The sequence below is a fragment of the Paramisgurnus dabryanus genome, chromosome 2 (genome assembly GCF_030506205.2).
Source record: "Paramisgurnus dabryanus chromosome 2, PD_genome_1.1, whole genome shotgun sequence".
NCBI classification, from domain to species: domain Eukaryota; kingdom Metazoa; phylum Chordata; class Actinopteri; order Cypriniformes; family Cobitidae; genus Paramisgurnus; species Paramisgurnus dabryanus.
In genome coordinates this window covers 55,448,851-55,585,784 of record NC_133338.1, presented here as the reverse complement: position 1 = coordinate 55,585,784, position 136,934 = coordinate 55,448,851, and the positions used below count along the sequence as shown (strand labels likewise).

Here is a 136,934-nt window from a genome sequence, read left to right as displayed (position 1 = left end):
GTGCACTTATGTATTGCTGTTCTTGTGTTGCTATAATTGCTTCTATTGTTTACCTCACTTGTAAGTCACTTTGGACAAAAGCGTCTACTAAATGACTAAATGTAAATGTAAACAGCAGGGCCAGCTACACAAATGTCATAAAAACTCCATGAGGAACATATCATAGTTGTGAACGTAGTGGATCTTTTAAACTGGCACAGTAAAAAACAATAAGTGACTTATCTAGGAAGTGGGTATCTGGAACAAGGTCAAAAAAAGTCCTGAGTGTGGTCCTCAAGGGGGCCGGAGCCCTGGCCGAACATGAGTAGTCTCATTGCTGGAGACTAAAAAGCAGCTGAATCCATGTTTGGTCAGTATATCTGTTACATTGATAGGAAGTAGTGATGTTCGGTTCTTGAATGAATCGTTCTTTTGAGTTGATTTTCAGGAAGTAACCAGTCGAGCCGGTTTACAAATCGAACTTTAGGTCCAGGCTGATAATGTAAAGCAGGGTTCCCCAAATCTTACCCTGGAGGGCCGGAGCACTACAGAGTTTAGCTCCAACCCTAATCAAACTTACCCACCTGTGATTTTCTAGTGATCATGAAGACCTTGATTAGTTTCCTCATGCCTGGCTCACACTACAGAATTTTTAAAATCCTGGCAGATTATGAAATCTGGTTGCAGCACACATATAAGGAGAATCTTGTCAGATATTCTTCTCTCAAATCTTAAATATGCTCACACTACAGGATTTTAAAATCCTAGTGCGTCACACACTACAAGATATTATTAAGATTATCTTGCCAGAGGAAGCACTTCACGTCACCTCAGGAGAAGAGGTTATAAAGGAATTAAGATTATGACACATTTATTATGATTTATTTTTAAATATTTACATTTGCTAGCAGCTTTCTATTTGAAACCTAGGTGACTTCTCCTCCTCAGGTCTTGTTTATGGCAACGATCATGATACGTTTTAAGGATGTGTTATGCAGGCAGTATTTGAATGCATATTGTTTGTGTGCATCTAGCACCAACTCAAGTCTAATCATCATACCAAATTTATTTAAATTAATTATATATCACTATTTTTTTGCACATATAAGAGTTATTATTAAGTGATCTAGGCATTTTTTTAATGCTCTGTTTTCCTGTAACATGAATATTATTGTAGGTTATAAGCGTTGCTGCTTAATGACTGATGCTTGGTTAAACTTGATTTTGCACTGTTGTTTGCATTATTTAATTCCGCTGTATATATACTACTCTGCAGTGATATTATTTTGTAGCTATATACTATTTGGATTCTATTTTTGTTGTTTATTCTTCTGAGGCTGCTGGTCTTTGAGAGCTTCTAAACAAATTTCATGATATTTTTATAATGACAGTAAAGTTTATATTCTATTCTATCTTGCAGTCTAGTGTTAAATTCAGTATTTACATCACCAATGGTTTTGGACAAATATGTCATTTAATGTGAAACGTTGTAAGTGTGGACATCAGATTCTCAAGTGAGCAGTGTTTCAGCAATCAGTTTTTGTGCGTTTGTGGAGCGTTTCACAAAAAATGAACTGAAAATCGTCTTATAATTTTGAATTTGTTTTGTTAATATGCTAATTATTTAAGTGCAACATATTTTCGTGTATTTACACTGCAGGTGCATGATGTGTCTGACCATCATCATCTTCTGTTGTTTTTAAGATATTTAACCCCCAGACGTGTTTTCTTCTTATCATAGCAAAATTAACTTAAAATACTCCATCATTAATAATTAAACACTTACGTGTTTGACATCATTTGAAACTCTGAAGGGTCCTCTTTAATTAGTGTACATTCACAATAACAAGAGATCTTTGTGTTTTTTTGTCAAAGAAAATAAACAGGGTGCGCATTTAGACATTTCTGTCTCCGCCAGCTGTCTCTCAAATCACGTTACAAAAATCAGTTGAAACTCCGCGAATACTCGTCACACAAACATGATACACATATCCAAAGAAAGCCTGAAATGTCTACTTTTAAACAAGCTAATTATAATCAAAAACAATTATTTCCTGTTTATGTAATCTGCATTGAAGTAAAGAGAGTACCGTTTTTCCTGGCTGGGCTCATTATCTCTAATGCGGTCACGCCCACAGGCTGTTGACATGGTAATGAAGAGACGAGCAGTTCCAACAATAATAAACAAAGCGTAAAGTTTTATCCGATTTTAAGACTTTACCGCATGTTTGGATTATAAACTTTATACACACACGTGAGGAATATCTTCATTTATGACTGGACATTGAGGAAGAGAAGCGTTTTTCTTTAACGTTACCTAAGAAGAAGAACAATGGAAGATGCAATGGAGGAGGATATATTCCTGAAGAAACAGTAAGTCATTTGTCTTCATTTATATTTGCTATCATGTAATATGTTATGGCTTGTGCAGTTCAGCCTACATAAGCAACCTCATTAGACTGCACGCTTCGGATTGAAAAACTTTCACATTGTTTACACGGAGACGTGAGCTCACGCACATCCATTTGCGATGTGTTTTTAAAGTTCATACTCGCTTACAGAAACGCGTTTAAAACAGAAGCTAGACGATAAGGGGATGGGCATCTGAAAACAGTCATCTGAAAACAGCTTTTTATATAACTAATCATTGCAGATGTTTATCTGAGATACTAATTTAGTTTATGATAGTTTATCTGAATGTAGTGCTATCATTTACCCATCAGTTATGTATGTATGGGTATTTCTGTGGACAATTTATGCTGACAGCTGTTCATAACTCTCTTACAGGTCTGCATCCCTCTCATCAGTACAAAACTATGAAGTGGAAAAACATATTCACACTCTTTGGACATAAAGTTATATGGTAACATGAGCCACATGAAGTTTACAGCTCTATTGTTTATCAGTTTCTTATACAAGTTAAGTTTTTGAATAGGGTGTGTTCCCAAATAAATTGAAAATTTCCTACTGACCTTCATTTCTATTTTGATTATATTGTTAACTTATTAATAAACCTCAAACAAACATGTACATTTGTCCTCACATTCTTTACTGTAGTTCCCTCCTGCCTCATTATGCAGCTCATTATGCGAGCCTTTGTTTGCTAACTGTCAATCAATCCTTCTCGCATACAGCCACTCTAAACAAATAGTCTCTTACAATTTCTAAATCAATATATTGGTTTATGTGAATCAGTAGGCAGGATGATTTTCACATAATTTTAAAGAAAAAACTCTAGACTACTAGATTCTGTATAGGAAAGTCTTGTTAAAACATGTTTAGTATGGGTTTTGTGAACTTATATCAGTGACTTAAAATTTTAGCTTTTTAAAAAAACATGCATAAACCTTTTTCTCTCAAAAATACAAACATGTACATACATGTAGCTCATATAATATTTTAGCCCAGTTTGTGCTGAACACAGTGGTATGAGACACTTGCCATTATTATGTTTTAAAGCAACTGAAAAAAGACCAAATGTAAGAGCATGTCAGAACCTATAACAGTGTCCCAAAATGGTCGGACCCCATAGGGTTAAGATAATGTTTATAAAAGAGTGAACAACGTGAATCAAGCAAGGAATTAATTTCGATATTTTAAATAGTCTGTCCGTCCCAGCAAGCTGCAGTTGTGGCGGAATGAAAGTAGAATGAAACACTTGACTTCCACAAACTGTTTCTCCAGCTGCGCTCTCTACCCGTACAGCAGCTTGTTTCGCGGTCCCGAAAACTGTCAATCATCTCCGTCTCTCAATGATTATTGTGAAAGTACTGACGTAATTATGCGGATTTAAAATCCTAAATATCAAACATGTTCGATAAGATCGGGGCGGCCCCGATTTGCTTGAGAGCATTTCGGAAGGTGTAAATTTAGATTTTTTAACGTCTCACATTACAGGATAATCTGGGCCGAACTTTGGAGCTGATCGAGGACCATTGCCCGATTTTCCCTCGGATTCTGGGGAGGGGAAAATCGGGGTAAATTCCTGTAGATTATCCTGTGGTGTGAGCCAGGCATTAGGAGTGTTAGATCAGGGTTGGAGCTAAACTCTGCTGTGCTGATGTAAAGTAATGTGTGCTCTAGGTGCCAAACTTTTAGGAATCTTATCCAAGTGGTAAGCTAGTGGCGAGGCTACATTCAACCTAAAACGGGGAGGCGACCATATTTTCAACTAATCTATGCCCTCTCCAATATATTTATCTTAAACACTGAAAATATAATAAAAGACTTGACTAGTTTTAAAATGAATAAACGTTAACAATTTATTTTGCCAGGCAGGTAAGATTACACTTAAATCAATCATTTGGTTCTTTAAATTCATCAATCAAAAATATTAACATTAATATCAAACATAAAGATCAGCATAGAAAATAAAAAGTCACAAAGTAAAAGTCATACCTGGCAATCCAAGACACAGAGCAGTGTGGGAAGTTCTGAATACAGATGCTTCCATAGTGTTTGAATACACACAGAGACTCTTGCTAAAGAATGCTCCATTATGTTTTAATACACACAAAAAGTGGGGGGAAGATTCATGCTTTCCAGACTATTGCCAGGCCACCCAGATAAGACAAAGAACCATACAAGTCCCAAATCAGAATTTGGTTAGTCAGTTCACCTCTAGCAGGAGTGCAGATTATGCTCTGATGGATGGTTTCCCAAACATGGATTAGCTTAGTCCAGGACTAGACCTTAGTTTAATTAGGAAATATAACTAGTTTTAACAAACATGCCTTAAAAAGGGTGCTGGTGTATTTTATTATTTGTCATTGCAAGTTGTTTTATTGTTTTTCAATGTCTCTCCATTAATTGTTTAACATTTGGTCTTACAGTAGTGCTCCGCCTACTTTGCCTACCAAGCAGTATGGAAGTAGGTGGTTTCAGACGCATCATCTGGCTATATATACACAAAAATCAGGGACAATAGGATGCACCTGGGAACAATTAACACACCGACCAATGAACAAAATAACCGACATAACCAGAACTTCAGAATAAGAGACATGGACTGGGGAAACACAAGACAGGACTGTTATGCTGGGTACACACCAAAAGATAATCGGGCTGATTTTGGGCCAATTCCCCCCTTTCGACATCTTGAATTGTTCTACAAATTACCTTATCATATTTCCCTTGGTGTGATGTGTGTTAAAGAACAAGTTCGGTATTTTACACTTAAAGCCCTGTTTTCATATTGTTTATGATGAAATAGAACGGTTTTGACTGAAATTTCGACATATGCGGCTGCCCCGAGAATTTTCGGGTGTTGGTTTTTCACCTCCCACCAGTGGCGGCTGGTCACTAGGGGCGCTGGGGCGCCGTCCCCCAAAGTTGGCCAGAGAACAAAGCTACTTTAACATGTTACAAAAAAAGATAAATATATAATGCAAATTAATACAAAATAAAATCGTTTAGTGGTACTATTTCACTGTTAGTCTTGTTATCATTTATTAAAAAAATAAATAACCAAAATTAGATGAAAGAGGTCTTCAGATATACAACTCTTTGATGTGTTAATCTATTCATCACAAAGGTTTTTGAACTGTTAGCCTTTAGGCTCACATCACTGAGTATCTGCTGAAATGTAATGTATACATATTATTCTAAGATTGTGTTTTACATACATATTCATGTGTAATATTATTTTAAAGGTCATGGTGCGATGAGTAAAAAGGTCTCATTTCTATAAGTTTAAGATAAGATGGATCAAGATTTTAGAACTTAGGAGAAGATGCATTTCTTGTATAGGTGGGGGTTTTCCAGAGTACTTCTGGCTAGTTTGACCAGGTGTTCTCAAGTATCACTTGCCACAGGTCAAACTGGATTTTGTAGTTTTACGATGTCTTTGTCTCACGCTGTGTATAAAAGGTGGCCTGGCTAAATGTTCTGGGAGCCATTCTGTACCCAGAAGCTCCCACACTCTGTGTGTATTCAAACCTTATGGAGGCATCCTGTAACCAGGAGCTCCCACACTTTGTGTGTGTATTAAAACATCATGGAAGAAATCTTTAACAAGAATCTTTCTAGACCACTTTGTGTGTCTTTAATTGCCAGGTATGCTTTGTATTTTGTGAAATGTTCATTTTTCTATGCTGATCTCACTGCATGAAAAGTGGGATTTTCGTCCCCGTAAGCGCCTGTAGGCTCCCGAAAATCTCCCGAATTTTCGGCAGCTTTCCTCAATTTACCAGCAGGGAGCTTCGCGTTTGTCTGTGTCACAAATTGTCATAAACGAACCATGACGTAGGTGGAGAGCCCCGCGCGGGTGCGATGCCTCTAATTAGCATATGAATAGCAGCGAAACCTCTGCCGGCCAGTTAGAGCGTCTCTGGCCTAATTAGCATGTGAATAGCAGCAAAACTAGAGTAATGGCCCACTTGAATGTAATCACTCAGTATTGGCTGAAGCCACAACTTTTAAACAAGTAAAATCCCCCGTGAATGGTTGGCAGATGACTTCAAGCCAATCACAAGGGATTTTTCTTGTTTAAAAGTAGTGGCTTCAGCCAATACCGAGTGAGTAAATTCAAGTCGGGCCGTTACTCTAAAGAGGGGGGTTATTGGGCACCCTGGCTCATTATAAATGTAAACCCCAATAATAATAATAATAATAATAATAAATAATTTATGTTATCATTTTTTATATATTAATGTCATTGTGCTATGTACTACATTATTCACAACATCAAGGAATATAAGAGAAAACAAAGAGGTTTATTTATAAACACACAGCTGTTTATTCAAAGAAAGAGCTTTATTTATAAACACACAACTATGTACAAAGCAGCATAATGTCTCTTATATTGTACTCCAAACACGTCAAAAAGTGCCTAAGATGTTCGGGAAAGATCCCTAAAAATCTTTTTCAAAGTGTTGAAAAAAAACCTCAAAAACGTTGTAAAAAAGTCACTTTTTCACGCGTATATGGTGAGTTGCCCGGTACTTTGGTATCGCCTCTAATCTGAATTGAGGCACAGAGCTCGGAGAGTTCCAGGCTGCGAGAGGGCGGTGGCCGCACAATCCATCCAGACACCCCGCCAACAATGCCGTATTCCTCATCAGATATGAGATCTATGGTGGCGCACTTCCAAATGTCCATCTCATCCTCAGCCAACACACTTCGTCTCGCTTCCAGCAACTGTAATACAATCAATAAGGACAATAAGTGACCTGAAAAATACTCACATTGACAAAAAACTGATCTAATATAATAAATCTTACCATTTTTCTTCTGGATCGACTCCGAGCTAAACTTTACGCATTTTCCGCCTGCGATGCGAGTTCAGGTTGTTTGTATCTGAAACTCCGGCGTACCGACTCATAATACGTCTTACGGGCAGCTGGAAAACAATTAATGAGACTGGTATTAATAAAAAGAGTCACGGTACAATTAAACAAGAAATGAGGAAAAACATTAGAAGTTATACTTACAAACAATGTCGTCATTCTCAGCAGTAAATCTGGACTTGCTGAAATAGCCCCAAGCAAATCGGAGGTCACGGCTTTGTTATGAGGCGACGTTAGTCTGTGAAAACAAAATGTGTGGGTTTAAGCTCGGATCTATTAACGTATCTACTTCCTTATACAAGAATAAAAACATATTCTTTAAATCGTAACGTTACCTTTGCTCTGGTTCATAGCGCCTGCAGTGTGCCTCAGAGACGCCGTACAGCCTCCTGTAAATTACAAGACAAAAAACACCTCTTAGTTATAAAACACACAGCTTGGGCTACTTCAAAAAATATGCTTATACATAAAATTATTCTTACCGCAATCTTGGGATTGTGCACCCGTCTGCTCTTCTTGGAGAGTTACAAACACCAAACCAAACGTCTGTTACGCTTGTCGACACTGCTGTGTGAGCCGTGACCATGACCTCGCACATGATTGGACGAAGGCGAGAAGCCTGTATATAAGGAAAATCTTGTGAGACGTGTGCGCATGCGTATGATATAAACAACAAACGCGATGTGCCGGAAGCTCTGTGTGAAATCAACACAGTGTGCTGTCAGTTGAAAGATGTAAGTCCAAGACTGAAGAAACGACCTCGGCGCTTCTGTAAACATTGCAACACTGAAGTGTGTCATACACAGTATTTTGACCACAGAAAGCGCTATTTAAAAAATGGAGTTTGGGAGAAAAAAATCCAAAAGGGCTACGTCAGATAACGTACAGAGCCTGCTGCTGCTGCTACCCAGTCATGAATCCGCTGTGAGTGATGTCCCGTCATGTGTAAAGACCCGGAAGATAACTTTACTGGAGTTAGAGAGATTGGTGAAAGTGAAATGCACTCCGAGGACCCAGAAAAAGAAGTGATTGAAGAATTTGAAGAAACGCACCCAGCGAATTTCAGTTCAGACAACGGTGAGCATAAATACATATTTTTTATATAAGCTTGGCTTGCTTTACGTATGTTATCATTTTAAACAATACTAAAACATATCAACAAGTAAAGTAAAATAAAATCAACAAGTTAAACAAAAACGTTGGAGTTAAACGTGGTTGATTATCACTGTTGTTGTTATTTTAATAGTAAATTATAATTGAATAGGAATATCGCGTTATAATGCATAACGTTATCTTCTGTTTGTTGTTTTTCAGACGAAACAGCAGATGACCAAAGCATTTGTCTTTTCCTGGACATCTCCTGTTATGTGGTAAGCATGAAATTACATTTGGATATACTAGTATAAAGTTCAATACATGCTAATCCAGAGCTGAAATGGGAAAACCTAACAATTTTCACCCACATGATTGTTTTCCACTCTTAAATTTCTGTTAGTTAACTAATGAAAGCAACTAAAGTATAAACACACTTTATAAAGTATTAAAAAATCCTAAAATGAAGTTGAAGTGGATGAAGTTCCCACAAAGTACTTAACTGGTTCATTGCACTAAAGCTAGCTGTTTGAGATGCACATGATCTTTTTCAACTACAGTTTTCAAATCTTTTCATACTCAAATGGCCCTATTGACAGAGGTGGGTAGTAACGAATTACATTTACTTCGTTACATGTACTTGAGTAAATTTTTTGGGTAACTAGTACTTTTAGAGTAAATTTAATGATGGGTACTTTTTACTCTTACTCAAGTACATTTCTAGTGAAAAAACTGTACTTTTACTTCGCTACATTCGGCGGCGTTACTGCGCTACTTTCAACTGGTAATAATTAATGAATATATATTTTTTAAGTTTATAGGGCGTGTTCGAAAGTTTCGCTAGACAGGCTGCGTCACCCTGTAGCGCGCGCGACCGCGCGGTCACCCTTTAGCGCGCGCGACCGCGCGTAGATGACAGGAGAAGCAGATGAGGGCGCGTGTGCATTGTGCGAGATATCGGAGGCAGATCATGCATGGCGGCTTCAAGTTCGGTCTATGTTTTCACTCCAAGAGGTCAAAAAGAATAGTTTCGGTAACACTTTATTTTACGACCCGCAAAGTACCGCGTAATTAAACCGAATTTACAGCGTACCTATTTGTAACAACAGGGTAGGTAACCTGTAGGTATAAGGGAATAATATTTTAAGTTTGGGGTAATAAGGGGGTAAGAATATGAAGAATTATAAATTATTTATACTCTAAGTATTTTATAACAACAGGGTACCTATTGTAATATTACGTGGTATGTATGACTTAGTCAAGTCTATGGGGAAATTATGTTTTATTTATTTTTTATTGTGAATTTTTCATATTGACTACTGAATGTTGTATACAGTCAATGTCTACGAGCCACATCGGCAAATAAATATAACAGCATCACTTTTATTTTAGTAGCCTATATTACTTGCTTTTAATAACAAAAGTCCAGCTGATTTAATGTGGTTATCTTTTTTTTAAGGTAAGTACAATACAAATAGCAACTTATTCCCTATTTACCAGGAAACTCCTACATTTGCGGACATATTTGAAGTGGTGCTTTGCAATTTATTTACTGTAAACACAAGTATTTTAGCCAAATATAATTTATGAAATGGCAAACCAGAATGAAACAACAGCAGATATCAGCTCCCGCTAAAGCAAAAGACGACTACATGCGTAGGTTACGGCGCAGGTGTAGAGCGCGCGGCCGTCTGCAGGAGATTTGCTGGAACGCGATCCTGAGGTGAAATTTCTTTAAGAGGTTTTAAAAACGTTCTACACTGTGGAGTACAGCTGCGAGTGATGTTAGCAGGTTCCGCATGCTGGATAAGGTGACTGGTTTTGTTAATACATGACTCACGCATTTCAAACAATGTTTTTCAAGAAAGTTGCTAGCTAACGGTAGCTGGTTAGCTAGCACATAAGTAAGCCTAAAATTTATAAACGTAACTGGCTTAGAAAACTCTGTTTCTGTCAAGGCACAGTGAAGAAACATTTACTGAAGGCTTTCATTTATGTTTTTTTATATGTAATGCAGAACAGCATTTGTGAGACGACATCAACTCATCATCCGAGTGGACAAGAACACCAACAGAGGAAGCCAAGCCGCAAAAACAATGAAAAATTGTCATGACTTTTTATTTTAAATAAAAGTTATGTGATAATAAACATTAAGTGTTGGCTTAATTATAGTGTTTTAAAGATGTTTTGAAATAAGTTGTTTTAAAATAAAAATAACAATATTCTGTATGTTTATGGTATTTACCCTATAACAAGAGGTGAACAAAGCACCACTTTAGTTTACAGCCCGCAAATATGTGAGTTACCTGGTACATACACAGAACAAGCGGGGAATAAGCCCCACTTCAATTTACAGCCCGCAAATATAAGAGTTACCTGGTAACTCCTGTATACATATACAGATCAAAGAGGTACAAGTTGCTATTATTTTTATTGTGTGTTATATTTTATTTGCCGACGTGGCTTGTAGACATCAACTGTAGGCTATACAAAACACTTCATCAGGTAAGTAGCAAATATGAAAAAAAACCATATTACACATAGACCATATTACCCATAGACGTAAGTCATACATACCACGTAATATTACAATAGGTACCCTGTAGTTATGAAATACTTAGAGAATAATTTTCCATATATTCTTACCCCCTTATTACCCCAAACTTAAAATATTATTCCCTTATAACTACAAGTACGTACTGTAGAGGTACTCTGTTGTTACAAATAGGTACGCTGTAAATTCGGTTTAATTACGCGGTACTTTGCGGGTCGTAAAATAAAGTGTTACCATAGTTTCATAATGTGATGCATGCTTTGTTCAATAAACGAGCTGACATCTCAGCGTACAGGAATTCAAGATCCAACCTGAAGTAAGTGTCACAGTATTGTCTATTTGAACACTATTAATGGTCATTTCACACACTGTCCGAGTTTTTTTGCCATATGCACTCTTGTGCAAGCGATGACAAAACCTAGTGTAAGTTAAACCATACAAACAGCACGTTCATCTGCACATTTCCGTATAATTTCCCCACTGAACACCAAAATGTAAGGACGTCTTGCATTTGTACACAAATCCTGACACCTAACTAATGTGTAGAAAATACATTCAAATAAACGGGATTGTATTTTATTTAAATCCTTCTAAAAGCATGTATGAATAAAAATAAAAGAATAAAGTTTTAAAGAATTTTAAAGAAAACATGTATTATATATTATAATAAATGTAGAGTTGATTTGCTCGTGTTTATGTTCAGTAATTGCACTTTAATGGCAATGAAAATAACCTATTCATATAAAAACATGATAACAAACAGACACACATGTCCTTTTTTGTTTACTGTTTGCATGTTTAAAGGCAGATGCTGACAAGTTTTTGTTGTGAACATGAAAATAAATACAGAGTTAACCGTCAGAAAACATCTGTGTGTGTGTGTGTGTGTGTGTGTGTGTTTGTGTGTTTGAGATTTTTTCTCAAATGACACGTTATGTGATGTTAATGTACCCATTGCAGGACTGAGATAGGCTGCTTTACTTGTATATAAGCAGAACAATGAGACTTTTAAGGAGAGGTTTGTGAAAACCCTCCAAGTAGTCTAAATTTAGTGCTTTTGCGCTACTTCTTTATCAGATCGGAAGTAACGAGTAACTAACTACTTGAGTAGTTTTTTCATCTAATACTTTTTTACTCTTACTCAAGTAAATAATTAGATTGATACTTTTACTTTTACTTGAGTACATTTTTGTATAAGTACTTGTACTTTTACTTGAGTACAGATTTTGGGTACTCTACCCACCTCTGCCTATTGATGAGAAATGAACATATTAATTATGTTCTTTTTAAATCTCAAATGACCATATTAACGATGAGCTTTTCAATCTCAAATGGCCACATTTATGATGGACTTTTCAATCTCAAATGGCCACATTCATGATGGACTTTTCAATCTCAAATGGCCATATTAACGATGGGCTTTTCCATCTCTAATGGTCTAATGGTGGTGCTGAGTATGTGCATTGCATGTGTTTTAAATATGTCCTTTAAAATTTCATAGGATGACTATGTGGATGAAGAGGGGGAAATCCTTGCTGAGGAGCAGAGTGAAGCCTATCCTCACATACAAGATGGGGAGGAGCATGGAAGTGATCAGGCCAGAAGTGAAAAAACAGAACACTTGTTAATGAAACTTTTGGGCATGATGAAATTGACTGGTATCCTCCGTGACGACTTCTTACAGTATGTGGGTTGTCCAAAATGTATGACAGTGTACATGCTTACTGAAACCTATGAGCTCAGACGGGATGGTACAAAGGTTTGCAGGACTTGTGGTCACATCCCATTCTACAATAACCCACAGCAGAGGTCTGCATCAAGGAAGAAATGTGTCTCTGCCTTGCTAAGCAAGGCTACATATTTGAGCAGTGAAGAGTATGTCCATCCAATACGTTCTTACTGATACAAGAGTGTTGTGCAGTCTCTGGGAGGACTTGTTAAAAGACTTGGATTTGAAGAGAAATTAGATGAAAGGCGAAAGCGGGAAATGCCAAAGGGTGTGATAGGAGATGTATATGATGGACAAGTATGGCAGGATTACCAGTATGTGAATTCAATAACTGTAGTCATGCCACTATGCACAGTATTTGAGCTCTGATGTAATTGCACAAGTTTCCTTGCTTCATTCCCTTCCAGACAGACATTTTGTTGTTTGACATGTTGTTTGCATAGAATGCACAAATTGAGCCTGATTGAGCCTAAAACAATTAAAATTGTTGAAATAAATTGTTTTGTGTATCTTTTTTTTACCTAACATTGGTTATTGCTAATGACATACAGAGATATTAATATATACTGTTAGCCTGGACAAACTGAATCTACTTAAAGGGATAGTTAAAAAAAATTAGGGAAAAATATTTTGAAAGTATTGTGATAAATGATGAAGAAAATATTTTGATAAATGATTGTCATTAAACCTAAAGATGATTTTGAATTACTCTGTCCAACATCTCCGCTTAGTTAACTGAGTTGAAATATTTTCTATTTTTAATTCATTTATAATTATAATTCTCTTAGTGTTATAAATGGTATTATAACACAAAACTCATGACTAAGTCAGTCATTGAATAAACTTGATTCTCCACTGAACACACACAAAACTGCGAAAAATACAATACAATGTGCTGTTTATGTCAATAAACACTGATCACCTGAACGGTGACTTTCATTAACAAAAAAGGTAATTTATCATTTAAAACTAAACAACATGAATAATATTAGAGCATAAACCTCTATGACATTTTAACAAATATTTAAGTAGTTAAAGTTCTTATTAGTTCTTAATTCTGTAAAAAAGCTTAAATAATCATAATATTCAGGGACAAAGGATTATGGGTATAATAAAGCAATAAACCCCGAGAAGCAGTGGGTTACCAGTGCATTTTATAACAGCTAAGGGGCGTTGTTAGGCACGACGCGAAGCGGAGTGCCTAAACCCCCTTAGCTGTTATAAAATGCACTGGTAACCCAACGCTTCGAGGGGTTTATTGCGTTTATAAAACGGTTACTTCATATGCATAACGTTAGCGGGATTTTATAAAATAAAACCCAAAAAAGTTGTAATTATATTAGTACAAATATTACTCTTCCGCCAAACAAAGTAGTTCCTCAGAATCAAGTGTGACTGAAACAGAGCGCAGTTCCCAACCAACACAGACACAGCAAAGACACAATGAAAATATGATTTAAGACTGTGGTGTTTATTTTATAAATCACCATTCATCTAATTTATACATTAACATTTATATCGTGCAACTGTTGAAGTGATGATCAAATATGCTTGGAAGCATGCTGAACTCTTTCCCCGTCAGCGTTTTTTTTTTTAAGTTGCCATAGTTTAATGCCTTCCAAAAAATTATCTTCTTTATATAAACATAAAATTTCAAATGAAAGAACAGACCATCCGCTTTGAAACAAAAACAAACAAAAAAACATTTCATCCTACCTTCATTTGATCTATTATCACCTCTCAAATTTTTTTATTAAAAGCGGAGATAATTCCATTTTTGTGAAGAACTTTAGTAAGAGATCAGATTCAGACGGAGCCATGAACAGTACTACACGGTGTTTTCAGTGAATGCGTCAGTGTTTAAGTTGGGTAAGATCGCCACCCAGTGGATAATAGCGGACGTGTGAACTTGAGTTATAAAATCCTCAGACAACGTTTTCTCTTTATCGACGAGATGACTCAACAATATTTATTGACATTCATCTGGATATCGCCATTAATAGTGCAATTGTAGACAAATTAAAAATATGATTTAAGACTGTGGTGTTTATTTGCATAAATCAATACGCAGTCAGTGGCGCAGTGATACTTATGTAATGTGGTCTGAACCGTGAGGTTACCGGTGTATTTTATCACGGCTTAGAACGCGTTTCAACCAATCAGAATGAAGAACCAGAACTGCCCGTTTTATAATATATTTTTAAGTATATGTCCAAAACTCAAAATATTAAGTAATGTTTACATCATTAAGACAATATCTGGGTTAACAGTGTAGCATACTTTGAAAATAATCAATTCAAGCTACAATTTAAGAGTTTGTAATTTGGCTATACTGATACCAGAGATTTTATTAAAATCAAAGTTTAAAACCTCTCAGAATGTCACCTGAGTAAAACTCCCCCAGCTGCTACCCTGATTTGCATTTGTATAGCTCACACCATGTTCATTTACATGTTAAAGCCTCCCCTAGAATTAGGGGAAGGGGGGACAACTTCAGAGCAAGACCCACGGCAACTTCTGACAACTTACGGCAGTTTTCGGTGTTGGCTGCAAATTGTCATGCGCAGTCGTATACTTGAAGTTTCACAACAATCTACAGTGCCACATTCTGACGAAAATTCCACTTTTCATGCAGTGTCTTTTAGTGAATGTTTTGATAAATTTTTGATGGATTTGAATTACCAAATTATTGATTTAAGTGTAACCTGCCTGGCAAAATAAATTGTTATTCTTTATTCATTCCAAGACTGGTCATATCTTTTATTTTATTTTCAGGGTTTAAGTTAAATGTATTGAAGGGGGCATAGATTAGGAGAATTGCCTCTATTGAAAATATTACTGGAGTAATTGCCTCCCCGTTTTAAGGTTAGATGGAGAAACCTCAACCAAAAACATAGATGGATCCTCTTATTTTCAATGTGTTTTGGAGAAACCTTTAACTTTAACTTAAGTTAGAAGGAGAATGCCTCTATGCCCAGCTGTATGGAACTGCCTTAGCACCTTCAGAATTACACCTTATTCCCTATGTGAATATAATTCATTCTAAATAAATATAATAATAATTTTATAAATTATGATCAGCATCAGAATAGTATTGGTAACTAAGAAATTGGAGTCAGATTATAATTTAACCGCAGAGGTCAAAGAAACAAATTAAATAAATGGAATTATTCTTCTAGAAGCACTACGGAGGGAAAGAACACGTGATACCTTCACCACACCATTGGACTTTGACGTTGCGCCAATTGGGTGGCGTCTTACACTCTAATGTCTTACAATAGCACAATTACATTTGTGTTTGTAAATCTGTGTGGATTTAGTTGTCAACATGAATGTGCGTGTGTGAGAGAGAGATAGAGAGAGTGTCTCATTATGAAAGAAGCACTAGTATGTGTATAACGGCGCATGTTTTATAAATTTGAGTACACCGTAAAAAAAATCCGTAGAAATTGCAGCTGGGTTGCCGGTAATTTACCGTAGATTTAAATTTATGTTATTTACTTGCAACACTTTGTTCAAAGTTGAATGAACATTTAACATTTACAAGTCTTTGTCTTTACAGAGTAAAACTGAAAAACAGCATCAAGCAAAACGTTCTGGGAAACAAAATCTGAAGCAAAAAAACTGAAAAAGGTTGATGATGATTTCTGGTTCCCAGAATGCTTTGCATGAGGCTGTTATTGTATAGTTTTATTCTGTAAAGATAAAGACTTGTTAATATTTAAAATTTATTTAACTTTGAACAAACTCTTGCCAGTAAATAACATAAATTTAAATCTACGGTAAATTACCGGCAACCCAGCTGCAATAACATTGTAATTTCTACGGATTTTTTTACAGTGTAGAGCTGGATTATCTGTAGACAGGATTGGGTGAGTGGGCAATCAGGGGGCACCAAGTGCTCAAACTGCGACCAAATTGAGTTTTTGACACAACACGAGCAGCTTTTAACAAGTGTTCACGCATGTTAAGTCTATTTAGTAATGCAGTTATTTTGGGGAAAATGTGAATAATTGCATTGCAGGCTGATTTAAAGTGTGCCCAAAATTTTCTGCTTGCGCATTTTCTGTCAGGGGCTACAGTGCTCCTAATAACAAAAAAGTTAGCCATGAGTGACTAGACTAAACTATTATACAATCTTCTATTTGTAATCTCTTTAATCTCCTATTTCCTCCTCTTCTCAATGACATACATAAACATGTTAACCAAATAATAAAAATTAGCCCAGAAAACCAATTAAACAAATTTTTATTTAACTTTATATATGCAAAGCAGAGGAAAAATAAATATTAATATATTATACAATTAAATAAGAGCTACCACACAAGAGCAGTTCACAAACACATGACTATTAATAGGCCTAATACAGACAACTTAAAGCCAACTTAGAAGGCCAAATATCCTTTGCACTCTATAATGCCAAGCTATCATAAAATGTCATTTTTCATTCATTAATAGTGCATTTTTCAATAATTAATAGTGAATAAATATAAAGCTTTTAAGACGATTATGTGATATTTATTTTTCAGTTTCAGCACATGCCCCTCAAAAGGCCTGTGCACGGCCCTGATTAAACCATAGTCTCTGATAATTATACTTGATGGAGGATGAGGTTCGTCTCCATTTCTGTCTACTGTATGGTAAAATCTAAGGTAGAATTCCAATCACCACCCAAAATCAGAAAAATACTCTCATTAAATTCCTTTAAATGTTCCTTTATCTTTAAATCTAAAAAACTAATTCACTCTGCTTCATTATTTGGGGCATATATATTAATAAATACAAAAACTAAACTCATTATTTCAGCTTTAACAATTAAACCCCGACCTCTTTCTATCTCACATGTAGAGATAATATTTATATTCTTTCCAAATAAGATAGCAACATCCCCACTCACATTAGAACCATGACTAAAAAGATGTTTCCCTCCCATCACATTCTCCAATCTACCTCATCTTTGGGTTTCTTGTAAACAAATAACATTCATATTTTTGGTCTCAATATAGTTTTTATACAACAGCCCTTTTATTTCTATCTCTTCCTCCATTTATGTTAATAGATCCCACTTTTAAGCTCTCTATAAAAAGAAAGGAGAAGAGAGAGAAAGATAAGACAAATACACAAAACAATTTAATAAGGAAGGAAAAAACAGACCCTTTTTGCCATTTAACAGATTTACTTATGTTTTTGGGTCGAGCATTTTCCTCTCCTTAATTTTGTTACAATTTTCTTGAGTCTAAACTTTTTCCTTCTGCTGAGTTTTTCAAAGGCTACTGATTTCTGTATTTTTACTGCGGAAATCACACATTTCCTAACATCAGGGAAATAATCTTTCACTTCAACTTTTCGGCCAAATGTTTTATCCAGAAAGTACTTAATGTCCTTTACTGTGTACAATTGATCATCTCCAACCTGAGATGGGATATCTGACATTTCTGACATCACCACCGACACCACCACCACTATCACCTCCACTTTTGTTTAATCCATGATAATCCTTTCCTCGGTTTGTATTTTAGGGAAATAATTCTCACTTTTACTCACATTAGCAGTACTGGAAGTGATTTTCTCATCATCATTAACAACTACTTCTCTGACTGTGCTTATTTTTCTATTATGCTCAGTGTCAGTACTCTCATTTTCATCTGTGTACACATTTTCTATATTTGTATTTCTGCTGTTGCAACGACTTCAGTTTTTCGTATTTTCACTTCTCTCAGCCCGCATTTTGTGTGAACAAGCATGTTTTTGTCACGATCTCGTTCTATCGACTGTTCTGTCTTTTTTCCTTCTCTGTGTTTGTGTTATTTTGTGTTTTGACAGTTCCTCAAGTGCGCGTCTGTCACCAGGGCGATCTCATCATCACTGATTTCCTACACCTGCGTCCCTCACCTGTTCCCCATTTTCTCCCCAATTCGTTTGGTATTTCTCCCTTGTTCTTTTACTCCTCGTAAGTTCTTCATAGTTGTGTGCCTCTGTCATGTTCGCCGTGTTTGGATTATTTCGTATTTTGACCTTTTTGACCTTTTTTATTTCACCCGGCCTGTTGTGTCTGCAGTCTCTGCTCTGCATCTCTCATTAGGATTACAGCACCTCCGCTTCGCTCCGGTTTCCTGATTATCTTCTCTCTGCCCTGCCGGTGTCCAGCTACTCCTCATCCTGGATGTGACCACTGTCCAGCAGCACTGAGGGATATCTTGACCGCTGCCCTGCTGTATATGTCGGCCTTCGTTGTCGATTGCTGTCCAGAGTTCTGGTTATGCCCGCTGTCCAGTAGCACTGTGACGGATCGTTATCACTGCCCAGCTAGCCCAGCTATCAGTCTGCCTTAATTGCCGATTGGTCGTCTCATCTCTCCCCGATTTGAATCGGTGGTTTTATATGTCCAGTTGGGCGGTTGTGATCTCCAGTGTGTGTGTGTTAGTGACTTTTCTCGTCCTGACCGGCACGGCGGTTGCTGATCTCCAGTGTTATCTACTATTATGCTCCCTGGCTCAACCCAGTGGTTTTCTCTGTCCATTATTTAAGCCTTTATTAAAGTTTGTTTCATCTGCATTTGGATCCTTGCCTCTGTGTATTTTTCTTGATACAATTCCTGACAGTTTTTTGTGACCAATATCATCACACTCGAAACAAAATGACACCTGTCTGGCCATATGTAACACCACAGTATCAACTTTGACAATCTCAGAGTTTAAAACAGTTTTTTTCAGTAATTTTGTGAAAAGTAGTGTTTTTTTTGGAAATGACAGGTATCAATTGGACAGCGACAGTATTTTCATTGCCTTTTGTAACGTTGCATGGATGGAAAATTCATATTAAAATGATATGCAGACAATATTATGCCCAGTAAAAGTAAGTGTTGTATGCTACATAATGGTTGTGTTGAGGAGAAGAAGGGGCGGAGATGCACGTACGCACAGTATTCTGCTGACTAGGATTTATCAAATGAAATTACACACTTTCATTTCCTTATGAAATGTTGCTGTGTTTTATAAATAAATTATCTGTGCGCTGCGTTATTTAAAAAAAAATCATGTGCAATCATAATCTTAAAACAAAACCACTAATCTCCTCCCATCCTCAAACTACCTCTCTTCACCTCCTGTCATGAGGAACGGCGTGAGGGCGGGGCAATCGAAAACTTGTTTCTGCCTAAGCACAATGGCCCCACTTACAACAATTAAAAAAGTTCTCGATGGACAAAACCAAATCCTACCCTACATTTCTTCTCATCCAGAAGCCTCTATATATGACACGATAAAGAAAAGACAACTGCAACTTCCGTTTCATGTTGACTTAGCAAACAAGACTGAGCTTTAAAAGATACAAACAGTCAGATTCTTGTTCCAGATATACAACACTCAACATACTGAACTACTGATATCTTTCAAAACTTTTCATGAAAAAAATCAAGAGAGGAAAGAAAGATTGAATATATTTTTATTGTGTTTTTGTATGGTTATCTGTTCAAGCTATCAATCATGTGATTGACATACAACTGCTTTAAATCTTGCATGCCCAGGTGAAAAAGAAATATATTTAAATAGTATTTTTTGGGACATACTTAATATATTTAAATGCTACTATACTAAATGCATATTAAATGTATTATATTGAACCCACTTCAAATATATTAAATACATTTCGAGATATATTTAAAGTCAATTTTAATCTATTTGCATTATATTTAATATATTGAAATTGTGTTAAATTGGAACAACTTTAAATATATTTAGTGCAATTTAAGTGTACTTCTTTAAAATTCATTTGAAATGCACTTCTCATACACTTAAAAATACAGTTAGAATACATTTAAAGCTTAATTTAACTGTGCTTTAAGAACACTTTAATAGTACTTCAGCATATTAGAAATATACTAGCATTACATTAATAGAAATGTATTAGCATTACACTACTATTTTATTATAAAGCTGTTTTTAATATTTAAAATGTTATATTAAAATCATTAAATAGTAAGACACATACACAGATTTTGAATACAGAACAATTTAATATACTTCATATTGTGTTGTGTACATTACAAAAATATCTAAAGTAAATTAATCAAGCAAGCACAGAGACATACATAATCTCTTGACCAAAGAGAAACATATAAAACAAATATCAGAGAAATGCAATTACAGAGCTACTTCTATCAAATTGTACAACATTAACATGTATTAATGAAAAGTACACTATGAATATGCAATCACTGAATATTCATAAGCACTGATTATATAATAATCATAAGGAATTATTATATAATAATCATAATGTAATCTCTGCATAAAAAGTTACTGAAAAAAAAATGTTTAAGTGCAATTTAAAGACGGAGTGCACAATGTTTGAAAAACGTTTTGGAAAAGGAAATTGGGCCGACTACCAAAACACACTTGTAGCCAACCAGCAGTAAGGGGCGTGTCTTCTAAACGACATCCTTGCCGGGGTTGCGTCTGTGTGTGGTGGCTCTATCAAAAGAAGGTCCAGATTCTGTTGGGGTAGAGACATGTTTGTTTAGGTAATTTCACATGTTAACATTGGCTTTCAAAAATAGTGCACTCCGCCTTTAACCAACTTAAGATAAACCTATAAAAAGCTGAACTAAAACACAAAACAGTTTAGATGTCACATGTTTAAGTGGAGGGTCACTTCTTGCAATTCAGACACCGTAGTAATTGAAGACTGCTTTATCACACGGTCTGTGAAAAGGAAACAGAATATACCAATTAACCAATAATGAATGAACATTTGGCTATCCATGTTTAAAATAAATTGGCATAGATATGCATGTATGGAAGTGCTGTTAACTTCTCAGTTTACCTTTTAAAGCTTTGACTGTGTCCTCATCAAGCGTGTCAGTTTTATCTGTCAGAGCACTCTACAAGTGGGAATGAAGATAGGATTAAAACAGGCTCATGAAATAAAGCAACCTGTGTGTATTACAGGATATGTTTTACATTGATAATTGTGTTTTATTTGAACCTAGATCATTTTCCATTGTTCGTCTATTGTGGTCTTGCAAACTTAAGGTTCACCTCTGTTTAAGGAGATTTAAGGAAATCAGAAATGATGCCAAACAGGGCTCCAGACTGCTATCAAATGGTGGCATTTTGCTACCTAAATTTGAGAGTGTGCCACTGAATTTTACATCCAGTCGCACATGTGCGACCAGCAAATTTGACCTTTTTTTGTGATATGACACTGAATTTGAAACAGCACATTGTAGTTTCTGAATCTATAATTTAAGTATTTATAAGTAATACAGTATAAATTAGTAGACATGTGAATATTTGGTTAGCATGTTGTTTTACCGTGTGTGCCCCTAAATTTTCTGGTTGCGCCCCTAAAATTTTCAGTTGGGGGCCACTTTGCTCCTAGTAAAAAAAGTTAGTCTGGTGCCCTGCCAAATGGTATATGCAAGGATGACTAGGCCAAGTCCCTTACAGCTTTACAATAAAAATAAAAATAAAACGTTTTTACATGAATAATTCAATAGGACAGAAATTAGCCAACTGGAATGGATATGTTGCAAACGTTTTTCTTCCGAATCACTCCACATTTGTCCCAATTCAAAAATGTCAATAGCAGTTGATCTGAAAAACAACAGGCAGTTAAATGATGATTAATGATTTGGTTTTCTTTTTAAGAATTACTTACCCCGAGTACAATATATTTAAGACAATATAATATAATCAAACCCAGCCTCGGCAGTTTTACAATCTCTCATAAAAGTATCCCTTCTTACAATGTCATTTTTGTGTCCATATGTAATTAGAAATACATTTAAAAATAAACAAAAAGACAATAAGGTTGTCAAGATTGAACTGATATAAACATTAGCCATTGAACATTACTGGAGTTATAATAACCATATGGTCATATCATGGTATTTTCAGGTAAGACAGCTCAAACATTCATTTTAAACTAACGTTAGCGTTGCAAGAGAAACATTAGAAAAACTTAAACGTGAACTTTATACAGGAACAAATAGCAACAACAAACTTACCACCAAGAATCTTTCTATGCGCTATATCTTCATTTGTTCCCGTCTACTTGGAATCTGGTTGGTCATATTTATGTCACTGTGCTAAAAAAATGAAAGGTTTTAATGATTTAATGAGAGAAATGCTTAATGTTAGTCAGAAAATAAAGATGTTCGAATTACCACACGCAACACAGACATAACGTTACATAAAGAAGCTAGGTTAAATGTAATGTAATGTTTTACTTATTTAATAGTTAACTAAATAAAGAAATGCGAAAATCTGTCATCACTTACCCTCGTGTTGTCTCGTTCATCTCCAAACAGCGAAATACTTTTTCCCTCGACGTCAGATCCACTAAAACTGCTCACATTTTAAATCGAGTTGTTTTATCTTAGTCCTCTGGTGAAATATGATCGCTGATTAATTAAATAAATACGTTAATACAGAGTCGCCATCAAGTTTAACAGTTTATACGTTTAATGCAAGCAACCGCATGCACCTCCTGAACTGAACTGAACTGAACAAGGTGTTACTATGACAACAACCAATCAGGTTTAGTCACGTGTGTCACGTGTGTTGTTTGAAAATAAACACTAGCAAACGAAAGATTTTAAGCAAATCTTTGAAAAAATAGTTTATTATGCAATCGGAATGATATAATGTTGAAATGCTTGAGGAAAGTTCAATGTTAGCTTATTACAATTAATGAATCATGTTTTGAAAAAAGTATGTTTTATCCAAATATACTACAACTTCACTAGAAGTGCATTTGTGTTTAGCATATTTCTTGTGTAATTATGCATATATTTATTACCAGCATACTGTAATGACATGACGTCTGGTTCCTTAAGCGTAGCGACACGCTACATTTGGTGTCAGAAGTGACGGACATTGACGCAGTATCTGTGCATCCGCTGCTGTTATGGATTATGGGGCACGAGCGAAAGTGAAACTGGAGGCTCCGGAGGAGACTGCGGTAGTTAAGGACGAGTGCTCGTGGACGCAAAGGCCGGTGGAAGATCCTCGTCTGACATCGAGCGATGCGGCTAGAGTGAGACAAACTTTCATGTTACAAGCGGCTGAGGCTGGTTTCGCGGCCACTTTCCCTATGATGGCGCCGACATGACGGCGCATGCGTGCCCCTACACGGTGAGGTCCCATGATTACTTGAAGTTCGAGGATGTCAACAACAATGGCGGCGTCCATGTCAGCGCCGATTGCAACAGAAACACGTAGGCAATTGCTATTAAAACACCTCGGTTCTCCGGTAAGACAGATTGGGATGCTTTTAAAGCACAGTTTGAACTGTTAGCTGAAGCTGCTGGATGGTCTGAGAAACATAAAGCCTTACAGTTAGAGCTGTGCCTCACTGATGATGCAGCTGCCTGTCTGCTTTTGTTGAGCCCTGCTGAGAGAAATGATTATAATGCAATAATAGGAGCTCTTCATAGGCGCTTTGGACAATGTAACCAGCCTGTCCTTTTACGGACAGAATTTCATAATTGGCGCAGACGACCAGGCGAGCCCCTCCGCATTTTAGCAAATGACATTGAATGTTTATGTAAACGCGCCTATGCTGAAATGCCACCATCTGTCCAAAATGAGCTTGCTAGAGACAGATTTATCCAAGCACTCAGCCCGAGAGAGCTCCGTGTACAGACACAACTGGCTCACCCGACCACTCTGAGTGAAGCGCTGGAACTGACCATTGAACGGGAGATAGTAGGAGCTGAAATGGAGATGGATGAATTGACTCCGATTGTGAAAGCTGCTCACATGTCTGAAGTGCACCCCAGGGCACCAGTGCGGAGAGATAATGTTACGAATGATGTGTTGCTGCGCCCAGGTGGTCCCGCTTTTGAGCCCCGTCCGCAACGTCGCCCTCCAATATGCTGGGGCTGTGGTCAACCCGGTCACCTGATCAGACAGTGCCCCAGGATTTCTGGAATGCAGGGAAACGCCCAGGGGCCCGTGTAGATGGGGGAACACGGGCCCATATAAGTGACTCCCACTCTGTACCTCTAGCTGTGGATGGGGGGCTGCATCTGGAGGAAGGGGGTAGTTCGCAACCTAAAGAGACTGTTATGGTGGTGGGCTGGTCTTATGCTGGAAACTTTTGCCACATTCCTATCATGGTGTCTGGAGTCCCATGTACAGCCCTTGTTGACACTGGTTCAAATGCAACACTTCTTCGGCCCGACATTGTCCCGACGGAGACAGCTCTGGAACCGACGTCTGCCTGTTTAAAAACAGTGACTGGTGACTTTGCGCCAATTAAAGGGAAAGGACACTTGTTTGAAATAGGAGGTCTGCCTGTGTCGTTTCATGCGTGGGTAGCTGAAGTGCAGGACCCCTGCATTTTGGGGCTGGATTTCTTGAGGACCGTTGGCTGTGTGTTGGACTTATGTAGAGACTCACTTACCCTTCCTGATGGACGTTCTGTGCAACTGACCAATCCATCCCCAAGCCTGTTCCCATCTGTATGACAGATGAATGCCAGAAGGCGTTTGATACTCTTCGCCAGGGACTGATTGAAGCTCCGGTTCTTGTTCCACCTGACCCAACGCTTCCTTTTGTACTAGACACAGACGCAAGCAATGTCGGTGCCGGGGCTGTGCTATCGCAGGATAGGCCAGATGGTGAGCGGGTGGTGGCTTACTTTAGCCAGGTCTTTAACAAGAGTGAAAGACGCTATTGTGTCACTAGACGTGAACTTCTTGCAGTGGTAATGGCTGTAAGACATTTTGAATATTACCTGGGTGGGGAACCATTCAAAATAAGAACAGATCATGCTGCACTTCAATGGCTCATGTCCTTCAAAGAACATGAGGGTCAGGTGGCACGCTGGTTGGAAGAACTTCAGTCTTACAACTTCACAGTAGTCCATAGAGCCGGGTCTAGCCACACTAATGTGGAACGCTTTGTCTCGTCGCCCTTGTGCAATGGAGGGTTGTCGTCACTGCGAAAAGAGAGAAGCACGGGAGATGGAACTGTGTGAGGAAAATGAGTCAGGACAGCCTGTGTGTGGGGCGTTGAGAGTTGTTGAAGTGCCAGAGTGGAAGCTGCACCAAGAGATGGATGAGGATCTGAAGCCTGTGCTGTGCTGGCTGGGGGCTCACAGGAAGCCCAATTGGGGGGACATTGCAGGGTGTTCCCTTGTCACAAAAGGATTGTGGTCCAAATTCAACACCTTACGGCTGAGTGACGGTGTGCTACAGCGGGCATGGAAGGAGCCTGCTACCGGGGAAGACAGGTGGCAAGTGGTAGTACCAGGACACTGAGAGAGGCAGTGTTGTCTGCTTGTCATGGGAGCACAGGATCTGGACATTTCGGAGTGTCCAAGACCCTTCGCCGCCTTCGTCAGGGCTTTTACTGGGGCCAGCACAGGCGGGATGTGGAGGATTTCTGCCGCAGATGTGATGTGTGTGCGGCCTACAAGGGTCCTCTTGATCAGTCCCGTGCCAGGCTTCAACAGCAGGCTATAGGGGCCCCAATGGAAAGAGTAGCTGTGGACATCATGGGTCCTTTTCCTGTCACAGAGAGGGGTAATCGTTTTGTGCTCGCTGCTATGGACTATTTTACCAAGTGGCCTGAGGCTTATGCAATTCCGAACCAGGAAGCCGAGACTGTGTCTGATGCATTGGTGGAAGGGATGTTCACCAGGTTCGGTATGGCGGAAGTCATCCATAGTGACCAAGGGAGAAATTTTGAGTCTAAACTGTTTACCGCAATGTGTGAAAGGCTGGGCATGGAAAAAACACGCACAACACCTTTGCATCCCCAAAGTGATGGTCTCGTTGAGAGATTCAACAGGACCCTGGGCCAGCAGCTAGCTATTCTTACGGCTGACCATCAACGGGACTGGGACACCCACCTCCCTTTCATCCTCATGGCCTACAGATCAGCAGTGCAAGACTCCACTATTTTCACACCTGCTTTACTTATGTTGGGCCGTGAGCTCCGGACCCCTTCTGAGTTGTCATTTGGGATACCCCCGGACATGCCGGTTGCACCTGCTGGACCGGAATATGCAAGACGCCTTCAGGACCGGTTGTAAACAGCCCATGTTTTTGCCAGAGATCAGCTACAGAGAGCTGGCATGAGACAGAAGAGGAACTACGATGTTAGGAGCAAAGGTCGGAACTTTCAGGCTGGCGTGTTCGTTTGGGTGTACAGCCCGAAAAAGAGAAAGGGCAGATCTCCGAAGCTTGATTGTCATTGGGTGGGTCCCTGCTTGGTTTTAGAGAGGGTGGGAGAGGTAGTGTACAGGGTGCATATGCCGCCGAGGGGCAGGAAGGTTGTCCTGCATAGAGACAGGCTGGCTCCATATAGAGGTAACCTGACCATTTCTTTTCAAGGGAGGAAGCCCAGTTCCCCTGCTGCACAAAACAGCTTGGAAGCTGACCACTCGCCCCACTCATTAGCTGTTCGTGAGTCCCCCTCCCTAAATGCCTCAGACCCGGCTGCTCCCCATGGATCTTCTCATCTGTCCCACATTCCGACTCCTCACCCAATTGGAAGCCCAGACATTCATTCTGAAATAAGGCCAAAAAGGCTGAGACGCCAGCCTGGACATCTCAAGGACTTTATTTGCTCCCTCGAGGGCGAGGGCTCTTCTTATTGAGAGGGGGGCAGTGTAATGACATAACAAAATGTGGAAAACTGGTTGTTGTCTTATTGCTATTGTTCAGCAGTGTTAACAAATAATATGAGTTCTAGTTACACTAAATGAAGTTAGTTGTTAGTTCCAGTGACCTTAAAAGAGGAAAAAGGGGCGTGCCTAAAGGAGGAAGTGGGTGGCCGCTTATGTTGTTGTTGTTGCTGCAGAGAGTTGAATGTTGATGTACGGCGTGGGTTGCGGCCAAAACAGCAATCCATCAGTTGCTTGAATAAATCCTAAAAGATTAAGAATTGTCTGGTTCCTTAAGCGTAGCGAGACGCTACAATACTTCTAGTACACTTAATATAAATATATTAAAAATATTCTTAAGTTTAGCATATTTCTTAAAAATGTAATAAAGCATATATTTATTACCAGTGTACTTCTAGTATACTTTTAAAAAATATGTTTAAATGCAATTTAACATATTTTTAATACACTTCAAATAAGTATGTTGGAAATACAAATGTATTATAAACATACTACTTGTATTTTAAGTATATTTTTAATACATTAAATACTACGTCTTTTTGACCTGGGTAACCAAAGCTGACTGTAGTATACATCTTACTAAACTCAATTTTAAAGGTTTACGATCTATAAGTGATGCAATACAAAACACAATGAGCGGACTATGCTGTCTAATAAGTGGAAATGAATTTGCTCGCAAACTTACCTTCGTGGCTCATGGGCTTCCTTCTGCACAGAAGCATTACAGCTATCGAGTTTTAATAACTTAAACCTAACTATTTTCACTTGTTAGTGCCTAACAAACAGAAGTATTATATTAATTAAACAGCCATTTTATCTCCAATAAATATAACATTTACTTGTGTTTAACATGCACAAAATAATTTAATGGTGGTATGCAAAACATTCAATTTAATTCAAAATTGAATTCAATAAAAACATTGCTACTTGTGTTTTACATGCACAAAATAATTGAATGGTGGTATCCAAAACATTCAATTTAATTAAAGTATTATAGTAGATACATTTTAAAACTTCAATGCATGTATGATAAGCCTAGTAATACAGTACGTAAATATTTAAAATACATCAATAACTGATATCATAGGTTAACACAGATAAAATCATAGTTAAGTCTTTCTTTATTAAGCCCATTACTGAGTGTATTTGTGTTTGTGAGTTTGGGACTGTTGTTGTCTGAGGTGGTGACTCGGATGGGGACGCCAGTCATCAGAATGGTTGATTTTCAAGTTCATCGTTCCACTCTGTACCTGACAGAGTTCCTTTAAGGACACAGACATGGTTGCTGCAAAAAATAATAAATAAAATAAAAGACAAACGATCATTTCCCTACGTTATATAAGGCATGTTTACGTATAATAACGAGGCAAAAAAAAAGAGTTCCTTGCATAATAATTCATGACTGCAATTGCAGAACTAGCGGGTCAAGATTTTTTTTCTTTAAGCCCCACGAAAATCACGTTAGATACCAAACATGATAACAAAATAAAGTGGCTAACTAAGTCAAATGCAAGCAATATGTGCTTTAAATTCACTTCACAAACGTGAATAGCGTAAAGAAAAATCTAGCAGCCTCAGAAACGATACATTAGACTTTAGCACTACCATTACTTCGAGATAAAACTGTTATACATAATATAAAAACTGTTATTATATAATTCATATAACTGAAACATAAATAACCAGTGTTTTGAGGACATTTACCTCAGTGGACGTGTTGCTCGACGAGGATTTCGTTGCAATTCTCAATCTTGAAGAGAAATATGCAGCGAAGCTCTCCCGCGGATTACTGACACCTATTGGTTATTTACTGGTACTACTGCCTTAACAATGACACTCCCAATGCATAAGGTGAGGATAATTTAATAGCATTTAATAGAGCCGTGTAATGACGTATAAATAATACATTTAGCAAAAAATTGTCTGATAGACTGGTTAATATACAACACATGACTTAATTTGTCATACAAACAACCAATTTGTAACCAAAGACTAGGCTATGTAAAATGTGAATTAACTTTTATTAACTTTGTTAAGATTCAGATTTCAATTCATAAATAACCTTGATGGGGGGGCCCAAAATATGCAGCCTGCCTAGTGTATTTATTTAATCCGGCTCTGGCTACTGCTGCTTCCTGAGTGGACATTTATAATGTTTGTTTTTTTTGTCTGCTGGCTAAACTTGAACTGAACACGCGCCTTCAATAGGCAAGGCAAGGGAAGGCAATTTTATTTATATAGCACATTTCGGCAGTGGTGCGATTCAAGGTGCTTTACATGTCACGATACGTAATCCAAAAGAGAGAACCCACACGCAGACACGACTTAAGTAATAAATAGACAGAAGGTTTATTTAAAGTATAAACACAAAAACCCACGTGGGGGTAAAACAGAGGATAAATAAACACAGAGATGGAACACAAAACACTGGAACAAAATAACACTAACGCAGGAAACTGACTTTAGGAACACGGAGGACATGAACACTAAAGTTAAGACAATGAATGCGCACACGACAGAGAACGAGAGGGCAATATAAAGACACGACATCAATGGGGAACAGGTGAACATAATTAATTACGACACGAGCACATAAGGGAGTAGGGTGAAAGTGACAAGACACTGGGAACACGTGACACAAATACATAATATGCAAACACGTGTTCCCACACAGCACACAATGCTGCCATAATCTTGCCCTCTGAAATAAGACCTGAATCTACACAAAGGTCTGGCAAGACCATGACAGCGACAAGACACTGGGAACACGTGGAAGCCACACATACTATAAGACTCCACATGTTCCCACACAGAACATAGTACTGTCATGGTCTTGCCAGGTACTCAGACCTGAGTCTAGTACAAAAGATCTGGCAAGCCCATGACAGTACCCCCTTCTTTAAAGACGGATTCTAGACGTCCAAAAAAAAAAAAAAAAACATTAAACACGAGGAACGAGAGACTGAACAACAGAAGACAACCATGACAACATCACAATAAACAACAACGGTAAACAAACATACGTGACAAACGGGTTGGGATGATTCAACAAAAACAATACATGATGAAGGGGTGGGGGGGCAAAAACAGGGGGAACAAAATGTCCAGGGTGCATAAACCGAGTCCCAAAGTTCAAAGGCTGAGATGCCGGGGGGTGACGTGGTCCTGGTTGCGCGTGTGACTGCGCATGCGTCTGCGCAGGTGGCTGCGCTGGCGGCTGACGTGTCTCCGGCTGCACCGGCGTGTCCCGTGTCTCCGGCTGCACCGTCGTGTGACGTGTCTCCGGCTGCACCGTCGTGTGACGTGTCTCCGGCTGCACCGGCGTGTGACGTGTCCCCGGCTGCACCGGCGGGTGACGTGTCCCCGGCTGCACCGGCGGGTGACGAGTCTCCGGCTGCTCCGGCGGGTGACGTGTCCCCGGCTGCACCGGCGGGTGACGTGTCCCCGGCTGCACCGGCGGGTGACGTGTCCCCGGCTGCACCGGCGGGTGACGTGTCCCCGGCTGCACCGGCGGGTGACGAGTCTCCGGCTGCACCGGCGTGTCACGTGTCTCCGGCTGCACCGGCGGGTGACGTGTCTCCGGCTGCACCGGCGGGTGACGTGTCTCCGGCTGCACCGGCGGGTGACGTGTCTCCGTCTGCACCGGCGGGTGACGTGTCTCCGGCTGCACCGGCGGGTGACGTGTCTCCGGCTGCACCGGCGGGTGACGTGTCTCCGGCTGCACCGGCGGGTGACGTGTCTCTGGCTGCGCGGGTAGCAGCAGCTGCTCTGACACGTCCTTCTTCCTTCTCCTCCTCCGTTTAACTGCGGCGGATGCAGGAGTGGGTGAGACCGGCAAGGAAGAGGTCTCCAGAACCGGAGAGACGACACCCGGCTTCCCCAACTTGATCGCTCCTGTGAGGAGACCCCTCGGCTTAGAGGCGGGCGAACGGGGCCCGGCAGTCCCAGCTGAATTCAGCCTCGCGTTCACCTCGGGTCCGAATACGAGCGGGTCATACCAATCATAACCCGGCTCGTAAGCTAGGTAGGAACCCCTACCCCTCTTCGCCAAATGGCTGTACATGTCCGCTGGGTTCAATTGGGCGCGTTCATTCTGTCACGATACGTAATCCAAAAGAGAGAACCCACACGCAGACACGACTTAAGTAATAAATAGACAGAAGGTTTATTTAAAGTATAAACACAAAAACCCACGTGGGGGTAAAACAGATGATAAATAAACACAGAGATGGAACACAAAACACTGGAACAAAATAACACTAACCAGGAAACGGACTTTAGGAACACGGAGGACATGAACACTAAAGTTAAGACAATGAACGCGCACACGACAGAGAACGAGAGGGCAATATAAAGACACGACATCAATGGGGAACAGGTGAACATAATTAATTACATAAGACACGAGCACATAAGGGAGTAGGGTGAAAGTGACAAGACACTGGGAACACGTGACACAAATACATAATATGCAAACACGTGTTCCCACACAGCACACAATGCTGCCATAATCTTGCCCTCTGAAATAAGACCTGAATCTACACAAATGTCTGGCAAGACCATGACAGCGACAAGACACTGGGAACACGTGGAAGCCACACATACTATAAGACTCCACATGTTCCCACACAGAACATAGTACTGTCATGGTCTTGCCAGGTACTCAGACCTGAGTCTAGTACAAAAGATCTGGCAAGCCCATGACATTACAAGGTGCAAACATAAAATATAAAAGCAACATTTAAAAGAAAGAAATAAAATTTACATAACCAAATCAATACAGATCTAATACAAAATACAAGAATAAAATTTACAATACAGTACAATGATTAAATAAATTAAAAATAAGCAGCATCAAAAAGATAAGTCTTCAACCTTGATTTTAAAGAATTGAGAGTAGTAGCGAGCTTACAATTGTCAGGAAGTTTATTCCAGATTGTTGTAACATCATCTGCATATGCAGTGAGCTTAATAGGGACTATTTCAGGAAAGCCAGGAAGGGAAAACCCACATAACTGTTTTCTCAAAACACTCAAAAGGGGTTCTATAGATAATGCATAAAGAAGGCCTGACAGAGGACATCCTTGACTTATGCCTCTAGTTACAGAAAATGGTCTAGTTAAAGAACCATTAATTCTAAGCATACTAAAATTTTCATTATATAGCAGCTTGATACATGATACAAAGTATGGACCAAAACCAAAGGCTTCTAGAGTTTTAAACATATAGTGATGGTCTACTCTGTCAAAAGCCTTTTCCTGGTCTAAAGAGAAAAAGCCAATGTCTACTTTATGCTTTTTAGTCATTGTAATCAAATCTCTCACCAAAAATAAGTTATCAAAGATTGTCTGTTTAGGAATACAATAAGTCTGGTCCACATGAATTACAGACGCCATATGTTGTTTAAGTCTATTAGTCAACGCCTTCAACAAGATCTTAAAATCCACGCATAAAAGTGAAACTGGTCGCCAATTCTTTAGGCATCCAAGGTCCCCTTTTTTGGGGATCAGCGTTAACAGTGCTCTTCGACAACTCAGTGGTAAAGTTCCTTCCTTAATGCATTCCAAGAGCACATAAATGTAAATCTTGGCCAATTAACTTCCAAAAGTGTCTATAAAATTCAACTGAAAGACCGTCCAACCCAGGTGACTTCCCGAGACTCAACTCTCGGACCGCTTGTGAAAACTCAGAGTCAACGGACTGTCAAGTTCTTTCTTTTCCTCCTCCGAAATACTTGGCAAATCTTGTAAAAATTGATCTGCTGTTAAATCATCACACTGTTCAGCACAATATAAATCCTCATAAAAGGAAATGGCACAAGACCGAATCTCTTGCTGATCAGTCATCACAAGACCATTTGGAAGCTATAATTGATGAAAACACTTCTTGTCTCTTGGTTTCTTTTCCAGGCCAAATAAATATGTGGTGGGAACGTCCATTTCATTTAATTGAGAAAACCTTGTCCTCAATAAAGCAGATTTTCCTCTTTCTTCCAATAAATGTTTAAGAAGCAGCTAATCCTCAGTTATATAATCCATAGAAGTTAAATCATCAGTATCAATACTTCGTTTAAGGATACTTCTCTCAAGAGTCTTCATTTTTTCTTTAAGTCCTGTAATACTCTGTACAGCAAATTGCTGGCAAAAGATCTTTATGTGGACTTTTCCAATGTCCCACCACTGATTTAATGATTGAAATCTACTTTTCTCTTCTCTCCAAGACTCCCAGAACAGAGTGAAAGAATGAATAAACTTGTGATCTTGTAAAAGTCTATTATTGAAAATCCAATGTGATTTATAGACTTTGGGAGATACTATAGAGACAGACATTGAAAGATAGTGGTGATCAGACAAAAAAGAAGGGGAAATATTAGTATTATAAAATCTGCCTCTATATTTTCTCAGAATATAAAAACGATCCAATCTTGCACCAGATATGTTATTTGAATTTCTTTTTAACCATGTATATTGTCTGACCCCAGGAGAGGCCTCCCTCCACACATCAACATAATCATGGCGATTAATCAGACATTTAAAAAAATCAGCAGATAATGGGTGGGGTTCATCATGATTTCTATCTAAGGTTGGGTGTGTTGTACAATTGAAATCACCACCCATTACAACAACATTATCTTGGGGACATTATTTAAGAGCATCAGAAAGTTTTTTAAAGAAAAGTATACGCTCTTGACCAGTACTTGGTGCATAAACAATAAAGAAAGAAAATACACTTTCTCCCAGATTAATATCAACACGCAAAATTCTACCAGGTACAACTTTTACCATTGTTGGTTGGTTACTAACACGTGACGAAAAAAGTATGGCAACACCTGCACTTAAATTTGTTCCATGACTAAAACAGGCATTGCCCCTCCAGTCTCCAACGCAATGTCCCTGATTTTGTACATCTGTATGGGTTTCCTGCAGCAATATTATATCTGCTTTCTTTAAATTTAAAAAATCGAACAAAGCAGCTCTCTTTGCTGTGCCCCGACAACCATTAATATTAAAGGTTCCAATATTTAAAAATGTCATCTGGTGTAAAAAAATGGGACAATAGAACCCCCCCCCCCAAAAAAAAAAAGTGCATGTAGATACATAACTGTATTAATGTTTTTTACGACAGGTTTTCAATCTTTTCTTAACAGCACTCATGTGCTTCTTAAGTCTGTAACGCTTAGGCTGGTCTAGTTCTTCTAGTGTAGCTTTTCTCATTGCCAGTGAACATGATTCAATAAAAAGTTGTAAATCCGGAAAATAGGATTCTAATTTTGGTCTTCGCTGGTTAAATGTAACATCAAGGAAATCATTAATTTGCTGAATAGTATATGGAGGTTTCACCTTCAAATTGAAAGTTTTCCCCACATTACTTTCTCGAGAATTCATGTCAGTCCCATCTGTCTCATCCGAAGTATCAGAATCAAAATCAAACGATTGAGATTCACTTAGTTCAATCAGCGATTCAGTACCCTTCTGTAATGCAGGTTGATCAACCAGCACTGATGTCTCACCCACAGCTTTAGTCTGTTCTCCAAAATTATTGATTTCATTTCTCCCCCCTTCAACTGTTTGAGCTTTAATACAAACAACTGCTTCATTGCTCAGAAGTGTATCTGTATTCACAGAATTTACATCTGTACCCTCCTCATTCATTAATTCAAGTTCACTTTGATGTTCTCTGTTCTCAAGCAGTGTTTCAGGTTGAACATCAGCTCTGCTATTATTACTCTCGCTCTGATTCCCACTCTCTGGATCTGAAGCAACCTGCTCCACACTAGCAGGCCAAACCTCATTTACAACTTCATTCTCAGTATTAGCAGGCCCAACTTCATCAACCACCTCATTCTCAGCATTAGCAGGTTCAACCTCATTTACAACCCCACTTTCAGCACTAGCAGGTTCAACTTCATTTACAACATTAATCAAAGGACATGCCTGTTTAATGTGTCCATATCTACCACAATTAAAGCATTTCATCGTCTCTGTGCTGATAAATATTGTATAGTCTTACCTTGCAACGTCATCTTCACAGAAACATTTATAGATTGAGAGTCTGCATTTAACACCATATGTGTATGATGGCGAAAAGACATAACGTGCTTCAGATTCGGATTCTTTAAACAGAGTGGAATCATTTTTATCGGTCCGACTAGTTTACCGTAAAGGCAAAGTAAGCGTTCTAATGAATCGTTAGGGATAAACAGAGGAACATTCGATAGCGTCACCTTTTTAGCCAAATTAGATAGCGGTAACACTGGTAAGAAAACATCTCTCACAATCAACCCACGCTCAATCAAAACGTCAACCATAAATTCCTCTTTAACAAACACAACAATAGCCTTATTCACTCAAAAAATGGGTTTTGTAGCACTGTTCATTATACACAAATATATTTAGTTACATTAACACATACACATTTATTTTTAAGACAAAATACAAGTGTAATGTGTTATGCTAAATCAATTTGTTATTCACTCTGGTTTACCTAACTACCTATCTTTAAACTAAAGTAATTGGTTTACTTTTGCGATAGAGAGTAGACCTATTATCAGGTTCATATTCCGGAACAGAGGGGGCGGTAATGCTCCATTAAGCTGGTTGCCAACCGCCGGTAAAAAAGAAAGAAGAAGAAGAAGAAGAATTTTTTTCAAACTAAAGGATGTGACGTCATTTTAACGACTTCCACGAAGACGGCGCGCAGGTGATGGTGTGGTAAGTAAACTAAATACGTTTATTCTTCAATCCATCTTAAAACATTGTTGAGGCAACTTTATTTTATGTTTAAGGCGATGGTGTTTGTTTTTGATGGTGATGATTTCACGTCATTTGTGCAGCAGTGAGGTAAAGTGTGTGATTTGTGCGTTTCAAATGTAATGGAGTGCTTCACGCGATCTGTCGTGTGACGTGTTTAAACCGTATTAAACGTGATGTACTCGTGTTTAAACAGTATTAAACGTGTTGTTCAATTTCGGGCCATTATTAGTGTTTTATGGTAGCAGCAGTGTTGTAAACTGCGTGATTTGTGCGTTTCAAAATGAACGGATTGCTTCACGTGTTCGTGGTGAGTTGAACTTCGATTTTCCGTCGTGTTCCGGTGGTAACGTTAGCCATTGAACTTGTTTTACTGGTGATAATAGTGCTTTTGAAATGTATTTTCCTGTGTTTAGTCAGAGCATTTTCTCAAGGGGTTCTTAAAGTTTATTTTTATTTGTTACTCTGAATGAATACTTAAAGTAAGTTATGTTGAAATGTAAAATTTGTGATCTAAATTACTAAAACATGAAAGACTGCTGCACGTGCGTTGTGGTGGTTATCATAGATATCATAGTACATATTCTAATTGATATATTCAAGACATGATTATATGCTCTACTTGTTCATTTAAGTAGGAATTATGCTACAGATGTAATATTGCATGACGACAAAGGCCCACTTTCACTTGTAATTTGTGTGCATGGCATGCAGTGCACTGTCATCAGAAAAAGAATACTTTGCTGACATAAACAGTCACTTAAAGAAGAGTAAAACGGTATTTTGCATGTTATCAGGTTGTGTTTTCCAATCAAATGTCAATGGGACTTCTATATCACACAAAAACAGAAAACACAACCAGCATTCACTGAGTGATTTTAAGCCTGGTGTAGTTTCCATTGCTGAAGTATTACAGGAGGTCAAACGTTTTTATGGTGATGAGGCAAGTGATGCTTTTGTTCATGACTGAAGCCAGATGTGTTTTATTAAAACAGATTATTTAAACTAGAGCATATCACACATTTTTTAGGTAAACTGCATTGTATGTTAAAGTCTGTCAGTGCCTATTTTAGTTAGCTAGCTGATGATTGATTATCCATTGCTTGAGTTATATGGTTGGTGCTTTGTTTGGTGACTTTGAAAAGACAAGTCCACGCATATTGTAAAATATGCTTTTATTTTGTTAAATGGACAATTCATAAGTTAATGTTTTTTTAAACCATACTTACAATTGATTTAAAAAAAATAATTAACTAAATTTTACTTGTTTTCCACAGTCATACCACAATGACTTCTCCAGTCTGGCTAAAAGTTACAAAAGGTGATCCTTCAGTATGCCATTCCTACTTCAGTGAGTCAAAGGACCTGTCAAAGGAAATAGAAAAACAATGTAATCTACAAGGACATTTAAGGCTGCAGTTCATGGATTCTGACTTGGGCAATTAGTTTTTAAATCTCATGTACACATCTGAAATTCAAGACAAAAGTACACTAAATGTGGTATTCCTGACAACACCAAGTAATTGTGACAACTTGCCCCCACCACAACTGAACAGTTCTCAAAAGGAGTACCTGCTCATAACCAGCTCTTTCACTTTCATCCTGTGACACAGTATTTTGTCAACCCCATCTACATCATTAAGCTCTGACTGTGTTGCAAAAGTGTGTCTTGCCAAATATATAACAAAACTGAGAAAAATTGGCTGTAATGAAGTGAAATTAAATTTACTTAAGCCCAAACCAGCTGGAATTTCCAGTGCTGTTTACCATATATATATATATATAAAAAAAAAACATGCAATGCTGAGGTGAACTACTGCCCTTACCATCCATAAACGGAGACATCCAAAACACTGGAAGTAGTCAGTTTAATACTTCTGTCTGAAATTAAAAAGAACAATGAGAAAACATTATGAATGCTGATGGACAAGACCTTTTCTATCAAGAGACATGAGGTTGTCAAGGAATCGCCTTCAATAGCAGATTTCAAAACTAGATGGCCTGCTCTTTTCAGAAGGGAAGAGGTGAGTGAAAAGTTTTTGAGTCATTTATGTTTAACTTTATTGGTTTTGTGGTAACAATAATTTATTTTGTTTTGTAGATTTGTGCAGAGTTTAAAAGAATCACAACAGCCCCATTGGTGTCTACATACTTGGCAAAGATGAATCCATATTCTGCAAAGCTTATAAGGATCTATGCAAAACGAGGAGTCGTCAATGGACAGAGAATTAAAAACCTGCTGGTCTCCACAACACGGGTATGATGAACTGCACTCATTAAAACCTTATAATAAAACTTCTTTTTGCACTGGTGAAATTGGAATTAGAAAGTTTCTGGAACTTGTAAAAAAAGAAACATAGGTACAGTTTAAAGTGTCCCTTTTTGTTGTTGTTTTCCACTTACATGCTGTATTTTGCATAATAATCTAAAAATAAAGGTAAATGTTTACCTGATATTGTGAATGCTACAATTAATAAAATTTTGATATTTTCATATTTAGACTGACAACATTGATCAGACTCGGATCTTTCTTTGTCTACCTGAATGAAGACCCGACCAGTCTAATTAAAGAGTATTTGGTAAGTATATGTGCATATATATACTTTGCTGTATTATCAAGGAATTGAAATGTGGTATCCCAGGTGAAAAAGTAGTACACTTCCATATTGTACTTACAGTGCTCTATTTTAAACTAATTTATACTTGGTATACTAAAATTTATTCTTTAGTACTTTTTAAGATGTTCTCAAGATTATCTAAGTGTACTTATTTGTGCTGTTTTGAGACAACATAATTATGAACTAAAATGTGCTTTGAATATACTATCTCTGTATTAAAAATGTATTTAGTTAAAACTTGTAAACTTGAACCCAACTTTCATACAAAGATGGGTTCAAGTTTACTACGAGTGGTACTTAAATACATTTTTAAAATAGATTTTTAGAACATTTTAGTTCATATTCATGGTGTCTCAATAATAGAACAGGGAAGTACAATTATACCTTGTTCACACTGTCAGTCTAAATATGATTTTGGTGCATATTCGAATCCATCAATTCCAATTCAATCACATTTAGAATGTGTGAACGGCCAAAAACCACATGAAATCAGTGTTTTTTCAAATCTTTTTCGGGCTACATCCATGGGTGGTTTAAAATCCTTTTCAAATCGCATTTCTGGAAATCCAAGTCAGTCTGACCGCTCTGATCGCATTTGTGTAGCTTTTCAGTTATGTCATGCTGTTGCATCACATAAAACGTAAACACGTCAGATGTTGAGGCAGATTGTCGTGCCAACGCAATGTCATTGCCATAGAAACATTGCAGATAATCCAGACAACGGCAGAACGCTACAGGACGCACAGAACAGTTGTGATCCACAATATGGACAATGAGTTTGTCAAATCGGATATGCCCTAAAATCTGATTTAGACTGACATTGTGAACAATGTACAAGATGTTTAAGATTATCTTAAGTAGTACAAAAGAAGAATTTTTTGTATACTACGTACAGAATTAGTGCATGAAAATAGAGCACTTTAAGTACATTATTGACGTGTACTTTTTCACCTGGGATAACTTTTTATTTTATCTCATCTCCACTCATGGTATTTCAAACCTAGGAGTTTCTTGCTAATGCAGAAAACAAGATATTTTAAATAATGTTGGTAAGCAAACAATACTTGCCCTCTTTGACTTTTTGGCTGTTGTACATTATGGAATATGAGACCGTTCTTAAAATACTTCAGTTTTACAGAATCAAGTGATGTGTTGGTTTTGAATAACATTAAATGGTAAATGAGATTTTTCTGACATTATTAATAAACATAAAATAATTTTATCATTGTCATTCTCACCTGCAGGATACAGATGCACCCAGTACCCAGGAGGCGATCCAGAAGATGGTGATGGGAGTGCTTGTTGTAAAAATGTATGGTTCAGACATCGAAGACAGCCCAGCAGATGTTGGAGTGTTATTAAAGGGATTAAGAGTGTGTATGCGACAACCATGCTGATGGGACTGAAATATGAACTGAACTTGAGCTACTTTCCCGAATTCAGGTACACTTTTGAAGTATTGCAGTTGTTGTTTCTGGAGCTAGATGGGAAGTAACTATCTCATAAAGTTCAGACGCTGAAGACCAAGCCTTTTGCAGATGTTTTGAAAAATGAAATATTAAAACATTCCTATGTAAATGCCATGTTTTTGAAATGGCAGTACAATAACATTCAGGAAGTAAGCAGTGTCGTCAATTTATTTTGATAGTTTTGCAGTGTGTTTTTATTTAATTAGATTAATGTAGAGTTGTTTAAAGCTTTGGCTGTACGTAAATGGTCCTGCATCTAATTTGTCATGGAATGTTAACGTTTATAATGTTTTTACAGTACCATTTAACTTAAAATTATACCAAAGTTGTTGAAAAATCTTTGAAAGTCGCATGTGCCAGCTCTCTGAATGGAGAGCAACCTATTTTGTCAGTTAGCATTACAGTTGTGTAATACTGTTGTTTAATTATACGTATCCGGGGGCTTGAAAAAACTGCCTGAATGGTGCTTCGTGCATTTCATTTGTCAGTAAGTGTAAAAAATTGTAATGTTGTTATAAGGTTACATTGTAATATCCAAAGTCCTTGAAAAACTTTGCAAGTTTTTCAAGTTGATGAGTGCATCTCATTTGTCGGTATATCCTTTACGGTATCTGTAGTTTAAGTGCAATAAACGTGGCTTGAAGAACTGGTGTCTGAGAATCTTTTATGAATAAAATGAATGTTATATAGAGTTTATTACAAAAAGTATATTTTTGTGTGTGATTTAACTTGAAATAGAAATTGTTGTGTTAAAGTAAATAAAAGTAATTGGATGGAACCACTGTCCACAATGTAAATGAGTTGTATGAATAAACTACTCTTGATTTGGACAAGCAAAAAATATTTGATTAGTTTGTACAAGTTAAACACATGTTCAGAAAACGTAACAATCTTAAGTTATGGATAAGTAACTAAGATAATTTTGTTGAACATTACCACTTCACATTAGTTATTTATTATTCAATTGTGTTGCTGCAACAAAAGAATTTGGCATTGACTGAAAATAACCCTTAAATGTTAATAAAAACTAACTGTGTTGTGTGGAACCACTGTCCACAATAAAATTGTGTTCGTTTAAAGTATCCTTTTTTTGAGTGTTCATCCTAGATGCCGACAAGATATTAACAGCACGATTTCGGTTCCAATAGCGTTTAAACAATCTTCGACTGTGATAAAAGAGAGAGAGAGAGAGAGAGAGAGAGAGAGAGAGAGAGAGGTCTTTTTATACTACTTTATTCACCTCTTTTTTTACAAAATCATTCTATTTAAACATATTCATTTTCCAAAACAAAAAAAAAACAAAAACATTACAAAAACATTGTTATTTTAGAAAATGTCTTAGATCTTCCGGTCGTTAACAGTAAAGTTATGGGGTCCACGTCCTTCAAGTCGAAAAAATTTGCATTTATCCTTCCCCAAAGAAATCCAAACGGCTCCAGGAATATCAATATTTAAAACTTTATGAACGAAAATAACTAGCTTCTGATAACGCTACAGGCGGACAGAGTACACAGCTTCATTACTTGAGTAAAAGTACAGATACCCCTTGCTAAAATTACTCAAGTTCAAGTAAAAGTACTGCAGTAAGATGTCTACTTAAGTAAAAGTACTGAAGTACTTGTTTTAAAAAGTACTTGAGTATCAATAGTACAAGAGTACATTTTCTAAATATTGCATTATTACTGTGGTCAACTGTGAGTGACGTCGCACGAACACACCCTATAGTATAATCCCGCCCCCGACACTTTGATTTATCCATGTCCAGTGGATTGCAATTGAGATTGAAATATGGGTCATAACTCGAAAGACATAGGAAAATCAGTTGCAAATGGACTTTGCTTTTCCTTTTGAAATTTGCCATAAATAGTATGTTCATGTCAAAGGAAATGCAAATGGTTTGCATTTGCGTTTGAATTAAGTCACAGTTTTTACACCCACAAGAAGGAAACGCAATTGCAAATACAATTTGCAATTCCTTTTTAAGTGGAGGGTTAGGTGAGGTGAACAATATAATGTTTGTTTGATTTGTCTGCTGGATTTATTATATTACTATTGTATTTATTAAATTCATACTGTATTATTATAGATTATTGCTTGTTACGATCTGGTTAGGGACAACAGATGGAAATTAGCACTTGTAGCTAACTCTGGCTTGTTTACAGCAAGTAATGTGTCTGTTGATTAATAAGCATTGTCCCTAATGTGCTGACGCTTTTTCCTTGCGCTCTGTGCTTTGCGCTTTTGCTTTTTCGCTTTTATCTTTTGATTCAACTACCAGCAGTTCAGCACAGTGCTCAAACTAAACAATTGGGCACTCACACTAAAACTACAAATTCCTGAAACTATATTTATATTTGGAATATTCAACAAGACTTTTACAAAAGATTGCAGTTCTCGAATGAAAGTTACTTGTGGTGCTGCCGACCCTGCCAGAACATACAGCGGAGCTTCATCGTGGTCTTTCTCAACAAAAAGCTGGTGAGTTTAAATGTGTGTGCAAATACATTGTCATTATTGAGGCAGAAATCTTAACATATATTACTTGTGACAATCTTGCAATGTTATAGTAAATGTGTAACAAATAGAAACACACGATGCCTATCATAATAATACTTACTGATGGACAGAAGTTACACCTGCCTGCAGTCTCTGATAAGCATGTGCATTTAACACTGACCCACAGAATGACACAAGTGAAGCAGAGACTTCATTAGGTGACACTGAATCACAGACATGGCAGAGTGGTCAGAGATCTCCTATTATCAGTTACAATCATGTACACAAAAAAATTAAATTATAAATATATATCACACTATATATCATATATCATATTTATTTCTTAAACCTGCAATTCAGATCCTTAGCCCCCTCTTTACATTTGATCTATAGTTAGTCTTTTTATAATTCACCTTTTTTTTTCGTTAAAATGGGCCTTTTGCAGCTGCTTTCCAGAGATATCATTTTTAAGCCAAAAGGAAATTGAGATATTTGGTTATATTGGATCAGTGGCGTAGCAAGTCAGTCCCGGGCCCATATGTAAAAAAATTACGGGCCCCCTTAAGCCGAAGCCCCCCCAACATTGCCCGTTGGCACTGTTAACTGTGGCTCGCAGGTCAAATATTTTTACTTTACTTTTTTACTTTAAAGGGTAGATTTAAATAAAGAAAGACTAAATGTTAATAAAGTAAAATGAAATTTAAAGAAAAAATAAATGAACTAACTGTATGCTTTATAAATAAAGAACACTAGGCTATGGCATAATTTTAAAACCAACTTTATACATTTAACAGTTTAAATAAAATGAATTCCCTTATAGAATAAAACAAACTGTTATAGATCACTTAAAACAATGAATGTGAAATTAATTTTATGTTGGATAGCGTAGGCAAATTAGCACAGCTTCAATAAACAGACCTTTAAAAAGTAAAATCTCAAAATATCATATATCACACTAGATTTTTGATTGATAATACCAGGTTAAAAGGCTAATACATTTTGTTTCTATTATTTTATTAACCACAATGTAGAAACAACTCAGCTTAACCCAAAATATAAGCTATATGCTCTTTAAACTCTTAAACTGTGTTTTGGAACCGATATACCCTGAGTAAGCAAGTTTGGGGTTGATCAACCCAAAGTTCAGGGTTAATCTGATGGTTAATTAACCCTGCTTTCTGGAATACACCCCAGGCTGGGAGACCAGCTTGACCAGCTAAAACCAGCAGGGAACTTACGTGTTAAAGAACTAAACACATTCATTCACCCAAGATGTTTTGTGACTCCTGTTAGCATTTTAAAACAATGCACATTTTGTCCAAAGTTTGCATATAGGTGAATTTTTGGTGTATTTTGGTTTGTTTACCTTTGGAGTCTGATCATGCCTTAGTTTTTAAGAGAATTGTAAGATCTGTTGTTTGTTATAGTTTTTCTGACAGCTATTTTGGTTTTATTTTATCCATACTTTTTAATTTGTTTGCTTGATGTTCTGTATCTCTTACAGAGTTATTTGGCAGTAGACCTTGATTCGTAAATACCAATGTAACAGATTAACCCTTACGAAAATTAACCATGTTTTTGATGTATTGATAACTAGTAGCAAAACCATGGTTTTACCACATTTACAGTTTTATTACAGTAATGGTTTATCTACAGTTTTGAAAAACATTGTTTACAAAACCATGGTTAAACATGGTTTTACTAAAGTAACCATGTTTTTTAACTGTAGTAAAACTATGGATCATTTTTGCAAGGGAATGGCTTTTCAGAAAACATGTGTCAATGTTATAATTAGGAAGTATTTTGATGAGTTTAATGTCCATTTGGCAAAAATGTACAGCTATAAGATAATACAATGTGTTTTTAGTTAACATTTTGTCTATATGTGGATTTAAGCAGAGAAAGTAAATGGGTTTTATAAAGGTGCTAACTAAATGACAAACAGGTGTGATGAGGCAGGTAATTAATCAATGAATGTCAAGGTGACAACAATCAGAACAGACACAAACAGAACACGGATTAACCGTGACACATCCATGTTCTTACAGTATTGTTTTTGTTCTGTAACAGATATTATATCTAAATCAGGAATCTATTTGGCTTTATTACAATACAACTGTAGTGCGCAAAAGCTTTGCTGGATTGTGTCATAAACAAAACACTATTGGTTATTCTAAAAGGGGGAGGAGCTTCTCAATAGTTCCACACTGACGTGAAAATGATGTCACCACATCAAATAATTCTGCACGTTCCAAGGCACTTCAGTGGGCCTTAACCATTTTTTGGTTAATATTAAAATGAACGTGAACAAAGACTAAAATGCTGTAGAAGTATTGTTAGTTCATTTTAACTGATGTAGTTAACTAATGTAAACAAATGGAACCATATTGTATAGTGTTACCACAAAAAAAAACATGCACATTAATTCAAAAGAAGAATGTAAATTCTCATTAATGTGTAAAATAGCAATAAAGTCATTCATTAAATGTTCTTCTTTTTGTCTGTGTAGGCTATATAAGGATATGGTGTATAAATGTTTTGATGTTTAATTGACATTAATAATACTGATAACAGTATGAAGGGTAGGTGTTCCCCCGTAAAACATTTTGGTGCATGACAGCCCCGAGCATAATTATTGTGGTAGTTATGCATAACATTTAAACTTATGGCTGTGTGTGTGTTTATGTGTTATTCATATTGATTCTTCAATGTTGGCAGCTGATTCTTTACTATCAAAAAATGCAAGAGGCTCAGGGAGATTATTATAGGATCTGCCGTCAAACCGTCCAATCAAACTCCTGGGATTTCTCTTAAAGAGCAAAAACCCAGCAAGACCGGCGATAGCGATTATGACAAACACGACCCCTACAGCGATGCCAGCCGATCCATGAGACCTCTCATCTACGTGAAGATCTGCAATGCAACATTAAACACATTTTACTGATTAAAAACATACAAAAAAACTAAGAAATTAACCATATATAACCATTTATACCCCCCTCCCCTTTAAAAAATGACATATATTTAGCTGTCATGACAAACTCAAGGAAAATAGATAGTCATTTCAGTTCATTTGCAGCCTATTACAATATTATAAAACAGAGTACAAATGAATTGAATTAGTTTGATGCTCCATCTGGTTTGTAAATCAGGTCTTTCTCTAAACATGATAAATGTGTTATCAGTAGAGATCTGTTGTTATAGCGCTGTTTTCTCATGAACACTTTACACAGGTATACCACAGTAAAATCTAGGGCCATATTTACACAACATTTTAAATGAAAAACTGAAAACTTTTTTAATGCATAATAAAGAATTTGTAGTTGTTATCACTGATCTGTGTAAAGGCATATCATTTTGATAACATTGTCATGTGTACTTGAAACACAAATGAAACACATTTTACTACATCATTGTTGTGTAAACGTGACCGAGATCGAGTTCATCATACCTGAGACTGATAACTTCGCTGTTGTTGGTGTAACTGGAAAATCAAAAACAGTACACATAAATGTAGTGTTGTTTCAAGTAAATAAACATTGACAGAAGATGATAAACATGTTAGTGTTAACAGTATAGATGTGTTGTTTCAGCACTGTTAACTCATGAACACTTTTTACAGGTTATAATTAAACCCTGCAGATGTAGTTCATCATACCTGAGACTGATGGCTTCTCTGTTGGTGGTATAACTGTTAATAAAGACACATGTAGATATTAACATACAGTAGGGTGATGTGATATTAATGCAAATTATTTGTACGTTTATTTGTCAGACCTTTAGCAGTCGTGCAGATATAACCTCTGCGATCACCACAGCTGCTGGTGCTCCACATCCCAGTGTCTGACTGAACTTCAACACATTTTTCAGCATCACCCCGCATCTCCGGTTTCCAGTTTGTGTAATCCACAACCGTATTATCAATCCACATCCAATCACCTGTCACACACAAACATCAGTTCAATATCTCTTTGATGTTAAATGTCTTACATTGGTTTAGATGAAGGCTCATTCTGACCCTTATGACTGCGGTGAAGTCCAATCCAGACTGACTTGACTTCATCCTGCAGGATCTCCAGGTTTTGTCGGATAAACTGTGATTCTATTGGATCCTCAATACTCACTAAAGATGCACCTGAAATGACAGATAACTCACTGTATCTGCTTTTAAAAACAGTCATTCAACTGTTAAACTAAAGTTCTGAATGCTGCCAAAGATGAGAAACAACAATAACACAGTAACATTAAAACATTTGCCCATTTACTGCACCATACATTCAGATGTGAGGAGTAAAGTTTGGTCTCAAAATGAGTGAATTCAGTCTGCATTTGTCTGATTTAAGTAAGGAATAATTGAAGACGGGCCATTGAATTATGAGAAAATAATGCACACCCAAGGTGCAATGCGGCATGACGCGAAGCTGAGTGCCGTTACACCGCGGGTGTGCATTATTTTCAAATAATTCAAAGGACCAGAGTCAATTATTCCTCTTATCCCACGGTTACCACAAATATTGCTCTGGTGCCCATTTTTAAGACATTTGACATGGTAGGTGTGCGGTTATCAGAAATTAATGCATACTCATGGAACATTTCTCAGCCAATCAGAATACAGCGTTCAACAGACCCGTGGTATAAATGTATGTAAATGCTTTTAATATTTGTAAAACTGATTTTTGTATAGGTGCCAAAGAATGCAATAGTCTGTTAAATTCTCTGATATCTACACAGAAGGTTTGTGACTTTATTAAGGGCAAAAATGATCCAGAGTTAGTTTTACATGTCCATTAACAACCCTGGGATTTGCCTTTATAATGAAATGGTCTATTATTACCTTATTTGAAAGGTTCATGAATAATAATGTTGAGCTCTGCTCTGATTGGCTGTTTCTCCTTCAGTAGCTCTCTGTGTGTGTAAACAGATCTTATGTTTGAGTCTGTATCAGATAAAGATACAGAATTTGAGGAATAATCAATTGTTTGGAGATTGTTAATGGACGTTTCTGAGTGGCAAGTTTGGACCTTCAAAATGTAGCTGTAACGCTGGTTTCACCCCGCAAGCGTGAACAGTGCATATGTGTAGCGTGAGCAGCGCGTGAGGAGAGTGTTTGCTGCGGGTTTCCATTGTGCTTTCACACCGGCTGTGTTTGCAGCGCATACTGTGCATTTTAATAACAGTATAAAAATCTCGATTTCACATTACTTTATTTTACATGCATTACTCAGCAGCAAAACCTCTTCAAGACGCTTTTTGACGGTCAGTGTAATTTATATAACTGTGATTTGTTTAACCCACATTGTTTTCGTGCTGCTCTGATCCGTGTAATGACAGATATAGACACAATACACAATTATAGACATAAAAAGCACATGGCACATTATGAAATCTGTTTCTCTGAAGTTTTATGATAAAATAAAACAATTCACTCAGTGATTGACAGCATGAAGCAGTCGATCGTGTTTCCCTTCAACAGTTTAAGTATAGATTTATAGATGTATCTATTTATCTGAAGATTATAAATGAGGACTCATTTAGTGCTGGGCAGACAGTGAATGACAGCGCAACCCTTACGAAAATTAACCATGGTTATATTGTGGTAAAAGTGTAGTAACCATGGTTTTTTGGTGTATTGATTACTATCAGCAAAACCATGGTTTTACTACACTAACTATGGTTTAACTATGGTTTTTGAAAACCATGATTGCCAAAACCATGGTTATTTTGTAGTTACTGTGGTTTTACTACAGTAACCATGGTTTTTTGGTTTTAACTGTAGTAAAACCATGGTTAATTTTTGTAAGGGAATCTTCTGGTGTTTTAAAATATTTCATTACTTTCTTTTAAATTGCTCAAAGTCATGACAGTTTGAAACACACTTGGCATCACATTTATGATTTTATGGTAAAATTACACTTTTTCGCATCAATCAACGATCATTTAAAACATAAACATTGTACTGTCACTTTAATTGAGCGTGAGCAGCGCAGCAAAAATAGAGCCGAAACGATCGCTGCACTCCTGCTTCAGCGACGCTCCTGCCACGCGAGCACGTGCTGCTCACGCGTGCGGTGTACATGCTTTAACTTGTTAACATGGGCGCCGAAAAAAACACGTGCCACATATAGCATATAGCATTGCTAAACAGACTCACAAAATTATGTACCTTTAGAAATGTAATTTTTTTTCTTTTCGTGATATTGTCAGGAATTTCTGCGGTTTTTCATGATCGTATCAAAAAAATGTCTTTATTTGTCATTGTCACAGATTGGTTACTCAACTTTTTTGTCCTATTTTTAAACCATTTTCACTTTGGTTTAGGATTAGTTTTGGTGTTTTAAGTTTTGATTTTAAGTTTTGGTTTATACTACTTTTTCTGCTTTTTTTATATTTTCTAAATTTTAAAACATTGTCCCTTGGCGTTAGGGTTAGAGTTGGGTTTGGTAAGGATGTAATTGTATGTAAATCTAACCCTAAACCGAAGCAACAATGAAATACGATCACGAAAAAACTCCGAAATTCGAGACAGTATTAAAAAAATAATGAAAAAATTAAGTGACTATATGTTCGTAATTTCGTGTGACTGGGCTGAGCATTAACTAGCAAATGTCATTAACTAATATATAGCCTTAACTAGCATATAGCATTAACTAGCATGTAGCATTAACTGGCATATAGCACTGACTCAGCAGCAGTCACAACTTTGTTTTTATCATTGTAACAACATAGTAATTAATTTAATGTGTAATTTAATGTTGCGGGGCGGCCATCATGACTGTCCAGCAGTCTTTTGTATGCACAAGGTTTACATAAGGAGGAAACAAATGTGTTTGAGGCTTATGATATTTCATTACCATGTACAGACCTCTTATTAATGATCTATGTCTATATAAATACAGTTTTATATTCTAAAACACCTTTAATAATCTCATTGGGAGGAGGATGAAGCGTCTCACCCATTCTTATACATTCTACTGTGGCATGAGCCCAGTTTTCTCTGGTGGAGGTCATGAACGTATAGCAGTGTCCTCTAAATGGGATCCAACTTTTCCTGTGATCTGATTCGGGGCAGTTTCCCGGCAGCTGAGGAGGATCTGTAGGGACAAAAACTGTGGACCGTGTGAGGGGTTAGTATATCAGATCTCTCTTAAACTGAAACTGTCAATTAAAACCATATGATAAACTTTAAATATATTAGTAAACAACAGACATATGCTGCTTCAAATTTAAATATTTCTAAATTCAATATAAATTCAGGCTCAAAATTCGAGCCTAAAGCCTCTACAGGATTCAAAATCTTTTAATCTGAAGGTTTATGTTTAAATGTTTAAAACTTCTTCTGTAGACAAACATATAGTTTATGTCATAAAAATATTTTTGATGTTAAAATCTTTCAAATGAACAAAAGGTGTTTGTGCTGTCGAGGTTTATTTTTTTAAAGAACCGGATTATTATAAATGATTATTTGTAAAATACCTGCTGATCTTTTACAGAGGGAATAATATTTGTTGTTACACGCCGCAGTTTTCCAGTCTCCATTCGTGTCAATATAAACACAAGCTAAATTGTTTTTGGGTTCTCCTGTAGCCCATTTACTGTAGCTTAGAAGCCAGTTATCCACCCAGCGATAGCGTCCACCTGTCTGAAGAAAGCACATTACCACACTCATATGTTAGTAAAATCATTTCTGCAGTGTGTATACAGTATATGATATTACATGAATGTGTTTATTGTGAAGAGAGATGCATTTATTACCAGGTTACTGTTGAGTCCGATCCACAAAGGTTCTTTGAGTTTGTCGACTTGTAGGCTGGTGTACGCCTGACTGATGGAGTCCAGTACACTCGCAAGATCAGCATCATCAGCTTTACACTGTCTTCTCGCTTCATCCCAGCTCATCTTCTCCAGCTGGACCTTATATGAATCATTGCCCAGACTGGAATATTTCTGTGGTATTGATGTGGTCATAGCGGACAGCTGAGAGTCTAAAACACACACAAAATACTTACAGATTATCTACAGTAAGAGATCAACAAGTGACCCATATACTCATGTGTTTTCTTTAATCAATGTGATTGGATTGAGTTAAAGTTATAAAATTTATGCAGTGATGTCTTTTCTTCATCTAACCTGTGTTCCTCTTGCAGATGAAACCTCTCTCATCTTTACAGTCTCCAACTTTCCACTTACCAGTGGACTTCTCTGGGTGTTTAACCATCACAACACAGTCATAGTCCTACATGGAAAAGAGTTCAGATTATTTGTGACCTGTGACCATAAGGGGGTCATTGTTTAAATTATCTGAAAGCTAAATAAATATGCTTGTTTAGAATAAACCCGCTTGAATAAATAAACTTTGTTAGGATAGGATAATATTTGATGTTAGGGGATACAACAATTTGAAATCTGGAATCCTTTAAAACTGTCCAGGTCAAGTCTTTAGCTGTTACCACCAGAGGGAGCCATCCCCCGAGTTTTAATGCTCATTTCGGACTACACTTCCCATGATTCCACATACCGGGACTGATTACGATTACGATTACACCTGCATCCTGAACTGCTTAAATCCTCCACTTGAACTTGAACTTGAACTCACTGCAAAGTCTTTATTTGCCACGGCTGTCATTTCTGAGCGTTATCCTGTCTGTTTATCACCTGGTTTGTTACTTTATCTGTTTACTGATTATTACTGAATGTGCTTCCGGCTCTGCTACTGTTTGGACGCTCTTACTTTCTGCTCTGCGCTTTGCTCTATCGCTTTTATATTTTATCTTATAATTTTAACTTCAGCAAATCAGCATAGTGCTCAAACAACAAAGCTTGGCATCAATGTTAAATTACAAACATTCGGGACTGGAGGATTACAAAAAAGTGGAATTTTTCATCCGTCTAGCCTCCCACCGCCATCAGCTTACATTCCAGAAGGAAAAACACAGCTGCCTTCATTCAAAAGGATAAGAAAAAGAAATGCCTCATCAAAAATCAACATCCTGCACAAACTGCCACAGACTTTTACAAAGTTACTTACTGTACAGGACTACCGAACCAGACGGAACACACAACAGAGCTTCGTCATCATGGACGCCCTCAGCATACAGCCTGTGAGTCCCATGAATCTAATGATCAACACACTAATCAATGGTACAAACAGGGAGCAAGACCCAAAATCACTCGAGAAATCAGACTGTCACGAGCATCACATTTTGCCGCAGTAGCTTCCTCTACCCCAGATACAGCTATGACAAGGATTGCAAACACTGACTTTCTACCACCGCCTATACATCTTGAGAACAGATTTGAAGTATTAATGAATATGAGTGAGGAATCCCCAAATGTGATAAATGTGATTGAACACCGATCAAATCAGCCAGCAGCTACCACTGATGCTAACTGCCACTCAAGATCGAGCAGACAGCAGCATTCTGCGGAGAGTGCATCCGAGCCCATAACTCTGATATTGGGTGACTCAGTTATCAGAAACATTAGCAACAGGGACTCAACTACGTGCTGCCTTCCACAAGCAACCGTTTCTGATGTAAACAGGGAACTTAAGAACATTCTGATGAAACATAAGACTGTAAATCGAGTTGTCATTCATGTCGGGAAGAATGATATTTACAAGGAGCAATCTGAACTCCTTAAGAAAGATTTCATCAAACTTTTTGAAACACTCAGAAGAGTGAAAGTTCAGCCGTTCATCAGCGGACCACTTCCAGCAAAAGGAACAAATAGGTTTTCACGGCTGCTTGGACTTAATACATGGCTGCAAAAAACCTGCAACATAAAGGGACTGAATTTTATCAACAACTTCAATCTTTTCTGGAGTCAGAGACAACTATTTAAACAGGATGGCATCCACCCAAACAGACTGGGTGCAAGAGTGCTAAAGGACAATATCTACTTCTCCCTTCATCATCCTTCAGAAGTGTGTGCCAATCCACTCAACCTGAATGGCACACACACACCTGGACAGAGTATGAATGACCACAGGACTTCTCTTCAGCACCTGAATGGACATGACATTGACAGATCCCACAAGGACAGAGATAACACCATGCAGCCACAACAACCACTGCTCATGGACACAATCTCAGCTGAGTCCTGCCCACAGAGCTCACCACAGTCAGACTGTGTCAGATTAGAACGGCTCCAAGATTCAGCACCCAAGGATGACTTTCTGGAAAACAGCCAGGGAAACCAGGCTAACATATCACAGCCTCCGGTCACATCAGAGCAACAGGACTCCTCACTAGATATGTCATTCCTCTCTCCAGCATCCCCGCTTTTGACCTTCTCCGGAAAAATGGAGGAACTGGTTTATGCTGGAACTAAACTATCCCACTCTATTGCTGCGAGCCCCCAGCTTTCAACCAGAAAACGGCAAGCCCCACAACCACCAAAGCCAGTGGGCCCAGTTCCCCCTCCTCGCCCTATGAGAGCTCTTCGTTCTCTGACACAACGCCAAGGCACACACCCTCCTCCATCTACTGTAGGTGAACCAAAAACAACTGATAACGGCTTTCAGTGATATGTGTCAGGTTCCTGCTACAATAATACAAATTTTATCAAATATTTAAAGAAAAAGCAGGATCCCAGTGTGCCTATATCTTTTTCTATTTCTGTTTTAGTAAATTATAGAAAGTCAAAGGCTTTATCAAACCGTATGGCAAATCAATCTAATCTGCTGCCTGTTACATGTCAAACTAAGATTTCTGTTAGGGAAAAAATAGTACTGTTAAGTTAGCTCTTTTAAACATCTGTTCACTTAAAAATAAATCACTTCTAGTCAGCGACTTAATAACCACAAAAAACCTGGATTTTATGTTTCTAAATGAAACATGGCTAGAAGAAAGCTACAGTGCAACAGTCCTTAATGAAACAGCCCCTCCTAACTTTACTTTTATGAGTGTCTGCAGAACTGCTAGGAGAGGTGGAGGTGTAGCTGCTCTTTTCAAAGATGTCTATCAATGTAAGCAACTGTCATTTGGAAATTACCCGTCTTTTGAATATCTAGGTATTGTGTTGAAAGGTATTCCACGCGTTCTACTCATTATTTTTACAGGCCCCCAAAATACTCTTCAGCATTTGTTGAGGACTTTACAGAACTGCTATCAACGATTTCCTCAGAGTTTGACTGTTTTGCTATTGCTGGAGATTTTAACATTCACATAGATAAGCCAGACAGTATTATGGCAAAAGATGTCACAGCTGTTTTAAATACTTTTGATCTGACTCAACATGTACATGGACCCACACACAATCGTGAACACACTCTAGATTTAATCATCAGTAAGGGTGTAAACATTTTATCAACTGTTATTAAGGATGTAGCACTGTCTGATAATTTCTGTATTTTCTTTGATATATTGATCTCTCCTTCTATTGAAACTAGATCTCTGTCTGTCAAAAAGAGATGCTTAAATGAGAACACCAGTGTGGTGTTTATAAAGGCTATATCTTTAACACCAAGCATATCTGCAGACTCTGTTGATTTTCTCCTTGATTCCTTTAATTCGAAAGTTAAGAGTGCAATTGATGATATTGCTCCTGTGAAAGTCAGGAAGAAGAATGGCAGGCAAAAATCACCTTGGAGAAACTCAACAGCGGTGCAGAATATGAAAAGACAATGCAGAAAAGCTGAGTGCATGTGGCGGAAAACAAAACTTGTAGTCCATTATAAAATCTATAAAGGCAGCTTTCGTGCTTTCAGTGTGGAACTAGGCAAAGCTAGACAGACTTTCTTTTTTAAATACTATAAACAACAACATAAATAACACACATACTTTTTTTGCTACTATAGAGAGAATAACAACCCCCCCCCCAAGTCACATTCCAATTGAAATGCTCTTAGACAGCAAATGTAGTGAGTTTGCTAACTTCTTCTCTGAGAAAATCAATAATATCAGAAAGGTGATCAGCACATCCTTGAGCTGCGCCAGGGTCAGACAAGTCAGACCACAACATCAGAAAGTAGTTACGATGTCTGATTTTAAAGCAGTTGATGGTAAAACTTTGGAGGAACAGTACAGCATCTTAAAACATCAACCTGCGCCCTTGACACACTCCCAACATCTTTTTTCAAAAGTGTCTTTAACTGTTTAGAAGCAGATCTCCTAGAAGTGGTAAATTCATCACTTATCTCCGGGACTTTTCCAAAGTCCCTTAAAACTGCAGTTGTTAAGCCCCTCCTGAAAAAGAGCAACCTGGATAACACTGTGTTGAGCAACTGCAGACCAATCTCAAATCTTCCTTTCATATGCAAGATCATTGAAAAAGTTGTTTTCAATCAACTAAACAAATTCTTAATTTCTAATGGTTACTTTGACATTTTTCACTCTGGTTTCCGACCACACCACAGTACAGAGACAGTGCTCATAAAGGTACTGTGATAAATGATATTCGCCTCAATACAGACACAGGCAAACTATCAGTGTTGGTGCTACTCGACCTCAGTGCTGCTTTTGACACTGTCGATCTCAACATACTTCTTGACAGGCTGGAAAACTGGGTCGGGCTTTCTGGGATGGTCCTGAAATGGTTCAGGTCATACTTAGAAGGGAGAGGTTATTATGTAAGTATAGGTGGCTATAAATCTGAATGGACATCCATGACATGCGGAGTCCCGCAAGGCTCAATTCTTGCGCCACTCCTGTTCAACCTGTATATGCTCGCACTAAGCCAAATAATGAGAGAGAACCAAATTGCCTATCACAGTTATGCAGACGACACTCAGATCTACTTAGCTCTATCCCCTAACGACTACAGCCCCATTGACTCCCTGTGCAAATGCATTGATGAAGTTAACAGTTGGATGTGCCAAAACTTTCTTCAGTTAAACAAAGAGAAAACTGAAGTTATTGCGTTTGGAAACAAAGATGAAGTTCTCAAGGTGAATGCATACCTTGATGCTAGGGGTCAAACAACTAAAAATCAAGTCAGGAATCTTGGTGTGATTCTGGAGTCTGACCTTAGTTTCAGTAGTCATGTCAAAGCAATAAATAATTCAGCATATTATCATCTCAAAAATATTGCAATTATTTGAATTAGATGCTTTGTTTCCAGAAAAGACTTAGAGAAACTTGTGCATGCTTTCATCACCAGCAGGGTGGATTATTGTAATGGCCTCCTCACCGGCCTCCCCAAAAAGACCATTAGACAGCTCTAGCTCATTCAGAACGCTGCTGCCAGGATTCTGAGCAGAACCAAAAAATATAAGCACATCATACCAGTCCTCAGGTCGCTACACTGGCTCCCAGTTACATTTAGGATTGATTTTAAAGTATTATTAATGGTATATAAATCACTCAATGGACTAGGACCTCAATACATTGCTGATATGCTCATTGAATATAAACCCAACAGATCACTCAGATCATTAGGATCACATCAGCTAGAAATACCAAGGGTTCACTCAAAGCAAGGAGAGTCAACTTTTAGCTATTATGCCAGTCGCAGCTGGAACCAACTTCCAGGAGAGATCAGATGTGCTCCAACAGTAGTCACATTCAAATCCAGACTAAAAACACATCTGTTTAGCTATGCATTTACTGAATGAGCACTATGCTGCGTCCGAACTGATTGCACTATATTTTATATGCACTTTTTAAATTTTTTTTATTTCTCTTGTTTTTATTCTTATTTTTAACTGTTTTATACTTTTATTCCTGTTTTACTTTTTTTCACACATTTAAACTGTCACATTTATTTTGTTTTAATTGATATTTTAAATTCATTTATCTTTGATTTTTTGTTTTCTCATTTCTATGTAAAGCACTTTGAATGACCTCTGTGTATGAAATGTGCTATACAAATAAACTTGCCTTGCCAAACTTGCCTATTACGATTGTTTGCTGCCTGTCCTGACTTCACTGCCTGTTGTTATACGACTACGAGTTTGCCTGTCCCTTACATTGTTATTGTTGGTTTTTAACCTGTTCTGTTTATATTGAGATATTGAGGTATGGCAACCTTTCTGTACAATCAAAGAACAGACTCTCAAACATTTTTAAGACTGCAATGAAAATTATAGGGGCGAACGACCTCCCATCCCTTCAATTATTATATGAACAGTCACTGTACAGAGGAGCGCACAAGGTTCTGGCCGACCCCTCACACATCTTACATCCTGAGTATGTGCTCTTGCCTTAAGGTAGAAGGTATAGAGTTCCAAAATGCAGACTCAATCGTTTCAAAAATTATTTTGTTCCTGCTTCCATCTCTATCCTGAACAGCAAGGGTCAGGGTCCCTGAGTGTACTTGGCCTATATTACTATTTTAAATTGTCTAGTCTAGTGGATGTCTATTTTTTATTCTTCAATCTTGACTAGTGATTACTATATTAATTTATAGTATACTACTATACCGTGGTGCTATCCAAGTAATATAAAATAGCTCTTCTAGGATGCTTCCGGTCATATCTATGTTCTCTTTCATTGTGTGTAAAACTAAAGATGACGTGGTGTTTATGATCCCTTAACTATGTGTGGCTACATAATACTATGACTGTGAAGTAATATTTGTGATCTCTTAATCATGTAATTAGAGGATGGTATATGGGATTCTTAATTATGTGTTTATAGGGTTGTATATGTGATTTTTGATCAAGTGATTATAGTTTGGTATCTGTGATTTTTTGATCATGTGATTATAGTGTGGTATATGTGATTTTTAACCATATGATAATAGGGTGATATATGCGATTTTTGATTATATGATTATAGTGTGGTATCTGTGATTTTTTGATCATGTGATTATAGTGTGGTATATGTGATTTTTAACCATATGATTATAGGGTGGTATATGCGATTTTTGATTATATGACTATAGTGTGGTATATATGATTTTTGATCATGTGATTATAGTGTGGTATATGTGATTTTTGATCATGTGATTATAGGGTTGTATGTGTGATTTTTAATCGTGTGTTTATAGGGTGGTATATGTGATTTAATCATGTGATTGTAGGGGGGCTATTAACTGTGTGATTATGAGGTGGTATACGGGATCGATCATGATGTTATTTGATATAAGGTGGTTTAGGTGAGTTTTTTATTTTTTATTTTTATTTATGAGACCATGTGGTGGTTTTCTTGTAAATCCCTTAACTAAGGGATTATTATGATGAAGTGGAACATGGATTGTGTGATTGTGATGCTGTATATGTAACTACATATCCATGCGAATGTCAGATGATACGTGAATTGTAAATGTGAAGATGCAGCATACACTATTGCCCAAGAAAAATTTCCCTAAAGGGACAATAAAGTGTAAAAGTAAAAGTAAGTATAAAGACTGCAAATGAATCCTCAGCCTCACGGTACATCATTACAGACTTCGCCACAAAAAGTGATCCAGCGGCTGTCTCTCAACTTTCCACGGAGCTCTCTGCACAAGTTTAACAGTAAGCAGGCCATCAACAACAGCTGGCACGACTCACCAATCTCACGGAGGAACTAGTCGCTGCTCTTCAAGGTTTGAGAGGTATTTCCCCCACGGCTAATCCCACTTCTGCCGTTCCAGCTTCGACTCCTCTCACTTCAGCCGCCATGACTGCTAATCCCCGCTTAGCTCTCCCGGACAAGTTTAATGGCGATCCCGGAAAATGAAAGGATTATCTGATGCAATGCTCTCTCTTTGTAACACAACAACAATCTCTCTTTCCCAGCGATGCCAGTCGCAGTGTTTCCCATACATAGGCTCTGCTTGGGCGCTGCGCCCAGGTAAATTGCGACCCGCCCAGGTAAAAAAAATCACTTTACGAATTTCCGTATTTTCTGAACTCGACTGGATGACCCGTGTTTTGGAGAGAGAGAGAGAGAGAGAGAGAGAGAGAGAGAGAGCGCGAAAGAGAGAGCGCGAGAGAGAGAGCGCGAGAGAGAGAGCGCGAGAGAGAGGTGGGGGTCGGGTGACCGTGAAGATGATGCACGCGTCATAAACTCATCATCCAGCGCGGCAAACTGGATCAACTGCAGCAGCACATACGGAGCAGCCAGGGAACACACTGCGACCAAAATGGTCGCATATGCTTATGTGCATATGTGTTTATAGCATCTAAGTTGGCTTCATTTTGCGTGCAAGCACGTTGTGTCTCTCCGGTTGAGTGTCCGTTCACGTGCTCTCTGTTTCTCAATGAATTGGGCGCGACGCGAAGCAACCTCAGTGTCACATTGTATCCTTTCATGTTTCTGAACTTGAGCAGAGTTTTACCATTAGAGGTCTTTCTTCACTGAGGACGCGGGACCCGTACGGTTCCGGTTTATATTTTAAATGGTCAGATGGGTCAGGGTCGGTCCTAGTTCATTACTTCGGGTCCCAAGTCTGATTAATATTGTGTGTAAAACCCGAGTCGATCGGAGAACGGCCGTGAGCGCTACCGCGCTAAAGCTCGAGTGCTGTTTTAGCGTGCCTCTGGTTTCTATGGCGATAGCAACTGGCTCTTGTCACGACCACGCGCCGCTTCATTTTCTTTATCCCATTTTTTAATAATCTTACTATTAATAGACAATATCTTTACTAAAATCTAAACAGTTTGCACAGAGATTGTAGCAAAAAGCAGTGCTAATACTGAATGAGCAAAGCTCTAGCTGACTCAGGATATAAAAAACGCAAAGCTGTAATGTAAAGTCTGTCATCGGAACAGCAAGTAGACTTTTAAATCTGAAATAATGAGTGGATTAAGCTTTTTTTAATCGAAAAAAGAGTAATAGAAAGCAGAAGCAGTAAAAGTGCCTATCTTATAGAAGTTATTAACATTATAACATCAGTCACATTTATAATCTATAGACCTGCACTGTCTATATAGGCTATAGTATACATAGTATTGTATATAATTGAGTTTGATAAAAGGGGTCATCAAATTGCTTCATATATCAGTGCAAAAACATAAAGTGTTTTCGTGGTGCTTTGACAAACGGTGTCAGCTTTGTTTATGGCAAAAAAGTTTGGGGTGGTTAGGTTAGGGCTGTGACGGTGGCAAATTTTTACCACCGCGGTGGAACCATCAACAACAACCGCCGGTGTTGATGTGGTGGGGTCCATGGGGGGGGGGGTTTAGGGGGGATTAAATGGTGAAAGAAAATAACGTTTCACTAAATGCGCTTCCTGATGCGCGCGACTTTAATCTTTAATCTGGTAAAAATTTTATTTCACAACAAAAGACAAACGTGATGTGTATGTATTTCACTGTCACTGGAGACCAATAAAAACTAACGCAGACGCACAACACAGTGACATGGCTAAACTCCAACGTGCTGAGTTATGCTAAAATCCACCAGTTTAGTGGAAACGCCATACATGGTAATGTAGCGGAGATTTGTGTATTAACATAAAACAATGTTAAAAATTTGTATCTTAGGCTATAAATTACTGTACAACTTTTGTTATTATTATTTGTGTACAAAAAACTGCAATTTTTACTTATTATTTTGTTTAATCATTCACCTGATATGTGACGTCACACAACCGCCGGTGGCACTTCACCACTGCGGTGGCATTGCACCACCGCGGTGGTGCGGTGGTCATGACAACCGTCCCACCCCTAGTTAGATTAATGAACTATAATGTGAAATTAATATGAATGTTTTATAAATCAAAGTATTGTGTTGTGTCACACATTATTAGTTCTTTGTTACATGTATAGTAGACCATTTTTTGTCGGTGGATAATAATGATTGCCCTTTTCACCAGCTACCACCACAAGTAAATTTCAGATCTATGGGAAACACTGCAGTCGGATAGCATTTGTATGTTCGTTACTCACCGGTAAGGCTTTAGAATGGGCTTCTGCGGTTTGGAAGGAAGATGGATCAGTATTTCCCTCATTTAACAATTTCCTTACTCAGTTTTGCAGCATATTTAAGCACGCCGCCGGAGGAGAGAGCGCAGAGGAGCGATTATTGAACATATCTCAGGGAAATCTATTGGCAGCTGACTATAATAATAATAATAATAATAATGGCTTTTATTTATAATGCACTTTAAATTTTTAACTCTTTCACCGCCAGCGTTTTTAAAAAAAGTTGCCAGCCAGCGCCAGCGTTTTTCATGATTTTCACCAAAGTTTAATGCCTTCCAGAAAATGTTCTTCTTTAAATATATAAACATACAATATACCAAATGAAAGAACAGACCCTCTGCTTTCAAAAAAAAAAAAAAAACGTTTTATCCTACCTTTAGTGGTTCTTTTGCAATCAGCTTTTGAATATGGGTAGGTTTTTGCAAAAACACCATATTTCGAGCAAAAAGCAGAGATAATTCCATTTTTGTGACGGACTTTTCATAGAGATCCCATTCAGAGCGATCTTTAAAACAGACACGGACATGCAGCAGCTTGCCATAGGGCAATACTTCCGGTTTTAAAAAGTTCGGAAGGGCGCCACCTGGTGGATAATAGCGGTATTGCGGAAAGACGGAAAATCTCGTCATTGGCGGGGAAGCGTTTTCTCTTAATTGACGAGATATCTCGTCAATGGCGGGGAAAGAGTTAAGAAAATCTCAAAGTGCTACAATAAAATCTCAAAGGTGCTACAAAATACATATTGAAGAAGGTTATAAAACACACAACTTATACAAACAATAGTTAAAAAAAGACGATTAAAAAAGTAATTAAACATTAAAAGATTTTTTAAAAGGTATGTTTTAAGATCCTTTTTAAAAATCTCAGTCCTTTGTGGGGCCCTCAAGTATTCAGGAAGAGCATTCCATAGGTTGGGAGCGGCAGCACAGAAAGCTCTATCACCAATGGTGCGAGTCCTAGTCCTTGGGGGAAGGAGCCGATGAGTGTTTGTGGAGCGTAGGGAACGTGCTGGGATCTGTAGTGACAGTAATTCTTGAAGGTAACTGGGGGCTTTTTCATGAATACAGTTATGTGTGAGAAGGGAAACCTTGTATTCAATCCGTGCTGAAATAGGGAGCCAGTGTAGTGATTGTAGAACTGGTGTGATGTGTTCGTATTTGCGTCCTTTCATCAGGATCCGAGCTGCAGTGTTCTGAATGTTCTGAAGTTTTTTAATGCTCCTGTCCGGGATCCCAATTAGAAGAGCATTACAATAGTCAAGTCGTGAGGAAACAAATGCATGGACAAGTTTTTCTGCATCCCATAAAGTTAATGTGGGCCGGAGTCTGGCAATATTTCTGAGGTGATGAAATGATGTTGTGCAAAGTTGCTTAATATGAGATTCAAATATTAAATGAGGATCAAACCTGACACCAAGATTTGAGACTGATAATGTTAGTGGTATGATTTGGCCAGAGAAGGTAATGCAGGTTATGGTAGATGTTCTTATCTGATGTGGAGAACCAATTAGGAGTGCTTGTGTCTTTGAACTATTCAACTGAAGAAAATTTTGATTCATCCATGTGCTTATTTCCTCTAAACAGGCAGTGATCATGGATGGTGATGAGTGATTGTCCATTTTTATGTACATTTGTGTATCGTCAGCATAACAGTGAAATGAAATTCCAAGACGACGGATGACTGTTCCAAGAGGAAGCATGTACAGAGTAAATAAAATGGGTCCAAGAACTGAACCCTGTGGAACCCCACACCGAACAGCATGAGTAGAGGACCTTGAGTTTCCCATGGCCACAAATTCAGACCTATCTGTGAGGTATGACTCAAACCAGCGCAAGACATTATTATCAAGTCCAACAGAGTGATGTAGCTGGTTAAGAAGGATGTTATGATCGATGGTATCAAATGCTGCTGAAAGATCCAGGAGGATAAGGAGTGATGGTGAACTAGCATCAGCTGTCATCAGCAGATCATTTGTGACTCTCACTAGGGCTGTTTCTGTGCTATGGGCGGAGCGAAAGCCAGACTGAAACTTTTCATAGAAATTGTTGTATTGCAGATGATCCTGAAAGTAACTAGCAACTACTTTTTCTAGCACCTTTGAAATGAATGGCAGGTTGGATATGGGCCTGTAATTAGCAGGGGATTTAGGATCAAGATTGGGTTTCTTGAGTAGTGGTTTAATTATAGCAGTTTTAAGAGTGTGGGGGACATGACCAGACTCCAGGGATTGCTGTATAATCATGGTGATGGGTGGACTAAGAGCAGAGATGTTTGCTTTTATCAGTGCAGTAGGGAAGGGGTCAAGGGCACAGCTGGAGGGTCTCATTCCTCTAATGATGTCCTCAAACTCAACTGCCCCAACGCCTTGTAATTCCAGACTGCGGTCCAGCAGTTAGAATAGGTGGTGGGGAGTGCACAGCAAGAGATGAACGAATTTTGGCTATCTTTGTCTTAAAAAAAGCCATAAATTTGTTACAATCTTCATCTGAAGATCCTGTGAGCGGAGCAGTTTGCGGTTTGAGAAGATGGTTTATGGTGGAGAATAACTGTTTGGAGTTTCCATTACTGTTTTGAATGATGCGTGAATAATGTTCAGACCGTGCAGCTTTGATGAGTTTTGAGTACGATTTTTGGTGATCACGATAAGCCAGTTTGTGAACTGTAAGCCCAGATGCTGTATATTGTCGCTCCAAGGCTCGTCCAGCTGCCTTCATTTTCCTCAGGTGACTTGTGTACCAGGGTGCTGAGCGTGTGAACGAAATTGTTCTAACTTTAATGGGTGCATAATGATCCAAAAGGTTGCTCAGAGTGTTATTGTAGACTTCCACGGATTCAGTGACTGATGATACATTTGCAAATTTCAGATTTTGAAGGCTTAGAGTCAGGTTTTCTGAGTTTATGTTTTTTAGGTTTCTAAAGCGCATTACACGCTTTGGTTTGGTATAAGAGCACAGAAAAGGCAGCTCCATGGATATGATCTTATGGTCAGATACACTCAGATCATACACAGTTGGTGGACCAAGAGAGGCAGATTCTGTAATTACCAGGTCGAGAGTGTTCCCCTTAATATGTGTAGGGACATCTACATATTGTCTGAGGTTTAGGCATTCCAGTAGCTGTAAGAATTCAGATGCAAAGTGACAAGTGGGGTTGTTGACATGTATATTAAAATCTCCAAGTATTAGTATATTTGAAGAAGTTTTACAAAAAGTTAAAAGAAAATTGTATAACTCTGAGAAGCCTGTGTTTGTTTTGGGAGGTCTATAAATTAATAATATTGTCATTGGGAAGGGGGGCTTACAACTAAATGCAAGACATTCAAAGGAGGACAACTCTGGAATTGTCAAAGGGGACAGCTCTAGATGACTATGGTAAATAACAGCTAGGCCGCCACCCCGTCCAGTGCACCACGCTTTTTGAAGATAACAATACCCAGGGGGGCAGGTCTGTCTTTCTGTACTCTCGGGGCTCAAGCAGGTTGGGATGAGAAACCACTCAAGCTTATTTACCGCAAGGGACTAAACCGTGAGTTACAATCTGAGCTGGCTTGTCGTGATGAATGAAGAAATTTATCTGAATTCATAGATCTGTCCATTCAAATTGACAATCTGTTAAGAACCCGTCGCACATAATTACAACCCCCAACTACTGAAAGTACCGAACCCATGCAGCTTGGTTATACACATCTCACCCCAGAAGAGAGAGAATGCCGACTTCACGACCAACTCTGTTTGTACTGTGGTAAACCCGGACACATTCTATCTACCTGTCCTACCATGTTGAGTGCCAACATCTTAACCTCTCGATCTCACAATACAGTTCAGATTTCAGTACAACTAATTATACAGGAGAGAACGATTAAAGGAAAAGTTCGGTATTTTAGACTTAAAGCCCTGTTTTCATATTGTTTATGGTGAAATAGAATGGTTTTGACTGAAATTTCGACATTTGCCGGTGCCCTGAGAATTTTCGCGTGTTTGTGTTTTAGCTCAGACCTCTACAATGGGTTTAATGGTGCACTGGAACAATCCTTCCTAAAATGCATAAAACTTTCGTTTACAAAGACGTGAAACTCACCGAGTGGTCAGGGGTGTTCACTGGTATGCTCACACAAACATCGCTCCAAAAGACGCATTCCAACAGGTTTTATCGTAGTTTTTACCAGCTCCATGGACTTGTATTAGATGTCCTGTGAGGTACGGTATAACTCCGCGCCGGGAACTTTGTTTCTATTCTTGCAATTGGAAAAGGCGGATTAGCGCCACCACCTGGGCTGGAGTGTCTATTATTCAAGCTCTAAGCGGAAGAATGTATGGGTGTGAGGCGTTTGGAAAAATAGGTCCACAAGTTAACAACGAATGCTAAAACAGCTGTTGGAAAGCATCTTTTGCAGCGATTTTTGTGTGAGCATATCAGTGAACACCCCTGACCACTCGGTGAGTTTCACGTCTTTGTAAACGAAGTTTAATGCATTTTAGGAAGGATTGTTCCAGTGCACCATTAAACCCATTGTAGAGGTCTGAGCTGAAACACAAACACGCGAAAATTCTCAGGGCACCCGCAAATGTTGAAATTTCAGTCAAAACCATTCTATTTCACCATAAACAATCTGAAAACAGGGCTTTAAGTCTAAAATACCGAACTTGTCCTTTAAGGCTCTGGCCCTTATTGACTCCGGTGCAGCTGGAAATTTCATGTCAGAGAAGTTCGCCAAGCAAAATGAGATTCCGTTAACTAAATGTCTCTCTCATATGGCAGTGGAAGCGATAGATGGTCGTCCCTTAGGGGAGGGGAGAATTCAATTCACCACCGATGATGTAAGTTTACAGACAGGTTCTGACCATCAGGAACTAATCCGCTTCCACATCATCTCATCCCCTCATCACTCCCTCATTCTGGGTTTACCCTGGCTTCAAATTCACAATCCCATCATCTCTTGGAAGGATCATCAAATTATCCGTTGGGATAGCTCTTGCTCTCTACACTGTCAACCCACTGAGGTACCACTCTAAAGTACCTCAGGAAAGCAAAAATACTTCACCAAGTTAGATCTAAGGAACGCCTACAACCTCTTTCATATCAAAGAAGGGGATGAATGGAAGACCGCTTTGTACACACAATCTGGACACTATGATAGTGATGCCCTTCAGGCTATCTATCAGTCCGTCTGTGTTCCAATCTTTCATAAATTATGTTTTCTGGGACGTGGTAGATCGCTGGGTCATTGTGTACATCGACGATATCCTCATTCATTCGGAGACCATGGAAGAACACATTCAACATGTGAGAGCAGTCCAGATGTTGAATGTAATATTACTAATCATAAATACATTCACAGTAGGGAATTTACAACATATCTTCATGAAACATGATCTTTATTTAATATCCTAATGATTTTTGGCATAAAATAAACAATTGATAATTTTGACTGATACAATGTATTTTTGTCTATTTCTACAAATATATCTGTGCAAATGATGACAATGATGAAAAATGGTTTTGTGGTCCATTTGTGAAATAATCAATATAATTAATTCCACAGTGTTTCTAATGTAAATTGCAAATGATGACTGTAATAGTTAAATATCAGAAGTAAATTGCAAATGATGACTGTAATAGTTAAATATCAGAACTATACTCAGTAGGGGTGGGAATCGCTTGGACCCTCATGAATCGATTCCGAATCGATTCTTAGGGTCCTGATTCGATTCAGAATCGATTCTTGACGTACTCATTTGCATATCGTGACGTCATTACGTCACATTTGCTCTCAAAGCCAGGTTAATGTTTGTGCTTATAGTCTCTGAACTGTCATATACTGTACTTTAATGCAACTAAGGGATAAATAATGTAATTCTTATATACATATATGTCCTGTTTCTGTAAGACATTAAAACCAGTAAAATAGTAATTAAACGTGACATATTAATTCTATATGTTAACTGGCATTAACTTTCACGAACTGACTAACGTTAAGCGTCTAATCATCATCATTATACACAGTGATTGGCAGTATTACTGTATAATGCAGCGCAACCAGCCACTGAATAACAAACTATGTGCATATTTTTACAGAAGTATTCATGTTATATCTAAACAGTCAGTGGATGGTTTAGGGCAGGGGTGTCCAATACGTAGATCGCAAAGGCAATGCCGGTAGATCGCACATAAGTTTACTGCTGCTCCACGCGCGAAATTGTCATTATGGTCTTTAAAGTAATTGTGAAACACGCAGGTCTTTTTGAGTTGCTGCGCCTTCCCTCTCAACTGTGTTTTGCCAGGCCACTGCAGCTCAGTCGTCTTTAACTTCCAAAATTCACAAGGATGCGCATTCTTGCCTCACGCAGGAGCAGATGCACGCGCACTGTGTGTGTGAGCGAGCAAACGAGAGAGAGAGAGAGAGAGGCAGCGTAGCGCTGATTTGTATGCTTCTGATACTTGTTTCACTAAACCGCATCTCCGCTATTTTAAGGAGTACTCGACATGTACTCAAGGATTTTTTTTAAAACTCCGCAAAAAGAATAGAGTAATGGTGACAGCCTTAAATTCGATGTAGAGATATATGCAGTATCCTACAAGCATTTAAAGTGTTCTTTCTCTTCTGCTCTTGTAAGCTCCGCTATGTGCTCATGCAGTGCGCGCTCTCTTAAGATGTCCGTGTGCATCACCGCTCCCCTAGTTAAGTTCCGCCTTTTAGTTCTGATAACGTCACATTATTATTTTGTAAACTAACATTTAAGAATCAATTCTTGAAATTTGTGAATCGATTCAGAATCAGCCCACGTCCGAATCGCGACTCATCTAAGAATCGATTTTTTGTCCCACCCCTAATACTCAGGTTGTTTGGGAATGATAAAAAACACATAAAAACCTACCTTATATTCAAATATGTGGTGTAAAAATGGATGGGGCCGATGGATGAGATATCTCTTCTGCCTCATCTGTCTCATATGTCTCATAGCAAATAATTCCTGTAAGAGAAAAAAAACTAAATTGTAAACACACATTTTGTACTATTAAACATTTAACTATTCATAGATACAGTTAAGATCAAAACTAATAGTCCAATGTAGGATACATGTATTAAATCATTGAGAAATACTAGTAAGTGACAAACAATGACAAAATATTCATGAAGAACAGGAGTTAAAAACACAGGCACTTAGCAAGAGCATCAAGTCAGCTTAAAGGTGCATTGTGTAACTTTTAAAAGATCTCTTCTCAGAAGTGCAATACTGTATAATCGACATAACTATATTATCAGTGGTGTATAAAGACCTTACATAATGAACTGTAACATGTTTGTCCTTTGGCGGCTACGGTAGCCTTACGATGCATTGAGTTCATGAAATGGTAAAACCATAGATATGTATAAAGGCTAGATGTGTTACGGCGGAGTCTCTTATGTCATCACCTGGCGGCCATCTTACCACAGGCAGCTCGCGCACTCGTAGCATTGAGTTTTGATGGTGCAGGTACTTTTAAATGACCATAACTTGCTCACTTTTCTACCAATTTTCAAACGGTTTGGTTTCTTACAAATGTTTTTAAGGTGTCTATAATTCTGGATGCTTTAACATGTTTCATGGATTTGTTTTTTAGTATAAATATGCAGTGTCATAGGTACATCTTTGACGTTTATAACAAACCAAACCGTTTCAAAATCGGTAGAAAATTAAGCAAGTTATGGTCATTTAAAAGTATCTGCACCATTAAAACTCAATGCTACGAGTGAGCGAGCTGCCTGTGGTAAAGATGGCCACCAAATGAGGATGTTCCACTCAATTGGCCAGCAGCGCGGGTGAGACATCTAGCCTTTATACATATCTATGGGTAAAACATTAACAACTAAGATCAAAACCTCATAACAGAAATTAAACTGAAACATGTTGCCATTGAGAAGAAAATATAATGAGATGCTTATATTAACTGCTGTGATCAAACACAAAGCTTTTAGTGTAAGATTACACAGAAAACTAACTGCTGAAACAAATACACAACAAACAAAACAAAAGAGAAGCTTTGATGCTTGTACTACATTATTATTATTTGCAATAAACTCATGCACACTTACCATCTCAAAGTCTTCCTGAAACAGAAAAGATCAGAAATGTAGAAACACATTTGTAGTATTCAACATTTAAAGATTCATAGATCCAAAGTTAATAGTCCTCTTATAAAAACTGAACACATGTCTTAGATTAATCGTTAGAAATAATCAGAACCAAAAGTGTTTATTACAAAATGACAAAAACAAAATCTGAATGAAGTCTCTTCTGAAGAAGATATTATACGGATGCACTGAGTTTAAACAAGGACAAAATTACTAGTCTAGAAAGTCCAAAAGCTGGTTTAACAACAATCATCTTATTTAAGATGGGCGTCCACTACCGTCTTTCTGAGGTCATGACTTATTTTGTTGTATTTTCTGATGATAAATGTTCTTGTTATAAAGAAAGTAAAAGTGGCGTCTCGTAGTCTGAGAGATGCATTGCACCAATAATCTTTCAGTCTTCTCAATTCTTGTCGCATCGTTCATGTCCGGTGGAGACACGGTGTAGTGCGAGTTAATCAAAATGAATCAAAATTGTACCAAATGGGGGTCTTCTAAATGATACATACATGTTATGTACATATGCTATATAGATATACACCACCGGTGTGAAACGTTTTGAAACACTTACTCGTTCTTTATTTATATATTTTTTCCACATTAAAGAATAATAATAAACTCATACAAACTATGGCATAACACAAACTATGGGAATCATGTTGTGACTAACATCAATCAAAATAAATCAAAACTGTTATATTTTATCGTCTGAAGTGAAGTCTCCTTTGCCTAGAAATTGCAAAACCATACTTGTGTCATTTTATCAAAACGCCTCTTCAAGTTTCACCTTAGGATGAATTTTAAAGGATATCAAAGGAGTTCACATTTAATCTGGGCTTTTATTGGCTGCTTTTCCTTAAATACTCAGTCTAAGTAAACGATTTCAAAACTAAAATTTTAAGATAAAATTTTTGTTTTCTAATAACAGAAATTAATCTGGGGTGCGTTTCCCGAACAACAACGTAACTCCTGCTGAACCATCATAGTATGATGCATAGTTGGAGAAACGAACTACCTTGTCACGACTGTTTCCCGAAAGCATAGTAACTTTGTTGCACATTAGTTGTTTGAACCATGTTAGTTAACAACATAGTTGATGATGTCACGTGGGAGGTAAATTACTAATTAATCTGTGTAACATCTATTGCATCAGAAGGTTTTGTTATCGTGATTTAGTTATCTGTTGTTGTTGTTTTTAATATATATTATTCACGCGCAAGTTCCCTCTTACGTCACTCCTCCCAGGGATTCCCCAGGGTCTTAAAGCTCGTAGGACTGCACACATGCGCAGTTTTCAAATGCAGCGCTTTAACTCTGTTTACAAACTTAAAGACGTAAAATAACATTTTAATATATTTAGAATGATGGATATAGACTGCACTACATGTTTTTCGCTTATTTTGTTCAAAAGCATGATCAACGTAAGTCTACATATTATAATAACAAGGAACAATGCTTCTACCGACAGGTAAAGAAATGTCGTTCCAACCACACAAGTTTACGATGCAACTTGCGAATGTTCTTTTGAACTATGGTTTCAGGATCACCAAATCGTTGAACTTTGTTTTAGTTTTTAACATTTAGTTTATAATATTTATATCTAACAAAGTTTTACATAAAAAAAGGTTTTACTTTTATTTACCCTTTTTTTGGTCTATAAGCCGTGTTTTTTTTCATAACTTGGCTGGTGCTGCGTCTTATAGAGAATCCTGATCAGACGCTTTAACTGTCCAAGATTCAATTCTCGAAACTCTGATGATCCATTGAGTTAATAAAATGACACAACATTAAAATGAACAACTAAGATCAGAACCTCATAACAGAAGTTAAACTGAAACATGCTCCCAGTGAGAAGAAAATATAATGAGATTATTAAAGGCGCTCTAAGCGAATCTGTGTAACGGGCAGGGTATACTTTTTTTCCGCGTCCGGCTCGCGCGCGCACGCGTCCGCGCAGCTTTCCGGGTATAGTCCCCGCGGCTACACGCGGATGGCCGCGTTCGACACTATACGCAATACAAATGATTTCTTATTCAAATTATTAGTCTAACAGGCTGTCAGGGCAGCACTGATTTGGAGACATTTACAGTACATTAAAACATTAGGATAGGTGAAGAAAAGTAACTGATCCACCATTGCAAACACAGTTTAGAACAAACAAGAAGACAACAAAGAACAGGAATCAAACAAACATGCTCCACAGCTTTCTGTTCTTGGAAGAAGTAAAAGTTAAAGAAGAAAAACGATAGTGTGTGTGCAAATGCTGTCTATTTCCTTTGTATAATTGTTTATAGTGGGGTGTCCTGTCTAAATATTTTCACGCGCATGCGCTGTCGTACGCGGACTGTACGCGCACTGTCCGCGCGGTCTCAAATTTTGGGCTGCACGCGGACGGTCCGCGCGGCCTCCTGATGACGAAAATGACGTCATGCGGACGGCGCGCATACGCAGACGTCCCGAGTATACTTTCGGCTTAACGTCACTTCTTGTTGACGTTCGAAGTGTTTTCAAACAAAACTGAGCGTAGCTAACTCCTCCCCTCCCCCTCCGTTCCGTGCTTTCTGAACGAGTCATGAACGCGCCCAACCCCCACTCCCAAATCCTTCTTGTCGTTTATTGGCTGGAACACTTTGTTATGTTTCGTGGTGGTAGGTTTGACCACTTTGTTTTTGTTTCAGTTTGTGAAGCCTGGGCTGTCTACAGAGACGGCATTTTTTTACAGTGTGTTTAGGGGACAGGCAGCTAGAAGATAGTGAGGAGATGTTTACTGTATGAAACAAAAAATGTTTTATGGCCAAAAACGCGTGAATTCGCTTACGGCGCATTCACACGGGGCATCAGCGTTGCCGAACTGAATTGTGGCTCCGTCTGCGCTGCGTCAGTGCTGTTGCCCGCTGCAGAAGTTGAACATTTCTCAACTTTTCAAGCGGCAATGCGTGCGTCAGGCAATCAGATCGCCTTATGCAAATAACCTAGGTAGAGCCAACCGTTAAGCGTTAATGCTTACGCCCCATGTGAATGCGCCGTTAGAGCACCTTTAACTGCTGTGATCAAACACAAAGCTTTAGTGTAAGATTACACAGAAAACTAACTGCTGAAACAAATACACACCACAAAAAAAGAGTAGCTTTAATGTTTGTGCTACTACATTATTATTAATATTTTCAATAAACTCATGCAGACTTACGTCAAAAAAGTCTCTTGACTGTAAATATGATGAAGGTTGACCTTTAAGCCAGTTTGTGTATCTGACAGCTAGATTGTCGGTCCACAAAAATGTTTCCTCTGAGACAATGTCATTTAAACCGATCCACACGTCATCAACAGCACTTAGCATTAAAGTTGTGAGAAAAACTAAAAAAGCAAACAAATGGATCTTTTTAATGCAAGGCATATATATATTTATTTAATATCAGTGAAACTTTTTGTTATTTTATTTACAAACCACTCACACTCCAGTTAAAGTACAGCCACTGTCTGTGCTGGTTTAGCACTAAGTCACAAATTTAATTAAAGTTAATGTAATACTTTTAATTGCAAACATGTTAACTAGTTTTCCTAGAGAATACATGTAGAATTCTTAAACACCACAATGATATCAGCAGGTTTCATTTCTTATAAATAAATAAATTCAGTTGTAAAGGATGAACAGATAACAGCATTAGTGTCATACTTACATTGCTCTGTGTGACTCCGAACGGACACCAGATTGCCTCCATTTGAAATGCAGTGATCTCGTGATTTATGCCATGACATTTTATTATCGAAAAACTTGTAACACTATTTGGAAACACAAACAATCAGAAATAAAGTGCGCAGCTGTGATTAACAAAGTTTCTTTGTCAGGGAATAAGCAGAATTTTTTTAATGCATTACATTTTTGTTGACTTTTGATTTCATCTAATATATTTTCACATTTTTTGTGCTGATTTCCAGAAAGGATGGAGCATGGATTAAATATAGAGAAAAATTGAGACTTGTTTTCTTATATTTATGTCGTCATTATTGTAATAAAGCAATCGATCATGTTAGTCACTAAACAACTGGTATTTATTATTAAATGTTGTTATTGGTGATATACTGTACCATCCTGGATAGGTTAAGTAAAACTAAGACTTACAGATATTTTTATTCATGTGTTTTATCATGTTTCAAAAACAAATTTAGGCATATCTTGAACATGATAACAGCACAGTAAATTATTTAATTAAATTCATCTGATAACTTTTTTATTTAGACAAGATCATAAGCCGTAAGGTGTCTGCAGACTAAAAAACGTCTTACACATCATACTTGCATTTTATTTGTCAGATTTTTGTCTGTTTGATTAAATTAAAATCCTGATACATTTATAGGTCTTGCTGATAAAAACCTTTATCAGCAAAAAAATTTTTTCCGCAGAATTAAATTAGATGGCTAATGACAACAGTCTGATAGTGAGCTAACATCATATAAGATAAAGAAAAACGACTTGTATATACACTTGTAAAAGCTCAGTTTACTATCAAGCTAAAGATCAACAAAATAAAATCGTATTGATGGCTTAATCAAATTGAAAAGCCTTCATGTAAACACGTTCTTCAATACGATTGAGGTCAATGAGATTGCACTGAAAGGGGTGATGTAGTCCGATCTGTGATCTGATTATCAGGAAATAAGTAAGCATGTAAACATGTAAATCATAGTATTTTCTCAATCTGATGTAAAAAAAAAACTCATGCACATGCACAGAAGAATTGTGCTTAAGTCTTATATTTACCTCTTATTTATGTATCACATGATTCTCGTCACAGAAACATGCAAGAGCAAGGCAATGGCAACACGCATTATTAAGGTAATGGGGTCACGCGCTGTACATTCTGCAGCGTTCATGTCTTTTATAACATTACATAAAGCAATAAAATAGCGTTGTGTGTTTCGAAAAATGTTTTTTCTTTGCCTATATCTGACGTTTGGTTTGGATTATATAGATTGTACATGTTAACAAATATTTTAATCAGATTGCAATGTTTAGTGTGCATGTAAACTGTACCGTCATAACCTGCAGTCGGATAAAATTCAGTTGTATTGACAAAATTGTGTGCATGTAAACATAGCTAATGTGTTGCTTTCTGTCAATGCAAGAATTTGATGTCCTGGTTGTAGTGGAAAACCAAGGGATTCCTATAGGTTCTTTTTTAGCAATTTATGGCATCTCTTAATGCGTGTGGGGGTCCTTAAATTCAAACATTGGTTTTAAGCAAATGTATTTGGACAGTAATGGTTCTTACTTTTCCTCTGAACAGAGTCCATTCAGGAGCGCAGCCGCCTGCTGATACAGTGGTTGGAGACACAGTGGTGTTGACAAAATCATCACTTCTTTTACAGATCGAGGGTAACGAATAACCACAATTAATATCATTCCAGAATCCTACAGAAACACATACATGTCATCCAACAGATCATGTGTACCTATAACAAGCTTGTGAAATATTAAACCTAATGGTAAAAATTTATTCATTAATGCAAATGAGAAAACTTCCTCCAAGGTCAGCTCCAACATTAATTTAATCCGAGTCAACAGATTATAATCTAGATGTGATGTCTGTGGAGCAGGACTGAATAGCTGCCTCAGCATTAGTTGATGTTGTTCTTCATCTATTTGCTATATCATATACAGCTGTGATGAAAAGTTCTTACCTGAGAATTTGAAAATGGACACACAGTTCTCATCATTGTTGGAGAAATTTGGTTCATTTCGTTCCCACGCAGTGTATACAACAGGTGAACCGTCCACCCAACTACACACACAAACACAGTCACTGTTACCCAATAACTAATATTATCACCAGAATAGCTTTTTCTCATCATAACGATTTTAAACTCTCCCCATAATCTCAGGTCATACTCTTTTCCCAATCACAGTACCCACACTTCTATTCTCTGGGATGCTTTATTCTGATTGGTCAGTGGAGACATGTTTGTTATTTACAGATATCAATAATAAAACAAACCTCATCCGGGTACAGAGAGTCATCTTGACAAATGCAGTTTAATACTTTGAAATAATCCATTTAAAATAAATATAAATAATTAATCAAATATATGAGTTTTTTATTTATAGGTATTGAGCTTTTCTTACAACTGTCCAGATATTTACTCATGTACGCTCACTTAAAGGATTATTAGGAACACCATACTAATACTGTGTTTGATGCAGTTTCCTTTCAGAGCTGCCTTAATTCTACGTGGCATTGATTCAACAAGGTGCTGAAAGCATTCTTTAAAAATGTTTGGCCCATATTGATAGGATAGCATCTTGGAGTTGATGGAGATTTGTGGGATGCACATCCAGGGCACGAAGCTCCCGTTCCACCACATCCCAAAGATGCTCTATTGGGTTAAGATCTGGTGACTGTGGGGGCCATTTTAGTACAGTGAACTCATTGTCATGTTCAAGAAACCAATTTGAAATGATTTGAGCTTTGTGACATGGTGCATTATCCTGCTGGAAGTAGCCATCAGAGGATGAGTACATGGTGGTCATAAAGGGATGGACATGGTTAGAAACAATGCTCAGGTAGGCCGTGGAATTTAAACGATGCCCAATTGGCACTAAGGGGCCTAAAGTGTGCCAAGAAGACATCCCCCACACCATTACACCACCACCACAAGGCATGGTAACAAGGCATGATGGATCCATGTTCTCGTTCGGTTTACGCCAAATTCTGACTCTACTATCTGAATGTCTCAACAGAAATCAAGACTCATCAGACCAGGCAACATTTTTCCAGTCTTCAACTGTCGAATTTTTGTGCAAATTGTAGCCCATTTTTTTCTATTTGTAGTGGAGATGAGTGGTACCCGGTGGGGTGTTCTGCTGTTGTAGCCCATCTGCCTCAAGGTTGTGCGTGTTGTGGCTTCACAAATGCTTTGCTACTGTAAGGGTGGATTCACTACAGTGGTTCAGTCTGTAGGAACGCCGAAATGACTGAGAAATGTTAACAGCAAGATATTATAAAACTGTGTATTTCTGGTCAATTTTCACCCTTCTGCAACTTATACCAATGACGGAAATAAGTGCAGTTATAATAGCAAAATATGTGGGAGAGCATTGCTAGAATATAAATATATTGAATTGCAATATGTAGCGTTTAAGTATTAACACTAAATCAAAACTACACAACAGATTTGTAAATGAAAAGGTTTAATAACAGTACTGACTTAAAGTTACAATTAAAATGGTTACACTATAAATGCATGAAATGGTACTTAATACAAACAATTAACTGTTTCCAATGTATGTGAGATATTACCTGATAAGATAGAGAACAGAGAAAGAAAGAAAGTTTAGAAGAAAGAGAATCACCATTAAGAACTGGAATCTTGGCCTAAAGGCCTAAACCCAAGAACTCAGGTAAAGAAGAAAAGCAGAGGGCAGAAAGCAAATGGCAAATGCCAAAAGGCAAAAGCCCAGAGCTCATGAAAACCAAGACCTTTATTCTCTATTCCTTGACCATGTGACTAAACCTAACATCATACATTCAAACTGACCAATCAGAAGACCACACCTTTAACCCCCACTGTATTGAACAAACAGCTGTAACAATAGTCTTTGTAAGCACAGGAATGCAGATGGTACAGTATGGAAATGGGGGTTGTGACAAGTTGTGACAAAGTAATCAATTCCTATATTTTTTATATTACAAATCTCTATATTTTCAATCCTACAAATCCGCCCTTGGCACCGTGGGCCACACGTAAGAAGACCCATGGTGACATAGTTCATAAGATTATGCCTTTAGTTGTGTGCAGTGGTCATCTTCAGACTTATTGTCCAAACTTGTTGCTGATTGATGAGACTTGAAGACGTCCTTCTCCTTTCAGCCCTGCATGAAAGGCTTCATCGAATGGAATTGCACCTTTCATAGTTATGCAGATTTCCATCGATACTTCACACTTTCACAAGAACAGGCCCTGAAGGGGGTTTCACTTTTGTCCTTCTCTTTGAGGCAACACCCAAGATGTAAAACAGCAGGAATCCTGTGATTTAAGCAAATGGCACAACATACAGCAAAGCATATGGCATTTGTTACTCAACTTTTAAATGGTCAGATTGGTCTTCAGCCTTAAATCCCTGTCAAATACATAAAAACATGGTCAAGGTGAGAATAAAAGAAAAAATAATAAAAGCTCTTACATTGGTTTTAGAAACATGTAAATGAAATGCTTCTTTTTAAACTTAACAAATGTTAGTTTTAACATACCACTTTGTCATAAGAAGCAATAACAACAATATATTCAGTGTAACCACATGATATTTAAAGATCTTAATTTTCCAGTATAACCATTATAAATGAAATGAACAAAAATAAAAACAAAGAACATGATAGTTTTAAATGTCTTACATAAAAAGCAAATTAAATGTCAAAATAATAGCAAAATTAATGAAATTATTAAACATAAAAAACTCTTTATCAAGATTTCAATACTTGAGACATAAAACTTATCAAACTTTATGAAAAGAAACCAAAACAGATGCTTGACATCAGACAGTTTAAAATAATGACTGATGTGAGGCAAATTTTGTTTGCAATGGGATTGAATTTAACTGAGGCTATGTGTGAATACCATGCTGCAACAAAGGTGAGAAAGATAAAATTGTGATGCAAATTTGGTCCTGTTGTTAAAACAGAGAGCCAGTTTGATATTATAAGTATGAGATTGTAATCTGGCTCTGTAAATCTTCTCACACCCGTATTTTTAGTTAGGAAGCATGGTAAAAGTGCTACTGGATCCTGTTGTGAGGTAAAACATTTTCATTAATGCAATTATATAACACAATGTAGCCACATGGCATTTTTGTGCTCCTCTTTAGGGTCTTACTGCAGCTATACAAGGAATAGCAGAGTTTACCACTTAGGAGACAAATCTTTCAACATAGAAACACATACAACTTGAAACTGGTAGACAATTTCAAGAGCAAAAGTTAATCCATTAACACAAGACGACTGGTCTAGAATACATGTAGCTTCAACAACCTCTAACTTAAATGTTTTGTCAAACACTTACAGTGGAAACAGTCAAGTGTTTTAAGAAATTAACTTCATTAGCCTATGTGTACATACAGTACAACAAACAACTAGAATTTGTGTTCTATAGAAACAACAATGCATTACAAGCGATTACAAATCAGAAAAATGTGAACAGGATCATCTATGAGAATGCTAAACACATGCTAACTGGCTGCTAAGCCACTAGCAAGTGAAGTTAACAGCTGGAGTCCTTGCATGAACAATGCAGTCAACTCAGAAAGAGTTTTACCAGCAAAACCAGATTGTTTACATCTGCCCTTAGAAAGTGATTTCCTACATTTCAAATAATAAGGTGGAGGTCTGCCCCTGCCCAGTGACCAGCACTTCTCCTCTGTATGGCCTATTTTATGACAGGAATTACAAAGCCTGTTCATTTTGCCACCGGGTTTGTAGCTTGGTTCTCCTGGAGCTTCAGGAGGTCTGTGACTCTCTAATGCTTCATTCACATCATGCGGTTCTGTTCCAGCATGTTGATGCATCACCCCAATCACTGAAATAGGAACACTTTTCTGGGTTCTGGAAAATACATTCTCTTTAGTACAAGTAGCATATTTTTTAGTCCCATCGCTGTTAAGCGTTTGGGGATACTTAATCTCTCGCACTATTAGTTTAGCCCTTACATCTGCAATAATGTCTTTATACTTCTCACACTGTTTAGCCAGGGCTAACTGTTCAGATGATAGTTGATCTATCTGAGTTTGAAGATTTTGGATCTTTGCCTCTGACTTTTTTAATTCAGCGTTTTTGGTTCTCAATTCATCACCTTTATCATTCAGGATTGACTCAAAAATTCCATTATTTTTACGTAGCTGCTTGCACGTCATGAAATTCAAAGCCTCAATGATTTCAGCATGTTTGGATTTTCTTTGTTCACTACCAACTGTGAGCCACCATGTAAGAATATCATCAGTAGTAGCATTGTAATTCAAACCCTTTTTATATAATTTTGAAAGTGTAGGTTCAACTTTCTCGCTCCATAAAGCAAACAATATATCATTACTTAAATTAATCCCTTCCATCCCTGAGGAGATAATCTGAAATAATCTCTAACTGTACAACAGATAGGACATTTAAGGTCCTTCTTATTTCTGTTTCATACAATTCATGCAAATGGAGATTTCACTAACCATGCCATGAAACAATGAAAACAGACTTACCCACTGTGTGGTCAGAAGGCCTTTAACACATTCACAGGATTAACTGTGATAAAGTCCTCATTCAGTTGATCAAACAAAGTAAAACTCAGAAAACTCACTGCAAGGGATCCCGGGTTTCGGCACCAAAACTGTAAGGGTGGATTCACTACAGTGGTTCAGTCTGTAGGAACGCCGAAATGACTGAGAAATGTTAACAGCAAGATATTATAAAACTGTGTATTTCTGGTCAATTTTCACCCTTCTGCAACTTATACCAATGACGGAAATAAGTGCAGTTATAATAGCAAAATATGTGGGAGAGCATTGCTAGAATATAAATATATTGAATTGCAATATGTAGCGTTTAAGTATTAACACTAAATCAAAACTACACAACAGATTTGTAAATGAAAAGGTTTAATAACAGTACTGACTTAAAGTTACAATTAAAATGGTTACACTATAAATGCATGAAATGGTACTTAATACAAACAATTAACTGTTTCCAATGTATGTGAGATATTACCTGATAAGATAGAGAACAGAGAAAGAAAGAAAGTTTAGAAGAAAGAGAATCACCATTAAGAACTGGAATCTTGGCCTAAAGGCCTAAACCCAAGAACTCAGGTAAAGAAGAAAAGCAGAGGGCAGAAAGCAAATGGCAAATGCCAAAAGGCAAAAGCCCAGAGCTCATGAAAACCAAGACCTTTATTCTCTATTCCTTGACCATGTGACTAAACCTAACATCATACATTCAAACTGACCAATCAGAAGACCACACCTTTAACCCCCACTGTATTGAACAAACAGCTGTAACAATAGTCTTTGTAAGCACAGGAATGCAGATGGTACAGTATGGAAATGGGGGTTGTGACAAGTTGTGACAAAGTAATCAATTCCTATATTTTTTATATTACAAATCTCTATATTTTCAATCCTACAACTGCATACCTCGGTTGTAACGAGTGGTTATTTCAGTCAAAGTTGCTCTTCTATCAGCTTGAATCAGTCGGTCCATTCTCCTCTGACCTCTAGCATCAACAAGGCATTTTCACCCACAGGACTGCCGCATACTGGATGTTTTTCTCTTTTCACATCATTCTTTGTAAACCCTAGAAATGGTTGTGCGTGAAAATCCCAGTAACTGAGCAGATTGTAAAATACTCAGACCGGCCCGTCTGGCTCCAACAACCATGCCACGCTCAACATTGGTTAAATCACCTTTCTTTCCCATTCTGACATTCAATTTGGAATTCAGGAGATTGTCTTGACCAGAACCACACCCCTAAATGCATTGAAGCAACTGCCATGTGATTGGTTGATTAGATAATTGCATTAATAATTATTAACTAATAATCCTTTAGGTGAGTGTCCAGATGATTATCGTTGCAAATAAATCCCTTTAATATGATCAACCTGTTGTGTTTTTTTCCTGTGATAACAACTGGCTTTGCTGTAAATTATCTTTTACTTATTATAAAGTTCAAATGGTTTACTTATTTGGTTTTAGTTTAGCATCCACCCTGTGTTGTAATCTTTCATACTCACCTAAATGATTTGTCCAATTCTACAGTCATCCCGATGTAAAACTGATTTTCTGATCCTTCATTTCTAGATATCTATAAAACAGCATCAGTTTAGTCCTACTCATATGCTTGTGAATAAAACACTTCAGTGTTTATCTCTCCTTTGAACTATAGACTGTGTCTTTAGTCTACTGAGCGGTGAGCCCAGACTGACAAAAGAATCACAAACTTTTTTTAACAAGGAGCAATTTCTGTTTTTGTAAAAGAATCAGGTCTAATCAGCACTTCCATATCAAAAACATATGCTGACCGCAGGAATAGACAGTCTGGTGGACGCGGGGTCATAAGAAGAACATCATGCAAATCCATTCATTCATAAATCAAACATGTTAAAGGTCTGGAGTTGATTTTAAGGGTGGCATTGCGTTTGGAAGCTTTGGCTGTGAACCCACATCTTTCGTTCAGGGAGATCTCCATGCAAGTGATACAGACCATATTTAGGTTATAAAGACACAACCAAATCTGTCAAGTAGACAAGATTAATGTAGATGTCAGATCAACAATTTGGTACATTCTGAGAAAACAAAACACACTGATGAGCTCAGCAACAACAACAACAACAAAATCCTGAACTTCCATATACTGTAAGATAACAATGGTGGGTGATTGGATTATCCTCTCCATGATAAAGAAAAACCCCTTTGGGTTTTTTAAACCTTAATATGGTCTGAATCACTTGCTTGAAGATGTCCCTGAACCACATGATGTGAGTTCACAGCCACGGCTTCCAAATGCAAATGCCACACTTAAAATCAACTGCAGACCTTTAACATCCTTCATTCATTAGGAAATTATCCTTACTGTACCCTTACTGTTGGACTCTTTAAAAATAGGGAGTTACATATTAAACAACTGTAATTCCTAAACCCTTGGATGTGAATACTCTGAGAGTGTGCATATGTATTAGACTGTACAAAATTGTTTTATATTTGCTGATATGATCTTTGTCTGCCTTGTACTTGCATTACACTATGATGTCATCAACCAGCAAACATTTTTATTAAAAGCATTTAGCAGCAGAGTGTCAATAAAACTGGAAAGCATTGTCAGTATTTTATTTTACCTGTTTAAATAAAAACCTCCTCTCAGTCTGACCATTAATGACAACAAGATCAGCATGATTCTTCTTACAGAAGGCACGAGCATCTTCCATAGTGTGAAGATCAAGATTAATGAAATACTGACTGCCATTGTACTGAATCCAGCCATCAGACGTCTTGTTATATTCTATAGTGAGAGGAAAAAAGACAGACATCTTCATTTTTGTGATTTATAGTGGCAAAACATTTCTGAAATGTTTATTATGAAAGCCAGGAAGATCTGCATAATTTGTGCAGTTAGGGGTTGCCATAAAAGATGATAGAAATACAGTAAATCTCTACAGAATATTAGTTTTAACCATAATCTATGCACAAGAGCTGAATGTGTATGAATGACGCACATGCACCCATAATCTGTTTCTACACATCCATCCAGTAAAACCTTTCATAGAAACTGACAGTAAACAATAAATACAACAATTGTTTAAAAACAACTAATATTATACTGATAAAAATATGCTGATTTATTTATTCTGCTATTATATAATATTACAAAAATGTGATTACAGTACAGAATATATACGACATAAACTGCTTATAAGTTAATGTTTTAATAGTTCTGAATGTGTTTGCGCATACTTTTGTTATGTTTTAAATAAAAAAGTAAATAATTTTTAAATAAGCAAATCATTTCATAAGCTCACGTCTCCATCTAGTGCGTAAGAAGCGATGTTATAATATTTTCATAAAACTAAAACAATACTGAATGCATGTACAGTAATAGTTTTATATGTTTATTATGGTTCTGTCAGGAATTCGATGGAAGAGAACCCAAGTGCAGACGATGCCAGGGTTAAACAGGAAACACTTTATTAAACACAAAACAAAGCCCACGTGGGGGCAAAATAACACAGAACAAGAAACTTCCACAAATAGACAGAGTACACTAGAACTAAAGACTATAACAAACTAGACTGGACTAGATTCAACTAGATTTAGACACTAGACTTGGAACACACAACTTGAACTCACACAAACAGTAAAAAGTTAACCAGCACAGGTAGTGATGGTCGTTTTCGAAGCACTGCTTCATGAGGCTTCGAAACATTTACGAATCTTTTGTTTCGAATCAGTGGTTCGGAGCTTGTTTCAAAGTGGCCCAAGTCACGTGATTTCAGCAAACGAGGCTTCATTACGTCATAACTGTTTCGAAACGTTTAGAAAAATCCGATGGCTCACCACTAGGGGGAGTTGATCACATGACCAGTGTCTAATAGGTTAGGTGAACTCGGGTCAGTTTTATTATACAAGTTCATAAAACATTTATCCTTCTGACTAATAACACTGCCATTTTGTCTACTTTTTGTTTATAGACAGATTTAATGACAAAAATGTGCATAATTAAAAGGGTAGTTAGTTTTAATGATTTGTTTGCACTAAACAAAACTAAAAACACATAATAGACTTTTAACTAGGTCTTAATTAAGTTAAATAATTTTTTTAACATATTTTAATCCAAATCTTGCGATTATTTTGTTAAAAAAAGTGTAAAATGTTTCGACATATCTGCTTTTACACTATTTTGACCAGCAGGGGTCGCCAGCGTGTGTGCTGTTTCGAACTGCTTCGAAAAACTGAATCAATTTTCGAAGCAATTGGTTCAATTGATTCGAAGCTTCGAAAAGCTTCATTTCTCCCATCACTAAGCACAGGACCATGGACACAAAGGGATTTAAATAGCAAAAACTAAACAAGATAACAAGGGAGGAACAGGTGATGGGAATAAACTAATGATTAAACAATTAACAGGGAGAACAAGGGGGCGGGGTCAGGAGAGTAGACACCGAAGGCACATCAAGATCATGAGCCCTCAGAGGCGTCATGCCCATTGGTTTTTTGAGCCTCAAAATCAAAGAAGCGGCCATTAATCTGTTATTTGTCTTTTTATCTGTTTATTATGCACAATATTATTAATTCTGTGCTGCATCCTTGTCACTTTTCGGAGATTTTCGCCATTTTGATAGTGTTTTGATTGTGTTACATTACTTGTGGCGTCAGCCAGGCGCTGCATTCAGCGCAGTCGCTGACGTCATTAACCTCTGAGCGCGCTCACAAGCTCCCTGCTGTTGCTGCTGCATTTGGCTATCTGAGGAATTAAAACGTGTTAGAAACGCTCACAACATTTCCAAACCCCAGTACGGTAATGTGCACTTAACCTCCTCTGTGTAGAAAATGTATGGTTTAAAATGTGACCGTCTCAACGTTATATTAGTAGAGATTTCTAGATTCATCTTCTTGGTAATAATTTTTATCTAAACATTTTTTGAATCATTATTGAACATTAAACTCAATCATGTTGCTGTAGCTTATGTACTTTTCGTTGTTTATAAACTTTATGGATTTAAAATTACATTAATTGTATAGGATTATGTAGTTGTTGTGCAAAATGCATTGACACAATTAAACAAGTCATTAAACAAAACGTAAATAAACAAAACATGCCGTTCCAGATGTAAATATGATGCCAATATGTCATTATTCCGATTGAATAGTATTTGCTATGAAAGTTAGTCAACACTTTAATTTTGGAGGTTTTTGTCATGAAGGCTCAAATAGTGCCATGGAAAAGACTAAAAGCTCTATAATATTAAGTTTGATGTCCATGTACGCATGATGGGAGAAACGAAACTTTTCGAAGCTTCGGATCAATTGAACGAATTGCTTCGAAAATTGATTCAGTTTTTCAAAGCAGTTCGAAACACCACACACGCTGGCGACCTCTGCTGGTCAAAAGAGTGTAAAAGCAGATATGTCCAAACATTTTACACTTTTTTACAAAATAATAGCAAGATTTTTATTAAAATATGTTTTAAAAAATATTTAACTTAATTAAGACCTAGTTAAAAGTCTATTATGTGTTTTTAGTTTTATTTGGTGCAAACAAATCATTAAAACTAACTACCCTTTTAATTATGCACATTTTTGCCATTAAATCTGTCTATAAACAAAAAGTAGACAAAATGGTAGTGTTATTAGTCAGATCGGATAAATGTTTTATGAACTTGCATAATAAAACTGACCCGAGTTCACCTAAACATTTTAGACACTGGTCATTTGTGATCAACTCCCCCTAGTGGTGAACCATCGGATTTTCGAAACGTTTCGAAACAGTTATGACGTAATGAAGCCTCGTTTGCTAAAATCACGTGACTTGGGCCAGTTTGAAACATGCTCCGAACCACTGATTCGAAACAAAAGATTTGTAAATGTTTCGAAGCCTCATGAAGCAGTGCTTCGAAAACGACCATCACTATGTATGCACACATTTCTGTAAGCTGTGCACACTGTGCCCCCTTAAAAAAAATGGTGCATGTAGCCCCTGTGAGCCCTCACATAAGACATGGGACTGTCAGAACCCAGCCATAGTGACAAGACACAATATTAAACAGGATACAATGGCCAGACCCTGACAGGTTTATTCCTTGTGTGTGTTGAATGAGAAAGATGCTGCTGACTGAACAATCATTATGCACATATCAAACTTTGAAAGTTAACCAAATAAATAGCATAAGTAATGTGCCTATATTTAATATATAGTTTCGCTGTAAATTTATGCCATATGCTGATCGATCAGTGCAGCACCGCACACACTGCCTCTAGAGTCTGGGCCCATGCTTCTAGTCCCAAACAGGTTAACTGATAGCATGGTGACATAAAACAAGCGGTTTTCGCATATTCCATTTTTTGCAGGTGCCCCATGCTGCCCCCAGATAACTGCCACCCTGTGCGGCTGCCCATGTCACCCATGCCTTAATCTGCCACTGACATTGTTGATCATTGAATAATAAGATAAATATTGTAACTGAATGCTCTTGACATGTAAACAATGTTCATCAAATACTTTTGCGTCAAATCCGCTTAATCCGGCCTCAGGCCATTCAGAAATACAGTTTTTTAGAATCCATTAAGAGTCTAATAAACAAATGCTAAATCGTGCCAGATGCACTTAGTGTTCAGGGTTTTGAATCATATGTAAAAATGTTGAGTATAGAACTGTATTTCTCAATCAGTGAGGCGTGCTGAATGAAAGGCTTTTTCAAGAAAAAGAGATAAAGAGCATCAATTGGGTACTCTCAAGTAAAATATACATAAATGGAAAAAATCTGCATGAATAAACTGTCAGGATCCTGCCATGGAGTCTTGTTTTATATTGATGTTTTATCATGATGGCAGGGTTCTGACAACCTCATGTTCTATGTGGAAGCTCATGGCCTTGTATTTTGGGTCATGTGCCTCTGGTGTCTCGTTTCTAGTCCCCGCCCCCTTGTTCTCCCTGTTAATTATTCATTATTAGTTGTTCCCCTCACCTGTGTTACCCTTGTTATCTTGTTTAGTTTTCCCCTATTTAATCTCCTCTTGTCTTGTGCTGGTTCATTGTGTACTGACGTGTTGTATTGTGTAGAGTTTGTGTTTGATTTCAGTATTAGTTTAATATCCAAGTCTAGTCGATAATGTTATGTCAGTGTTTTATATATCATGTTTAATGTTGTGTTTGCCCCCACGTGGGCTTTTGTTTTCTGTGGTTTTGTTAATAAATGTTCATTGTTCACTTCCCCGACATCGCCTGCGCATGGGTTCTCTTGTTCTCTGTCTCAATTCCTCACAGAAACAATAAAACGCTTTCACTCTCTCTTATATTGTCTTTCTAAACCCTGGTGGCAGTCGTAATGAAGTTTCATTTTGATGGAAATCTTGATTTCTTACGTCATGACTCCTTTAAACACTTGACCATACAGCCAAATATGATTCTTCTGTGTTTATTTTTAAGAGTGCTGCTTAAAGTTTGTGCACTGATGATTTAAAAAGCATAATCTTTAAAAGATTTATAAGTTTTAACATGTTTGATCATGAAATTGCAAGCTTGAACTGCTTGGATGTTTTATTTAGTTCTTAAGTAAATTGTTAGATTAGGTTATTTGGAAAATGTTTAGATTAAAGATGTATCACTCCATATCACAGAAGCTCACATTAAAACATGAATCTACTAGAGAGCTATGTATAGATCTAAAGTTGAGCAACATGAGAAACAGATGAATGCTGTTGTATAACACATACATGAGTGAATCCTTACCTTGAATGACTGATGTCGGTGGGGATTTTGGAGTTATGCCTGTAATAAAAAAAAATTAACCATACAGCACAGCCTCGAGTACCTTATTGCTTTTATAAAACCGGTACCACACCATACAAATATTAAAGCAAAAATATGTGCAACTTTTATTAAGTAAAATCATCTAAAAGTCTTCCTTCTATTGGAAAAATTATTCCCTGAAATTATTCTGTGAACAGAAACGCCCCATTCAGACGGCCAGTGACAAGCAGTAGCAGAGCGACACGATCTCATTCATTTCAGTGAAAGCTTGGCAACTTGACTGATTTTCAGGAGCGACCATTGGGAGTGAAGCAGTGGAGTTCACGTCATCCTTCTATCGTCAGTTACTGGAGTAGATGGTACTCATTTCTTTTTGACAACCAGATTTAGAAATGCCTCATTGAAAGAGACGGGTGACACACAGCGAGAAGTCGCTGGTGGTCTAAACGAGGCTTAACAGAGTGTTTCACATAATGTTTACATTGTGTGCTGTCTGTGCAGTGCTACACAAAAATCACTGAGATTAGCGGTCACAGCTGAGTTTTATCATAAATAAGCCAAAGCTAGTGACCAATCAGAATTAAAGACTGAAACTAACCGTTTTATAATAGGAGATTAGCCTACACTGTAAAAATTCTTTGCTACCTCAAAATTTTATTTTAGTTGAATCAACTCAGATTTACTAGTCATTTTAACTTACAATTATTTATCTTGACTGGAGATGAGTTGCTATAAATGATAAAATCGAGTTGAAAGAAGACTTGTCAATCTGAGTTGATTCAACTAAAAAATTTAAGACAGCAAAGCATTTTTTACAGTGTACAAACTTCAAAATGTTGCGGCTGACCAATCAGGATCACAAAATTCCAGAGAGCCATGTAATAAATCAACTATATATATATATATATCAAAACATTCATTCATTAACACCATTTTTGTTTACTCTGTACTGGATATTTGTGCTTATGTCTGCATGTGTACCTATTGGAATCTGACAGACCCAGTTTATAAAAGCATCACAATCTTGATCATTCCACTTGTTGCCAGAATAATAGCCATATTCAGCACAGTTCTCATTATTGTTGTAGTTGTTTGGTTCACCGGAGGCCCAGTTCTGATAATCGGACTAAAACAGAAATAAACACATAATCACAGACAGAAGAAAATGATAAAATGTAAAATAATATTAGAAGGAAAAGCCTCAATGAATCAACACCAATAGACCGAGAGTAATGAGAAATCACTCACAGGAGTTTGATCTGACCACACATAACCAGAATTACTGTCCAATGAAGTGAAGCCAATCCACGCCGGGTCTCTGCTTGAATACCTTGAAAAAATGTGACAAAAGTAAAATTTATGTTTGTTATTATTTTCTTGTTTTCCACATAGGCGCTGAATTCTTTCGGCACAACGTCACAAAACCCTAAGGTTGCTTAACAATGGCAGACACTACTGGAGCGGCCACCAGGCTCTGGAAAGGAGGAAAGTGGCATGGTCGCATTTTTCGCAGTGTTTCCTTTCGACGGAACTTAACACAGCATCATGAAACAACACTTTAGGGAGAACAGCGTGCAGCGTTTTTGCATCTGAATAAACTTCTAAAACTAGTCTATCTTGTAGACGACGAGGAATGATGTCACGAGCACAACAGACCCCGCAATGCATAAAAGGAAGACGCAAACAGCATACTACAGATTCTGTTATTCAACAAAGTCCTGTTTGTGATATTGTCTCTCAAATTGCCTCTATCAGTCTGTGTATTATTCGGAAAGCTAGTTAAAAATAGTTAACTAGACATAACACACTAAACCATGTTATACTACATTAAGTTTAGTGGGCAAGGGATATATAGCAGCAGGTCGGACTGCATCCTATGGGTATCCCTCAGGCATATCAGGCTGACCTGCTGGAGAAAATTTAAAGGGGCCATGTCACAGGACTTTTTTAAGATTTAAAATAAATCTTAGGGTCCCCAGAGTACACATGTAAGTTTTAGCTCAAAATACCATATAGATAATTTATTATAACATGTTAAAATTTACACATTGTAGGTGTGAGCAAAAGTGTGCTGTTTTGGGTGTGTCCTTTAAAATGCAAATGAGCTGATGAAATTCAAACACTGATCACAAAGATGGTGGTTTGTTGCAATTGAAACTTAATTGTGCTGTGAATTATTTTCTCTCTCGTTCTATCTGCACTAAATGGCTGTGCCGTGGTTGGATAGTGCAGATTAAGGGGCGGTATTATTATAATAAGATCTCCTTATGACATCATAAGCACTCAATTATAGCACTTAAACATGGAAAAAGTCCGATTTTCATGCCATGGCCCCATTAAGTAGGATAACCGGTGGACACAGAGTTATTAAACAAGATCAGATGGGTGGCAAATCTTTCCCTCTGAGTTAACAAAGAAACAGCGCAAGCTATTGGCCGTTCTATGTCTGCTATGGTAGCCTCGGAAAGGTATTTATGGCTAAATGTATCCGGTATTAAAGAGAAGAGTAAAAGTGAGCATTTATATGTCCCCTATCACATTGTAGACAGGTTTCAAGGAGCCAAAAAAAAAACAAGCGGCAACTTTAAAAAAAATTTTTCCCCTGCCGGTCTCTTCCTCAAGGCCGGGGTATACCTTTTTCCGCGTCCGGCTCGCGCGCGCACATGTCCGCGCATCTTCCAAGTATAAGTTATATATAGTTTAAGTGGCGTTCCCTTCCTGAAATGCCCTTCAAGGGCACAAAAATGCAGTTTTGAATTCGACCATGCTCTCTCTCATCAGGCTTGGCGGTGCAGGAGCGAATCTAGGTTTTTAATAATAGGGTTTCTTTAGGGGCTGATTTCAATGTTTTTTTTTTATAATATGATTGGATTTTATACTAACCTTAATGCAGTATTTCATTGTATTAAAAATATGTGTATAACAACTGTGTGCATTTACTGACTGCCTTTAATGTATTTTTTGCATGACTGCATTTTCCTCTGATGCAACATACACACAATGTTCCATTAAATGAACATAATGACCAAGAACTTTAGATAAACACGGGGTGATTTTTTTACTCATCTTGTTTTGCTACCACATCACAGTATGTAAAAGTATGTTTTATAGCCTAATATTGAACTTCAAAGATGCCGTCAGGTCTCGCTCAGATTTCAATTGCAACGTATCCTCCAACCCATACGATTACTTTGGTCATTTGTCCATTTCACCAAATATGACCAATAGATGCATTTACTTAATTAGCTCCTCCACCGGCAGCAGGTGAAACTTAATATATTAGGGTATAAAATTATATTTTGGGGTATCATTTTGCTATGATGACATGTACTGGGATAACATTTTCAATTTAAATCACCAGGATGCAAGCATTTAGAGCAAATAACGTACCCATTTATTTATTATATGATATAAACACAGCATACAAAACAGTCACAACTTTTTAAAAATCTACTTAAAATATACCAAGAGTACTGAGGTCAAACAATTGATTTATTTGAAAAAAAGCTGCATAGTAATGACAATCCGCTGTAAATATCAGATCCGGGCCCACACAGATTCAAAAACTGCGGCCAGAAGAAGCGATGATACGTCATATATGATTGTGAAAAGGCATTGGCTCTTGTGTGTCTCGTGACCGATTACTTCATTACGTTAGCTAAGAATGAGAAGCGCTATTGGCTTTTGTGACCGACTACGTCATTCTAGTTTACGTTTGAATGAGATCTGACCATGTGTTTTGATCACAGAGGTCTTCATCATATAAAGTTATTGTATGGCTTCATACCGGGTTTGCAACGCGAATGGTTTGTAATAGTTTTATACTGTTTTATGCAATAAATACCTGACTGTACTTTTACTTGCGTGTTGTGTTTTATATGGTTGAGAAGTGATTGGGTTTAGGGTAAGGGTGGGGTTAGATGCTCCAAAATATCTTTAAAACCATAAATGTTTATGAAACCGTTTCTAAATTTACAAAATCATAAAATTAAATGTGTCTAATCTGACGTATATGGCAAAAACCTTAAAACGTAACAACAGGTTGTATTTATAAGCTACTGCCTCTAGAGGAAACTAATACCTTAATACGTCACTTTACAGCGTAATAAGGTGCTTGCACAAATGACTTATGATGTTGTTATTTTTTGGAGGAAAGTCTCTTCAATTGAGCACGAGGTGACAAAATCACTGGACAAAGAAGAACTATCAGGGTAAGATATCGACGGTGCTGAAATAAACGCGGAGCCCATTGTTATTTATACGTTTGGTTCAGTGTCAGTCAGACACTTTCTTCTTTGCTTTTGTTAAATAATTTAATTTGAGGGGATGTTTGAACTGTTTTTTTTAAAGTCAGCCCAAACAGCTGAAAATATACTGCGCAAATCAATTAAGCGGAGAAGTTAGCGTCCATCAAAAGGCGAGGCTTATTCCAACTATAACCTAGTTTTAATTAATTAAATAAGGATGGATCATTTCTGTTGAGCTGCCTGTTCGTGAAGCTGAAAGTGCACATAATAAAATAACATACCATTGATGCAAACCAGCAGGAATCCTTGCTGTTTTTGCTCTATTATGTGGGTAGGGCCCCATATTAGTTATTGAAACGGGCTCCCAGATGCTTAAGGCGGCCCCTGTAAGGGGCAACAAATACATTTCTAATTTTACAACCCAATATGCAACCCCTGGCCAAAAAATTAAGGTTTGTATAAAATGTATAGAGTATAACTATAAAATGTATAAATTATAAAATTATAGATATATTTTTGCTGTTATATTTACAGGTTTGTAACATACAAGGTTTTTCTTCTAATGCGTCATGAATAAGCTTTAAAAGTATTTATTTTTATAGAGCACCTATTGTCCAATTCACGATTTTACATTTCCTTTGGTGTGTAAGTGTGTATTAGTTCATGTTAACAATATGCAAAAGGTACAAACCCTAAAGTAAATGATGATGCAAGTTATCATCTCAAACGTAAATCTTCAACAAACACATGGATTGAAGGCAACAGTTTACTTCCTGGCATTGGTGATGAAGTAAAGACCGACATTATCATAATTCCTCCCGCTTCAGACTCACAGCCTGTAAGTAACTCCTGTTAGCATTGCATTGTGAGCGAATCTTACAAACATGCTAAGGAGCGTCACATTTCCTGCTGACGTCAAAGGTATTCAGGCCAATCACAACGTACAGATTAGCTGGCCAATCTGGGACACAGAGCTTTTTAAATCTGTGCGTTTCACGAAGAGATTAAAATCTGGAGCTATAAAAATGTACGGAATGTGGAAAACAAGGCTTTAAACCGGTTCAAGGAATGAAAAGGAAAACCAGAAACTTTTGATGTTTTGCAAGGAACAGAAACGAAACCAGAAACTTTCCAAAAATATATGTTCCAGAACAGACCCATTAATTGAAAATAATGGTAACCGGTTAATACTGTTATTTTTTCAGTTCTTTGAAAAGGTTTCTGTGCAATATGACTCGGTGAAGTTCACTTCCGGTCGTCGTTGACTCATCAGAGAAATGACAAGCTTGCCACTAGCAAGTAGCCTACTCAAGCCCAAGTCTCTAATGCTCAATCATAAGAGGGAAATATTGTAGGCTACCAAGTATCTCAAGATGTTTGTTTTTTTAATACTAATTAGTGGTGTAGCGGATCGCAGTTGATCTGTGATCTGTACAGATCATGACCCACGGTTCGGCTCACATGTAATTCGCGGATTAATACGCAAATTTAAATAGGGTGAAAGTTGATCATTTGCACGTGTTTCAAAGGCTTGCAAATGTTAACACTAAAGTGATTTTAAACAATTTAACCGCAAAAAGGCGCTAAAGTGAACAATTTTCTATACACACAGACGCCCATGCGGTTGAATGTGTCCGGTCCAACTCCAATCAAACGTGATTATCCCTATGCTCTTTAAAGATCAGAACTCTTGATCTATAAAATACATTTGGCGAATAAAGCACTGAAAAACAACGTAATTTTCACTTTATGTGGAGCGACTGTTTATGCTGAATCTTCTTCCCAAAGCGCCGTTTGGCATTTGTCCTCCGTCTCTGTGTGTCAGGTGTTTAAGTGAACTGAACAAATGTAGGCATGTCAGATTTACAGTTATGCCGCTTACATAATGTAGCCTTTTAAATGTTTGATGACAAGATAGAGACTTAAGGAAAATTATGTAGACTAATAATTTAAGTTTAATGTCCTAATGATCAGCCTATTTATTTGTGTCCCACAACTGACATGGAACGTTATTAACCGGTTCGGGAACTTTATATTTTTGTTCTAACCGGTTCAGGAATGCCACTTTAGGGTTGAACCGAAAACCAGAAACGTTAAAATACTGTTTCTGTTCGGAACGAACCAATTGGGAAAATTTTTTGGTTCAAAGCCCTGGTGGAAAATAATGTGTTTTTAAACCATAAACCACGCAAACACACTGTATTATACCAAATACACAAAATAATGTTTCTTTTACTAACTCATGAAATGATAAATAACTGTATGTAACCCTGCTCGCATAACCTTACACACTAATAATAATGATAATAAAGAATAGATTCTGTGTGTTAGAACTTGTGAGTACTTACGGTAACACATTAATTTCCTTTTCTGAATGAAAGCTCGCTAAATCACCACCAACAGCTCGACAGAAGTCACGCGCTTCAAACCAAGTCTTCTTCTCATCCTTCTGCTTTCTGTAGACCTAAGAAATACATACAGTATGAAAACTGTGATTATCCTGAACAAAATTTAGCTGCACAGCTCAGTGTTTCAAGAGAATTGTATGTCTTCACATTTACCCGAATACAATTTCCTGGATCTTTTTTGATCCAATTATCCGGGCAGCTGAGAGGTTGTGTGGTCGGAGGCTCTCGGGTTGTTGTGACTCCTTCTGCCATTTTCTTACAGATGTATTTCTGTTTAGTGTTGCAGGCCAATACATCCCATAATCCTGCTGAAGTTCCTGTTAACATTGCTACACAACCTCGGTGCTTATCTGAGTGTGAAAATACAAAGATGTGAGAAGTTAAACTCTTGTAGATTTGACTTTGATTGATGTCACACAGACCGAACACAATGAAACTCATCAACATACCTGGCATTCCTACATTAAAGTGTGTAAACTTGACTTTTTCACCATTGATCCACTGGAATTGCTCAGTCTGATGAGTATTAGACAAACCAATCCAGAAATATTTCTCAGGTCGAAGACCAACCAGACTGATGAGAAACGCATTCTCATATCTAATAGCAAAGATACCACATTGTATTATTCATCTTACTGTAATTTAGTAAAGTATTACTAAATATCATCTACTCACCTGCTGCCAACATCAACCAGGTTAGCTGCGGTCTGCTCACACGTCAGTTTGGCATCATCAAAAGTTTTGGTTTCCATGGCAACGCTATAACAGTAATAGCCAAACCTAAACCAACCCTGTAAAAACACATTCTCACTATCACCAAATGTCCCTTATATACAATTTACATCTGTATATTTACACTTAATGACACTTAATACATAACAACACCACTCTGTCAACTTCTCATGACCACATAACAGACAGAAAACACACAGAAACTGTTAAAATATATTAACAAATAGACTGAAGATACATTTATGATACATGTCATATAACTGATTTTACTTGGCTTTGATTTGTAATTTGTCAGTGTGTTGATTGTGTGACTTTATTGTGTTTATTAGTGGATCTTTATTATTAAATGTTTAAGTAAAATAAAGAGTATGAGGTGATGCAGACTCACAGCTGGACATCCAGGACTAATGACCTCTGGAGGTCCTTCAGGTTTAATGGAAGCTTTCTTCTTACAGATGTAACCATGAGCTGACTCACACAGATGATCTGACCACTTTCCCTCCTATTACACAAATGTAAAGCATCACTAATGAAGAATTATGAACATAAATCAATCAGAAAGAAACTATAGTGAGAACAAGATGCAAAAAGTAAATAAAAACTACCCACCTGTCCTGTGATAAGAACACAATCCTCCATTCGATTTGTGATGTGTGAAGGTTCTCCAACAAACCATTTAGTAATGGTGACGTGTGATCTATCTGACCACTCAAACAGATTCTGAATCCTTTGATCATTAAGACCAATCCAGAGCTCATCAGTCGACACTACACAACAACAACAACACTCAATTTTATATTACCAACTGATATTAAAGCGACACCATGTAATTTTTCAACCTTGATAATACATTTTCAAGACCCTTGTGATAATACATCGACTTTAAATAGGTTGAATGACATGTCTACCATAGCCTGACGGGGTCTGTATCGCTTTTACTCATACTTTAAAACTTAGGGTTTCGGGTAGTAACCAGAGCACAAAAAAAACCTACAAAATTCGACTGCTTTACTGCATACGTCACTTCCTCCACTTCCTCAACACATTTTTTTTCACGTGAATTTTGCTGGAGGCTACTTAAGGAGTGTAGAGAGCAACTTTGTCTGTCTGGGTAGTTCAAGATGGCGGCGCGCACAGACGCAGCAGCTTTTGGCTCTCGGTCTCAGTGTTTTGTTTTTATAATTGTATGGATATTATTGAGTGTTAGAGGGAGTAGGAGTGAAACAAAATATATCTACAATCAAGCTATGCTGAGGAAGGTGGGATTCTCATCCCGGGTGGATATTACAACGGAGTATCAGCGGTGTCACAACATTCCGCAGAGTATAGCGAGATCACCGGGTTCACCCTGGATTATTGTCGGGTCTGGTAGACCCGACAATAATCCAGGGTGAACCCAGTGATCTGGCTATACCCTGCGGAATGTTGTGACACCGCTGTCACAACATTCCGAACATACAAATCTGGCCTGAAGGAGCACTCTCTCAGCTTCAAGATTGTTTTGAGCACACAGAGTGGAGCATATTTGATCATCTTGACCTACAGGAGTACACAGAGACTGTTCTGTCCTACATAAAAAGTTGCACTGAAAGTGTAACAGTGGAGAAGCGTATTCGGATATATCCAAACCAAAAACCATGGATGACTTCAAATGAAAAAATACATGTCTAGCGCCCCCTAGTGCCCAAAAAGTTCTGCGGTGTGCCTTTAAATTATATGAGGTGCACAATAACAATTATTTTGATAATCAAATAAACAGTCAATGATTGCTTTATTTGTATGTTGCCAAACAGGCTTAAGCCTATGTGCTTTATTGTCAAGGTCACCCCCATATTGGACCTTGCAAGAACGATCTACAAACAAACCGAAGTAAACAGGAGAGCTGTGGTATTTCTAAAAAGCACACTAATATTCATATTTCATTTTATATCAAGCACTGGGTAGAAATATTAATGTTATAGTGTTTTTTAACCAAAAAACACCTCAGTTCTACCGTTGTGTTTAAGTACAGTCCTGTACTGTCCAATATGGTGCCAAAAGTGGCTTATGGGACAGGTAATTGCGTCAAATTTACTTTCTATGCTCAGCTGTTCACATTTATATTGTTTTATATATTTCTTTTGTCAGACACGAACGTGTAGGTTTTTGTGTGTGTTACTAATGCAATTTAGTTGCACAGACGTACTGTATCCAGTCTGAGATATGATGAAACTGTGTTCTTCTATGTTGTGAATGCTGGCCAGATCTGATCCTTCTTTGTGACACGCGGCCAAAGCATCACTCCACGTCTTATTTGTGCGCTGCAGATAATAACATTGGCCGGCATACGGCACCCACGCCACTGGACAGAAGTTAGGCAGACCTACACCTAAGAAAGAGAGAGAGAGAGAGAGAGAGAGAGAGAGAGAGAGAGAGAGAGACGTATAACATTAACTGAATATGGGCTCTGTGTGTGTGTTCCCACAAAACTAATGAAAGAGGTTTTATATGGTGTACCACAGGGATCAGTTCTAGGCCCTATCCTCTTCTCGTTATTAAATCTACATTTAGTTATTTAGCAAACGCTTATTTCCAAAGTGACTTACAAATGTAACAATAAAAGCAATTAGAGCAGCACAAGAACAGCAATACATCAAGGCTAAGCAGTGGCGGAGCCAGAGGGCTAATTGGGGTAGCAAATGCCACCCCAGATGAAGTCCTTGCCACCCCTGTTGCCACCCCGCTGAAAACATTACACTGTTTGATTTTTACGAACATTTCTCATATCTCCCAGCGGACGTGAATGCGCAGCACGCACAAGCGTGCTGTTGCTGCTACACTTTTCATCAGGCTTGTTCGACTTCATGCGGCACCGCAAGAACCGACAGCCGGTGACGTCAAAGTTTCACGAGAGCGACTTAAAAGCAAACTCCTCCGTATGATTTTGCTCCGTACTTTGACGTAATCCGTACTTTGACGTAATCCTCAATTCTTGAGGCGCCGCTTGAAGTCGAACAATCCTATTGGTTAAGCTGACACGCAGCTCCTTCGTGCTCCAAAACATAACGCGGCAGCACACACAGGATCAATGAAGACCGTTTTGCTGGTATGTACGGCTTTTATGGGTTTTAAATTAAACAAAGTACTGTTTTAACGGGAAGTAAGGGAGACGTTGCACTGTAGTGCTTGGCATTAATACTTCAATGAGCATTACTAGTCTTGTGAAACGTCTCGGTTACGGATGTAACCCTCGTTCCCTGAAGGAGGGAACGGAGACGTCACGTCGTGACCGACGAATTGGGAACTCGCTTAGAGAGACCAATCTGCTTCGTTTACTACTAAAACGCCAATGAACTTGGCATTGAGATATTTGCATAATGCTGGCGCCGCCCCGCCAGGTGCCTTTATAAGCAGCAGGTGCAAATAGGGAAATTAGCTTCTTTTCGCTGAGAAAGCCGGGAGAAAGTGACCGGTCGATAAACAGCAGGGAGCAGCCCTGTGGCGACGGGACGTGACGTCTCCGTTCCCTCCTTCAGATAACGAGGGTTACATCCGTAACCGAGACGTTCCCTTTCAGTCGGTCACTACGACGTCACGTCGTGACCGACGAATTGGGAATCCCTACCAAAACGCCACTGAGGGCTGACCTCTTCCAGTGTCTGCGTAAAGCCCTCCGGTTCCACTTAAGGAGAAGGAGAATTAGGTTTTAAGGCAGAAGGCCGGGCACTAGATGTTCCTTTAACCCCACAGTAGTGCCAGCGACTGGGAAGCGCCCTATCTGAGCGGTATAGGGACGCTGCGGAAGCCACCGCCCCGTTAAGGGCTATTGGTGGGCGAAAGTCAACCGTAGTTGAGGTAAAAATGACACCCGTGGCTGTGTAAGCAAAGCAGTGCTCTGCTAAGGGAAACGTGGGCTGGTAGGATTAACCCCACGGAATAATACTCACAAAGGAACCCCTGTGGGACACAATGTGGAGCCCAAGCCAAACACGTAGGTTCGTAAGAATACAGCTAGTGAGAGGCTGACAGCCAATGCTCCGCAACAAAGGCTGCCAAGGCATCGGAGGAAGAGCAATTCAAACCATTACGCATTTTTGCTCTGATGGCCTTCCATACTGAAACTCAATTAGGAGCCTCAGTTGGAGGCTGCAAGCCGACCTGCGAGACTGCTCTCCGTGCTCCCCCTGGTGAGGATACAGGCTCGATACGAACACTGTAAAATGTAATGAACGTATTAGGTGTCGCCCAACCAGCAGCTCTACAGATGTCTGTTAGCGAGGAACCACGAGCTAAAGCCCAAGATGAGGCAACACTCCGTGTGGAGTGCGCTCTCAAATTAAAGGGGCAAGGAATACCCTGAAGATTATTAGCCAGGGCGATAGTATCAACTATCCAATGAGACATCCTCTGCTTAGTGACAGCTTTCCCTTTCTGCTGGCCACCATAACAAACAAAGAGCTGGTCTGAGGTCCTGAGGCTTTGCGTGCGATCCACGTAGAGTCGCAGTGCGCGTACGGGGCACAACAAAGCCATGGTTGGGTCTGCGTCCTCCGGGGGCAGCGCTTGCAAGCTCACCACCTTATCTCTGAAGGGAGTGGTGGGAACTTTGGGCACGTAGCCTGGTCTGGGTCTCAGTGAGACAGCAGGACCAAACTAAAAGCACGAATCGTCAACAGAGAATGCATGTAAATCCCCTACTCTCTCATGGAGGCCAATGCTATCAGGGTCAGAGTTTTCATTGATAAAAACATCAGACTCGTAGACTGCAAAGGCTCAAAAGGAAGACCTGAAGGCTTCAGCACCATGGACAGGTCTCAGGAGGAAAGAGGGAGGGCGCGAGGGGTTTAGCCTGCGAGCGCCTCTTAAAATGTAATAATTAAATCATGCTGGCCAACTGATCTGCCGTTGATAAGAGAGTGATGAGCAGAAATAGCGGCGATATCAACTTTAATGGCGGAGGGACAGCCTACCATCTAACCTATGTTAAAGATATAAAAGCACAATGTTAATGGGCATTCTCTGGGGTCCTCGCGTTGCGAAGAGCACAGGGTGACGAAAAAGGTTTCTTTAAGCGCGTAAGCCCGTCCTGTGGACGGTGCTCGAACCGCGTCGATGGTGTTAGATACCGCTTGCGATAAATCACCTAAACCTTGCGCGCGCTCAACGACCATACATGGAAATCCCACAGGTCGGGGCGCGGGTGCCATAATGTGCCCCTTCCTAGAGAAAGAAAGTCTTTCCTCAGGGGAAATCGTCAGGGAGGGGCTGTCGCGAGGAGCATTAACTCTGAAAACCAATTCCTGGTAGTCCAGTACGGGGCGACTAATAAAAGGCTCTCCTCGTCCTGCCTGACTTTGCACAGTGTCTGCGCAATAAAGCTCACTGGAAGGAATGCGTATTTACGCACCCCCCGCGGCCAGCTGTGTGACAACGCATCCACGCCGATGCTGCCCTCGGTTAGTGAACAAAATAGGCGACGGTGGGTATCGTCCGGCGACGCAAACAGATCTATCTACGCACAACCGAACTTCTTCCAAATTAGCTGGACCGTCTGGAGGTGGAGTCGCCATTCGCCGGGGGCGCAGCTCGGGAAGCGCGTCTGCCGCTGTATTGAGCGAACCCGGGATGTAAATGGCACGAAGGGACCTCAGATGCTTCTGACTCCAAAGGAGGAGGTGACGAGCGAGATGCGACAGGTGACGAGAGCGCAAAACCGCCTTAACGGTAAATAACGCAGCAGTCGCAATGTTATTGGTGTCGGCTAATACATCCTTCCCTCGCATCTCCATAGCGGAGCGTACAAGTCCCAGATATACAGCGCACCGCTCGCGGCAGTTGGGGTGCTATGCACACCCCTGAGACTGCAAGCCCGTCATACGTGGCTGATCATCCCGTGCTGAGGGCATTGCAATATACAGAATGCCAGGAGACCCCTCAGGGGCATATCTTCTATCGGAAATGCCGGGTCTACCACGGGGAAAAATTGAAATGACACGCAGGTGTAATGTGTACACGGTTTATGTCGGTGTGCCACGCTCTCCTCGAGACTCGATCGTAAGCCAACGCTGAAGCGGTCTCATATGAAGCAGCTCGGGCGGCGTCACAGCCGCAGCATGCTGTCATATGTCCAGGAGCTTCTGAAATTGTTTCAGAGGGACCGCGTACTTCCCTCGAATTAAACCGAGGCAAGTCAGAACTGACTGGTTGCGCGCTCTTGTTAAACACGCCAATTAGTCGATCGAGTCTTATTTCCATACTGAGAAAAAGGATCCTCTGCACGGGGCAAAGTTGCTCTTTCCCAGCCGACCTGAAGACTTAAACGAGCGAGATGCCGAAGCATTAACTCTCTGTGTTCGCGCACGTCTGCCAAGAACGGGCTATTATAAGTCGACGTAGCTAAAAGCAGAATGCGAACAACGCTCTCTCTCTGACATTTTAATGCCGTGACTATGGAGACACGGAGAGAGAGAGACAGCTCGAATGGTGCACTTAGTATTAATATGCCCACCCCACGACGCAGAGCGAAAAAACGGTCTAAAGCGAGGGGAGATGGACACATAAAGTACACGTCTTACAGGTCTAAGGCTGCAAACCGATCTGAATATTGAAATACGAGCCTCGGCGTTATCATCCAAAAAGAACACCTTCGTAGAGCCGGTGCGTAAATCAAATCGATCGTAACCCGCCGCGTATTTTGGGTACTATGAGATAAAGGCTGGAAAAACCCTATCATCATCATCTCGGTAAGAGGGACCGGCTCGAACATCCTTCGCCAACAGGATATCGACTTTTGCACGCAGTACATGTGCATCGGACGCTTTCACCACAGTGAAACGAAAGCCCGAATTTTGGGGTGTGCCGGATTCGTAACCGAGGCGGATCGTGCGTAAAACCCAACGAAACGGGCTGGGAACTGAAGCCAAGCACCCAGGCACCGTACGAGGAGAAATAACGACACTACCGAAGTACCCGCGGTGGGGCAGCGAAGCGAGACAGGTGGGACTGCCGGTGCGTCTGCTGTGACAGCATAAACATCTACAGTATGTGTGTGTGACACTGACCTGAGCCCGCTGAGGGTAACGGTCGTCTGGTCTCCTCTACGGAGGGCGCAGACTCCGATGAGGGTGCTGGTGGTCCGGTCTCCTCAGCGGAGAGCTCGGACTCCTCAGGTCACCCGCTGGCGATAGAGGAGAGGTAGGGGAGCTGGTGTGTACCCGCTCACGGCTCTCTCGATCCTCCGGAGACCTAGAGAGGGAAGAGGAATGCACTCTTATGTGTGGTTAAGTGGGTACCGGCCGAACAGCCGGTGGAACATATGCAAACCAAGGATTTTCCACCCGACCCTCTATCGGGGGAAGGAGCTCCATCTCCTGAAGAGTGATCCTCTGCCAATCCGGGTCGCCCTTCACTGGCCACTTAAACTCCCGAATTTCACGGGAAGCGGCTAAGCGGGCGGGGCGAGCTGCTGACGACCGGTTCCCCTGCGCTGCCGAGATGGGGTCCGAGGAGGGGAACGGAGGTGGTCGCCGCAGGACGCCGACGGCGAGAGGCAGACTGAGGAGCCGGCGTGGTGGACCAAGGGCAGCTCTCTTCCGCCGGGGCATGACCTAGGAGATCGCCTCAGTCTGCGCAGCGGAGCTGTACGACTCCCCTGGCTCGCCGAAGAGGCCGGTCTGTGAGACAGGAGCATTAAAGTTGTTCTCGTCTGCGTCCGTCATGTCAGCCAGACACAGCCAAAGGTGGCGATCTTGAACCACTGTGGTGGACATCGCACGACTGAAGGTCGCGGGCTCCCTCGTAAATCCTTGGTGAGCCTGCAGCAACGTTATTGCGTGCAGGGCCGAAGCCGCCTCTCCGGCATGCCTGATGGGCAGCGTCCGTAACCGGACGACTGTCTACAAACACGGGAGGGAAGGGTTGGGTGGTCCCTCCAGGAACGCATCCCGCTCCACTGAAGGGGTCCCCGCCCTTAGCGGCTCCGTTGGTGAGGGAGATGAGGGGTGAAGCTGAATGGCCGGACGGCCGCAAATCACGTCAGCTCTTCGTGCCGTCGGGAAAGAAAGGCACAGGAGGCGAGGACCGAGAGGCCCGAGCAGCTCCGAAGTACCAATCATGTGGGCGGGACGGTTCGGGCGGAGAGGGGTTAACCTTTCCAACTCTACCGTCTCCGCCGCTCGCGGGTACGGCCGCCATCTCCGGAACGACTCTGCCTCGGAGGAAAAATGGACACCGCTCTGATGCTGCAGAAGTGACGGGACCAGAAGGAGGTCCAATGGATTCGGCAGACATCGTAGAACACGACTCTGCAGTCTCCACCGGGGCCTCAACCGGCTGAGGATGAGAAGGCCGGTAGGTGGAGGACGCATCCTCCGTCCTACTTAGCGTAGTGACGCGAAGGGCGCCCTGCGAGCGCTTGACAGCCGCACCATGGCGGCGTCAGCACTGCAAAGGCGCGGACAGCGTTCCCGTAGAAACGACAGTCGTCTCCGCAATCAAAGAGGGTTATGCTCTCACAGAGAGAACAGAAACTCTCCACGAATGCAGCCCCGGAGTGCTCGATGCCTGAGCACGAAGACAGCGCTCGTGACCGTCACTGGAACCCTTATACTTCTCACATCCAAGATCGCACGGGCAAAAAGCTATCCTGAAAAGGACGCTGATCTCCGCATATACGAGAGAGTGGCTGCCTTTAAAAAGACACAGAGCTCTCACGTATCACTCTTTTAGGGAAATCACTCTTTAGGTGCTCAGCTGATGATGCGCACAGGGAAGGCAACGCACACACTAAACTCAATACAAAAAAGATGCAGAGCCGTGGAATACTGCGAGCGTCCGCTGTGTTAGTACTGCTTGTCAATCAACTTCAGCAACCGTTCCCAGAAGAGCAGAGAGTAGCTTCTCAGTAGCAGATAAAGCCGGCTTTCGAAGCGAAAAAGCTAATTTCCCTATTTGCACCTGCTGCTTATAAAGGCACCTGGCGGGGCGGCGCCAGCATTATGCAAATATCTCAATGCCAAGTTCATTGGCGTTTTAGTAGTAAACGAAGCAGATTGGTCTCTCTAAGCGAGTTCCCAATTCGTCGGTCACGACGTGACGTCGTAGTGACCGACTGAAAGGGAACTGACTAATACTGTCATGCCTGCGTAAAGATGCTCAAAACAATAAAAAACATGTCGTTAGCAAATGTTCAGCAACAATCACAGACATTAGGTAGGCTTATTTATATTGGCACGTGTAATGCAGCATATTGAACTTAATAAAACCACCGTGGAGATAGTACAGGGATGTAACAGCGCGCTTTTCTGTGCCTCACGCTTTTTCACGTCAGTTTGGGTGACTTGGGTTTGAGAGGGTTGGATTATAATTTCACAAAGTCATCTGAAGCCATTCCATAGCTTAATGTGAGGGACAGAAGTCTATTTACATCATTTCATTAAAGTTTACGGAATCTCGTTCCATCCTCCCTTCACATAACATGTCTAGATGTCTTTAAGCAATTTTCCTTGTGTTGTCAAATAGGCTAGACCTCAATATACTCAGATCTTGTCGTAATGTATTACTTTAGTATTTGTATTATTAGTAACAGTGTACATATGGTAAATAAAAACAAGAAATGTTTTCCAAAATTTGGTTTCTTCATGAGGTGTGTAACCAAGTTTTCCTTTAGGGACAGCAGAATGAAGAGAAAAAGCAATATTACCAACTTCTTTCTAAAGAAGCAGAAGTCAGGAGCAAATCAGGGCCAAACAGATCCCAGTTGTAGTATTTTTGCTGTATACTTAATACATATAGGCTATAATTGTGTACATTTAGGAAAATAAACAACTTTAATTTAATCTATATACATTTTGTGGAAAATAATTTATTTTTAGTGTAATTGAACACTTTGTATATTGACCCCCCAAAATAATACCTTGCCACCCCTTTGCCACCCCAGTTTTAAAAGTCTAGCTCCGCCACTGAGGCTAAGACATTATACATAGCCAAGGGTTTTTTCTTTTTTGACAGAGAATGTAGAGATGAGGCTAGAAAAAAGAAACGATAACAGCAAGTGAGGTGTTGGCAGAATTTTTTGTAGTATTTTTGTCTTGTTTTCATACAAAATATCGAAAAATTCTTCAATTAAGATGCTTTTTCCTGATGAGAAAAATGACCCAGGAAAATTAATCTAGTTTTTAGACCAAAAATATCAAATTTAAGTGATTTTGTGCTTAAAACAAGCAAAAAAATAATAATAATCTGCCAATGGGGTAAGCTAAATTTTCAAGATTTTTTTGCTTACCCTATTTATTTATTTTTGCTTGTTTTATAATCCAAATGCCATAATGTAATTTCCTGTCCATAATATTTCATTTATTTTGAAGTGGACTGCTGATGCATATGGGGTCTTCGCCGTTACCACGCGTAGCTAATTGTCAATAGACTTAATAAATAAATAAAGTTTGATGTTCGTGAATTTAGGGACCATCTCTAAAGTGCACTGTACACGTTTCTATCTTCAATAGTATTTAAAGGGACACAAGGCAGCATTTTTATGTTAATAAATCATCTTCGTAAGTCGGTATATGGTTAAATGACTCATTACATGACGAATGAAGACTCTCTCGCCCGCCCCTACCTGTCAGGAATCTCCAAGAGGAGAGAGGAAGGGAACCCAGGCGCAGGCGTAGATGAACTTAAAATACTTTTATTGCAACAAAAACTCCAAAACAAAAGACCCACGAGGGGGTAAAACAAGGCAACACTAAGACTACAATGAACAAGACTATACTAAACAAAGACTGGAACAAGACTAGGATACCAACAATACAAGAACCATAAACTTGACAAATACTCTTTACATCAAATTACACAGGTAAGTATAGGTATTAACAAAACGGATCTGCACAAGACAACAAACACAAGGACATTAAATAGGGGAGCAAATCAAGAGGGGAACAGGTGACATGAATCAAACAATAATGGGATAATTAATGAGGAAACAAGGGGCGGGGTCAAGAGACGAGACCGAAAGCACATGGCTAGGAATAAACAAAGCCAGTGCTCTCACACAAAACATGGGACTGCCATGATCCTGTCACTAAGACTTAAAAACTGTGACCTGAAGACAGGACCATGACAGTACCCCCCCTCAAGGGACGCCACCTGGCGTCCCTCAAGGGGAACACACTAGACACGTGACAAGACATACTGTGAGACTGAAAAAAACCAATAAAACATAATACACAAACACAATGGCAAACAACAACAAACAATAACAGGGTTTGGGTGACATAACAAAAACATCATTAATGGGAGGGGAGGTGGGGGAACAAGAAAGTTCATTGGGGGAGGTCCAGATGGGGTAGACCTCGAAGGGGTAGAAGTCCTTGGTCCAGGGGGTGCAGGGCAAGGTTGGGAGCGGGGGGTCCGGACAGGCTTAGCAGGGGATGTGGGACTGACAGGCTTTGCAGCGGACACACGAGGAGCAGTTTCAGGGGGGACAAACTGAGGTACAGCTGAGACAGGGAGAACAGGAGGCACAAAGGGGAACAAAGCGGGGTCTCCAGGCAGGAAAGGGGCAGACACAGGAGCCGGTAAGACAGGGGGCGCTGTGGCTGGCAGCGATGACGAGACAGGGACCATGCTAGGGGGCGCTGCGGCAGGCAGCGGAGATGAGACATGGGCCACTGATCCAGGGGGCGAAACAGAAGGCGCTGCAGCTGGCTGTGTAGCCGTGACAGGGGGCACTGCAGCTGGCTGCGGAGTCAGTGAGACAAGGGGTGCTGCAGAAGACCCAGGAAGAGACTGAGATGGAGGATGGGTAGCTCCTTTCCTCCTCTTTTTTCTCCTTGGTCTTGGAGCTGAGGCCGTGGCAGGTGAGGTGGACACCGCAGTGGTAGCGGCAAGCTCTGTGGAAGACCCCTCAGATGTAGACTCCCAAGATGCCCTACGCCCTCGCTTCTGAGGAAGGCAGACTGGTGGGGCAGGGCTCTCGGGAGTCAAGGTAGATGGTGCAGAATCCTCAAATGATGCTACCGCCAGGATGCGATCCTCCGGGACAGCAGGAAGTTGTGGGGGCCGGCCAGCTCTCGTATGACCCCTGGATTCACGGTCCGCCAAGAAAGCTACCATGTTGGGGAAGCTGAGAGGTTTCAGGGTTCTTAGCACGGACGTGGTAAGGGGTTCATCCAGGCAGCTATTAAAGATCAGCTTCAGTTCTTGATCACCAAAACCAGAGCCCTGAGCAGATCCTAGAAAGTCCAAGGCAAACCTCTTTATCTCGACCCCCTTTTGCTGGAGGCCGAAGAGCACATGGGCCTGTTGAGCTCGGCGGGCAGAAAGTGAAGAGTTCATGGTGGCCTGCTGGGTTCCTTGTTGGCAGATCCGTTCTGTCAGGAATCTCCAAGAGGAGAGAGGAAGGGAACCCAGGCGCAGGCGTAGATGAACTTAAAATACTTTTATTGCAACAAAAACTCCAAAACAAAAGACCCACGAGGGGGTAAAACAAGGCAACACTAAGACTACAATGAACAAGACTGGAACAAGACTAGGATACCAACAATACAAGAACCATAAACTTGACAAATACTCTTTACATCAAATTACACAGGTAAGTATAGGTATTAACAAAACGGATCTGCACAAGACAACAAACACAAGGGCATTAAATAGGGGAGCAAATCAAGAGGGGAACAGGTGACATGAATCAAACAATAATGGGATAATTAATGAGGAAACAAGGGGCGGGGTCAAGAGACGAGACCGAAAGCACATGGCTAGGAATAAACAAAGCCAGTGCTCTCACACAAAACATGGGACTGCCATGATCCTGTCACTAAGACTTAAAAACTGTGACCTGAAGACAGGACCATGACACTACCGTCTATAGGAAGAATACCCCCCTTGCAAGTTCGCTGTATCCGACCCGGTGTCCTTCAGTCTTGTAAAGTCTCAGATATAGAAAGCATTTACTCCCAGACACTAGGGGGAGCTAGTAGAGAAATAAAACTCAGACTTGCCTTGTGTGCCTTTAACAGTTTATTTGAATAAATATAAAACATCTAAAAAAGTGTGCATTATAGTTGACAACCACAAACACTTTACAGTTGGTTTTGTGACTGTTTGTTGACTTTAAGTTATTCAATTTTAATGCTGTTTAAAGTAGAAACGTATATGGAGTACTTTAAAGACGGTCCCTAAATTCACCGCGCTATCAAATGGTCAATTATTGGCAAATCTGTTTCATCTTGAGCGAATCCCTGAAGTAAAATCTCATTTGTTCATCCATGCTAATTTGCTAAATATGCTTTTGCTGTCTAAAAATGATGTTCTATTGAGTACACGTAAGCTTTAATCACATCACAAGAATACAACTTTTGTTATGTCGAGATCACGAGAAAACAGCAGCTTGTTTTCTCGTGATCTCGACATAACAAAAGTTTTATTCTTGTGATGTGATTAAAGCTAAAAGATAACGAATTAAGTAGTGATCATGAGAACACAAGCAAGCAAAAATAAATATAGAACACGACCTCTCTCGGCTTCAAACTACCAAATTACTAATTGAGCAGCTCAACAACTGAGGTAATGTAATGAATCTACCTGTTCATAAAACAAACTGTCGTCTTCGCCCTTCAAAGAGTGGACACAGATTGTGAGAGATGCTGCGGAGCGGGCGGGAAATCACGAAGTGGATTACCAGAAACAGTGTATCTTTAGACGAGCAGTAACAGAACACTTTGACTGGGGTTGGCGAGAGGGGCACCTCAGCCGATTAGGGCAGAAGGGCAGTTGCTCTAGCCACGGGGCACCCCCCTGTGCACGGCCCTGCCTAGGAAGCTTTTTTCTTCTTGTTACATTGGCAGGTGTCATTTGAGTGAAATGTTACAGATATACTGCCGTCTGCTATACCGGAGGTGAATGTAGCAAACAACAAATACACTAACGTGGGATTAGTTATAGAAAGACTAAAGATACGGGAGAAATACGGGAAACCGTTTAGACGGGAAGATGGCGGGAATTAATGGTAAAATACGGGAGAAATCCCGGGAAAAACGGGAGGGTTGACAGGTATGAATATTTATGGCTATGGGAATGGGGTGAATAGAATTAAAAAACTAAAAACAAGAAAATAAGATATGTGGGGAAAATATGAGTATTACCAGCAATGCTGGGGATTAGTTATAGAAAGACTAAAGATACGGGAGAAATACGGGAAACCGTTTAGACGGGAAGATGGCGGGAATTAATGGTAAAATATGGGAGAAATCCCGGGAAAAACGGGAGGGTTGACAGGTATGAATATTTATGGCTATGGGAATGGGGTGAATAGAATTAAAAAACTAAAAACAAGAAAATAAGATATGTGGGGAAAATATGAGTATTACCAGCAATGCTGGGGATTAGTTATAGAAAGACTAAAGATACGGGAGAAATACGGGAAACCGTTTAGACGGGAAGATGGCGGGAATTAATGGTAAAATACGGGAGAAATCCCGGGAAAAACGGGAGGGTTGACAGGTATGAATATTTATAGCTATGGGAATGGGGTGAATAGAATTAAAAAACTAAAAACAAGAAAATAAGATATGTGGGGAAAATATGAGTATTACCAGCAATGCTGGGGATTAGTTATAGAAAGACTAAAGATACGGGAGAAATACGGGAAACCGTTTAGACGGGAAGATGGCGGGAATTAATGGTAAAATACGGGAGAAATCCCGGGAAAAACGGGAGGGTTGACAGGTGTGAATATTTATAGCTATGGGAATGGGGTGAATAGAATTAAAAAACTAAAAACAAGAAAATAAGATATGTGGGGAAAATATGAGTATTACCAGCAATGCTGGGGATTAGTTATAGAAAGACTAAAGATACGGGAGAAATACGGGAAACCGTTTAGACGGGAAGATGGCGGGAATTAATGGTAAAATACGGGAGAAATCCCGGGAAAAACGGGAGGGTTGACAGGTATGAATATTTATGGCTATGGGAATGGGGTGAATAGAATTAAAAAACTAAAAACAAGAAAATAAGATATGTGGGGAAAATATGAGTATTACCAGCAATGCTGGGGATTATAAACATAAGTTATTTGGCGAACATAAAGCATTTGTAATTATAAATATAACTAATGTAATGTGTGTGTGTGTGTGTGTGGGTGTGTGTGTGGGTGTGTGTGTGTGTGTGTGTGTGTGTGTGTGTGTGTGTGTGTTTGTTCATGTTTATTACATCATAGTTTGTAATACATACACTGAAAAAACGAATTTTTTGGTGTAGTAATATTTATTAGATTAGCTCTCATAATTTCTACAGAATAATATTAACATTTATTGAGAACTAGATAAAATGATGATAAATACACAATTAATTCATGTAAAAAATGAACTGTGTGGGAATAGTAAGTCTTATTAGATATTTCTTGTATTATTTAACTGTTTTATAGTCACTGCACAAAGTCCTAAAATAATTAAGTAAATTTGAATCAAAAACTTCAGCAGATTCAAGTAAAAAATCTTAGTTCATTTTATTTAAAAATATTAAATCCATTAAACTAAAAAATCTAATCAAAATTTACTTACATTTATTTGCCCATGTTGTAAGGAATACCCACAATTCGTTGCGCCTGAATATTTTTATTTTTTAAGCTTTATCACAGAATAAGAACTGATAAGAACTTTAACTACTTAAATATTTGTTAGCAAAATGTTATAAAGGTTTAAGCTCTTATATTATTGATGTTGTTTTGTTGTAAATAATAATTTTGTGAAGTCACCATTCAGGTGATCAGTGTTTCTTTACATGAACCCTGTTGAGAACATTGTATTGTAATTTTCTCCACAGTGCTGATAATGCATGTCAGAAACACAGTTTGTGTGTGTTTCTGTTCAGAATCAAGTTTATTCAATGACTCACTTGTTGTCAGTCATGAATTTTGTGTTATAATGCCATTTATAACACTAAAAATAACTAGGTCCATAGAAATATGTAAAGAAAATAACAAACAGAAAATAAGATTTATTTAATATTATTAGGACAGCAATGCTTCAATTTTCAAAAAAAACCTAATAGACTTTATCTAAACGATTAAAATAAATCTAACTTCTAAATAAAATAATTAAGTAACATTTAATTAATTATTTAACATATGTTTTATCATGCAATTTTAAGTACATTTTATTTGATTTTAGTAGGTAAGTTTTACCAATAAAAAAGCAGTAAATTTTACTTAAAAAAAGTTTGTGCAAATTGTTACGAGGATTTTTTACAAGTAAATTTTACAAGTTGTTTTTTTCAGTGTAGCAAAAAGTTGTATGTCTTATGACTCAAACTAAAATCCACTTTTGCTTTGTGTGTGTGTCTCCTTGTGATGTAAAATAGGCCTTCAGCTGACACGGATGAGGACTGGAATCTGGAGTTTATTCATAAGCAACCACATTCAAAATAACAAGTATTTTGTTATAGACCTTAGGGTTTAAGAGCTGCAGACGTTTTAGTTTGGGTTTGTCGTTTTTCAGAAAATGTTCAAAAATAGGGATGCCAGCATAACAGGCTAATGACATCTATACATATATAATATATTACCATGCAGTAAAAAAGGTTCAAAAGCTAGTATTGGGATGGTGTCTTTATGGAACCATGCAGTCACAAAAGGTTAATCTGTGTACCTGTTGAAGGTGTGATATCTGTTGAATTTCCCTTTCGGCAAATGTAACCTAACTTCTTACTGCAGGCCAGACTTTCCCACTTGGATGCTTTATCAGCGTTTAATGCAGCACAGTTAAGGCCTGGCTCCAGAGAAGGATTACCTACAGGAATATAAAGATGACATTCAAACAATAAAAACACTGCTCTAAAATACCTCTCAGATCTATTACAGCCATCCAGCCATCTATTACATCCAGATCACTTAGGTCTGCTGGGAAACTGCTTTTAGTCTCCCCCAATGCAAGATTAAAGAGCAGATGTGACCATGCCTTTGCAGTAGCGGCCCCGAAACTCTGGAATAATTTACCGTTGTACATTAGGCAGGCACCTTCACTTGCTGTTTTTAAATCTCATTTAAAAACATATTTGTATAGTGCAGCATATAATGCAGTAAGAGAGTTACAGAAGTAAACTCAACTCAAACCATTTAAGGAAACCGGTTGCAGTAAACCATTTAAGTTTTAAAACACATACATTTGAGTACTGTGAACTTAAACAAATTGAGTCATATGCAGTTATGCACTTTAAACTAGTTTTATATATTTAAGTTTACACTACTTAAATATAAGTGCATACTTGTACATGACTCAAGTTCACAATACTTAAATGTATGTGTTTTAAAACTTAAATGGTTTAAGGCAACCGGTTTCCTTAAATGGTTTGAGTTAAGTTTACTGTTAGGTTTTACAGTGTGTTATGAGTTCTTTTTAAATGTGTGCTACTGATCATTATTGTTTTTATTGCATATTTTATTGTGTTTTTATTTTATTTTATTCTTTTTATGCTTTTCAGTTCTACTGTTTATTTTATACTGTATGTACAGCACTTTGGTGAACACTTGCTGTTTTAAAAAAGGTGCTCTATAAATAAACTTTGATTTGATTTGAAAAAAATTACATCTAAACCATTGATCTGCTTTTCAACTGGATCATGTATAAAGTTCACTGTGTTTCCTTTCAGCAAAATCCCAAGTGTTAAATTAACACTGCTTAGTGTTTATATGGGTCCACACTACAGAGTGTTAAAAAGTAACACTGAAGCAGAGTTAAAAGGACATTTTCCAGCTTTCCTAGAGTTAAACATTTGAATATTATGCAATGCCTAAAAATAGTCCTCTGCTTTTGAAAGTTACCAAGGGAACTATTTTTGGGCAGTGTGTAATATCACTACACCTGCTGCAGCCATGTTATAGCAGCAAAGTCCATTATTATTAATCCAGAATGGGAGTATAGTTCCTAGCAATATCGACTTAGAAAATCACAACTTTTAATTTTCCGTTGCTCTTAGTACACAAACTACAGAAGAGTCAAGTTTTAAATAGGAAAAATATCTAAAGTCTTTGGTTATTTTTTAGCGTGATGCTAATGGTCTAATCAGATTCAATGGATTATGCTAAGCTATGCTAAAAGTGGTACCGCTAGATCCAAAACAGTAAAAATCAAATGTTTAACTCTACACTGTAAAAAATCTCTGTAGAAATTACAGCAACTAGCTGCCAGTAACTTACTATAGATTTTACATTTATGTTATTTACTGTCAACACTTTGTTCAAAGTTAAATGAACATGAGACATTTTCAGTCTTTATCTTCTACAGAAAGTTACTGGCAACCAGCTGCATAACTACAGCAATTTTTTTTTACAGTGTAGGGGAGCTGGAAAGAGCATATTTTCAAAATAAGTGGAATGTCCCTTTAAAAGTGCAATTTATGACTTTATCCTCTCTATCAAAATATCTGTTTGAAACCTAAAAATTGCATTTGACATCTTACATCTTACTTCTAGAGATATTTATTAACTTAGGTTTAGATGTTGGCTTTGTTTTATTTAAAGTCAGCATTGTGATGATCAATGTTTGTTTTAGTTGGACTCTTGATTTTAGCTTATTCATTTTTTTCTGGCTGTTATAACTTTGTGTGTTTAAAGCATCTTTGTCATGGCAAAGAAGAGACCATGTTGCAGTTCTTCTATGGTGATTGATACATAATGTCAAACATCATCATCTATAAAGTGCTTACTCAGAAGTATCTTTCTCCCTCAGTAATGTGATACTACAGTATGATATCCAGCACTCTCATAGCAGTTTTTCATTCTAAAGATTTTGAAATAATGTATATTTAAATATTAACCATGGTGTGATTTAAACACACAAACACCAAGACAAGTATGAAACACAACAATGGTAACAAAGAAAATGGTCAAAATGGTCATTATTTACGTATTTATGCCACAGTGCATTCTGGGAGTTATGGATGAGATTTGTAATTTGTTGATATCCAGCATGCATTTCAGCATGAAGCTTTTCATTTTATTGTCGCCATTGTTAACATCCATACTCTAATTCTGAATGTGTGTGTGTCTAAATTAGACAGCATTTAATTTTTTATTGTCAGTGTTTCAAAATCTTTCAGGATGCCAAACTGATATAAGAGTGCCAGATCTCATACTTTAGTATCACATTATTGACAAAAAAAGATTCTGTCTTTTTTTCGCAACAAACATGTTTTAAACATACAAAGTTATAGCAGCCGGGGAAAAAATAAACAAGCTGATAATAAAGAGTCAAACTAACACAAACACTGATCAGCATAATGGTTACTTGAAATAAAACAAAGCCAACATCTAAACCTAAGTTAATAAATAACTCTTATTGTAAAATGCAATTTTAGGTTTCAAACAGAGATGGCGATAGAGATGATAAAGTCACAGATTGCTTTATAACACTCTGTAGTGTGGACCTATATAAACAATGAGCATTGTTAATTTAACACTGTGGATTTTGCCGTGTCATGAATATTAGTTACCAGGAGCCCAGTTGAGATATCTGAATGGGTTTCCATTACTCCATTGCCATCCACTCTCAAAGTCAAGACTGTTGAGTCCGATCCATAAAGCTGAATTCAAGAAATCTGTCAAGCCTGAAATATAAAGTTCATGAAATGCTGTTTTGTTTAGTGAATGAAATCATTTTAGTTTAGGATAATAGTGGGATCTGTGTACCTGATATATAAGACTGTTCATGTAGTTCTGATATACTGAGAAGATCTGCATCTTGTTGTTGGCAGCTGGCTCGAGCTTGATGCCAGGTCAGTGCTGATTGTGTGTTTCTCTGATATAATACACCAGTTACTGGATCACTGTCCCATCCAGTGACGCCTATTGAGTCAAACAATAATTTAAATTATAATCAGCTTTAAAAGCTTCAAGTGCTTTTGCATGCATTTTATCGTTATATTTGCTGTATTTTATTTATGGTCTCACGTTTGGTTGGACAGAAGCCCCACTTCTTGTCAGTTTCATAATCTGTCTCAGTTGAACACCACAGTTTGCCGTCTGATCTTCCCTCCATGGTGCACTCAGCGAACCATTTGTCATTAAACTTAAAGGGAAACTGACATGGCTTTCCAAATGAATTCCCACCCAGAGTATAAATCTCTAGAGGACACAAAATTAGAGGAAAGAATGAGAAATATCAATGTAGTGAACGAGTGATATGTTAATGATAACATTTACTCAAATTTCAGTTGCTATCCAAAGTTTGTATTAATTACTTAATATTGTAGATGTACCTTGATATCCATGAGAACACAGATTGTCTGTAGTCCCATAAATCTGCCAGCAACTCCAAGATCCATTTCCCTTAAACAGCATCATATTTTGGTCCCCTCGATGGCCGTAGTTCAGATGTAACGGTTGTCCCTTTAAGCCAAACAAGGTCTCATTCTTACATTCCCAGGTCTGTAGAGGACTGAGCTCTTTACAGGGCAGAAGGATCACTTTCTCAGAGTCTTTAACGCTTTGAGCCCCCAAACAGAGTTTAAGAGAGACGCTGATAATTCTTGAAGAAGAAACCCATCGGAAACGCTGAGCGTCAGAAGATACATCACACGCTGCCGTCTGTATAACACTGGCACTGATGACATTCACACATCTGTTGTGATCCTCATTGTAGATGAGAAAAGAGCTGCCGTCTAAAGAAAAATAGATATCAGACAAGTCAATGATATTTAATATTACACCGACCAAGGTTTTTTTTAGGTCATTCGCTAAACCTGGAGTGCCACTGACATGCAGAACTCATAAAGCATCTATATTATTTATATCTACTGTATTTAGTTGAGAATGATGCTTAACCTCTAACACCACATCTAGATACATAGAGATATTTGCCATTTTTTAATATTACTGTAATGAAAAGTTAAATAAGTTGAAGATATTAAATATTTAAGTGTCCATTACATATTACTAATATCTTACATAAAAAAATAAATGTTGAAAATAAACCAATGTACCTGTTTGACTGGACGGCTGTACTGCAGCATAAAAACAAATCAAAACAAACAGTTGAAGACCAAACATCTTCATATCTGAACTTGTGATCCACACATAAAGATATCCAGCATGTGTTTGGGAAGTAGGAGACTTATATACACTCTTGTTAAAGTTTCTATACGGTCATGTGGTTAAAGTGGTTCTGGTTTAAAAGAATGTCCAAAGTTTCTTCCTCATTTTAACTTCTTAGGAAGTTTTCCATTTTTCCTTGTATTAATTGATATAATGGTTTCTCCAAACATAAGATTTAAGTAGATGATTAAGTGGCACAAAAGTTATTTCAGGAAATTACCAGAATTACTTTCATAGTAAATTCAATAATGTGCTGTTTCTCACACACATAACAACGTGACATTTTTTTTACAAGTACGATATCATTCACACACACTGTAAAGAATACACAGCATTTTTGTCAAATCAACATTTATTTTTATATTACTTTCACTAAGTTAATATATTTCAAATAGTTTTTTTAAGTTATGAAATTAGAAAAATGAGGCACTCCTGATAAATGTTTAAAAGCCTGCCCTGATGAAAACTGTTTAGTTGAAACGCGTTGGCATGTAGCCATTTTTGATTAAAGGCTTTTAAACATTTTTCAGGAGTGCCTCATTTTTCTATTTTCTTAATGTTATTATAGGCCCTTTTTTGAAGAGCAACCTGGATTGTTTATACATTATTTATATTTTTTGACCCAGAGAAGCATTCCTTTTTCTTTTTTCTAAGTTTGTTAAGTTCTGTTAACTTTTTACAAGCCAGAACTTAAATTAAGAGCTTAAATTGACTTGCAAAACCAAGTTATTTTACTACATGCTACATTTTTTAACAGTACCATTTGGTACCAGTAAACTCTGTCAGAAAGCGTCATAAGGGTGGGGAACATTAGGGGGCAGCCCCCTCCCCCCTTTAATTGTATGGTGATGGCGATCTTATTATTTATGACAAAATATCTGCTAGGTGAATTTGGTTACTTCCTTATACCAGTAGTATTTTGCTTACAGGAACAAACATACTAATCTACAAGTACAATAAAGTTACACTGTTAACTTTAAATAACACATCTTTAGAATATAAAACAGAACATGTACATCAACACTAAAACATAATCATATGAAACAATTATACTTTAATAAATGATTAATAAAAATATCCACAAAACATCCATCAAATCCTTTAATAGATTCATCTCATTATTTATTTATACAACAGCAATAACAAGTCTCAAGCAGCATACCTTTCAATGTTTTTACTTTTAGACGTAGTTCTGTGTATTGAAATTAGATTATGTATTTTGATTAATTATGAATATGCAGTTTAGCTGTAGTATGATATATTTGAAACTAATAAATATTTGAAAATAATGCACACGCGAAAAGTTATTCCGCTTATAGGCCTACCACAATTACCACACCATAAGACATTGTTCAGATGTTTATTTTAAGACATTTGACAGGTTTTTCTTCCTTAAAATCCTATGTGAGTAAGACTATTATCTCATCTAAAGCCTGTATTTTAGTTATATTATTTTTTCTTCATTATTTTTCAGTATTTTTATTTCCAGTATTTGTAAAATTAGTTCTATTCAATTCAATTTTATTTATATAGCGCTTTTCACAAAAGTCAATTGTTTCAAAGCAGCTTTACATAAATAGAAGCAGTGAAAAGCACAGAAAAACGACAGATAGCACAACAAAATACATGATAGCATAAGCAGTTAAATTTGCTGCGGCTATGACTCAATATTATAAGCGAACGTATTACTAAAGTAACGTCTAGAAGAGGAAGCTAAGTAAAGCCCAAAAAGGCTGCCTCCCCGAGGTGAAAAACCCCCTAGGAGAAAAAAACCCCCCGGCCTTTTATCCGAGGAAAAATAAGTGCTAGGAGGGAAAAACCCTTGGGAGAACGGATAAGGAGATTTGGCGGAGATTAAGCGGGTTCTGCCGGTGATCGTTGGTCAGGCATAAGCTGGGATTCAGGTTGGTCAGGCATCAGCTGGGCATCAGGTTGAAGGACGGCCAGTAGATCAGAGGTGTGCCGACTTTCACATCTACCAGGACTGGGTCTGTTTGTCTCGTTGTCCTCGGGGTCGAGAGAAAAACAAAATCATATTAGCGTAGCGGCCGTTCATATGTATTGAAGTGTCACACAGTGATGTGGTTAAACTCAGCTTAGTTCCAGACAGACTAACTATTGCGGCATAATTATATTATCCACAGTTGAGGATTTAGCAAATTATAGTATATATGGTAAATAAGGGTCACCTTCCGATCTTTAAGAGAAAATGAAACCTGACGACCCGTTTGACTAAGGCCTAAAGCCCCACTGTCGTCGTTAATGCAGGTTCAGTGGCAAACGGGTCTATATTGTATACCATTAACAAGACCACGAGAAAACGCCAAACATCGCAACCCGACCTTACGTGCTAACCCGTTTGACTAAGGCCGGAAGCCCCACTGTCGTCGTTAATGCAGGTTCGGTGGCAAACGGTGGCAAACTATTTAATGCAATTCATTTTTAAGTGTTCATGCAGAAAAGGTTTTTATTTATTTATTTGGTTGGTCTGTGTTATGACCGTGAGTGCTTTGTTCCGTAAAAATAACTATTGCGAGTTAAGTACCTTTACTAGACAAGTTATGCGAATGCTTTGTTGAAGAGAAAAGTTTTAAGTCTAGATTTAAAATGATCGACTGTGTCTGATTCTCGGACATCGGTTGGTTAATCATTCCAGAGCTTAGGGGCTAAGTAGGAAAAGGATCTTCCACTTTTAGACACTTTTGATAGTCTAGGGATAATCAATAGACCAGAATTTTGCGACCGTTTTATGTTGTTGATTTATTGTATTAATTTTCTTTTTCTCTAAAGAATAATTTTGTTCATTATTTTATATAGATTGCTTTCGCTACCACACCTATATTTTTGTTTTATTTGTTTTGTTGAAATTAAATAAAATTAAATCTGTTATTTTAGTTAAACCTGCCATAATAATATGGAACTGTAATGCGGTCGACAGAGCTGGAATTACTTTATAGATGTGCATAAATATTAATGCACAGTGAACGTTTCTCAGCCAATGAAAATTAAGCATAAACAGCTCCAAGGTATAAAGTGTGTGTGGGGGGGGGAGGGTAACAATTAATCATGACACGTGCTAAAAATACATATCCTATATTGGTTCTGATTGGTAAAGGCGATATTATGCACAGCTCTTTCATGTACTCTTAAAAGTCATGCAGTGTGAAAGCCCCTGTCACTGATCCATCATGCAGTGTCAAAACAGCAGCGACTGAACGCTACCCCAGATAGTCATGCAATGTGAAAAGATCTGTGACCAAACTACTTTGAAAATCTTGCAGTCTGAACTCGGCTTAACACAGATTTAGACAGATTTGTAAACAATATTTAAGAGAAATAGGCATTTTGTGTACATAGAAGAAATATGAGTATGATAAACTCTAAAAAATATTTAACCCAGGGCTGGGTAACTATAGGACAGAACACATTTCTGGGTTAAAACGACCCAAATAATGGGTTGTTTTAACCCAGCTGCTGGGTTAATCAACCATGTTGAAACAACCCAGCAGTTGGGTTAAAACAACCCATTATTTTTTAGAGTGAATGAATATCTTTGAAAAATGGGTGCAAAATAAGTGTGTTGCATTTATAATTTAGTTTAATGTTTATCCACCACCAGCACATACAGATTGTCAGAAATTACCAACATTTTTTACTTTTCTTTACTGCCAGTAGACCTTCATATGCTGTCCATTTTTATATAACAAAGATGAAATGAGCAGTTTATAGATTATAAATAATATACATTTTCAACATAACCTTTCCTCTACATCCAAACAAACTTTTTATCGTCATTTCTGTTTAGTGTCTGATATCATTTAGTATATTATTTACATTACATGTACAGTATTAATTTGGCAGACACTTTTATTAAAAGCAACTTAAGCGAGCATTTAACAATTTAACCTAAGAGCCACCAGCAAGCAGAGAAACCAAAGCTATAAGTTCACAAGTGGAAATAATGAAGCAATGCATTTGCAGTCATGTCTATGTAATATACTCTATAATGCGAATATGATAAGTCAGCAAATTTCTTCAAATAACTATTAGAGAACTTCTTGGTATGACCAACAGCATCATTCTGCATATGATCAGTTTTTGTTCTTGATTTCATGGTAAAACAAAGAGGAACCGAAATAGATAAACAAAACATTTCAAAATAGTGAGTTTCTCAACAATTAATAAGAAATTATCAAATAAACTTTACAGAGCATTAAAGAGCAACTATGGTCCGATTCATGATTTTACATTTCCTTTGGTGTGTAAGTGTGTAAGATTAGTACATGTTAACGATAAGCATAAGGTACAAACTTCAAAGTAAACGATGATGTGAGTTATCGTCTCCAACGTAAATCTGTTTTCTTGGACTACAACAAACACACAGGTTGTATAGGCAACATTTTACTTCCTGGGATTGGTGATGTAGTAAAGACCGACATGATCATAATTCCTCCCGCTTTGGACTCACAGCCTGTAAGTTAACTCCTGTTAGCATTAGACAGTAAGCAAATCTTTCACACATGGTACGAGCGTCAAGTATCAGAGGTATTCAGGCCAATCACAAAGTACAAATTACCTGGCCAATCATGGACACAGAGCTTTTCAAATCGATGAGTTTTCTACAAAACCAATGCATATGTGGAAAGCGGTATATCTGGAGCTACAAAAATGTACTGAAAACAATTTGTGTTTTAACCATAAACCGCGAGAACACATTGCATTACACCAAATACACAAAATAAAGTTTTTAGCAATGAAATAGCTGCACTTTAATGCTTATAGCCAAGTGTCGTGGTCTACTACAGGATGTGTGTTAGTGTCACGCTTTGCCTCCTCTAGGCATGAAAATGACATGCATTTATGAGGATGATAAACAATAGGGGGCGGTGTGTCAGCAGCAATCGCTCTATGTTGTCAATGGTTCTGCCTTGTATGTTTAGATGAGCAGATTTAAAATTAAACATAAGCATTCACTTAAATCGGGTATTTTTCCATTTAAACTAGGGATGCATCGATATGGAAATTTTGGTTGATACCGATAATTGATAACTCTTTATATTTGGGGGCCGATAACCGATGTATATATAGGCCGATAAATATTCATATTAATTTCGCAATGAAAAACTCCCAGACCGCGGACATCTTGTCTTTGCGCTAGACTAGCATACTCTTCTTAAGCCCGCAACATGTGTCATCTTCGTACTATGTCACAGAAAGCACCAATCAAAACTCCACATGGCCAGCAATGAGCAAGTGAAGTGGTTCAACAAACCGAAATAATCCATCATTTATCGGCTTTCATTTATCGGCCTAATTTTGCTATCAGACCGATAACCGATAATATTAGAAATAAGCAGTTATCGGCCGATAACGATATGCCGACCGATATATCGTGCATCCCTAATTTAAACCTTATTTTACGCAATACATTCCATGCTAAATTAATAAAACTACTGGTTAAAAAACACTAGAACATCTGTTTAGCAACATAATATAATAAGCTGTCACTGCAGCTTTCTGTGATAAATTAATTTGCTAATTATCAAACAGCCATCCAACAATGTTACTGACCTTACTTAGTACTGACTTCTTTGTGGCCTCAATGGTAAGGTTATATTGCTTACGTTACAACAAGGACCTAACATAAACACAGGATTTACTCAATTTTCAAGTTACCCAGGGAAGTCCGGTGAATACAGTTTCTCTTGTTGGAGTTGTTGGCATTGAGGAAATGATTGCCCCCTATTGTTTATCATCCTCATAAATGCATGTCATTTTCATGCATAAAAAGCATGTCATTTTCACACCTAAGAGGATCTCGTGGCCTAATAGCCAGCTACAGCAATGATGATTTTGTATGTAAGAAACGCTCTCAACACCAAAAACACAAAAAGATGTACAGTACAACAATTGGGTTAAAATGAAATTCTGCACATATGTAAACATTGGCCATGAAGAAGTCTATGTTTTTTATTTAGTTTAGTAGTTAGCATTTAAGTCAAGCTGAAAACATTCATAAAAGCACTAAACAAAGTTCTTGTTTATACAGCCTAATATTGCTTATTAAAACGATTAATATAATGCTATAATAAACGTTGCATTAAATAAATTAATTATTCACCCTAAGTCGACAGTTAAGTATTAACAAATTGTGATCTAATAAATATGGGATAATATAACAATGTTATCACAACATACATGTATAGACAGAGTGTGTATCCCTGTGTAAAATGTCTAAAAGATTACCGTATACATACTGGGAACTATTTTCTCAGAAGGCGAAGCACTGCTACTTGGGCGGAGTGATTTACACAACTCTGAGCGAACTCTCTGCTCCTAACCAGGGGGCTTCTCCGGTGCTGCGAGCAAATCACTCCGCCCAGTAGCAGTGCTTTGCCTTCTGAGAATATAGTTCCCAGTATGTATACTGTTAAAAGATGGCTGTGCCTCATATGACCTTGTTATTTGTACACGATGTGACTATACAAATCACAACACATAGGAAAATGTTGCATTATGTTGACACTTATTGGGAGCAGTATGCTAGCTGGAGCTATTCACTTCCAGTCTTTGTGCTAAGCTAAGCTAGTGGGGCTGCGTCAGACAGAGTAACAGCATGCACGGAGATGAGAAAGGTATGTATGGACTTATCTAACTCTGGGGGATATGGTGAATAAGCTAAATTCCCAAAATGTGGGCGTGTTCATTTAAGAACCCATGTAAAAATAAAGTATATTTGAATGTACTACATTTAAATGAGTTTTTTTGTAAAAGTTCTGCATTACAAATATACTAATGGACCCTATAGTTCTTCTTGAGTAGTACTTCAATGCACCTGAAAAAGTATACAATACCAGTAATACTTATATAGAATCAAGTAGGCTAGACATTATTAAGTTTATCTTAGGAAGTACTAAAGACTAATTTTTGGAATATTAACTATACAACATTAGTGCACAAAATAGTACATTTACAAAGTGTACTTAAAGTGTATATTTTTGTGCACTTTTTTGCCTGGGATAGCATTTGTTAACTCTTAACAACCCAGGACCTCACAAATTTCCAAACCCTGGTCACAACCATGCCTACAGCAACATTAAAGGGACACTCCACTTCTTTTTGAAAATATACCCCTAGAGTTAAACATTTGATTTTTTGATTTTCTGGGTTGGGAGGTCCATCACGCTAAAATATAACCAAACAGTTTCGATATTTGTCCTATTTAAAACTTCTGCAGTTACATCCTGTACTAAAACAGAGAGAAAATTAAAAGTTGCAATTTTCTAGGCAGATATGGCTAGGAACTATACTCTCATTCTGGCTTAATAATCAGCCGATGTAACATGGCTGCAGGAGGCACAATGATTTTATGCAGCAGCCGAAAATATTCCCTTTAGTAACCTTCAATAGCAGGGAGCTATTTTTGAGCCCTGCGTGTTCCAGGTCGGCAAGCTCCACGGGAAAGTTTCTGGTCGGCAAGGCCTGCAAGAGTGAAAAATGAAAAAAAAAAAAAGTACAAAAACCTGATTGCATTAAATTATAATAAAATATTTTATAATAGGGATTGTGAAAGAGTTCAGAATCAACCAGTCACTGTCAGACTTAAGCTAAATATCAATTAGTAAATACCTGTCATCAAGTGTGACTGGTCCTAAAGGTTTTTTTTCTAAAATCAGTTTGGTAATATCCAAGTGAAAAAGTCATGGGCTGCAGAGGGCTTACTCAGCAAGTATGGAATCACATTGTTGAAAAATATCAGTCATCAGAGGATTACAAAATATTTCCAAGACATTGAATATACCATGAAATACTGTTAAGACAATAATCAACAAGTGAAGATAATGGCACAGCACTGACATTACTAAAATTGATGAGTAGACCAGGACAAAACTGGTAAGGAAGCCTGCCAAGAGGCCTACAGCAACAGAATTGCAACAATATCTGGCAAGGACTGGTTGCCCCCTAAATGTGACAAAAATATCCCCAAATATCACAATTCTTCTTGTTTGGGCTATAAGCCTTTTATAACACAAAAACCCATCCAAGCTAATATTGAATGGATGCATACTCTGGCCTACACTATCTGTTGCAAATCAGCTGTTCCAAAAGATAGTTTACAAGAGAAACTACTACACCAGACTATGTGCAAGGTGAGAGAATAGTTGTATAATTTGAATGTGTGAACAGACTAAATAAAAAGTGTACTCACAATATATAATTAGTTGTCTATTCCTCTGGTCTGTGAGCCAATAGGCCTATTTTCTGAAAAATCTGCCCCTATTTGTGGCTTTAATTTCATAATGATCCTTACTCTAAGAAGTCAAGTATCAGAAATTAAGTGACAATGTGAAAATACTACTAGCCCATTTTGTGGTGATCTACTTGCAAGACTATTCCCATGCTGTTTATAACAAAGGGCATTTATCTATTGCTGGGACCCTTTAAAAAAATTGGGGGCAAAATTTCGAGTATAACCACCTTTCCAGGCACCACTACACCACTGAGGAGGCACGTGCCCCATGGGATCCAAGTTGAGCCAAGTGGATTTTGCATGAAACTCAATTAAGCATCTTTTTATCTGTTATCATGAGCAAAATATGATCAGTTCTTCACTTTTATTGCAGTTTTAATCACATACTTTTTTCTGCCTGCAATAAATTATTTATTAATTATAAAAACTCAGATGCAACAGCACTGGCGCCATCATTGTGCACAGTCGCAGATTAACTGATGATAGTTCAAAGTCCATTTCTTATGTTTATATCTGGATTCACCACTAGAGGGGGCATTAAATCAATAGTTTCAACATATCAAATATGTTGGTAACATTGTTTTTATCAAAAAGTTACTGCGTTAGCTAAAATTAACTAACAATGATTAATACTTCTACAGCATTTATTCATCTTAGTTCATGTTAATTTCTGCATTTCCTAATACATTTAAAAAATCAACATTATAGTTTGCACCATGCACTAACATGAATAACTGTATTTACAGAATGAATACATGTTGAAAAACTATATTGTTCACTGTTTGTTCATGTTAGTTAATGCATTTACCAATGTTTATCAAACAACCTTATTGTAAAGTGTTACCAATATGTTTATAGGCTAGTCTTTAAAAATTACATGCTTTCAATGTAATTATATAAATACTAAAACAAAAAAATACAGCTTTACATTCAGATCTGCTTACGTTGCATCAGAGGTTTCTTTTTATTCACAGTTTTTGCAGTGTTGATCATTACAGCTAATTACATGATTGTAGAGCACCCTAGTTTTTATGTGTGAAATAGCAATACATTTTTCATAAACACTGATCTTTTTATCTGTGTAGTCTATAAGAATATGGCATATAAAAGGTTTTGATGTTTAATTGACATTAATAATATTGATTACAGTATAAAGGGTACAGTAGCTGTGTACACTGTGCCCCCTGTAAAACATTTGGTGCAAGCCCCCCCACTCATAATTATTGTGGATATTGCACATTACATTTATACTAATGGCTGTGTGTGTGTTTGTTACAAGGTGACGATCTTTTCAGGGGCGGAACCAAATTTAGGGAAGTTTGGTTCCGCCCGGAAGGTTTCCCACCGGGCCGGAAAAGAGGAACACCGGACTTCCGGTAGCGCCGTAAGAGGGAAAAATCAACAAATCAAGCGCAGCTGTGTCTAGTTAAGAGAAGCGATTGATGATTGGAGGATACGCTAAACAAGGGCAGTATTTAAGAACAGCTAAAATGACAGTTTGAGTAGTTGTGTGCAGTGTGAAGCGCTGCGTTTGTACCCTCTAGTACGTTGGCCGTGGGCTGTTGATCTCTCTCGCTGGAGTTTATATGATTGCGTGGACTTTGGACACCTTAAGGATTGAAGCAAGATTGGAAACATTGGAAACTGAGACGTAACAACGAAGAGGAAGTAGAGAAAGCGCGAGTGTATTTCTGCATGGAGGACATTGCGATGTATGATATTGCTGTGTAACTCTGCTAGGAGGACAGACGTCCTGTGTGTGTGACTGAAGCGATCGCCGGGGGAATTACAACAAAGGACAGTTGGAACTAAAGTTGATAGTATCCGTGAGTATAACACACTGAACCGAATACACATTTGTGTGGATAATTTGTTGTGAAGCGATTAATCTCTGAGTGAAGGAGGAAGGCCCTACCCCTAAATTAGCGTGGTGGGAGAGCCTAAAGAACATTTGGCTGGGGCTAGCCACGGCGACATATCTGCTGACTGGGCTGCGAATACCATCGCCGAACAGCCCCCGACGAAGTGGAGAAAGGCGGGCATCTTGAGTGTACACTGGATCGTGGTGGGTGAGTCTTTGTGCTGTGGAACTTTCACTTTTGACGTGGTGCTGTGCATTGCTGTGTATTGCTGTGTGTCTTGTCAGACCAAACCCCCGCCTTTGTACGCCTCGTCAAGGGAAGATGAAGAGGCTGTCGGTCTCAGTGTGGCCATTAATTATATGTTGTGAGCATGTCCCAGGTAGAGAGTAACAGTGTGGAGTCCAGAACGAGTCCGGTTCCTGACATTGGAGTGGGTCTAGGAGTCGCGGTGAAGTGCTGGAGTAGTATGGTTGTGTGAGTACGATTACGAGTCACTATTGTGGATATTGTCATCTGTGTGCTACTTATCGTTGCAGAAGAGAGAGAGGAGTGGAAAATCCCGTCTGTCCTGAGGTCTCGTCGAAAGGGCGCCCCTGTCCTGTATTCGAACGCCTAAGGAGGGTGAAGGAAGGGCAGCGCTCGGCCCGGTGAGACAGTACGACGTTTCCCCCTCCCCGCAACCGCCGAGCTTGTCGAGAGGGTTTGTCCCCGACGCCACGTGAAAACCGCTTACTCCAGCTGACGCATCGAAGACTTCAGTGTCGTAAGTCCGCCACCCTGTGTAACCAAAATTAATATATTCCGGGATCTGTTTGTTAGGAACAAGGAATGTGCTGTGTAAAGTTGGAACGAGTAGAACGCCACGGAAAGGAACTGTGTGAAACCCGTACTTACTGTACGCTGTGTCCAGCAGAGAGGTGAGAGCAAACCAAGCCAAGTAACTGTGCCTCTTGTGTCCCAGCTGTTGCCTGTGGAGAGAGAGAGAGAAAGCGAGTGAGCGACACGAAAAGGAACTGTGTGAAACCCGTACTTACTGTCCGCTGTGCCCAGCAGAGAGGTGAGAGCAAACCAAGTCCAAGTAACTGTGCCTCTTGTTTCCCAGCTGTTGCCTGTGGAAAGAGAGAGAGAAAGCGAGTGAGCGACACGAAAAGGAACTGTGTGAAACCCGTACTTACTGTACGCTGTGCCCAGCAGAGAGGTGAGAGCAAACCAAGTCCAAGTAACTGTGCCTCTTGTGTCCCAGCTGTTGCCTGTGGAAAGAGAGAGAGGAAGGGAGTGAGCGACACGAGAAGGAACTGTGTGTAACCCGTACTTACTGTACGCTGTGTCCAGCAGAGAGGTGAGAGCAAACCAAGTCCAAGTAACTGTGCCACTTGTGTCCCAGCTGTTGCCTGTGGAAAGAGAGAGAGGAAGGGAGTGAGCGACACGAGAAGGAACTGTGTGTAACCCGTAATTACTGTACGCTGTGTCCAGCAGAGAGGTGAGAGCAAACCAAGTCCAAGTAATTGTGCCTCTTGTATACCAGCCGCCGCCTGTGGAGAGGGAAAGAAAGGAGAAAAGGAAGAGGAAAGGAATCTATACTTACCCGACCGTGCTCCGAGTGAAGGCGAGAAGAGGTCCTTCGCTGCTGGTAGGGCTGACCCCCTGGTGTCCTGCAGCAGCCTGTAAGGAAAAGAGACCCCGTGAGACAAAGGAACATTTGTGTAACCCTCAGAGCACGTACAGAGGAAGAACTCCGCACGGAGAGCAAGGTACGCAGAAGAATATAACTAGCTAAACATTCATCTTGGTTTCATTTCTGCCTCCAGGAGGAAAAGGAGGGCGCCACGGGTAGACCAGACCAGGCAGGAGCCTGAGTCCTACATCCCTGGCCCACGGTGTCTGGCCCCTGTTGCCCCCCCCCACTTTTCCTCGAGACTCTTCCTGGCCGTAGCCTACCTGGAGGGCAGAGCCGAGAGTACTAGTTTTAATTTCCCCTTCCCGAATTCCCAAGTTCATTTTAATTATTTAAATTCAATAAAAACTTGTTTTATACTTACCTGTACCCGTTGTTGTCTGGTCATTGGGTTGGCTTTGGGGACCTCCTCGAGGTGGAAGTTGGAAAGGGGCGTGGCTTAGGCACATAGCAGCCAGCCCCCGGGCGTGACATGTTAATGTGTTATTCATATTGATTCTTCAGTGTTGACAGCTGATTCTTTACTATCAAAAACTGTAAGGGGCTCAGGAAGATTATTATAGAATCTGCTATCAAATCATCCAATCACATTCCTGGGATTTCTCCTAAAGAACAGAAACCCAGCAAGACCTGCAACAGCGATTATGACCAACACAACCCCTACAGCGATGCCAGCCGATCCATGAGAACGCTCATCTACCTGCCGATCTGCAATACCACATTAAACACATATTACTGATTAAAAACAGATAAAAAACTAAGAAATTGACCATAAATAACTATATATATTTTAACTATACATATATTTAGCTGTCATGACAAACTAGGAAGGGAAGGGTAACATCACGTCATGACCGACGAATTTGGAACAATTCACGAAGACCAATCTACTTCGAGAAACTTCTAAACGGCCAATGAACTTGGCATGCAGGTATTTGCATCTGCCGGCGCCGCATAGCATTTAACGAGAGGCAGGTGCGATACCAAATCACTATTTTCGCTGAGAAAGCCGAGCATCAGTGCCCGGCCAGTAGGGACTTTAAGCAACAGCCTCTGGTAGAACAGCATTCTGGCGTTGTATTGCGCATGCGCGAATGTAACTGCTACTTTGCAACGTTCTATTTTAACGGTCTACTACGGGAGAACAGCTGATATGCCGTAGTCGCTACAACGTGAGATTATGTAAATAAATGTTATGATTCATGGCATATGACATTGTAATTACATCAGTTTATGATTGTACCACAAGTCTTTTATGTGTTCAAATGTTTTAAATGTAAGCTACTTTTAAAGATTTTTAAGTATTCAACATTTTCAGTATTGCTTAAATCTAGGTTTTTAGACTTATTTACATCATACAATAGTAAATACTCTTCTTCTGACAAAAGGTTGCCCATATATAATCTCTGAACAATACATGGTATGACAGAGACAGAGAGTGGGCTCTGCTAAAGGAACCCAACGGACTATACACACATAGGAACCCTGCGTAGGGGACACAATGTGGGCGCCTAGCCAAACACAGGTTTAAAGGGAATACATCTAGTGAGAGGATGACAACCGATGCTCCGCAACATCTGCCATCAAGGCGATGGAGGAGTGTAAAAAACTTTTTTGTGATGTTTTGACTCTTTCGGCTTCCATAATGTTGCAATCGTGTAGCAACAAAATGGAGCTGCAAGCCAACACACGAGCTGACCTGCGTTTTTCTCACTGGTTTGAGAGAACCCGAGAGGAAACTGGTTGAATATGAACACTGTAAAATCTAGTAAACCGTGTTAGGTGTCGCCCAGTCAGCAGCTCTACAGATGTCTGTCAGCAGGGAACCACAAGCCAATGCCCAAGATGACGCCAGACTTCGAGTAGAGTGACTCGTCACCAAACAGGTTCCATTTCAGCGTCTTGTAGATGGCGCTCCCACTGCAGAGATAGTGTTAGATACCGCTTAGGGTAAATTGCGGAACCTCAGCGTCCCATCCAGAGACCACACATGGATCGGCCACAACTTGCGCCTTTTCTTGGGTACAATGAAGTAAGGGCTGTAAAACCCTGACTTCATCTCGGCTGGACTGACCAACTCGATCAGTGAAACAAATGCCTGAGAATTTGGGGGGACGCTGGAAAAATTTAAACGCGTAGCCGAGACGGATCATGCGTAAAAGCCAACGCGACAGGCTGGGAAACTGTTTCCATGCCCCCAGAAACTGTGCGAGAGGGACTAAGGGCACGACCGGTGTACCTGCGGATTGCTGGTGTGTGGGTTTCGGCCACACCGACAGCAGTATTGTGTAATGCCTACCCGCAGGAGGGAGCAGATCCAAGTCGGTGTCCGAAATCGGCCCCCCTTCCCCGATGCTGCGACAGATACAAATCCAAGATGGTCATGTTCACGCACACAGAACATGAGCCCTCAACGAACGCTGCATCAGCGTGCTGTATACCCAGACATGAGACACAATCGTGGCCATCCTGGGAACCCATGAACAAGCCACATCCGGAACTAGAATACAGAAGATATGTCATCTTTAACAAGACGCACGTTTTTTGCCATTTTAGTAGTTTCTCGAAATAGATTGGTCTCTTTGAAGCAGTTCCCAATTTGTCGGGAAAGGGAACTAAGCGCTGTTTTCTCATGAACACTTTACACAGGTCATAACACAGTAAAATCTAGGGCCACATTTACACAACAAGATTTTCTATGAAAAACAGGAAACTTTTTTCAAGCATAATAAAGCATTTGTAGTTGTTATCACTGATCTGTGTGATGGCATATCTATTTGATAACATTGTCATGTGTACATGAAACTCAAAAGAAACACATTTTACTACATCATTGTTGTGTAAACGTGACCGAGATCAAGTTCATCATACCTGAGACTGATAACTTCGCTGTTGTTGGTGTAACTGGAAAATCAAAAACAGTACAAATAAATTTAGTGTTGAAGATGTTAGAAGATGATAAACATGTGTTAACAGTATAGATGTGTTGTTTCAGCACTGTTAACTCATGAACACTTTTCACAGATTATAATTAAACCCTGCAGATGTAGTTCATCATACCTGAGACTGATGGCTTCTCTGTTGGTGGTATAACTGTTAACAAAGACACATGTAGATATTCACATACAGTAAGGTGATGTGATATTAATGCAGATTATTTGTAAGTTTATTTGTCAGACCTTTAGCAGTCTTGCAGATATAACCTCTGCGATCATTACAGCTGCTGGTGCTCCACATCCCAGTGTCTGACTGAACTTCAACACATTTTTCAGCATCACCCCGCATCTCCGGTTTCCAGTTTGTGTAATCCACAACCGTATTATCAATCCACATCCAATCACCTGTCACACAAACATCAGTTCAATGTTTCTGTGATTTTAAATGTGTTGTATTGATTTAGATGAAGGCTCGTTCTGACCCTTATGACTGCGGTGAAGTCCAATCCAGACTGACTTGACTTCATCCTGCAGGATCTCCAGGTTTCGTCGGATAAACTGTGATTCTATTGGATCCTCAATACTCACTAAAGATGCACACCTGAAATGACAGATAACTCACTGTATCTGCTTTTAAAAACAATCATTCAGCCGTTAAACTAAAGCTCTGAATGCTGCCAAAGATGAGAAACAACAAAAACAACAACACAGTAACATTAAAACATTTGTCCATTTACTGGACCATACATTCAGATGTTAGGAGTAACGCTTTATCTCAAAATGAGTGAATTCAGTTTGTGTGTGTCTGATTTAAATGTATGTCAATTATTTTAATATTTGGAAAACGTGATATTTTTAAGGATCCCAAAGAATACAATAATCTGTTAAATTCTCTGATATCTACACAGAAGGTTTGTGGCTTTATGTAGTGCAAAAATGATCCAGAGTCAGTTTTACATGTCCATTAACAACTCTAGGATTTGCCTTTAGATTGAAATGATCTACTATAACCTTATTTGTAAGGGTCATGAATAATAATGTTGAACTCTGCTCTGATTGGCTGTTTCACAGAGCAGATACAGATTTTGAGGATTAATCAATTGTTTGGATGTTTCTGAGTGGTACCTGCAAAACGTAACTGTAACGTCAATAGTAGAACTTCAGCCTAATCGCTTGCATATAGCATTAACTAGCATATAGCGTTAACCCAGCAGTCACAACCTTGTTTTTATCATTGTAACAACTTAGTTTTTAATTCAATGTGCAATTTAATGTTGGGGGCGTACATCTCGACTGTAGCGTCACAGTAGGTGTTATGTTAAGAGTGGTCTGTTTTCCAGCAGCCTTTTGTATGCACGAAGTTTACATAAGGAGGAAACAATCATGTTGAGGGTCACTATACATCATTACCATGTACAGACCTCTTATTAATGATCTATGTCTATATAAATACAGTTTTATATTCTAAAACACCTTTAATAATCTAATTGGGAGGAGGATGAAGCGTCTCACCCATTCTCATACATTCTACTGTGGCATGAGCCCAGTTGTCTCTCGTGGAGGTCATGAACGTATAGCAGTGTCCTCTAAATGGGATCCAACTTTTCCTCTGATTGGATTCGGGGCAGTTACCCGGCAGCTGAGGAGGATCTGTAGGGGCAAAAACTGTGGACCGTGTGAGGGGTTAGTATATCAGATCTCTCTTACACTGAAACTGTCAATTAAAACCATATGATAAACTTTAAATATATTAGTAAACAACAGACATATGCTGCTTCAAATTTAAATATTTCTATATGAGCTTATGGGAAGCTCAAGGGTTCGGATAAAATACTTGTGGAGATAGTGTTTAGGGTTTCCGGTTAGAGAAACGAAAGGCAAGAGAGGTGTCCTAATTGAAGAGCTTTAATTTGATGAATACTGAACATTTGCTGGTACTTATTTGTGTGTTTTTTTATCAATCACTCACAAGAACAGGCATGCAGCAGTCCAGATTTTGCACGGAGAACAGCTCTGTCTCTCCACCAAACTGCACTGAGAACAAGTCCAGGCATGTATGGACTTGCCTGATAGTATAAAACCTTAAATCCTAGTTCACCTCAAGATGGCGTTGTTAGGCTTTTGTACAATTTCTAATTTAAATAAACCTTCAGATTCGAATTTTGAGCCTGAATTTATATGTTTAAATGTTTGAAACTTCTTCTGTAAACAAAAATATAGTTTATGCCATTATAGTATCTGTGACTTTAAAATCTTTCAATTGACCAAAAAAACTTTGTGCAAATTTGTGCTATTGATGTTTATCTTTTAAAGGACCGGATTATTATAAATGATTATTTGTAAAATACCTGCTGATCGTTTACAGAGGGAATAATATGTGTTGTTACAAGCTGCAGTTTTCCAGTCTCCATCCGTGTCAATATAAACACAAGCTAAATTTTTTTTGGGTTCTCCTGTAGCCCATTTACTGTAGCTCAGAAACCAGTTATCCACCCAGCGATAGCGTCCACCTGTCTGAAGAAACCACATTACCACACTCATATGTTAGTAAAATCATTTCTGCAGTGTGTATACAGTATATGATATTACATGAATGTGTTTATTGTGAAGAGAGATGAATTTATTACCAGGTTACTGTTGAGTCCGATCCACAAAGGTTCTTTGAGTTTGTCGACTTGTAGGCTGGTGTACGCCTGACTGATGGAGTTCAGTATACTCGCAAGATCAGCATCATCAGCTTTACACTGTCTTCTCGCTTCATCCCAGCTCATCTTCTCCAGCTGGACCTTATATGAATCATTGCCCAGACTGGAATATTTCTGTGGTACTGCTGTGGTTACGGGAGCGGACAGCTGAGAGTCTAACACACAAACAAAATACTTACAGATTATCTACAGAAAGAGATCAACAAGTGACCCATAAACTCATGGGTTTTCTTCAAACAGTGTGATTGGATTGAGTTAGAGTTATGACATTTATACATTGAGGTCTTTTCTTCATCTAACCTGTGTTCCTCTTGCAGATGAAACCTCTCTCATCTTTACAGTCGCCAACTTTCCACTTACCAGTGAACCTCTCTGGGTGTTTAACCATCACAACACAGTCATAGTCCTACATGGAAAAGAGTTCAGACTATTTGTGTCTAAAGTCAAGAATTTAGCAACACATATAACTAATGATAAATACATTTTTAAAAAAATCACAGTGGGAAAATATCTTTATGGAGCATAATCTTACATTTTTTGGCTTAAAATAATCAATCAATACTTTTGGCTATTGCTACAAATATTGTGGTCCATTTGTGAAACGCATAATAAATTCCACATAAATTCCAAACGATGCCAGTAAGAGTTAAACATCTACATATGCCCCTCGCCTAAGGACATAGAGATATCTTTATAGAAATTGTTACATTTTGAAATAAAGTCTCATAATCTTATATTAGATATTCCGGTGTTGGTCATATAATTAGAATATCATCAAAATGTTGATTTATTTCACTAATTCCATTCATAAAGTGAAACTTGTGTATTATATTCATTCATTACACAAAGACTGATATATTTCAAATGAAAAGGTTCCATTTTGAAGACACCTGTTGCCACACTCTATTCAGCTTATTAACTCAAAACACCTAAAAGGCCTTTAAATGGTCTCTCCGTCTAGTTCTCACACACAATCATAGGGAAGACTGCTGACTTGACAGTTGTCCAAAAGACGACCATTGACACATTACACAAGCAGTGTAAAACATTAGGGGTGTAACGATTAACCGTGCAAATGCGCGTTTTCTCAATGAATGAATTTTAATGATTTACGGTGAAATCCGAACGCCAGGGGGCGCTCTTGTGCAGAAACTCCCTTTTTGCCACAGAAGAAGTAGCATTAAGAATGCTATTCCAGGAAATGTCTACAGGAATATTTATATCACTGTTCTTCAAATTGTTTAAGGTATTTTCATGATAATAAAGAATATTTTAAATTATTTGGTTTAACGAGTTTTGCTTTTTTAAATGCACGTTATAAACGACTCCAACTCGTTATGATTTTAGATTGATAAGGACTTCCTACTGACCAAATGCCGTAGTATACACACAAGCTGTGCATTAAACAAAGAATCGCAGCCTTGCGATTCAGAATCTATTTCAGACAGGCATTTTTAATGGGACACACGGTTGAATCGTTACATCCCTATAAAACACAAAAGGTCACTGCAAAAGAGACTGGCTGTTCACAGATCTCTGTGTCCAAACACACTAATAGAGAGGCGAAGGGAAGTAAAACATGTGGTAGAAAAAGTGTTCAAGCAATAGGGATAACCGCACCCTGGAGAGGATTGTGAAACAAAACCCATTCAAAAATGTGGGAAAGATTCACAAAGAGTGGACTGCAGCTGGATTCAGTGCTTTAAGAACCACTACGCACAGATGTATGCAAGACATAAGTTTCAGCTGTTGTATTCCTTGTGTCAAGCCACTCTTGAACAACAGACAACGTCAGAAGCATCTTGCTTCTGGACTGCTGCTGAGTGGTCCAAAGTTATTTTCTCTGATGAAAGTAAATTTAGCATTTCCTCTGGAAATCAGGGTCCCAGAGTCTGGAGGACGTGGAGAGGCACACAGTCCACGTTTCTTGAGGTCCAGTGTAAAGTTTCCACAGTCAGTGATGGTTTGGGGTGCAATGTCACCTGCTGGTGTTGGTCCACTGTGTTTTCTGAGGTCCAAGGTCAACGCAGCCGTATACCAGGAAGTTTTAGAGCACTTCATGCTGCTGACCAACTTTATGGAGATGCAGATTTCATTTTCCAACAGGACTTGGCACCTGTAAACAGTGCCAAAGCTACCAGTACCTGGTTTAAAGGGACACTTCACCCATTTGCATTAAGCTTTGTATAGTTAGAACCCCAGTCATGTTTTTGAATGGTCATGCATCATTTTCTCAGTTTCCGCTGAGACAGGAGAATTACAGATTTCAGTGTTGCACTTCTTTCTTTCAATGATGTAAAAATCATCATTTTGCATCATTGAAAGAAGGAAGTCCAATATATTTGTTGAGGAAGTGAGACTAGAAACAATGAAATGCATTTCTTAATTGGCCAGCAAACTCGCCTGACCTTAATCCCATAAAAATCTATGGGATTTTCTGAAGAGGAAGATGTGATCAAAAACATATGAAAACCTACCATATATTCCATTCTGTGGTGTAAAATTGGATGGTGGTGCCAATGTCTCATATGTCTCCTTTTAAAGAATTCCTGAAAGAGAAAAAAATCTAACTTGTAGGAACACATTTGTAGTGTTCAACATTTAAATATTCATTGATACAGTTAAGATCAAAATGAATAGTCCTCTCAGAAAATTTTTCCCTGATCTGCAAGTTTTAAATGTAGGATACATGTATTAAATCATTGAGAAACACACTAGTACAATAAGTGAAAAACAATGACAAAATGTAAATGGAGGACAGGATTTAAAAACACAGACATTTAACAAGAGCATCAAGTTACGGTAGCTTAAAGGTGCATTGTGTAACTTTTATAAGGATCTCTTTACAGAAATGCAACATAATATCCATAACTAGAGTATCAGTGGTGTATAAATACCTTACATCAGGTGCAGATTAACCATATGGGCAAACTGGGCGAGTGCCCAGAGGCACCAAGGTCAGTGAGAAGATGTCGGAGAAGCGGAAGCAGTTTCGTTTTGTGACACATTTCACACGTTCATTCATAAATTTAGATGTAAAGCACTGACCATAAGCATGCCTCACTTGCTACTTGGTGGGTTGAACCTCATATACAGTGGGCAGGCTATAGATTTGGTGTGTTTTACTTCATGTCGAACTGCGCAATCTGATCAGCGTAAATCGAACTGCGCAATCTGATCAGCGTAAATCAACAGCAGAGCCGCCAAAGTGACTAGAGAGAATGACATCAAAGTACTGCGAGTGCAATTTAAGAAATTACACAGAGTTCTGCTTTGATTCGCTCTTGCTGTACTTTCACATCACCAAGCGGTCTGCGTGGTTAGCGCCAAATGAAGTTGAACCTGCACACAGTGTGTAGCTCACGCGACACTGGAAACAAACAGTCCATGTAGAAAAGTGAACGAGTGGAGCAGTGCGTTTTTCATAAAATCCACTATCTACCTTCAGTTCGTATTTCAGTATGTTTGCTTGTGCTTCACAGTGTTAAACTTCGCTTAAGTGTTCTTTTTAATATCTACGCTAGATTTTAATGTAAAGGATCTTAAACTTCTGTGAGGTAATTTACAACTTTTACACCATTAAATTACTGTATGTTAATGTTGGCCATAGTCGGATAATAGATATTGAAAGAGGTTTTTTTTCATGCATGTGTTAGCCATAAAGATTGTTATTAGTTTATTAAATTCTTTTGAGTAAATTTTGGCCCTGAGTTAGATGTTGATTGACACTAAACCAGTCTAAAAATTAGTCCAGTTTCCCCAGCTGTAAACCCATTGGCTGTTAGAGTCTTTTCTTGCTTATAATAAACTGACATGATGATAACACATTCAATTTATGTGTTTATGAGTGCACTTTCAGAATGCTCTCAATCACATGAAGATCCATACTGTATGCATCTGAGTGTAGTGGTGCTTATGGGGTCGCACTGGCAGGGGGGCCGCCAGCAATTTTGGGCCCTATGAAAAAATAGGGGATCGGGCTCCCACCATACCCATTTCGCACCAAACATACAATCCAACCTACTGTAGCTATTCAAAATCTTTGTCTGTAATTTAATAATACAGAACTATTTATTTTGCTATTGTTTTGACCACAGTTATCAGTATTTATAGATACCTAAAATGTCTGCAGCTAAGATAATTTATAGTGCAATGTAAATTTAATTGAAAAATACAGTACATTAAATCAAATATTCAGAGAAAATGCCACATTCTTAAAGATTAAAGATAAATGTGACCATGCCTGTGAAAACCCAGCTGAAGTATTTCTTTGTAATTTACTGTTTTCCACATAAAATCATCCTATATAATGTAAAGAACATTTGTGAAAATATAAACTTGATATCTTTAATATTGACTGAGTAATGTCATGTCAGCGATTGAAATCATAGTGAAATTAATGCTTGAAATTAAACTGTGATGCTTTTTATCTCACAATAAGATTTGAGACTTTTCTGATTTTCACAGGCAGTCTCAGTGACATACTGTATACTTGAACTGTTACACACACGACATTGAGGGAACTAAGTGTGTGATGAGATCG

The 136,934-nt window shown here is 38.5% G+C and overlaps 2 protein-coding genes and 2 long non-coding RNA genes across 5 annotated transcripts; 1 reads left to right on the top strand and 3 right to left on the bottom strand.

Moving 5' to 3' along the window:
• Positions 1-20,932: 20,932 nt before the first annotated feature.
• On the bottom strand, positions 20,933-22,084 carry LOC141281866 (uncharacterized). Its single transcript, XR_012336239.1, has 3 exons — positions 21,955-22,084; positions 21,464-21,521; positions 20,933-21,342 (listed from the first exon to the last, which is right to left on the bottom strand). It is a non-coding gene; the product is annotated as an uncharacterized lncRNA (long non-coding RNA).
• Positions 22,085-35,627: 13,543 nt separating this feature from the next.
• On the top strand, positions 35,628-40,023 carry LOC135743934 (uncharacterized). Its single transcript, XR_010530610.2, has 5 exons — positions 35,628-35,991; positions 37,308-38,054; positions 38,132-38,287; positions 38,531-38,609; positions 39,893-40,023. It is a non-coding gene; the product is annotated as an uncharacterized lncRNA (long non-coding RNA).
• A 3,406-nt stretch (positions 40,024-43,429) lies between these two features.
• Positions 43,430-115,019, bottom strand: LOC135743930 (macrophage mannose receptor 1-like). The gene is made up of 33 exons (XM_065261841.2): positions 114,851-115,019; positions 114,128-114,529; positions 113,820-113,993; positions 113,559-113,714; positions 113,363-113,476; positions 110,521-110,661; positions 96,078-96,260; positions 94,502-94,659; positions 94,281-94,394; positions 93,836-93,951; positions 93,610-93,758; positions 93,314-93,510; positions 93,101-93,216; positions 87,754-87,835; positions 87,487-87,631; positions 86,485-86,523; positions 81,377-81,540; positions 80,276-80,346; positions 74,197-74,297; positions 73,788-73,927; positions 72,195-72,297; positions 71,705-71,871; positions 68,479-68,493; positions 67,280-67,375; positions 50,741-50,846; positions 50,366-50,595; positions 50,087-50,252; positions 49,567-49,719; positions 46,632-46,748; positions 46,391-46,552; positions 46,272-46,304; positions 46,065-46,097; positions 43,430-45,526 (listed from the first exon to the last, which is right to left on the bottom strand). Exons 1-33 carry the CDS (start codon positions 114,921-114,923, stop codon positions 45,306-45,308), a joined length of 4,437 nt encoding a protein of 1,478 aa, XP_065117913.1. The 5' UTR covers positions 114,924-115,019; the 3' UTR covers positions 43,430-45,305.
• Positions 115,020-124,148: 9,129 nt separating this feature from the next.
• LOC135743928 (macrophage mannose receptor 1-like) lies at positions 124,149-132,818 on the bottom strand. Of its 2 annotated transcripts, XM_065261839.1 has the most exons (6): positions 131,199-131,345; positions 130,169-130,287; positions 129,930-130,091; positions 129,811-129,843; positions 129,622-129,654; positions 124,149-127,458 (listed from the first exon to the last, which is right to left on the bottom strand). In XM_065261839.1, exons 1-6 carry the CDS (start codon positions 131,210-131,212, stop codon positions 127,328-127,330), a joined length of 492 nt encoding a protein of 163 aa, XP_065117911.1. In that variant the 5' UTR covers positions 131,213-131,345; the 3' UTR covers positions 124,149-127,327. The 2 variants fall into 2 exon arrangements, with proteins under 2 accessions (XP_065117911.1, XP_065117910.2); XM_065261838.2 differs by lacking the exons at positions 124,149-127,458; positions 129,622-129,654; positions 129,811-129,843; positions 129,930-130,091 and adding exons at positions 132,035-132,200; positions 132,314-132,546; positions 132,692-132,818 and having other exon boundaries at positions 130,168-130,287; positions 131,199-131,351.
• Positions 132,819-136,934: the final 4,116 nt, after the last annotated feature.

Bases quoted from the DNA above. Each gene is read 5' to 3' on its own strand.
- LOC135743930 (XM_065261841.2), bottom strand. From the start codon at position 114,923: ATGAAGATGTTTGGTCTTCAACTGTTTGTTTTGATTTGTTTTTATGCT. The intron at 113,994-114,127 runs GTACATCTACAA...TGTGTCCTCTAG, and splicing joins GTGTTCTCATGGATATCAAG to AGATTTATACTCTGGGTGGG. The intron at 96,261-110,520 runs GTACACAGATTA...TCTCTTTCTTAG, and splicing joins AGATATCACACCTTCAACAG to GTGTAGGTCTGCCTAACTTC.
- LOC135743928 (XM_065261838.2), bottom strand. From the start codon at position 132,779: ATGGTTAAACACCCAGAGAGGTTCACTGGTAAGTGGAAAGTTGGCGAC. The intron at 132,201-132,313 runs GTAATAAATTCA...TGGTTTCTTCAG, and splicing joins TCGGACTCAACAGTAACCTG to ACAGGTGGACGCTATCGCTG. The intron at 131,352-132,034 runs GTATTTTACAAA...CACGGTCCACAG, and splicing joins CCTCTGTAAACGATCAGCAG to TTTTTGCCCCTACAGATCCT.